Genomic DNA, 104,790 nt, shown 5'->3' with positions numbered 1-104,790 from the left:
ACATGAAGGTCAGTCATTACGGAACATTTCAAGAACTTTGAAACTGGCTATCATGAGGACCGCCACAGGAAAGGAAGACCTAGAGTTACCTCTGCTGCAGAGAATAAGTTCATTAGAGTAGCAGCACCTCAGATTGCAGCCCAAATAAATGCTTCACAGAGTTCAAGTAACAGACACATCTCAACATCAACTGTTCAGAGACGACTGCATGAATTGGGCCTTCATGGTCAAATTGCTGCAAAGAAACCCCTACGAAAGGACACCAATAAGAAGAAGAGACTTACTTGGACCAAGAAACACGAGCAATGGACATTAGACCGGTGGAAATCTGTCCTTTGGTCTGATGAGTCCAAATTTGAGATTTTTGGTTTCAACCGACGTGTCTTTGTGAAACGCAGAGTAGGTGAACGGATGATCTCCGAATGTGTGGTTCCCACCATGAAGCATGGAGGAGGTGGTGTGATGGTGCTTTGCTGGTGACACAGTCTGTGATTTATTTAGAATACAAGACACACTTAACCAGCATGGCTACCACAGCATTCTGCAGTGGTACGCCATCCCATCTGGATTGCGCTTAGTGGGACTATCATTTGTTTTTCAACAGGACAATTACCCAAAACACACCTCCAGGCTGTGTAAGGGCTATTTGACCAAGAAGGAGCGTGATGGAGTGCTGTATCAGATGACCTAGCCTCCACAATCACCCGACCTCAACCCAACTGAGATGGTTTGGAATGAGTTGGACTGCAGGGTGAAGGAAAAGCAGCCAACAAGTGCTCAGCATATGTGGGAACTCCTTCAAGACTGTTGGAAAAGCATTCCTCATGAAGCTGGTTGAGAGAGTGCCAGGAGTGTGCAAAGCTGTCATCAAGGCAAAGGGTGGCTACTTAGAAGAATCTAAAATCTAAAATAAATTTTTATTTGTTTAACACTTTTTTCGTTACTACATGATTCCATATGTGTCATTTCATAGTTTTGATGTCTTCACTATTATTCTACAATGTAGAAAATAGTAAAAATAAAGACAAAAAATGCTGAGTAGGTGTGTCCAAACTTTGACTGGTACTGTATATATATATATATATATATATATATATATATATAAATCACTGTTTGCAAAACGCCTTTGTAAGTGCTCAGTTTATTCGACGCGAGACATCCGACATTTGTTTCCATTGACATAAACCTTTGCAAAGAATGTGTTCGTTTTCATTTAACCGACCCAATCTGTGTCAAAATAGAACGAGGGGTTTGGAAATTAATGTCAGGTGTCGAGATGCATAGTGTTTTCGGAAAGTATTCAGACCCCTGGACTTTTTCCACATTTTGTTACGATATAGCCTTATTCAAAAATCGACACAAAATTCCCCATAAAGACAAAGCAAAAACAGTTTTTTAGACATTTTTGCAAAAAAACGGAAATATCACATTTACATAAGTATTCAGACCCTTTACTCAGTACTGTGTTGAAGCACCTTTGGCAGCGATTACAGCATCAAGTCTTCTTGGGTATGATGCTACAAGCTTGGCACACCTGTACTTGGGGAGTTTCTCCCATTCTTTACAGATCCTCTCAAGCTCTGTCAGGTTGGATGGGGAGCGTTTCTGCACAGCTATTATCAGGTCAGATGAGTCCAGGTTTTGGATGGGCCACTCAAGGACATTGAGACTTGTCCCGAAGCCTCTCCTGCGTTGTCTTGGCTGTGTGCTTAGGGTCTTTCTCCTGTTGGAAGGTGAACCTTCGCCCCAGTCTGAGGTCCTGAGCGCTCTGGTGCAGGTTTTCACCTGGGATCTCTCTATACTTTGCTCTGTTCATCTTTGCCTAGATCCTGACTAATCTACCAGTCCCTGCCGCTGAAAAACATCCCCACAGCATGATGCTGCCACCACCATGCTTCACCGTATGGATGGTCATCCCTGTGGCTCAGTTGGTAGAGCATGGTGTTTGCAACGCCAGCATGGTGTGTGCAACGCCAGGGTTGTGGGTTCGATTCCCACGGGGGGCCAGTACAAAAAAATAAATAAAACAAATACATGAAATGAAATGTATGCATTCACTACTGTAAGTCGCTCTGGATAAGAGCGTCTGCTAAATGACTAAAATGTAAATGGTGCAAGGTTTACTCCAGATGTGACGCTTGGCATTTAGGCCAAAGAGTTCAATCTTGGTTTTATCAGATCAGAGAATCTTGTTTCTCATTGTCTGAGAATCTTTAGGTGCCTTTTGGCAAACTCCAAGCAGGCTGTCATGTGCCTTTTACTGAGGAGTGGCTTCCGTCTGGCCACTCTACCATAAATTACTTTGAGTTTCATAGTAAAGGGTTTGAATATTTATGTAAATAAGGTATTTCTTTTTTTTCTTATTTAAAAAAAAATTGCTACAAATTCAAAAAACCTGTATTCAATTTGTCATTATGCGGTATTGTGTGTAGATTGCTGAGGATTTTTATTAAAAATGAATTTTAGAATAAGGCTGTAACGTAACAAAATGTGGAAAAAGTCAACGGGTCTGAATACTTTCCAAAGGCACCGTATATAGGCCTTGTGTCGATGGCCTTATATGCAGGGTCCCTAAACTACAGCCTTACATAGAAAATTAATATAACAACATACAGTAATGCTGTGTGGGTGGAAAGCTCAGATGAGGGAGATGCGTATTGGGATACTGGGGGACTCTGTCCTCTGGGGAGACTGGTGGCTCACTAGGTGCTCAACCACTGTATGTTTGGACATGTGCTTCATAAGGTAGGTTTCCTGCAAAGACACAAAATGGACGACTCAAAACCTGTTGGTTTCTCCACACAAATACCTAAACACAGGAATAGGTTGGCAACCCTGGTCCCAAAATTCAGTAATCGCCTGCAGGTTTTTATAAAAGTCAGTAAGCAACTGATTCTGTAAATCACAATCTTTGACCCCTCTTTCTTTCTTCATGTGGTGAGCTTAATTCATGCTTAGTTATGTTGTGGTTTTATGTGCGGCTTCTGCAAATGTTTACAGACGCTATAACTGACCAGGACTATAGCAATGCCTTGGATTTGCTTACACTACTACTAACACCTAATACTGAACAGAGGGATAGGATACTCACTGAGGTGTATGCCCGGCCACACATACTGCAGCAGTAGGCCTTAGCGTTTTTGATGGCGTGCGTAGACAGGTGGATCTGTAACGATGCTGAATCTGAGTAGGCACGGTAGCAGTTGGGACATTTGTACGGCTTGTCCTTGTTGTGCTGCCTCTGGTGAGACTACATAGAGAGAGAGAGAGAGAAGGGGGAGGGGAGGGGGTGAGCAGAGCGAGAGAGAAATAGAAGAGATAAGCACAACTCAGTCACTCATTAGAGGATAACTATCATTCAGAGCATCCCAGGAAAGTAATTATTGTATGGGTGAGTAGACCATATTTTTCTCTCATGGAATCTTATACCTTCACTTCTGCAGTATGTCATTAAGGGCTACATTCAGTTAGAATTTTACTATGTAGCACCTTTAATATTATCAATAGGCTCGGGGCCATTCAGCACTGAGAGATGGACTGTAGAGCATACGTAAGTAATCCTGCTGTGGTGTAATACTGACCTGGAGGTTAGAGAGCTGGGTAAAGGCCTTTTCACATCCAGGGGCCGCGCATTTATAGGGTCTGTCACCCGTGTGGATTCTAAGACACATGCAGAGAAAAATAGATGCGTGTTGGAGAGAGAATGGACTGAAATACTATGTTTTATTTAGTAATTATGACAGGGAATATAATGTAATGACAATGTAAAAGAATATGGTGTAAAAAAAAATAAAGAGTTACAAAACAAAGGATCCATAATCATACATTTCTCAGTGCTGCCCAATGTCAGGGTCACTGATGCAAATCAAATCAAATCAAATGTTATTTGTCACATGTGCCGAATACAACAGGTACTAATACAACCTTACGATGAAATGCTTACTTACAAGCCCTTATCCAACAAAGCAGTTCAAGGCTACTGTACATTCCAGCAATACATGGAGTGTTCCTGTTTAAAATATGTTTTTAATGTTGTCATTGCCATTGTGAAGCCACAAACACATTTTAATATGGTGTGGATTTTGGTAATGACTTTTTTTCCTATTCCTTCCTATTCCATGAAGGTGAACTCAAATTACCTGGTGTGCTGCTGCAGGTGCGAGAGCTGACGGAAGGAGTTCTCGCAGTAGGAACAGTGGTAAGGCTTGATGCCCAGGTGAATGCGGAGGTGCTGGGCCAGGTAGGATGCGTTGGCAAAGGACTTGGAGCAGTGGGGACACTTGTGGGGTTTGGCTTCCGTGTGGGACTTGGAGTGGATCTGCATCTCCGACTTGGACAAGAAGGTAAGCGGACACACTTTGCATCTGGGTGGAGGGATACATACAAATGGGACTGGGTCATATCATATGTCATGGATGAAGGTTGTGTTATGAATGATACTGCAACACTCAAAAAGGTGGCATGACAGATTTTTGAGGGTGTTATGAATGTCTTATGTATAACACGGTGTTACCAATAACACCGTTACCGATATGTGCATGTGACTAAAACTTCTCTAGGTCTACAACCACTGAAATGGGTGCTTATTGAAGAAATAAGAATTATTATGTACACTTGAAACTAAGCTAAATTGAAGCAGTTTTATAAACATTGCCCATACCTGTAGGTTTTGCCCTCTTTGGCAGGGAAGGTGATGCAGCCCTGGTCTGCGCCAGAGGCCATGATAGGGTAGGGCACCACCAGAAGAGGCCCTCCGCTCTCCGCTTTGATCTTCTTCCGCCCGCGGGGTGTCTTGGGTGGAGGGCCGAGGAGTCCGGCCAGGCCTCCGCTCTTCATCTGCTCCATGCCAGGCCCACTGGCCAGCCCGGAGATGATGTTGACCGATGGGGCCCCTCCCAGTCGGTTCTGGCTGCTGGAGGTGGGTGTGGTGGGCGTGAGGGCCTCGGAAGTGCTGTGGCCGTCCGGCCGGGACGACGGGGCCAGACCTGTGTATGGGCACATGAAGACTTACAAATGATAAGCCATGCAAAAGGTTAGCGATTTAGCTTGCTGAGAGACTGAGCTTTGACACAAACTAATTAGGGAAGGTGTCAGAACTTAAGAGGCACACTGAAATGTATTCGGCTCTTGTCTAACCCTCGTGAACTACACAGCTTTTTAATGTTTTCATTGACGATTGTATGTTTCCAATGAGAAAGGTGGTGTGGTTATTACCTGACCGATGGTTAACTCTAGAGGGCTGCTCGACGATCTGTCGCATGTGCCACTCATCCCACAGTCCTTTGGCCTTCACTGCTGACTTGTCATCCATATTCACGTCTGCATCATCGACATTGAAGGTAATAAAATTAACTGATCTAACTGAGGGATAAATGAGAAAATCACTTTATAAATAGCACCAATTTATACTCAACATGCATCCTGAGATCTTACAACGCTCCATAATACAACGGGGATGATTAAAAATGTCTACATCTATGGCTGCATTTAAGCTACATTTTTGACTTACTTTCAATCCTCTGCACCGATATGAAAGAACTACACTGGTAGGCATCCACCATATGACTTTCATCTGTGCTTTCCTAATCAATGCAGATGACGGAGAGGAGATGCGAAGGGGAATGCACTTCGGACTATTGAGATTGAGACCATTGAACAGAATATAGGTCTTTAAGCATGACCAGAGCCAGGTGGTGTCTCCAGTGTGCACTCCAGTGTGGTGAGCAGACAGCAAACACTGTTACAGTACCTACCTGGCACAGAGCTGGAGGCTGGGCGGGCGTGCAGGGCGATGTCGGGCTGCTGGACCGAGCCCTGAGGGTGGTGCTGCCCCTGCTGGTGCTTGGGCATGGGCATGCCGTGCTGCTGCTGCCCCCCGTCCGAGGGGGAGGAAGCCACCAGCAGGGTTTGCTGGGAGGGGGCTGAGTTGGGTGGCAGGTGTAGGGGTCGGATCTTCTCAGCCATCAGCTGCTCCTTGATCTTGTTGATGAGCACCAGGTTATCCAGCTGAAAGGGTTAACCGGTCATGTTCAACAGAAAAGAGCTCCACTGTATCAACCATCAAGCTAAAGATGATCCCATTATAGTCATACTTTTGTTACCGTTTAATACCTTAGTTGTTAACCTCTTCTGATGGGCATTTACCTATACGGACCATGCCTAGATTGAAATACTTTTAACTGAGAAAATAACGAGCTGAGTATGCATAACCATGTCAGCCTAGATGTAAGGACAGAAAAAAATGCAGATGTCCTTACCTGGCCAGGCATGGAGGGAGGCGGAGGCCAGAAGTAGGGGTTGTTGAACCGAGGCTCAGCCATCCTGCGATAGAAACGCACGTTTTATTGCGGTATTTTATCATTTTCCAAACACAATTATCGACAAAGCATTATTCCATGTATTGGGAGGTTATTAAAACGTATTAGATTTAAACTAAGAATAAAATGGACAGGTATACTGATGTTTCATGTCAAGAGTCGAGATATCTGTCCATCTATTCTTGGATTCCTGTGACTGTTTTGTTTTTGAGCATCCCTCCTATTTGACTTTGTACAGAGCAGTAGTAGTAGAGTGGGGAAAAGTACAATAGCCTTATTGGGAGGCAGACTCAGGTCTCTACCTCTCAAGACAAAGAAACCTGTTTTGTACCATATGGCTTATGAAGTTAGATTGTGACTGTGTGAATCATGAGTTTATTACCTAATAAGTTAAGTTATTATATTCTTTCTACTATATTACATGAATACTTATAAAAAATATATGATATGCCAATAGAGTAACTTTGTCGCATTAGGATTTGGGTAATTAACCGAACAAACAGCACAATTCACACATAGTCACAATAATACATGTTCATAATTATTGTATAAAAACCTAGTATGTTCAGTTCAAACTGCAGTGAATCACAGGCCTCAAAAGACATTACAAGAATGCAATCAAACATCCAAACTTGCACTGAATACGGTCACACCTGTCAAGTCGTTTTCGATAGGCCTACCTTCAATATTCTTTATCCCACTCCCAAAGGTTTATGCCAGAGGTTTTATGCCTAGACAGTTTAGCACACATTGTTGGTCTACGGAAATCAGAATAGGCTCAATGTCAACGTTTTATCCTTTACAAAATATATTTCCTGTAAAATATTAGTTACGTCCCCTTCCAGTTATAATTCATTTAGGCAGCATTTCTCTTATAAAATGTTTCCTTTGGTAGTCTAGACTTTTGATAGCACGTGTGCCCCTCGACAGCTCTGAAATTCAGTCACATTTGGCGATGCGACAATCCGATACGATGCCACACAGAAACATTCTCAGACACATTTATTAAAACATTTTCAGACAAAAGAGAAACAAAAATGGCAGCCTGACTTATTTTTATAAGGCGGGACGCCATATTCTGCAGACCCCAAAATTAGGAGCGTCTCATTTTCTCCTAAAAGGAGGCCGCTTAACACAGATGTGTGTTTATGTCAAAAACATGAATCAATGTTTACGACGAATTGCAGGTTTGAATAGCCCGGCCTCCCCACCTCTTAAAATACGGACACTTCCTAAACAGACCATGCCCTGCAAATAGCACGGAAATAGGTAAGATGCTCGAGCTTTGCGCTTAAATGTTTTTATAAAACATCATCAATGCGTAAAGGTCATAATGCAACAACCGAACGCTGACAGAAAGATATTCTAAAAGACGTAATGGCAATCTTTTCCAAAATGCGTTCACTTTGGTCTTTTTTACATTCCAACTTTTTAACGAATCGAGGGGCATACATGATATTATCTGCATAATGCATACATTTGGGGTTTATCAACTTCCAGAAATGCACATTTACATACAAATTCCATGAATTGCACACAGACCTGATGTCCCGATTGCAGATTTTGTCTTGCTTTATTATTAAAGATTGGTATTCTTTCTGCCTGCCTCCAATTGGTTCAGCGCTTCCGGGTCGCTTTGTTCGCTTCTGGGTGCTGCTACACACTGTACGTAGCTGCTGTTGCCAAGCTGTCCGAAGGCTGGGCATTTTAAAAAGTAGGCTAATCTGAATCCAACTGCAGTGGTTTTTATTTTAACTTGGCTATAATGCAAAACAACGACGCACAAACCATTGATCTAATGTCCATCAGGTGTCAATGGCAAACATTACTCAAAAAGAGCATTTTTCGATACATGACTTCTTGATCTTATCACACGCCCAAAACTGGTTACATTGGCACTTGATTTTTTTCCACTAGTAGTGGTAGCAAAGTGACAATTGTTTATTATGGAATTGTTTCATAATTAATGTTAGAGAGCATACAGTCCAAGGGCAGTGGATATAGCATTCCTGGGGATACTACAATAATGATTTAGTCTAGTATTTCACCACAATACACAAGGAGACCCGCAATGTTGCTGTTTGCTACACTGGTGTCAGAAGTGGGATGGCATAGCAAACGGTGACAGGGCAATCCATCTGCCGGTCTCGAACCTATGTCTCCTAACCAAGGTTTATAGTAAATGAAAACTGAAACAAAAACTTGTCAGGAAAAAACGAATTAGTCAATTTAAATAAAATAATTAACAAACCGGTTTGAAAAACAAAAACTATTCTGCAACTATTATCTTTGACAGAAACGAACAAAAAAAGAACTATGTATTACGTTTATTTTTTCTTTAAGCTGCAATATGTAGCTTTTTGGGCGACCCGCAATGTTGCTGTTCGCTACACTGGTGTCAGAAGTGTGATGGCATAGTATAATGCTTGTTTTGTCGCATATACTGAAATTAGGCGCACTATTATAATTTGAGCAACCAGGAAATGGTGGACCGATTTCTGCATAATGCATCTTTACCTTTTTTTACCCCTTTTTCTCCCCAATTTAGTGGTATCCAATTGGTAGTTACAGTCTTGTCTCATCGCTGCAACTCCCGTATGGACTCGGGAGAGGCGAAGGTCGAGAGCCGTGCGTCCTCCGAAACACAACCCAACCAAGCCACACTGCTTCTTGACACAATGCCCACTTAACCCGGAAGCCAACTGCACCAATAAGTCAGAGGAAACACTGTACACCTGGTGACCGTGTCAGCGTGCACTGCGCCCGGCCCGCCACAGGAGTCACTAGTGCACGATGGGACAAGGACATCCCTGCCGGCCAAACCCTCCCCTAACCCAGATGACGCTGGGCCAATTGTGCGCTGCCCCATGGGTCTACCAGTCGCGGGCCGGCTGCAACAGAGCCTGGACTCGAACCCAGAATCTCTAGTGGCACAGCTAGCACTGCGATGCAGTGCCTTAGACCACAATGCCACTCGGGAGGCCTTTGCATCTTTAACTTTAACCAAAAATCTAATGGGGTTTTCAAGCTTTTGGGAGGTTTTCAAGCTAATGAATCTGGCAGGTAAATGCATCCAGGAGATGGCAACTTTTCAAATAGGCCTAGCTTGTGTATCACTAGCTATCACAAGCTAACAGGGAATTAAAAAATATTTAACTATGCAAGTCAGTTAAGAACAAATTCTTATTTACAATGACGGCCTACCCCGGCCAAACCCTAACCCAGACGACGCTGGGCCAATTGTGCGCCACCCTATGGGACTCCCAATCATGGCCGGTTGTGATACCGCCTGGAATCGAACCAGAGTCTGTAGTGACGCCTCTAGCACTGCGATACAATGATGCAGTGCCTTAGACCACTGCGCCACTCAGGAGCCAACTTGATTATTTTTGTACTACTAAAGTTTAAAAGTATTGGATTGGTGTAAACATATTTTTTAGCATCAGTCTCTGCGCTATTCTTTTTAAATCCAAGTCACATTGAGATTGACTTTATCATTTACAGAGCTCCTGCGGATCTGACTTTTACTGGACCTCTCTTCCCGAAAGCTAAAGGTCAAAGAGGGCTTGCGCATGTGCGGGATACTCTACATAGAATTCTTTACGTACAGTTGATGTTGGAAGGTTACATACACTTAGGTTGGAGTCATTAAAACTCATTTAACAAACTATAGTTTTGGCAAGTCGGTTAGGACATATACTTTGTGCATGACACAAGTAATTTTTCCAACACTTGTTTACTTATAATTCACTGTATCACAATTCCAGTGGGTCAGAAGTTTACATACACTAAGTTGACTGTGCCTTTAAACAGCTTGGAATATTCCAGAAAATGATGTCATGGCTTTAGAAGCTTCTGATAGGCTAATTCACATAATTTGAGTCAATTGGAGGTGTACCCGTGGATGTATTTCAAGGCCAACCTTCAAACTCAGTGGCTCTTTGCTTGACATTATGGGAAAATCAAAAGAAATCAGCCAAGACCTCAGAAAAAGAATTGGAGACCTCCACAAGTCTGGTTCATCCTTGGGAGCAAGGGAGCAATCCAAATGCCTGAAGGTACCACGTTCATCTGTACAAACAATAGTATGCAAGTATAAACACCATGGGACCACGCAACCGCCATACCGCTCAGGAAGGAGACACGTTCTGTTTCCTAAAGATGAATGTACTTTGGTGCGAAAAGTGCAAATCAATCCCAGAACAACAACAAAGGACCTTGTGAAGATGCTGGAGGAAACAAGTAGAAAAGTATCTTTATCCACAGTAAAACAAGTCCTATATCGACATAACCTGAAAGGAAGAAGCTCAGCAAGGAAGAAGCCACTGCTCCAAAACTGCCATAGAAAAGCCAGACTACGGTTTGCAACTGCACATGGGGACAAAGATCGGACTTTTTGGAGAAATGTTCTCTGGTCTGATGAAACAAAAATAGAACTGTTTGGCCATAATGACCATCATTGTGTTTGGAGGAAAAAGGGGGAGGCTTGCAAGCCAAAGAACACCATCCCAACCGTGAAGCACTGGGGTGGCAGCATCAGGTTGTGGTGGTGCTTTGCTGCAGGAGGGACTCGTGCACTTCACAAAATAGATGGCATCATGAGGGAGGAAAATTATGTAGATATATTGAAGCAACATCTCAAGACATCAGTCAGGAAGTTCAAGCTTGGTCGCAAATGGGTCTTCCAAATGGACAATGACTCCAAGCATATTTCCAAAGTTGTGGCAAAATGGCTTAAGGACAACAAAGTCAAGGTATTGGAGTGGCCATTACAAAGCCCTGACCTCAATCCTATAGAACATTTGTGGGCAGAACTGAAAAAGAGTGTGCGAGCAAGGAGGCCTACAAACCTGACTCAGTTACTTTAGCTCTGTCAGAAGGAATGCGCCAAAATTCACCCAACTTATTGTGGGAAGCATGTGGAAGGCTACCCGAAACGTTTGACCCAAGTTAAGCAATTTAAAGGCAATGCTACCAAATACTAATTGAGTGTATATAAACTTTGACCCACTAGGAATGTGATTAAATAAATAAAAGCTGAAACAAAGCATTCGTTCTACTATTATTCTGACATTTCACATTCTTAAAATAAAGTGGTGATCCTAACTGACCTAAGACAGGGAATTTTTACTTAGATTAATTGTCAGGAATTGTGAAAAACTGAGTTTAAATGTATTTGGCTAAGGTGTATGTAAACTTCCAACTTTAACTGTATATGCAAAACACCTTCATAATAATGAATTACACCCCCTGCTCCCATTTTGCCCTCAGAACATCCTCAATTCGCCAGGGCATGGACTCTACAAGGTATCAAAAACATTCAACAGGGATTCTGAGTAATATTGACTCCAATGCTTCCCACAGTTGTGTCAAGTTGACTGGATGTCCTTTGGGTGGTGGGCCATTCTTGACACACACGGGAAACTGTTGAGCGTGAAAAACCCAGCAGCTTTGCAGTTCTTTGAAAAAACGTGCCTGCCTATGGAAATCAAAGGCCCGATCAACTGATTCTTTCTCGTGCCAGCCCTGTTATGGATATGCTTGTAATTGTTAAGGACTGGGGAGTTTTTCAAGATTAAAAAAAGAAACGGAATGGAACTAAACTCAGGCAAAATCCTAGTGGAAAACCTGGTTCAGTCTGCTTTCCTCCAGAAACTGGGAGATCAATTCACCTTTCAGCAGGACAATAACCTAAAACACAAGGCCAAATCAATCAATCAATCAATCAATCAATCAATCAATCAATCAAATGTATTTATAAAGCCCTTTTTACATCAGCCAATGTCACAAAGTGCTATACAGAAACCCAGCCTAAAACTCCAAACAGCAAGCAATGCAGATGTAGAAGCACGGTGGCTAGGAAGAAGTCCCCTAGAAAGGCAGGAACCTAGGAAGGAACCTAGTGAGGAACCAGGCTCTGAGGGGTGGCCAGTCCTCTTCTGGCTGTGCCGGGTGGAGATTATAACAGTACATGGCCAAGATGTTCAAACGTTCATAGATAACCAGCAGGGTCAAATAATAATAATTACATTGGTTGTAGAGGATGAAACAGGTCAGCACCTCAAGAGTAAATGTCAGTTGGCTTTTCATAGCCGAGCATTCAGAGTTTGAGACAGCAGGTGCGGTAGAGAGAGAGAGAGAGTCGAAAACAGCAGCTCCGGGACAAGGTAGCACGTCCGGTGAACAGGTCAGGGTTCCATAGCCACAGGCAGAACAGTTGAAACTGGAGCAGCAGCACGACCAAGTGGTCCTTGCTGACTGGGGACAGCAAGGAGTCGTCAGGCCAGGTAGTCCTGAGGCATGGCCCTAGGGCTCAGGTCCTCCGGGAGGGGAGGGAGAGGGAGAGAGAATTAGAGGGAGCATACTTAAATTCACATAGGACACCGGATAAGACAGAAGAATTACACCAGATATAACAGACTGACCCTAGCCCCCCAACACATAAACTATTGCAGCATAGATACTGGAGGCTGAGACAGGAGGGGTCGGGAGACACTGTGGCCCCATTAGACGATACCCCCAGACAGGGCCAACCAGGCAGGATATAACCCCACCCGCTTTGCCAAACCACAGCCCCCACACCACTAGAGGGATATCTTGAAACCACCAGCTTACTACCCTGAGACAAGGCTGAGTATTGCCCACGAAGACCTCCTCCACGGCATGAAAATTGATAATCAAGAAGACCGTGAATGTTCCTGTGCGGCCGAGTTACAGTTTTGAATTAAATCTACTTGAAAATCTATGTCAAGACCTGAAAATTGTTGTCTTGCAATGATCAACAACCACTTTGACAGAGCTTGAAGAATTTTGAAAAGTATAATGGGCAAATGCTGCACAGTCCAGGTGTGGAAAGCTCTTAGAGACTTACCCAGAAAGACTCACAGCTGTAATCGGTGCCAAATGTGATTCTAACATGTATTGACTCAGGGGGTTGAATACTTATCTAATCAAGATATGAGTGTTTTATTTGTCATATTTATTTTTACAAATGTTAGAATTTTTCTTTCACTTTGACATTAAAGTATTTTGTGTAGGTTGTTGACAAAAAATCCATTTGAATCCCACTTTGTAACACAACAACGTGGAAAAAGTCAAGGGTTGTGAATATTTTTTGAAGGCAATGTACAGTAAATTGCAGCTTTATAGACTTAAATAGAAATGCTTGCTTACGTATGGTTGTACCAGCAATGGAAACCAGTATTTTATCTGACTGAGTTTCCTGTTGCCTTATCAGTTCTCTGAAGTCTTGAAAGAGCTGACACTATAGACTTCCTTTGACCTACTTCTTACTCATCACAGCGTATTAAGAGCCATTTTAGCTTTTTTGTTCAAATTTCTACTAGGAAATTGGCAAATGGCTAGATAGAATGCCGCAAACATTTTGTATTGACTCGCTATGTATTTTTTGGCCGTTATAGTCTTTTTAATATTGATCTTAAGTTTTGTTTTATGATTGAGTTGAGTACATCCATTTATTTCAGATGAGAGAAGCAAACCACTGGCTACACTTTATCATTTTCAATTATTTTCAAAATGTGGTTCTATGTGTTGGTAAGTATTTACGCAATTATTATCTAAATCTAATTTCTGTATATTCTAGTTGTGTTCATTCAAATTCCTCTACTTTGATTGGAAAATCACATTTTGCTTTACATTAATTTGGATACATTTTTTTCTGTTATTGGCCTGTCATAATGCTTATATAACGACATCATAATGGATATGTAAAGTGATATCATGGCAGATTATTTATATAATGACAGACAATTATTTCATGTTACTGTCAATGGATTAGGTTTAGGGTTATTTATGACGATGCTCGAAATGTTTACTATTTAATGTTTGGTGATAATAGTTGTCATAGGTGTTAACAAGGTTGTGAAGTGGAAGGCAATATTTCTAAATGTGTTGACTGGCCAGTTCTTATTAAGTGTTCCTAATTATCACATATCGTTTGCTCATATGTAGACACTGGTATTGTGCTGGAGATAATGAATATGAGGTTAAAACCCTGCACAATGCCTCTTTAATTGTGGGGCATTAGTGAGGTAATTTCCAAATACACATAAATGTATTTTGTAAGAGTATATCAGTATGTTGGCGTTGTAAGCTGTAGCAGTTTATGCACTCCTCAAGGACAAATGGCATATCACTAATGACAAACCTCTGTCTCTCCTTTGTCTGCCAGGTGTTGACACTAGCCTGTCTTGACTCTGTGCGGAGTTGCACAGAAGAGACGCTAAAAAATCACCCGGAAAGTACCTGCTATGAATGTCCAGCAGGTAAACATCACTGAGTAACACAATTAGAATCTGACCTTGAACAGAAGTGGGACTGGTTAGTCCCGAACTACACTACAGTATAGTGTATACCAGCCATACTCAATAGGCTGACAGCGGTCCGGATCTGGACCCAGAATGGGGTCAAAACGGACCGCGGGTCCCAACTTTTTTATTTATTTTTTAAACTAAGTCGGGCTTTCAACTTACTGCTATTGAGAGTTGTAGTAGTCGGTGCAATTTGGAAATTTGGTAGTGCATGGGCAGTTTTCCTCTTGTTATGTCATTTACTGACAGAGCTATTTGTATCATATGAACACACACAAGACATGGCAAAATGTGTAGAATTGCCGGAAATTAGCTTAAAAGATGGAATCCGCAGTAGTGTGAAGAAGCTGAGGAGCAACATGATTAAAAAAAAGTAGTACATATTGTGCTCTTCTATCACTCGTGCAATGATGTCCGAGGTGTTCGATGTTTGCAGTAACTTCTTTGTTGTTGTAGTATTGCAAACGGACAGGGCTGTTTCACCATTAAGGACTCCAGCTTTAAAACGGCAAAATGTTTTCTCCACCCCATGGCAAAATGTGTTGAATTGTAAGAAATTAGCTTTTTTTTGTATACAGTATTGTCGTAGCTTTGTTCACAATCTTGATGTAAGACCGTAGTTAAATTGAGACACATTACAGTGCATATAATACAATGTTTGTGCATCACTTGGCGAAAGATTCATATGCATTGCACTGTATTTCAACATGTCTTTCAGGCTTTCACAAAGAAAAAGGAACCTCCAAATGCATAAAATGTATTGCGGGCAAAGAATTCACTGCAATACGAAATTATGATGTAGCTTGTAAACGCTGTAAAGCATGTGATGAAGGAGGTAAGCATTTTTCACTCCTATTTACGTGACCATTTACTGTATGGACTGCAGTCTAATAATGCACTGAGTGCTGCAGTTATTTTTCAGACATGTGTTCATGTTTGTGTGAAGAATATCTGTGTGCTTATTTATGGTGTGGGACTTGAGCGTATTCTGTCAGCAGAACGACACTCGCAGTGTGTGTGTGTGTGTGTGTGTGTGTGTGTGTGTGTGTGTGTGTGTGTGTGTGTGTGTGTGTGTGTGTGTGTGTGTTTATGTGATAGGAGTGAGACTGAGACAGTGTCTTTGCTTTGTCTTTGTGTCTTAGTCTCTCAAATGGTGGTGAAGAGTTGTGAGCCCAAGAATGACACTGAATGTGGCTGCATGAAGAATTACTACCCAAAGAAATCCAAACATCGATTGCAATGCATCAAATGTCAAACGTACGACCACCAGATTCCAGCTTCTACAATATTTATACATTTAGTAAGCTGAGCATATGCACCACCCTTTCTGTTTAGCTCTGACAATACAATATTCTGTAGTGCCAAGGAGTAGTGCTCACACACGTCTTTACAGTCTCACAAACCCATCACATTTTGACAGAGGCAATGACCATAGAACATCCTAGAACATTTTTTAAATCAAATTTGTATTCTTGCCAAAGTACCTCAGACACATCCACAGTGTTTCACATTGAGACCTTCATGCAATTGCATCGTGGACCCTATATAGTGCACTACTTTTGATATGGGCCCTGATCAAAAGGGCTCCCGAGTGGCACAGTGGTCTACGACACTGCATCTCAGTGCAAGAGGCGTCACTGCAGTACCTGGTTTGAATCCAGGCTGCATCACATCCGACCGTGATTGGGAGTCCCATAGGGCGGTGCACAACTGGCCCAGCGTCGTCCGGGTTTGGCCGGGGTAGGCCGTCATTGTAAATAAGAATTTGTTCTTAACTGACTTGCCTAGTTAAATAAAGGTTACATTTAAAAAAAAAATACATAAGTAGTGCAATATATAGAGAACATCTTCAGTATAACCCCTCAAAACCCACAGGTTTTGTCGATGTAGACTTGATTTCCCTGAAATGACTCAGCCATGGGTTTTAATCCAGTGTACTAGAAAATGAACGTGCTCTGTTGTTGACGTCAACTAAGGGAGCACAGTTATTTGTTGGATGCTGCTGAAAGATCAATCATATCCTGTAATGACATGCATTGAGGTCAGTGGGTTGAGGACTTCCTCTCAAAGTGGTGCTTTATCAGATTTATAAGGTCTGAAGTTCAGGAACATCCCGTCTATGTTTATGAGGTACTCTTGTGTTTCTGGTAATCCATGTTCTAAAGGCACGCCCACTTGTCACACATACAATATTTATTTTCATCCCTCTGATTTAAGTAATAAATCAGTGACACTAAGATTGAGGAAGTTTAAACTTCTAGACTGGATTGAGTACAACGCAAAAGCACAACATGCAAAAAACATCTCTATCTAAACCTTCCTTTCGTTGAAAGTTTTCTAAACATTGGATCCATCTGATGTTCCCTAACCAGGCCTGAAATGTATACTTAAGTGTTGTTGGTATCGTATAGAACAATTGTTATGAATGTCAAGGTGATAGGATTTTCTGGGAAATCCCCTCTGGTTTTAATGTGAGTGACCTTGAGTTTTTCTGTCTTCATGTTTCAGTAAAGACTGTTCAAACTATACAGAATGTCGCACCTCCTGCCCCATTACTACGACTCAGAGACCTCCAACCTTGACACCCAACCCCAGCATCACTCAAACAGGTCCAGACCATTGTGAGTTCCACCAATAACTTGGCTTCCACAGATGCTTCTTTCAGTCACCTCATGAAGCCTTTGAAATCCTGTCACAGCGCCTGTCATTAACGGTCAGACAACCTTACCTTTTTACAATTCTAAAATGGTTTGTTTGAATCCTGGATGCTGATTGGACGAGCAGCGTTCCAAGCCGCCCTGTATTCACCGACACAGGCACACCTATATGCCTGCTAACAGTTCCATCTGAATTATCACTGCACCTCCGTAAGAGTATCATCATGTTCATGTTGCTGTCCAAATCATCTGGCACTATTGCCGCTGAATTGATAGCATGACTCTATCTACAGCGTTAGTGCATCATACTGACAAATTCTATGATGTCCATTTTTTTTTTACAGTAACTTGAATTTCTCCTCCATGCAAAAAATGGTGCTCTATTTTCATCTTGTTGCTCTCTCCCCTTCATTCTTCTGAACCTTAAATGTAGTCACATAGTTCAGTTGTTTTTGTGGTATGAAAAACACCATTGGTTATATTTATTCATATCCTCAACAGATCCCCTTCTGACCACCAGTTATGTCTTTGTGGTTGTCCTGATGACCACTCTGTTAATTGCCGGTCTCCTTGTCCTGACTAAGGGTGGATGGATGGTACATGGCTGTTGTGCGACCCCTGAAAAGGACCTCCAGTTGCCTACAAGGGACACATCAGCCAATGGTAATGACAAACTATCCAGTAACCCATTTCACAGTGTGGGCTCTGGCTCATCAATGGCCTACTGAGATTGAACCCCTAAGAGCAATTCATATATAATAGAAAGTTATTTTATTTTTTGAAGTGTTGAATGTAATACTTGGTTTATATGAAAATATGGGTCAACTGTTATTAGCATAAATGATAATTATTCATCTTAAATCTTATGCGATCTGATGTGAATACACTTTACAAGTTATTCCCTGCAACAGTTGGTGCAGGAAACGCTGATAGTCTGTCTTTAACTCAAACAGGTCAGCCAAATGGCCCAACATCACTGGTAAGTATCAGTTTATTGTGTTACATTTGGATCATGATCAGTGATAGTGTGGGAAAGGAAGCAAATGAGAAACGATAAAGAACATGAGAAAAATACATTTTATTTACCTGTAGACCAATCCTGACTAGCACGTGCTTTACGCACACTACTAGCACGCGCACTACATTACGGAAAAAAAAGAACAAAAAATTGATGGACTCACTACTGTAAATTACTCTGGATAAGAGTGTCTGCTAAATTACTAATAATGTCAAAGCAAAATCATTGTTAATTACGTTACTATGTTTACATCAATAGATCTTTTTTTCTTCCAATCATTTGTCTTTATCCTCTTTAATTACGAAGTCAGTGATTTTAAACCTGTAAGGACTTATCTAGTTTAGAAAATGACCTGTATCTATTTTGATATGTTACCATGTACATATACTGTATGTGCGTATGGAAACTTTTCTGTACTGCTTAGAGAGACAGATGCTAAGGACTTTTGTCTGTCTGACCTGTCCCTTCCAAGACACTGAATATTACCCAAGGGATTCCCATGACGACATTCTCTCACAGTGCTGCCAAGACGGAGTATCACACCCTTGTCACACCCCTGTTGCCAGGTAGAGAGCCCAGAAGTAAGTCTTTAATGTAGTTTGTTGCTTTGCCATCAGCCTTAGTTGGGCAACATTGCATTTCAGCTTCTCTAGCAAGCTACACGAGTACTACTTAAGGTTGGGTTCAGAAGCTTGGATTTATTATACATGTATATGACATATTGTAATAACGTTAATGTTTCAAAAATCTGAAGCAGATGTCCCTGTACTCTTAAGATAAAATAGGACTGACATCCCATCAAGCACATTTCTGAGTAGTGTGTACAGCATAGTAGTTACTACCTGTCCTGTTCCTGTTCCTGGTGTGGGTAGCATTTCTGTTGTGGTTTGTTGTGTTCTCAGAATCAAAACAACCGCCTTTCCTTTAACACCTCGGCGTGTCAGCGTAAAACTTATCTCTGGTCAGCCATGTGGTGGGTGTGCATGCATGCGTAGGTGGAAACTGGGAAACTTTGATGATATGAATCAGAAATAAGCCGAGCTTCAGAGAAAATGGCAAATCAGATACCAAGAAGTAGCCAGCTGCTTGACCTTTAACATTTTAGCGTGTTGCCTTATCCATCTTACAAATTACACTCTGATTCCAACATCCAATCCACTGAAAATATGCACCTGATAAGCGTGATATTAGTTAGCGTAGTTTTAGCACTGTGAGAGTAAGGGTTTGTCCCGAGTCTTTCCATCCGGGTCTAACCTCAAATGTTAGGTTTACTTGTTGATATTTCAGTCAAAACCCCATGTCTCTTTATGATGAAATAGTATGCCCACGATTAGTTTACGTGAAGATTGCTTATGGTTGTCAACATCAGAATTCCCCTGTGGTGTCGTTGTAAGGTTATGGAGCATTTGTGTAGCTCAGGTTGCGTGTCATTCCCATCCAGACTGAGGTTTCCCCCACAAAAACAAATTCATTGGACTGGGATTTTGCATAGTGTGCAAATACCTTTATTTCTAGCAAGCATTTTGTTATTTAAACTATTAGCATCACCAGGTCTTATAATTTACACAGACTAGACAGAGATATGTTAATGTTGATAAAAAACATTTATCACTCCTAAAAACACATCCTCACAGTGTTTTCTCTCATCCCAAAGAAAATGATCTGATACCAGTTTTGATGGAATCTCGCCCACACTCTCTATTACTTATAGTGTCTATAGAAAGTGTACACCTCCCTTGGATTTCTTCACATTTTATTATGTTACAAAGTGGGATTCAAATGGATGTGTCATTTATTTGTCCACGGTCTACACAATAGTAGTTGAATCGGTGCTTGAAATGCAATACTTGACTGAGGGACCTTACAGATGTTGTATGTATTGGGGACAGAGGAAGGAGTAGTCATTCAATCATTTCAACCCCTATTATTTCACCCAGAGTCCATATAACGTATTGTCATTTGTTAAGCCTAATGTTACTTCTGAACTAATTTAGGCTTGCCAAAAGCCTCGTAAATGTAATGGCAAAAATGTAGCTTTCCGTCTAAATAGACATACCCAAAAGTAACTGCTTTTAATAAGCAGTTATGTCAAAAGGACATGCGTGAACTTGGTATCATTAGAAAGAAAATACCTGGGAGATAAGGAAATGGTCAGAACATAGATAGGAATGGCTCAGTTCAGATCACACTAGATTAAGCACACACAAAGTAACAGTTTTTTGCTTACCTTGTAAGTTGTTTGATGTTTAGTGAAAACGACTCTCTGGGCTTTGAATCGACAATGGTAGGTCACAGGCTGACAAATAACATATCCCTATCGTCTGTGGAGTCTTCGCTTTCAACACATATCAACGTATCAAGATTTGTATCGTTTTGGCTTCTTGAGTCGCAGCCATCTTGAAATGGGCTCGTGGGTATGACCTGCCCTTTTATGGCCACATGCTCATATATGGTACTAAATCGCACTAAAGTGGTGCAGTGGTCTAAGGCACTGCATTGCAGTGCTAGCTGTGCCACTAGAGATCCTGGTTCGGGTCCAGGCTCTGTCGCAGCCGGCCGCGACCGGGAGACCCATGGGGCGGCGCACAATTGACCCAGCGTCGTCCGGGTTAGGGGAGGGTTTGGTCGGAAGGGATGTTCTTGTCCCATCGCGCACTAGCGACTCCTATGGCGGGCCGGGCGCAGTGCACGCTGACACGGCCGCCAGGTGTACGGTGTTTTCTCCAACACATGGCTTCCGGGTTAAGCAGGCATTATGTCAAGAAGCAGTGCGGCTTGGCTGGGTTGTGTTTCAGAAGATCCCCAGCTTTCAGGAGACACCCTGTATTCATGGACAAGGGTTACCGTTCTCATTTTAGACGACATTGAATAAAACGTTTTTGAAGACCCTACATTTAAGGGGGTGAATACTTATGCAACGACTATATTTTAGTTATTTAATTTTCATTAATTAGTAAAAATGTGTAGAATTCTTTTTTTCAAGAATCTCTCTCACCTATTACAGTACCTTTCAGATTGCCTCCCTCCCATTTCTCTGTTCCTCAGTCGAACAATATGGTTTCCTCATACCATAATGGCCTGATACCAGTTTTGATTGAATATTCATCACACACTCACCACACCACCTTGCTCACCTGAACACCACAATAATTAATTTCTTCTCCACCTTTCCCCTCTCTTCCTCAGTCCCTCGACAGGAGACCCAGGAGGAGCGCTGGCCCGCCAAGGTGTTGTACGCCATCATCAAGGAGGTGCCTCTGCGGCGCTGGAAGGAGTTCCTGCGCCTGCTCTCTGTGCCCGACCAACATCTGGAGCGTGTAGATCTGGAACCGGGCCTAGGCTCCATGGAACGGCAGTACCAGATGCTGCGTCTGTGGAGCCAGGGCCCGGCTGCAGGCCTGGAGGATGTCTACTCTGCTCTGCTCTACATGGACCTGGCCGGCTGCGCCCACCAGCTGCAGGACAGCCTGGAGCAGCTGCAAGCGCTCCAGTCAATATCCCCAACCAATGACATCACTGCAGAGAACCACAGAGTCTGGAGGCCTACTTAGCCCGTGTCACATCACCCCAGCACCACCACATAGGATTGTGGAGGCTGCTGGGACATCACTTATGACTTCACCATAGAATAAGATCATACCCAGATGTGAATATGACATCACGACAGCATCATAAGACCATGAAGGCTGTTCTTTTCTTCTTCTTTTGAAATAGATTTGAGTCTTTTTACATTTTATTTACAGTAATTCACGAATGAAAATGAGAGACTGATGGAGAGAGTGAATTAGACATAGGTCAAACCCCCACCACCAAGGACCATGTGACATCAGGAGTCGGCAGTTCTACCACTACTCACCCACCGAACTGTAAATATGATGTCACCACCTGGACTGTAGTCTTCCTGTTCAAGTTCCACTTCAGAGACTGGTTACCTGCAGGGTTTGGCAGGTTACTTTCTAAATGTAATCCGTTACAGTTACTAGTTACCTGTCCAAAGTTATAATAATTAACATAACTTTTAGATTACCCAAACTCATTAATGTTATCTGATTGCTTTCCCCTTAAAAGGCATTAGAAGAAGACAAAAAGGATCCATCAAACGCATTTGGTGTGTCATCATAGTGGTCTCGGACTTGTGGTCAGACTTGCTCAGGTTGAACAAACTGAATCCCGACCCTTACACATTCATTACCATGGGACAGTTGGAGATATTGAAACAATGTTGCAAATATCGGAGAGACAGACAGTAAGGTTTATACAAATCTCCTCTGTTGAAATCTAAATGTTAGTCTAAAAGAAATGTGAGATAATGTATAGATGCTTTTTATGTGAAGTTTAACTTCCCTGCCTGGGCTAATGAGACAGTGGATTGCGCAGTCAGATGGAACAGAGTAAATAGGCATTTTAACATCATAGATTTAGCCGGTGGTAACTTGTGGAATAGACACCGGCTGGAATGTGCTTTTAACCAATCAGCATTCAGGATTAGACCCACCTGTTGTATAAAGGGAAATAATGCATGCTCTAGAATGGCCTTCAAGCCAATCAGAAATGAGTGTTCAACAATGCCATGGTATAAATGGAATTAATACTAAGTACACATAGGTCAGACCTAAATGTACACATAGGTACAGAATTAATGATTAGAATACTAATAGTATTTTAATAGGATCTCTATGGATATACATACAGTCATTGGATCAGAGCCATAGAATTAAACATCACATTTATTTAACTTGGCAAGTCAGTTATTAAGAACAAATTCTTGTTTTCAATGACGGTCTAGGAACAGTGGGTTAACTGCCTTGTTCAGGGGCAGAATTACAGATTTTTACCTTGTCAGCTCAGGGATTAGATCTTGCAACCTTTCGGTTACAAGTCCAATGCTCTAACCACTAGGCTACCTGCCGCCCCAAATAACGACATCATGGCAGCATCACAAGACCAATCAAGAGGACCATTGAAATCCCAAAGAAACTGTGAATCAAGCAGTGGAACAACTTAGTATCGTATAGAAATGGGTTTGTTTGGGGTGATAATGTGTCAGCTATTATGTAACCTTGGTGAAGACTGTATCAGAGGAGGATCGTTGTAATGATGGGGCAGTGAGTCGGAAGCAGGTGAAACGTTTTAATAAAACAACAACACCAAGAACACGCCGCTAACATAAGGCAGTACGCCGAGACACAAGAACAATACCAACTAGTGAGTGAACCTGGGAGAATGACATATTAAGGGGAGGAATTGATGAAGGTAATGGAGTCCAGGTGATTCACAGGTGTGCGTAATGATGAGTGCCAGGTGTGCGTAATGATGAATGCCAGGACCAGTGGTTAGTACTCTGGCGGAATTGTTCGCCAGATGGTGGAGCAGGAGCAGACGTGACAATCGTAATACAAGCACACTATCCCTTTTCCGTTAAAAAAATACAATTATATATATATATATATATTGATTTCAGATTTTTAATGTTATCAGTAATGTTCTGGTATTTTTTTAAATGTGTTTACCCATTTCTGATGTTAAGTATGTTGTTAATTGTCAGAGAAAGATTTGTACTGCATATTGCTACATAGAGTAATAAAAGTGAATATTTTTTAAACAGTTCCAAACCTTGTAGGGCATGATATTTTACTTTTTTTGGTGTAATTCTCTATTACAGCAGACATTTGATTAAAGCTAGAATCCTTAATTGAAACAAAGTGTTTTGGTAAAAAGCTGAGAGATGGGCCTGGAGAAATTTAACCACTCTCAAATTCATCGGGAAAGATACCTAGTTCTTTGCACAACTGAATGCAAATGTGTCTTCAGCACCTCTGAATCAGAGAGGTGTGGGGGCTGCCTTAATCAATGTCATCGGCGCCCGGGGAGCAGTTGTTGTTGTTGGGGGTTAACTGCCTTGCTCAAGGGCAAAACGGCTCATTTTCACACCTTGCCAGCTCAGGGATTTGAACCAGCGACCTTCTGGTTACTATCCCAACATGTTTAACCGCTAGGCTACGGATTCGAGGACTGACCATCAATGATATCTGAATTATGCTTTTATCCATGTTAGAGGCTATAGTGTTTGTTTACATTTACATTGTTTACAAACATTGGAGTAAAACAAGTTTATATTTCCGTTTCTGATGGGGTATGACAGTTGAACTAAACTCATGAGGCATACGTTACATTGTTCAAGAATCAATGGGTATATATCATTAATATATAAATCCAATATGGATGTGGCAACTAAGGATTCTAGCTTTAAATATATGCACAGCACTATGGTAATCAAGGTTAAATAATGATATGCTTAATTGCTGTATGCTGGGGTGTAAAAATCATCACTAATAAACTGAAGTTGAATTACAAATGTAATTGACCATACAGTGCTGTTTCATTGTAGCCACAAGATGGGAGTATTTGCCCAAACTGCAAAGATGTATATATACTACTGCTGAATCCATGCAGAATAACTCAATCACACAGAACTGTCATGCATTCTGTCAAGACATTGTAGTCCTACTGCCACTTGTTTTGAATCAGAAAGGGTAGAAAACCATAGCAAGATTAGAAATGGAAAATCTTTGTCCCCTTTGGTGCCAACATGCAAGCGTCATTGCATCAGGCATGTTTTTTACACTTATGACGTAATCTGGTCCACATAATGTCAAATGAACATGAATAGTAGGAATAGATAGTAGGAGTTCTTAAGTAAGTGTTTAATCACAGAGTCAGTCAGTTGGTCTGTCACTTCAGCCAGGACGCAGGACTTCAGCCAGGACGACACTGTGAGGCCAAGTCAGTCACAGAGCCTAAAGTAATCAATAATCAACGAGGAAAATGCAGGGGCCTCCATTGGTTTCTATGTAACGCCGGGGGAAGATTCGGGGAGGGACGGGCACGTGTGGGCAATTTTTCTCTGCCGCTACGCTTGCCGCACGTACCCCCTGTTACCGGCAGAGTTTTAATGGCTTTTTATAAACTACAGTTTCACCTGCGCTTGCTGCTCCCTCTTCAAGTGTTGCTAACAGCGCACTTTGAAGATGAACACCCACAAGGACGTCAAAGAAAAGTTAGGCAATAATATTAGCTAGGCATATTTACATTTCTGTATAACCTGAAACTGCATGAATATTTAATTGAGTTGTGGAACTAAGATACATTTGTTTATAATCAGACACTCCATTCTGAAAATGTCTGAATACATTTAGAAGATTGAGGGAAGTGGTCTATTCTCTGTCTAGTGCTCTACTTTTTACCAGAGCCCTGTCAAAAGTAGTGCACTACAAATGGAATAGGGTGTCATTTGGGACGTATGCATAGATAGATGTAGAATAGATCTAGCCTAGATAGACATTATGACCACTGACACTCAACAACCAAATCTCAATGGTTAACTGAGTCGTGCTGTAGCCCACAGGGACCCGTCTCTAACAACACCACCAGAGGAAGATCTCGTCTCCTGCTCCCCAATGAGGAAGGAGGGGACCATGAAGCGTCCTTTCACTTTGTTCAATAAACTATCATTTCCTTTTCAATTTTGTATTTATTTAACCATTAACCATTTATATTAATCAAACTGCAAATGCATGGTGTTGTCTTAAATACAAGGAGTGAAGTGTTACAATTTTACTCCATGGTCTGGGTTAGTTGTAACAGTGCTTTGGGTGAATTGTAACAGATTGAAAAAGTACATAAATCATGACATGCAACTAATTATTGAATGCCTTTATTGAGACCATGAGTGCAACATTGCCATGTTCAACATTTTGTTTGGCAGAAATAATAATAAATAATAAAATGTTTATTATTTTACCCTCTGCTAAATGGTCTTTCTCAACCAAACAACAACTAGGCTAAACTAAACACCTGCACGTGTGTGTGTGTGTGTGCGTGTGCGCGTGCGGGTGCTGCGTACATGTCTGTGTGTGTGTGTAACTGAGTGTGTGACTAAGTGTTGGACATGTTCACTTAATCAGAGTCACAGTTGTGACAGTGGTATGGCGGTCCTGGGAAGCAGGCTTGGTGGGCCTGTACATTCCAAGCACTGCACCCAGACCTCCTTGGACTTGGAATTGTTAAAGTGCTCCATGCACACAATGCAGAAGTTTTCCTCGTTGGAGGAATCTGAATATTCTGGTTCAGTGTGCTTTGTTTTGGCTTTTTTAGGCAGAGACATTTTTATTTTGTCTTCTGGGTGCTTGATTTTTTATGCTTTATTCCAGTGCCTGCTTGACGGGTGTATTCGTCAAAATCACAGTTTTTCTCCTCTTCCTACCCCTTTTCTTGGGCCCTGCTTTTGGGCGTACATTAACTGGGTTGAAATTAGAAGAGTAATCAGGTGTTTCCCACAACCTGATACATGTAGGAAGGTGCCCTGTGAAGTGGCTGGAGGAGTGGCTTGGAAGGCAGTTGGAGAGGTGGCCTGGAAGGCAGCTGGAGAGGAGGCCTGGGAGGCAGCTGGAGAGGTGACCTGGGAGGCAGCTGGAGAGGTGACCTGGGAGGCAGCTGGAGAGGAGGCCTGGGAGGCAGCTGGAGAAGTGACCTGGGAGGCAGCTGGAGAGGAGGCCTGGGAGGCAGCTGGAGAGGTGACCTGGGAGGCAGCTGGAGAGGTGACCTGGGAGGCAGCTGGAGAGGTGACCTGGGAGGCAGCTGGAGAGGTGACCTGGGAGGCAGCTGGAGAGGTGACCTGGGAGGCAGCTGGAGAGGTGACCTGGGAGGCAGCTGGAGAGGTGACCTGGGAGGCAGCTGGAGAGGTGGCCTGGGAGGCAGCTGGAGAAGTGACCTGGGAGGCAGCTGGAGAAGTGACCTGGGAGGCAGCTGGAGAAGTGACCTGGGAGGCAGCTGGAGAGGTGACCTGGGAGGCAGCTGGAGAGGTGACCTGGGAGGCAGCTGGAGAGGTGACCTGGGAGAAGCTGGAGAGGTGACCTGGGAGGCAGCTGGAGAGGAGGCCTGGGAGGCAGCTGGAGAGGTGACCTGGGAGGCAGCTGGAGAAGTGACCTGGGAGGCAGCTGGAGAGGTGACCTGGGAGGCAGCTGGAGAAGTGGCCTGGGAGGCAGCTGGAGAGGTGACCTGGGAGGCAGCTGGAGAAGTGACCTGGGAGGCAGCTGGAGAGGTGACCTGGGAGGCAGCTGGAGAAGTGGCCTGGGAGGCAGCTGGAGAGGTGACCTGGGAGGCAGCTGGAGAAGTGGCCTGGGAGGCAGCTGGAGAAGTGGCCTGGGAGGCAGCTGGAGAGGTGACCTGGGAGGCAGCTGGAGAGGTGACCTGGGAGGCAGCTGGAGAGGTGACCTGGGAGGCAGCTGGAGAGGTGACCTGGGAGGCAGCTGGAGAGGTGACCTGGGAGGCAGCTGGAGAGGTGACCTGGGAGGCAGCTGGAGAAGTGACCTGGGAGGCAGCTGGAGAGGTGACCTGGGAGGCAGCTGGAGAGGTGACCTGGGAGGCAGCTGGAGAGGTGACCTGGGAGGCAGCTGGAGAAGTGACCTGGGAGGCAGCTGGAGAGGTGACCTGGGAGGCAGCTGGAGAGGTGACCTGGGATGCAGCTGGAGAGGTGACCTGGGAGGCAGCTGGAGAAGTGACCTGGGAGGCAGCTGGAGAGGTGACCTGGGAGGCAGCTGGAGAGGAGGCCTGGGAGGCAGCTGGAGAGGAGGCCTGGGAGGCAGCTGGAGAGGAGGCCTGGGAGGCAGCTGGAGAGGAGGCCTGGGAGGCAGCTGGAGAGGTGACCTGGGAGGCAGCTGGAGAGGTGACCTGGGAGGCAGCTGGAGAGGTGACCTGGGAGGCAGCTGGAGAAGTGACCTGGGAGGCAGCTGGAGAGGTGACCTGGGAGGCAGCTGGAGAAGTGACCTGGGAGGCAGCTGGAGATGTGACCTGGGAGGCAGCTGGAGAGGTGACCTGGGAGGCAGCTGGAGAGGTGACCTGGGAGGCAGCTGGAGAGGTGGGCTAGAAGGCAGCTGGAGAGCTGACCTGGGAGGCAGCTGGAGAGGTGACCTGGGAGGCAGCTGGAGAGGAGGGCTGGACAGCATTGGGCACAGTGGCCTGAGAGGTGGCTGAAGAGGTGACCTGGGAGGCAGCTGGAGAGGTGGGCTAGAAGGCAGCTGGAGAGGTGACCTGGGAGGCAGCTGGAGAGGTGACCTGGGAGGCAGCTGGAGAGGTGACCTGGGAGGCAGCTGGAGAGGTGACCTGGGAGAAGCTGGAGAGGTGACCTGGGAGGCAGCTGGAGAGGAGGCCTGGGAGGAAGCTGGAGAGGTGACCTGGGAGGCAGCTGGAGAAGTGACCTGGGAGGCAGCTGGAGAGGTGACCTGGGAGGCAGCTGGAGAAGTGGCCTGGGAGGCAGCTGGAGAAGTGGCCTGGGAGGCAGCTGGAGAGGTGACCTGGGAGGCAGCTGGAGAGGTGACCTGGGAGGCAGCTGGAGAGGTGACCTGGGAGTCAGCTGGAGAAGTGACCTGGGAGGCAGCTGGAGAGGTGACCTGGGAGGCAGCTGGAGAGGTGACCTGGGAGGCAGCTGGAGAGGTGACCTGGGAGGCAGCTGGAGAAGTGACCTGGGAGGCAGCTGGAGAGGTGACCTGGGAGGCAGCTGGAGAGCAGGCCTGGGAGGCAGCTGGAGAGGAGGCCTGGGAGGCAGCTGGAGAGGAGGCCTGGGAGGCAGCTGGAGAGGTGACCTGGGAGGCAGCTGGAGAGGTGACCTGGGAGGCAGCTGGAGAGGTGACCTGGGAGGCAGCTGGAGAAGTGACCTGGGAGGCAGCTGGAGAGGTGACCTGGGAGGCAGCTGGAGAAGTGACCTGGGAGGCAGCTGGAGATGTGACCTGGGAGGCAGCTGGAGAGCTGACCTGGGAGGCAGCTGGAGAGGTGACCTGGGAGGCAGCTGGAGAGGTGGGCTAGAAGGCAGCTGGAGAGCTGACCTGGGAGGCAGCTGGAGAGGTGACCTGGGAGGCAGCTGGAGAGGAGGGCTGGACAGCATTGGGCACAGTGGCCTGAGAGGTGGCTGAAGAGGTGACCTGGGAGGCAGCTGGAGAGGTGGGCTAGAAGGCAGCTGGAGAGGTGACCTGGGAGGCAGCTGGAGAGGTGACCTGGGAGGCAGCTGGAGAGGAGGGCTGGACAGCATTGGGCACAGTGGCCTGAGAGGTGGCTGAAGAGGTGACCTGGGAGGCAGCTGGCAAGGCCAGTATGTCAGCTGGAGCAGGGTGATCAGTGACAAGTGAGGGTGCAAAGTCACATTCCTGAAATATATCAAGGTTGTTTGGCCAAATGCTGGTGCACCTGAACCCAGCCTGTACATTTGTGGGTGTTGTGGCACCTGGAAGTGCTGTTTTGAGAAGTCCTGGAATGTCATATATGGTGATGGCCTTTCCGGAGTTCACCCTCATCCAGGCATCACTGGCAGAGTTCACCATTTTCTTAAATGGCCCTTACACACTCCTGTCCAGGGGCTGGAGCTTGTGTGACCGGTGTTGGGGAAAGAAAGCAAGACTATGCCAGAGCGCCTACAGAAATCAATGGCGCTGATAGACAGGTGTGAGCTGTGGTTGTTAAGGTGAAGGACCACTTTCCTTTCCAGGCTGACCTTGGTATGTTTTGCGAAGTGTTCAAGGAAAATGAGGAAGTCATCCTCCTGCATCCAGCCGGATCCATTTCCACTTCCAACACGTCCAATTGGTCCATTCCGTACAAAGTGGTCGTGGTACCTTTTGCGTAGGAAAACAAAAGTTGGGGGGGATTGAGTTTCCTATTGCATTTATAGCACATGCCATTGACACTAGTGTACCCCTTTCTGCTGAGGTGATTGCTCCAAACGGTTTGGTATCACGTTTCGCATCCACTTTATCAGGTGTTTGTATTGCGGTGATTCCTGTCTCGACAACATTCCAAATGTCATTGCCATCAAAGCTGTAGTTATTTATCACCTCTCCTAGTTTGCTGAAAAACTCTGCCACATTTGTTCTGTTGAAACGTGTGCCCCGTGTCCAACTAGTTGCTTCAGAGTAGGGTGCCGCTTTAGGTAAGACGAGAACCAGTCTGAACCAAATTTCCTGGACCTGTAACAATATAATAAAATATGTTCAATACTTCCCCCAATTAATACTTTACATTAATAATTTACATAGGTACTACCTCCCTTGACTTTAATTGCCACCAACATTAACTGCTAACTTTGCCATGACTTACTCCTTCCTATCATGTGCTTACCTCATGGGGAGACAATCCATAATATAAATCAGCTGCCCTCAAGAGATACTCTGACAACTTCTACTCCTGCTCATCCATGAAGATCCTGTTTCCACGGTAGCCTACATGAGGAAGCTCTCTAGACCCCTTCTCCAGTCGCTTTTTCTCTCTCTGCAGAATCTGTACAGTGTCCCATGACAAACAGTTGAAGTCGAAAGTTTACATACACTTAGGTTGAAGTCATTAAAACTCATTTTTCAACCACTCCACACATTTCTTCTTAACAAACTATAGTTTTGGGAAGTCGATCTACTTTGTGCATGACACAAGTCATTTTTCCAACAATTGTTTACAGACAGATTATTTCACTTATAATTCACTGTATCACAATTCCAGTGGCTCAGAAGTTTACAAACACTAAGTTGACTGTGCCTTCAAACAGCTTGGAAAATTCCAGGAAATTATGTCATGGCTTTAGAAGCTTCTGATAGGCTAATTAACAGAATTTGAGTCAATTGGAGGTGTACCTGTGGATGTATTTCAAGGCCTACCTTCAAACTCAGTGCCTCTTTGCTTGACATCATGGGAAAATCAAAAGAAATCAGCCAAGACCCCAGAAACAAGTCTGGTTCATCCTTGGGAGCAATTTCCAAATGCCTGGAGGTACCACGTTCATCTGTACAAACAATAGTACACAAGTATAAACACCATGGGACCATGCAGCCGTCATACCACTCAGGAAGGAGACATCTCCTAGAGATGAACGTACTTTGGTGCGAAAAGTGCAAATCAATCCCGGAACAACAGCAAAGGACCTTGTGAAGATGCTGGAGGAAACAGGTACAAAGTATTTATATCCACAGTAAAACGAGTCCCATATCGACATAACCTGAAAAGCCGCTCAGCAAGGAAGAAGCCACTGCTCCAAAACTGCCATAAAACGGCAGACTATGGTTTGCAACTGCACATGGGGACAAAGATCGTACTTTTTGGAGGAATGTCCTCTGGTCTGATGAAACAAAAATAGAACTGTTTGGCCATCATGACCATCGTTGTGTTTGGAGGAAAAAGGGTGAGCCTTGCAAGCCGAAGAACACCATCCCAACCGTGAAGCATGGTGGTGGCAGCATCAGGTTGTGGGGGTGCTTTGCTGCAGGAGGGACTGGTGCACTTCACAAAATTGATGGCATCATGAGGCAGAAAAATGTATGTGGATATATTGAAGCAACATCTCAAGACATCAGTCAGGAAGTTAAAGCTTGGTCGCAAATGGGTCTTCCAAATGGACAATGACCACAAGCATACTTCCAACGTTGTGGCAAAATGGCTTAAGGACAACAAAGTCAAGGTATTGGAGTGGCCATTACAAAGCCCTGACCTCAATCCTATAGGAAATGTGTGGGCGGAACTGAAAAAGCATGTGCGAGCAAGCAGGCCTACAAACCTGACTCAGTTACACCAGCTCTGTCAGGAGCAATGGGCCAAAATTCACCCAACTTATTATGGGAAGCTTGTGGAAGGATACCCGAAACGTTTGACCCAAGTTAAACAATTTAAAGGCAATGCTACCAATTACTAATTCAGTGGGAATGTGATGAAATGTGATGAATGAAACAAAAGCTGAAATAAATCATTCTCTCTACAATTATTCTGACATTTCACATTGTTAAAATAAAGTGGTGATCCTAACTGACCTAAAACAGGGAATTTTTACTAGTATTAAATGTCAGGAATTGTGAAAAACTGAGTTTAAATGTATCTGGCTAAGGTGCATGTAAACTTCGGACTTCAACTGTATGCCATACAACTTTGCAACTGATCTGATTGACTTCACCTTCTCTGCTACATCATTTGATGCTCTTTTCACAGTGTAGAGACGTACTCTACTACTATCTGTCTTTTCCATGATCTAGGCATGCTGAAAGTGATAGAAAACATTCACCAAAAAACACAAAGTTTTACTCAGGGTTAGTTGAAATATTTTCTCGCAAGAAGTTACAACTAACCCAAACCCTTGCAGCCATTAGCTAGCTTCCATTTTAGCTAAATGTTACAACTTTAGCATTGCTAACTTGCATCAAATATCTCTACACAGACTGGTTATTAACCTTATAAACCATAAGTTTGGTGAATGGAACTGCAAAGCAGTTGATGCAATCACAAAAACAAGTTTGGTCAAAATAATTACTTTCTTACCTCAAAATCAGATTTTTGTCAATTGAATATGCAGAGTTTATCACAGGGACTTGCTTTATTACATTAGTTGGTTATAACAGACGATACAGTATAACTGTCACGTCCTGACCCTAGTAAGATAGTAGAGTAGGTCAGGGCGTGACATGGGGTGTTTTGTGTTTTTCTATGTTTTCTATTTCTATGTTTGTGTTCTCGGTTTTCTATTGCTATGTTGTTTTTTTGGGGTTGATCTCCAATTGGAGGCAGCTGGTCCTTGTTCCCTCTGATTGGAGATCATATTTAAGTAGGGGTTTTTCTTCCTGGGTTTTTGTGGGTAGTTGTTTTCCGTTTTGTCTATGTACCTGACAGAACTGTTGGCTGTCGTTTTTGTTATTTTGTTTAAGTCTTATCATTAAAAGGAAATATGAGCACTTTACACGCTGCGCCTTGGTCCCCTTTATACGACCCATGTTACAATAACAGTATTTGTCACGGATCCCCTGGTACTGCTGCTCATTCTATTCACCAGTTCCGGAGGTCTACATCACCGGCCTTCTAGGCGTCACTGAACTGGATTCATTACCACCAACCCCGGACTGTCTTGTCTCATTATGCACACCTGGTTCCCATTCCCCCTGATTAGTATGTGTATTTATGAGCCCTCTGTTCCCTATTGTCCTTGTCGGTTATTGTTACCACACCCGTTGGTCTTGTGAGCACCTGTGCTGTTGTATCGGCTTCCATACTATGTTATTGTGCACTTGTTATACGGGTCTCGTCCCGTGTATTATTTAGAGGATTACACCTCGCTCTTTCGTTTGGGTGGATAAAATAAAACCCCCTATTACGTATTCCTGCGCTTGTCTCCTATCATTATACAGCGTGACAGTATTGATTAGTAATCAAATATCAAATCAAGGGTTGGGCGGATAGCAGATTTCTATACATTTTTTTCCTTTTGATGTTACATGAAAAATAAAGTAATCAGTAACTAACACGCAGACATTTTATTACATTTTTTTAATGTTCACCTAATATAGCATTATTTAATTGAGTAAGATGGCGTTATTCTGAGTGGGTGTATTTTATTTGTACGTCCCAACAAACCAGGGCATTTGTGGTACATTTTCGAAAATGTTATGACTTTTGTTTTGTAAATGGACCTGTTTTTATTTGTAATAGCAGGTGAGGGATTGATAGATACAGTGATCGCACAACTTTATGGACAGAAATAACAGAAAAGGACAAAACATGGCTGAGCAGATGCTAATCACCTCAGTTGCTGGTAGCAGTGAGAGAGAAGCAAGCAGCCCCATAGTGGGCATCCCATGGGAAAACATTCCAGATCTCATGGCAAAGGACACCTTTCACCACTGCCATCTATGCCGAGTAGGAGCCCTCCTACAAAATACAGGGAAATCGAAAATGACTCTGCCTACCCTGGCATGCTGAACTCCATGAGAAACATTCCACAATTCAAAAGAAAAAATAAGCTACGTCAAAATCAATTGAGTCTCTCCTAATGAAATCTCACATGTGTTTATTTGGAGAACATGTCAGCTGGTGCTCTCATGCATGCTTCAGTGTTGCTTGCCTCGAAGCACGCATAGAAGTAATTTAGCTAATTGGGTAGGCTTGTGTCACTGGGCAGCTCGCAGCTGGGCTTGCCACATCCAGTGTAGTAGGATTCAATCTTAGTCCTGTATTGACACTTTGCCTGTTTGATGGTTCGTCGGAGGGCATAACGGTATTTCTTAGAAGCATCCGGGTTAGAGTCCCGCACCTTGAAAGCGAACTAGCCACCTTAGTCATAGACTGTTCTCTGCTGCTGCACGGCAAGCGGTACCGGAGTGCCAAGTCTAGGTCCAAAAGGCTTCTTAACAGCTTTTACCCCCAATCCAATAAATCTGATGAACAGCTAATCAAATGGCTACCCGGACTATTTGTATTGTAAAAAAAAAACAAAGAAGTACGCTGCTGCTACTCGCTGTTTATTATCTATGCATAGTCACTTTACAGCTACCAACAGTACAAATTACCTCAATTACCTCGACTAATCTGTATTCAGTAAATATTTTCTTAACTCTTATTAACTCATCCTTGGTTAAGGGCTTGTAGTGTAAGTAAGCATTTCACGGTAAGGTCTACACCTTTCGTATTTGGCGCATGTGACAAATACAATTTGATTTGATTTGTATCTGACAGACAATTAACTAAGAGAGGTACGGCAGTAGAGAGTATGAAAGTTATCGCAGTGTCTTGTGTTATATAGATGGATTTCAGAAAGAATGTAGAATAGTTCATTGCAGGGTTTAGGTCAACTGTCTGGCAGGTATGAGTATTTGTAGATGAAAGTGAATGATTGGCATACATTAATGTCGTAAATAGTTTCTTAAACAAAGGTTGAGATGAAGCCAGGTAATTAGAGGAGGTGGCTGGTCTTGCACATTTCTTTTGTATGATGAGTAATTTGTGTAGGTAGGAGGCATATGTACTGGCCCAGCCAATATTACAGTTAATGAGATATGGGTAAATTAAGGTATAGCATAGAGTTAGGAAGCAAGCCTGATGAACTAAACCACTAATCTTTCTGATGATACCAACAGATTTCACTTTGCTGCAGACAAATTGAATATGATCTTTCCAGGATAACTTCTCATCAATTACATCTCAGAGGAATCTATTGGGGAAAGGTGAAAGGGGGATACCTAGTCAGTTGTAAACTCAGCAAAAAAAGAAATGTCCCTTTTTCAGGACCCTGTCTTTCAAAGATAATTCGTAAAATCCAAATAACTTCACAGATCTTCATTGTAAAGGGTTTAAACACTGTTTCTCATGCATGTTCAATGAACCATAAACAATTAATGAACATGCACCTGCGGAATGTTCATTAAGACACTTACAGACGGTAGGCAATTAAGGTCACCATTATGAAAACTTAGGACACAAAAGAGGCCTTGCTACTGACTCTGAAAAACACCAAAAGAAAGATGCCCAGGGTCCCTGCTCATCTGCGTGAATGTGCCTTAGACATGCTGCAAGGAGGCATGAGCACTGCAGATGTGGCCAGGGCAATAAATTGCAATGTCCGTACTGTGAGACACCTAAGACAGCGCTACAGGAAGACAGGAAGGACAGCTGATCGTCCTCGCAGTGGCAGACCACATGTAGCAACACCTGCACAGGATCGGTACATCCGAACATCACACCTGCGGGACAGGTACAGGATGACACCAACAACTGCCCGAGTTACACCAGGAACGAAAAATCCCTCCATCAGTGCTCAGACTGTCCGCAATAGGCTGAGAGAGGCTGGACTGAGGGCTTGTAAACCTGTTGTAAGGCAGGTCCTCACCAGACATCACCGGCAACAACGTTGCCTATGGGCACAAACCCACCGTCGCTGGACCAAACAGGACTGTCAGAAAGTGCTCTTCACTGACGAGTCGCGGTTTTGTCTCACCAGGGGTGATGGTTGGATTTGCGTTTATCGTCGAAGGAATGAGCATTTCACCGAGGCCTGTACTCTGGCGGGATTGATTTGGAGGTGGAGGGTCCGTCATGGTCTGGGGCGGTGTGTCACAGCATCATCGGACTGAGCTTATTGTCATTGCAGGCAATCTCAACGCTGTGCCTTACAGGGAAGACATCCTCCTCCCTCATGTGGTACCCTTCCTGCAGGCTCATCCTGACATGACTCTCCAGCATGACAATGCCACCAGCTATGCTGCTTGTTCTGTGTGTGATTACCTGCAAGACAGGAATGTCAGTGTTCTGCTATGACCAGCAAAGAGCCCGGATCTCAATCCCATTGAGCACGTCTGGGACCTGTTGGATCGGAGGTTGAGGGCTAGGGCCATTGCCCCAGAAATGTCCAGGAACTTGCAGGTGCCTTGGTAGAAGAGTGGGTTAACATTTCACAGCAAGAACTGGCAAATCTGGTGCAGTCCATGAGGAGGAGATGCACTGCAGTACTTATTGCGGCTGGTGACCACACCAGATACAACTGTTACTTTTAATTTTGACCCCCCCTTTGTTCAGGGACACATTATTCCATTTATGTTAGTCACATGTCTGTGGAACTTGTTCAGTTTATGCCTCAGTTGTTGAATCTTGTTATGTTCATACAAATATTTACAAATGTTAAGTTTGCTGAAAATTGACAGTGAGAGGATGCTTATTTTTTGGCTGAGTTTACAACTGAATGCCTTCAACTGAAATGTGTCTTCCTCATTTAACCCAACCCCTCTGAATCAGAGAGGTACGAGGGGGCTGCCTTAATCAACATCCACGTCTTCGGCGCCCTGGGAACAGTGGGTTAAGTGCCTTGCTCAGGGGCAGAACGACTCGATCCAGCAACCAATGCTCTAACCACTAGGCTACGTCCTGGTAATCTGTCTGGCCATGTTGCAGGACCATCTTGAATAGCCACCTCTGTATTCCTATGGTTCTCATTCAAATCCATTAGATTTTATGCAAATTGTAAATGGTTATAGTTCAAAAGTGTATTTAGTATCAAAGATATTTTGACAAGTAATCGAAGTAGGGTCATTCTGAAAATCTCAATGTTAGTTTGGAGTTGATACTGTAGCTTAAACGGTGAAAGGGGAGATAGGTCTAGAATTTTAGATGCTCTTTTACCATTCTAGTCTATGGCCCTTTTTTTGACATTGAAATGCTTTAGTATCCATAGAAATGGCTCTATTTGGGCTGCTCAATGATGAGACATGAACAAAATATAGCTGACATTAGTTATCTACTTTTTGTCACTCTAATCTTTGACAAACAGCTGTAACTTTTCATTGGTATAAGATAATTATGGTCTGATTCCAGATTTGAATAGCAGACAAGTAGACCAAGATGTCATACCCTCTAAGTTTTTGTGAGTATCTATAGCAACGGCTCTGGGCTGCTCAATGACAAAACTGAGGCTGTGTCATGCAGCTTTAGTATTCTGATCATAGAGTTCTGATCATGGAATTCTGGATTCCCTTTTCTCGCACTATATCGAAATGCCAGTATGCATTCTACAAATGGTGGAAAAGGCAAAATATGATAACGCAACAACAACTGATGGCAGTAGCTAACTGTTGCTAACTAGCCAGCTAACCTATGTAGCTAGCCAGCAAGCTAGCAAGCAACGCTAAAGGGATTGCAAACAGGTTAGCATAATTCTAGCTAAAAAATGTGTTTCTAAATATTGGCTAGCATTTATGAGTCCCACAAACACATTCCTCACATGCTAGGAACATATTTCCTCCAACGTTATAATGAAACAGTGCCTCTCTGTCCCAAAACACATGTTTTCTGGAGACTTGTGAGAGGAATGCTGATGATGTCATCCCTACTGTATGCGCTTTTGGTAGCATGATTGCGTCCAGACTGAGGAGAAATACACACACAATGCATCCCTGACCACCTCCTGAAGTGGTCAGACAAATCTGAAACACAATTAGAATACAAAGTGACTTTTGTGCGTCTAGACCCGTCTTGTCAATGCGACCTTCGTGTTCTGAGAGAGCACTTTTCGTCTAAGATGCCATATCCTGTCTAACGTGTTACAAAAGTTTTTAAAATGTCAGTTGTTTGTAAAAAGTTTATTTTTTATTTATTTGTATTACTAAACAACTGTATCGTTAGATTGGTATCAGATATTTATTTAACTAATTTCAGATTTGAATAGCAGAGAAGTAAAGGAAGATTTCATACTCTAACTTTTTTGTGTCAAAAGTTGCATTGTTGCATTCATAGTGAATGGAATGTTGGAAGTCATGATGTTACAATGGAAGCTTTAGAACGTTGAAGAAATCCCATGAAAGCAGATGAGGTTTAATAAGTTTAAAAGTTTAAAAAGTATAAATAGCAGTGGTGTACTGTAAAGTACTTAAGTAACAATACTTTAAAGTACGACTTAATAAGTTTTTTTTTGCTATCTGTACTTCACTTTAGCTAACTAGCTAGCTACTAGTAGCTGCTAAGTGTGCTACCTAGCTACTACCATGGAACTATAACTACCCACTGGTAACTGACAAAAATTCAATGTTTATTACACATTGGTTGAATATAATTTCATTGAAATAACTTGGAAACAACATGGCAGTGGGTACCTATTCTTTCTAGTAACTGAGGTAAGGTTATAAAGACTAGCAACCCTTCATTTTACGAAAACACTGACCGCAAGAAGCCCAAACAGATATAATATTTGACTAAAACATAATAATTTCAAACCTTGCTGACATTTGCATATGATCAGTGTGTGCAAAGCTGTCATCAAAGCTGTCATCATAGATTACTTGTTAGATATTACTGCACTGTCGGAACTAGAAGCATTTCGCTGCACTCACTTTATTATCTGCTAACCATGTGTATGTGACCAATTAAATTTGATTTGATTTGATTTGAAAGGGTGGCTACTTTAAGAATCTCAAATATCAAATATATTTTGATTTGTTTAACTTGTGTGCAGCTGCTTGGTAGTGGAAACCCACGTCATTAAGCTCCCGCCGAACAGTTCTTGTGCTGATGTTGCTTCCAGAGGCAGTTTGTAACTCATTGCACATGGTGATCTTAGCCTTGTGTGCTGCTGCTCGGCAGTGGAAACCCATTTCATGAAGCTCCCGCCGAACAGTTCTTGTGCTGACGTTGCTTCCAGAGGCAGTTTGGATCTTGGTATTGAGTGTTGCAGACAATTTTTACGCGCTACAGCGTGTGAGGTCGGTGACATCGTGCCAGCGGCTGCCTCTGAATTCCTTGAGTTTTTAACGGCAAGTTCAAAGAGAGCGCAGATGTGTATTCTGTAGCCCTGCAGGATCATTCACAATCACAGCCAAAGTCAGGTACAGGCAAGGTGGCTCAGGGGATGCCAGCAGAAAGAAGAGCCACTCTCTTGACCAGTAGAGCGGCCGCCCATCTCCCCGCCGAGGGACGAGCTTCGGAGGGTGAGGCTTTTGGAGCCCACCCCGCCACAGCCCGACTGCAGTTCCAGAGGCTCTTCTTAGACCAGGGGACAGGAGGGGCGGAATGCGTCCAGCTGCATCAGCAGGCAGAGAGAGGCCTGACGGGTTACAGGGAAATGGTCCTGGTCCGCCCTGACCTGCGCTCCTTCGAGGGAGTGGAGCTGCTGGACCCCGTGATTGCCCAGCTCCGGATGCTGTGCCACGTGGAACCCGATGGTGGGGCAGCAGAACTACCAGCAGAACTACCAGAACATAGTACAGGTGCTGCACGGCTATTCCCGTCTTTTCTACAACAACCACAAGGGGGCGCTAGTGTACTTCCAGGCGTTTTTAAAAAAATGCTTTTATTTTACCTTTATTTAACTAGGCAAGCCAGTTAAGAACAAATTCTTATTTTCAATGACAGCCTAGGAACAGTGTTTTAACTGCCTTGTTCAGGGGCAGAACAACAGATTTGTACCTTGTCAGCTCGGGGATTCGATCTTGCAACCTTTCGGTTACTAGTCCAATGCTCTAACCACTAGGCTACGCTGCCAGTAATCAAGCACAACGCTCCCCACCCGTCCAGCTGTTTGTGGGCGCTGTGTGGGAGGGGCACATGATGGGGGGCCTGCACTACCTCACAGCCCTGGACTATGTGTCAGTGAGTCGGCTGCAGCCCCAAGACACGGCACTGACCGTACGATGCCTGGTTCCCTGGAACTGCCGCGGGCTGATGTTGGAGCAGGCCAGGGTCATGCTGGCCTGAGTGGACTGGAGATCACACCCCCCTGGAACACCAAGAGCACCAGAAGAGTGAGCCGCTACAGCTCACACAGAGAAAAGATGGCTACAGGAATGGGTAGCTAGCGCATTTGTTTCTGTATGTCACACACATAGAGTATTTTATTGTAAAATATCTCATAAAATAGGCTGCATCGTGAATTAGCTATAGCCTAACCTACGAGGTGGCTATTCTTTGAACAGTACCAGAATTCTCTTTTATAATCGTTCTTAAACTCAGTTTTGTATCAATTTCATACACATTTTCAATTAGACTTGGATTTTATTTTACCCGTGACTTTCAGTAAAGTTTTTCAATTCATGAATGTCATTTCAGTATCAGTTTATATCCTGATTGAATCATGACTGCGTCTCTCTATGTGTGCCGACGCTCCTCAGATCCTGGTGGCTGATGCACTGTACCAGCTGGGCCGGGTGGAGGAGGCCTATCGTCTGCTGCTGGCAATCGGGCCAACCACCCCACGAGCACCCATCTTGGCCCGCCTCGCCCTGCTATAACTGCACCATGGCTTCCTCTATGATGACAACACCGTCACCAAAGACATCCTGTCGCTCAAAGACAAGACCAGGAAACTGGTCTGTGATTGGCTGCAGCAAGGGCACATTTTGATGTTGTTTGATTAGTATGCCATTGGAACACTTGTTAGGAGAAGATATGACAGCATTATGACAACAAAAATACCATTCATACTGATAGTCACTTATTATGCATCAGCTACACACAGTTGACCTGGCCCTATGCAACATGTATTCAAATTATTTAAATGTTTATCAATTCACACCTCGTTTATCAATTCACACCTTGTTTCAGTTATCCAGAATGGAAAATGTTGAAATCGTTGACTACTTCTCCCAAATGTGCCATGATGAACTAATAAGCCAATAACTGTTATCAACTCTGTGCTCAGGACCATTCTCTCTCCAGCTGCTGAAGAAGCTGATCCAGTGTGGCGATACAAGCTGCTTGCACCCTCTGCTGGCCTTGGTGTCTCCCAAGGACCGGCTGCTGCTGCAGGGCTACTGCACATGAGACGAGAGCGTACTGAGGGATCCCGTGGCCTATCTGTTCATCGCCATCATGGCCTCTGTTGACCATGACCGTGTACAGGCCCTCTGTGGACAAGGCTTAACTCATGCTAAACCAGCAGAAGGTACTAGGACCCAAAAATGGGAGATTGTTATCCGACTGTACATGCAGTGCTTATAAGAACTTATTTACATCAGAATTAAAGCAATTGGTTTAAGGCTGCTATATCCACATAGACAGCTTCTCATTGACACATGGTCTCAACATGATTGTAAACATGTCTTTGGTTTCCAGGAATGTACTCAGGATATACTGTCTGAGCTTCAAATAAGCGCCAACGCCATCACCAAAGACATCCTGTCGCTCAAAGACAAGACCAGGAAACTGGTCTGTGATTGGCTGCAGCAATACTGCAGGACCTATCTGACGGAGATCCTGGCGACTAAGGCCGTCACCTGCCAGGAAGAAGAGCTCCGAGAGGCCTGTCATGACTGGCCTTTTCGGGTCAGGTTACCGTGGACCATAATCCTACAGAGATATCTCTCATACCCACCAGCGGGGGATAGATCGAGAGGTATGGAGATGGGGGGTTTTATGACAACTCCCGCCCATTGTAAATCTTAAGGCAGCAGACAAAATCCCTTTTGCCCTGTCAGTATGGAGGGAGGGAATGTATGATGGACCTATGGAGAATCTACCTCTGAACAGTAACATGCAATAAATGGACTTTGGGATAATATGTTTCGTCAGCCAAAATGGTAGTAGTAACGATAGATGGAATATGAAAATGAATGTTGTTTTTGTTATGTTATTAAAAGTTAAATGACGACGTTATAACGAAAGCATCACAAGATATACCTGATGTTTGCATATTGTACGTCGTGTGAAAAATGTCCAGATGAAAGATAATGTTTTTGTAAAGATGAAATGTGAAGTTAGTTGTCTAAATTGGATCTGAGTAAATTCCAGACCTTGCCTCGCAACTAGTTACGCCCAGAGAACTTGCCCTAAAGGCAGAGACGCCCATTTCTGACCCAAGGGTATAACACATGTGAGTTAAGCTAACTAAAAAGCAGCATTCCCCAAGAGAGGATGGCTTTCACTTCAACAGTAATAAATTCATAAACTTCTTTGAGGAAAAGATCATGATCATTAGAAAGCAAATTACGGACTCCTCTTTAAATCTGCGTATTCCTCCAAAGCTCCGTTGTCCTGAGTCTGCACTGTGCTTGGCCCTCCTATGTTGAACATAATAAATGGCTCTCTATCCACCGGATGTGTACCAAACTCACTAAAAGTGGCAGTAATAAAGCCTCTCTTGAAAAAGCCAAACCTTGACCCAGAAAATATAAAAAACTATCGGCCTATATCGAATCTTCCATTCCTCTCAAAAATTTTAGAAAAAGCTGTTGCGCAGCAACTCACTGCCTTCCTGAAGACAAACAATGTATACGAAACGCTTCAGTCTGGTTTTAGACCCCATCATCGCACTGACTGCAATTGTGAAGGTGGTAAATGACCTTTTAATGATGTCAGACCGAGGCTCTGCATCTGTCCTCGTGCTCCTAGATCTTAGTGCTGCTTTTGATACCATCGATCACCACATTCTTTTGGAGAGATTGGAAACCCAAATTGGTCTACACGGACAAGTTCTGGCCTGGTTTAGATCTTATCTGTTGGAAAGATATCAGTTTGTCTCTGTGAATGGTTTGTCCTCTGACAAATCAACTGTAAATTTTGGTGTTCCTCAAGGTTCCGTTTTAGGACCACTATTGTTTTCACTATATATTTTACCTCTTGGGGATGTCATTCGAAAACATAATGTTAAATTTCACTGCTATGCGGATGACACACAGCTGTACATTTCAATGAAACATGGTGAAGCCCCAAAATTGCCCTCGCTAGAAGCCTGTGTTTCAGACATAAGGAAGTGGATGGCTGCAAACCTTCTACTTTTAAACTCGGACAAAACAGAGATGCTTGTTCTAGGTCCCAAGAAACAAAGAGATCTTCTGTTAAATCTGACAATTAATCTTGATGGTTGTACAGTCGTCTCAAATAAAACTGTGAAGGACCTCGGCGTTACTCTGGACCCTGATCTCTCTTTTGAAGAACATATCAAGACTGTTTCAAGGGCAGCTTTTTTCCATCTACGTAACATTGCAAAAATTAGAAACTTTCTGTCCAAAAATGATGCAGAAAAAATAATCCATGCTTTTGTTACATTTACATTACATTTACATTTAAGTCATTTAGCAGACGCTCTTATCCAGAGCGACTTACATCGAGGTTGGACTACTGCAATGCTCTACTTTCCGGCTACCCGGATAAAGCACTAAATAAACTTCAGTTAGTGCTAAATACGGCTGCTAGAATCCTGACTAGAACCAAAAAATTTGATCATATTACTCCAGTGCTAGCCTCCCTACACTGGCTTCCTCTTATTAAGGCAAGGGCTGATTTCAAGGTTTTACTGCTAACCTACAAAGCATTACATGAGCTTGCTCCTACCTATCTTTCCGATTTGGTCCTGCCGTACATACCTACACGTACGCTACGGTCACAAGACGCAGGCCTCCTAATTGTCCCTAGAATTTCTAAGCAAACAGCTGGAGGCAGGGCTTTCTCCTATAGAGCTCCATTTTTATGGAATGGGCTGGCTACCCATGTGAGAGATTCAGACTTGGTCTCAACCTTTAAGTCTTTACTGAAGACTCATCTCTTCAGTGGGTCCTATGATTGAGTGTAGTCTGGCCCAGGAGTGTGAAGGTGAACAGAAAGGCAACGAACCGCCCTTGCTGTCTCTGCCTGCCCGGTTCCCCTCTCTCCACTGGGATTCTCTGCCTCTAACCCTATTACAGGGGCTGAGTCACTGGCTTATTGGTGTTCTTCCATGCCGTCCCTAGGAGGGGTGCATCACTTGAGTGGGTTGAGTAACTGACATGGTCTTCCTGTCTGAGTTGGAGCCCCCCCTTGGGTTGTGCCGTGGCGGAGATCTTTGTGGGCTATACTCGGCCTTGTCTCAGGATGGTAAGTTGGTGGTTGAAGATATCCCTCTAGTGGTGTGGGGGCTGTGCTTTGGCAAAGTGGGTGGGGTTATATCCTTCCTGTTTGGCCCTGTCTGGGGGTATCGTCGGATGGGGCCACAGTGTCTCCTGACCCCTCCTGTCTCAGCCTCCAGTATTTATGCTGCAGTAGTTTATGTGTCGGGGGGCTAGGGTCAGTCTGTTATATCTGGAGTATTTCTCCTGTCTTATCCTGTGTCCTGTGTGAATATAAGTATGCTCTCTCTAATTCTCTCTTTCTCTCTTTCTTTCTTTCTCTCTCTCGGAGGACCTGAGCCCTAGGACCATGCCTCAGGACTACCTGACATGATGACTCCTTGCTGTCCCCAGTCCACCTGGCCATGCTGCTGCTCCTGTCCCAGACCTGCTGTTTTCAACTCTCTATAGACAGCAGGAGCGGTAGAGATACTCTCAATGATCGGCTATGAAAAGCCAACTGACATCTACTCTTGAGGTGCTGACTTGTTGCACCCTCGACAACTGTGATTATTATTATTTGACCATGCTGGTCATTTATGAACATCTGAACATCTTGGCCATGTTATGTTATAATCTCCACCCGGCACAGCCAGAAGAGGACTGGCCACCCCTCATAGCTTGGTTCCTCTCTAGGTTTCTTCCTAGGTTTTAGCCTTTCTAGGGAGTTTTTCCTAGCCACCGTGCTTCTACACCTGCATTGCTTGCTGTTTGGGGTTTTAGGCTGGGTTTCTGTACAGCACTTTGAGATATCAGCTGATGTAAGAAGGGCTATATAAATAAATGTGATTTGATTTGAGTTAAGAAGTAACATCAGACTAAGTGACCACGAGCTGCAGCCAAGGTTCGAATTAGTTGTAACCCAAAATTCAACACGAGGTTGAAGAAGACAAAGGAACCTTTTTACAATCTATGCTACGGATGAGTAGCTGTGTCTAAGAGGGTGAATTCAAGCAGGACCACCCGGTTACCACTCTCCAAGGAATCGTGTGGCTACACTGCTTTCATTCCCACGCTGGAACCATCTACATGGCTGATTAGCCGTCCTCCGAAGAACCCTTTTCAGAGCAATGGCGAGGAAACAAACCCCTAAGAGAAAGGACACTGACATGGTGTGGACAAACAGAGAGTTACACCCGGTAACCGAAGACGTGCCGTCATCAGAGAAGTCAGAACCGAGTCCACGAAGAGAGACACTCCATCAGAGACCTTCAACACGTAATTACATCATTGTATTCTGACCCATAAGACCGGCAGTTCGGGGCAAGGTTAGGGTTAAAATAAGCATAGTTGACAAATGTACCCAAGTGTGCTTTTCTCTCGTGCACTCTCTCTCTTTCTCCCTCTTTTGAAATCCCCATTTTGTGTAACACGTGTCATATTGTGTTGGCTCGCTAGGGACCTGTTTCATTGTGCTAAGTTCTAATCAATAGCCTCAACTGTGTGTTTGAGTATGTATATCTTATATTATCATTTTAGCTTGTTGGTAAATAAATAATCAACTCAATTGGTGTGGTACGGACTTATTTGGTGAGACTCGGGTTTGTGCAGATTCCCGCATTAAGCGACGTTCAGAATGAGACTGTAGAGGAAATTAATCAATTAGTGACTGTTGTAAAATCGATATTCTGATATTCTTTGAGTTAATTTGGGAAATAGAAACTCAATAAAGCCAAAACTTTCCCTGGTGCCCAGGTTAATGAGTTAATAATTCATTTAATCACGTAATTATAAACCGTTAATCATTCGATGAGCAGCAGTTGTCACATTAATCAATACAACGTTACGACAGGCCTTTCTAATTGGGGGAGCCCTGATGAGGACAGACTGCCGAGACTCCAGATGGCATTGCCTCTATGTGGATATACTACTGACCAAAGGTGAAATCATTGGCACTTGGCCAACGGACGCTCCCTTATCTTTCATCAGCGTATACTATGTTTTGATTAATTTGCCATATTCCCTAGACCATATGCCCTATGATTACACCTTAAATCTGTCAAGTTATCTCAGATCTCCAGAAGTGCATAGGGCTCAGGTTTTATGGGTCGATTTGGGATTGGGCCTTTGTCCTGTTCTGCTCTGCAGATGACACAGTATGGGCACCACTATTTAAGCAGATTAACTTTTATGAAGGTTTTGTTCAAAACGTCTGCTGGACTGTGCACAGTTAGTACATGCAACTGTTTTGTAATATCTGCCTCTCTGAACCAGGTGAGATGAAAGCAGCAAGAGTTTACCTGACTCAGGTGTTTGGCCAGGAACCCTGGGAGGCTGCAGCTCAGGTTAGGATAGACGTGATGGAGGCCTGGCAACAAAACTACCGCAGGGTGGCTGGCAGGCTGGCCGAAAAAGAACCCTCCACTCTCGACTTCCTGCTGAGCCTCATTCCCCCGAGTCACAGGAAACTCATGGCACAAGTAAGACCAAATACATGACAACTATTTAACTAGTTACAAGACGAAACATGTAAGGACAAACAATAAGGACAACAACAATAAGGACAACTAACACCTATCTACCAATCAGATTGCTTGGTCTGAACTAACCGTTTTATAATCACTTTTTTCATCTCACGCAAGACTAAGTTATCAACTCTTATTACAAGACAAAGTAATCAACTCTTATTACAAGACAAAACAATAAACTCTTATCACAAGACAAAGTAATCAACTCTTATTACAAGATAAAACAATAAACTCTTCTTACATGACAAAACAATAAACTCTTATTACAAGACAAAGTAATCAACTCTTTTTACAAGACATAGTAATAAACTCTTATTGCAAGACAAAGCAATCAACTCTTACTACAAGAAAACACAATTAACTCTTATTACGAGACAAAACAGTCAACTGCCATCATAATACGTACTAACACATCTGTTTGTGTTACTGTAGGCAGCAGCCCAGGAAGCAGGGAGTGCCCTTGCTCTCCTGACCGTGGCTGTGCGAGCGGCGGGCGAGCTCCAACCACAGTACCTGTGCCAACGGGCCTCTTGCTTCACCCAGCTTGAATTGCATGAACAGGCCATGGCTGACCTGGATTGGGTCATCCAGAGCCATGGGGGCCCCTTCGACCCTGCTTGCCGAGCCCCAGGGGAGCTGCACATCTGGGCCGAGGACCTGTGCTAGCGAGGCCGCAGCCTGGTGTTGTGCTCCTGTGAGGGGCCTGCCCCCGATGACTTCACCCGGGCCCTGGCGCTCCATCGAGGCAAGGCCCTGCAGTGTGTGGAGGCCAGGCTTGTGACTTTCAATGTGGCCCCGTCATAGGATGCCACCTTTCCAACAAGTCAGTTCTTCAAATTTCTGCCCTGCTAGAGCTGCCCCGGTCAACTGTAAGTGCTGTTATTGTGAATTTCGAAACGTCTAGGTGCAACAACGGCTCAGCCGCGAAGTGGTAGACCACACAAGCTCACAGAATGTGACCACCAACCACCAAGTGTTGAAGCGTGTCTTCAGTTGCAACATTCACAACCGAGTTCCAAACTGCCTCTGGAAGCAAAGTCAGCTCAATGCCAAGCGTCGGAGGGAGTGCTCCAAAGCTCGCCGCTATTGGACTCTGGAGCAATGGAAACGCTTTCTCTGAAGTAATGAATCATGCTTCACCATCTGACAGTCCGACGGACGAATCTGGGTTTGGCGGATGTCAGGAGAACGCTACCTGCCCCAATCCATAGTGCCAACTCTAAAGTTTGGTGGAGGAGGAATAATGGTCTGGGGTTGTTTTTCATGATTCAGGCTAGGCCCCTTAGTTCCAGTGAAGGGAAATCTTAACGTTACAACATACAAAGACATTCTAGACGATTCTGTGCTTCAAACTTTGTGGGAACAGTTTGGGGAAGTTCCTATCCTTTTTCAGCATGACAATGCCCCCATTCACAAAGCGAGGTCCATGCAGAAATGGTTTGTCAATATCGGTGTGGAAGAACTTGACTGGCCTGCACAGAACCCTGACCTCAAACCCACCAAACAGGCCTAATTGCCCAACATCAGTGCCGACCTCACTAATGCTCTTGTGGCTGAATGGAAGCAAGTCCCCGCAACAATGTTCCAGCATGTAGTGGAAAGCCATCCCAGAACAGTGGAGGCTGTTATAGCAGCAAAGGGGGGGGACCAACTCCATATTAATGCCCATGATTATGTAGTGTATCTTATTCAAAGATAGGCCTAATAGAATAACTTGTGTTTCCTTTGGGTAGTATTTTGTAGCCATTACTATTTGTAGACATGGAAAAGTAATGGAATAAATGTGTAATATGTGACTATTCTGTTACTTATATTGTTCCTGGATTTTAATAAAACATTATGTGGAAACAATGGGTATCCCTTGGTGCTTACAAAGAACAATACTTCAACACAATATTGATACCTGGTACCATATATTGCCATGTGGTGCTTGTTTGAAAAAATGCCAAAGGAACAAACAAGTAGCATAAATTATTGCTGTGTAATTACATTTAGCTATTTTACTACAGAACTAGTAAGATGGTAAACTATTTTCAAAAGATGCAACTACACACACTTTTTGTTTTATTTCAATTCATTTTTATTTATTTTTGAATTCCTGTGTAATATACCAAATCACTTCTACAGCAGTATTTTTATTTTTACATTCAATTTGTTACATTCAAGTTGAATAGTAATTCTATTTCATATTTTCAGCTTCAATGACATATCAGTGAGACAACTCATGATTGCGGTCTTTCACTACTACGGGTGACCAAAGCACAAGACAATTGATACAGAAATCTATCCAAAATATCACCTTGAGATTAAATAGTTATTTTAGAAAGTGCCCATGTGCAGGTTTTACGTTTTAAGTCACTATGTGAAAGGGGCACACATTTTAGTTCACGGAATTATGCATGTAATCTTAAATATTTTGGGGATAGCAAGTTACTTTAGAAACAATTAACACAGAAAATAAATAGCGAATGAGATAAGATTAAAATGTGTAGTCTACATAATATGTACGTACGTTGTTTGAATGAAACCTGGTATGAAATAAGAGCAATGATGTGATGATAATGATGTATAATGAATGGAGTTTTGTACTATGCGGACACAGTGATGTATTGAGGCTCCATGTTGCCAAAGTAGGATTTCTCCCACTCACTCATCAGGTCAAAGTGCAGTGGGCGGTCACAGAAGGTGCAGGAGACAGTCGCCGGCCCGTTCAGAAGGAGCCCCGTTTCTTGCCACACCTCCACGAGCCTCTCTGTCAATCAAAGTGAGAAACGTGAGTCAATCAATCTCTGTCAATCAAACACAAAGAAACGTGAGTCATGGCTAACACAGCTAGTAGTATTGGCTGTAGTATCTTATTTTAAGTCTATTCAGAGGTCATTCAGGGATCACATTTGTATGAATACACTGAATAAACTGAGGAAGGATACTATTGGTCGTTTTCTTTCTCCGTACCCCCTGATGTGTCGAATATGACCATTGACCATTAATGGGTTGAACACCACTGGACGTATTCACAAAGAGTCTCAGAGCTGATTTAGGATCAGTTTTGCCTTTTAGATCATAATGAATATGATTATACAGACAGGGGGGACCTGATCCTAGATCAACACTCCTACTCTGAGATGCTTGAACACAGGCCAGTTCTACGGGAAACCCTGTCAGAGCAGTAGCAGCAGGTGGCTTGGTCACTCACCCACAAAGTACTCCATCATTGCAGGGTTGTGGTGAGGGGAGGGAGCCAGACGCAGCAGCTCTTCACCTCGGGCTACGGTCGGGTAATTGATGGCCTGGACGTAGATGTTGTGTCGCTCCAGCAAGATGTCACACACCTTGGAGTTGAGCTCCGCGTTACCAACCTGAGAGATGACAATGCATGCACACACACACAAATACAGTCTATCATCTCGATAATGAACTTAGTGTGCTGTGCTCAAACAGGTTCAAAGTACATCCTTGCATCACTGTCATGTACAGAATGATCCGCCTGGGTGCCAGTCTGTTTCTGCTCTCTTGCCAACTCCTTATGGAATATAATAAGGGTTTGTAAGAGAGCATACAGTAAACAGACTGGCACTCAGGCTACAGAGGTAGTTTGAGTGGTCAAATATTTTGATAATAGATTACATGTTGTTTCTGGGGTAGGTATACCAGTAAGTCTTATACCTGTGGAATAACAAAGCTGGTATAATACAGTACCTCTTGCACACAGTAGTAATGACTAGGGCCTTTTTCTCCACTACCTGGCCTACTATGACATCTTCGACCTACAACTATACTCAAGGTGTCACTGCAGGCTTTTTCAGGCACTTCCACAACCTTCCTACTCATTAGATAATTAACACATCAGATAATTAACTCAGATAATTAATCTCTAGAAATGTTATATCCCTTTAGTCATGGAAATGACCCAGTTAAATGAGAGGTGCACAGACAATCCACATGCTTAGAAGCTTAATTTGTGGCAACTAGATCATTATTTGAGATGATTCAACTATCAAGATGTGATGATTTAAAACATTTATTTTAACAGGTGTCAAGAGAAGGAACTATCTATGCCTTGGTGCAGGAGGACAAAACTACCAGAGAAACAAGAAGCTGAGAAAAAGGCAGGGCCCTAGTAATGACACAGTAACTCTCATAACTGGAGTGACATAGCGAGGGTATCCACTGCCCTTAATGCTGTATTAGTAATAGAACATGTACTACAGTACCCATAATTCTCTGCTCAACATATCCAATCGTCTTCGTCCTGTCTCCTTATCAACACAAATGATGTAGTAGCAGTGTAAATCTCTTACAGTACCTTTATTGGGATGATGTGGCTGGGGCAGTTAACCACAGGCAGTCCTTTCTCCAGGAGCAGCTGTCTCATGTGTTTGACATTCCTCTGGTGGGCCCTGCGCAGCGCCTGGCCCTCGGAGCTCATCAGGACTCTCACAGACTCCAGGGCCCCAGCCAGCACCATGGGGGGCAGCGAAGTAGTGAAGATGAAACCTGCAGCGAAGGAGCGCACCGTGTCCACCAGGGAAGCACTACTGGCAATGTAGCCCCCCACGCAGCCAAAGGCTTTACCTGCAGCAATGGCGAAGAAGAAGAAGTAACAGAAAAAGAAGAAACAGAAGAAACAGAAGAAGAATAAATCATTATCAAATGGAATGATTTGTATACAGTGCCAGTCATAAGTTTGGACACACCTACTCATTCAAGTGTTTTTCTTTATTTTGACTATTTTCTACATTGTAGAATAATAGGGAATACATCAAAACTATGAAATAACACATATGGAATCATGTAGTAACCAAAAAGTGTTAAACAAATCAAAATATATTTTATATTTGAGATTCTTCAAAGTAGCCACCCTTTGCCTTGATGACAGCTTTGCACATTCTTGGCGTTCTCTCAACCAGCTTCATGAGGTAGTCACCTGGAATGCATTTCAATTAACAGGTATGCCATGTTGAAAGTTCATTATTCTACACTGGAGAAAATAGTAAAAATAAAGAAAAACCCTGGAATGAGTAAGTGTGTCCACACTTTTCACTGGTACTGTATATACAATAAAAGGCATTTACAATATCTATATCTTATAGATATATTATAACAAACACACTTCAAATCACAATGAACCATTATGCTTATTGGAGTTAGTGTACACTATTACTGGATTTTGGGAGCGATGGAGTATTCCTAGTTCAAATAGTGTTGATCAAGTTTGAATGTGACCCCAATGTGACCTAGCTAGATTGACAACCACATACTCTGAAATAAGTAGGCCTAAGACTAGATTTACTTAATACCACCTTGTCATCTAAGGTTGCCTTTATAAGCGCTGATCTGAAGTAATATCGAGTTCTAACTTCAAATGGTGAAGGTTAGGATTGAGAGAAGGTAAGCTGACCTTAGATCTGTGCATAAGATTCAACTTTTCACAGAAACTGCTCCTAGAGAGACTTATCAGTATGGCCAGACTGGGTGTGTGGGAGCACTTCCACAGCTGATATGTATATCCCCTGGTCTGCAGCCTCTGCCGTTCCCTCCGTTAGCCAACACCAGAGCATGATGAAAGTTGTTACTGCGATGTCAGCGATATAAATGTCAGTTTGTACCTGATGACAGCAGGTAGCCTAGTGGTTACAGTGTTGGGCCAGTAACTGAAAGGTTGCTGGATCAAATCTTTGAGCTGACAATGAAAAAATCTGTTATTTATTGGCATTAATTGGTTAAATGGGACCTCTTCCAGGGGAGACTCACCTGGCTCAATCAAATCTATCTCTGCTGTGAGGGGCATTTCCCTAGCTCTGAGACAAGCTAAGACAGACAGAGACTACATGGTTATAGCCATGATGGAACCTGCTTCAAGTGTGTATAATTCAATTAATTCATAAACACATATTACTACTTCAGTTTGTGGTAGCAAATCCAGGATTTTTTAGATCCTTGAAATAAAACAAATGAAATAAGTGGGAATCAACTGGTGTCCCTCGTTGGCCTAGTCAAGAACTGTCCTTGTTACAGTAGACACATCTGTTTATTTTATTTATTTTTATTTTATTTAACCAGGTGATTCCCATTGATATATTAATCTCTTTTTTAGGTGAGCCATGGGCAAGAGGAAGCACCAATAGTACAGAATAAAATGCAATACAACATGGTACAAAATACACTTATAAAAACAACAACAAATCCATAAAACATAGACACTCTTATCAAACCTGTTTATTTCTTACCCAAGGTTCCAGAGACAATGTCAATCTTGTGCATGATGTTGTCTCTCTCTCCCACACCGGCCCCATGGGCTCCATACAGGCCCACAGCATGGACCTCATCAACAAACGTCAAGGCCCCATAGCGATGGGCCACATCACATAGCTCCTCCAGGGGACATATAGCACCTGAGAGCGAGTGAGATGAAATAGGATGTACCACCTTTTACTGTAAATAACTGAGAGACCGTGGATATTATTACTGAGGCACTAAGCAATACAGAATTATGAAATGTGTAGCACTCAAAATCAACACTGACTGGGATATTATATTTTTAGAACTTAATATATTAATATGAGAGGACGTAACATAAAATATTAGCAACAAGTAAATAATACTGCGTGCTTATCTCATGTTAAACTACCACAAACCCCTAGCAAAATATATATTATGAAAGACAACCAAAGATAAACTAACATGCAACATGACTGTGTAGCCCATTTCGTGACACTTACCATCCATGGAGTGCACGGTCTCAAATGCCACAATTTTGGGTGTCTTGGGGTCGGAGCCACTCAGCAGTTCCTCCAGGTGTTGGCTGTCATTATGGCGGAAGATGAAGCGCTTGGCGCCGCTGTTCCTTATGCCCTGGATCATTGAAGCGTGGTTCCCCATGTCAGAGTAGATCTCACAGCCTGTATTTCAAAGCAGAGAGCCCACAAGGCAGAATGAGCTTCTAACTCTATGTCTACCAGAAATTATAGAGTGTGTACATTATAGTACAAATAATGTATTTTGGAATATAGATTGGTGCCACTAATGTGACCACATTGCCCTTGAACGCAATGCTGAAGTTCTGATTAGAATGAAATGCTATAAGTATTGACTATTCTTCTCATTGCTACCTCTCATCTAGCCTGGTCCCAGATCTGTTTTGCTATATTTAAATTTTTTTAGCCCTTTTTCTCCCCAATTTCATGGTACCCAATTGGTTGTCTTGTCTCATCGCTGCAACTCTGTGCGACTCGGGAGAGGCGAAGGTCGAGAGCCATGCGTCCTCCAAAACACAACCCAACCAAGCCACACTGCTTCTTGACACAGCACACATCCAACCCAGAAGCCAGCCACACCAATGTGTCAGAGGAGACACCATACACCTAGCGACCTGGTCAGTGTGCACTGCGCCCAGCCCACCACAGGTGTCGCTAGTGTGCGATGAGACAAGGATATCCCTGCCGGCCAAACCCTCCCTAACCCGGACGATGCTGGGCCCCATGAGCCTCCCGGTCACGGCCGGCTGCGGCAGAGCCTGGACTCGAACCCAGAATCTCTGGTGGCACAGCTAGCACTGCGATGCAGTGCCTTAGAACACTGCGCCACCCAGGAGGCCTCTGTTTTGCTATCTTGTCAACTCCTATGGTCATTGTCACAAGTTAGCAAGATAGCACAAACAGATCCTGGATCATGCTACCTCTCATCCTCTGTCAATGTTTGACTTTCAGCTTAGAGACCCGGGAGGGCCCTGGGTTTAGACTAACCTGGCAGCATTTTGGCCAGGGTGAAGAGGGTGGAGTCGTTGGCCACGAAGCAGGATGAGAATACCAAAGCTCCGTCTTTCTGGTGGAGCTGGGACAGTTCTTTCTCCAGCAGCACATGGAAGTTACTGGTGCCAGAGATGTTCCTGGTACCTCCTGCACCTGCGCCATGCCTACTCAGGGCATCCCTGAGATAATACAAGAAGAATCACAGTCAAATATCACATCTTACAATAACCTCAGCTCCAACACATCAAAGAAGGTATGTTTTTCTTCCCCATAACAATTATAAAAACAAATTGGTTTTAATAGTATAAATATAACAAATACCAAATAGCAGCTGGTACAATTATCATCAGAAAATGTAGTTAATATGTAGTTAGCATTATAACTTGGTGACAAATAGCAGCTGATACAATTTCATAATACATTTATATTTTATAGTTTTTTAGATAAACTAGTACAATTATTATTTTTATCGCCACCCCCCACCTTCTTTATATGAAACAAGGATACTTGCTGGGTCTCAGGCTGCACAAACACCTTTTAAAAGCTTTTTTCAATAAAGGACAGTAAAGGAGACCATACTTTTAGGAATGTCGGACCACGATTCTGTAAGTCCATTGTCATTTTATCTAACTGCAAAAAATCTGCAACTTGTTTTAACGACAATTGAAAAGTGGGTGGGTTTTAATTTTTCCCACACACAATAATACATTTCTTTGCAAAGTATGAAATAGCTATCAACAACCTTGTCTTGTCTGAGTCAAGCTTAATATTCGGCATGTGATTAAGGAGGTAAAGTGTTTGAGATTTTACCAATATCTAAAATAATCTGAGTGCCTGTATGAATAGAGCACCAGAAATCCATTAGCTTATTGCATTGCCAAATTATTTTGGTGCAAAAAGGTTCCTTTTCTGGTCTGAGGTGTCTGGGAACATATGATTTAGTTTAATAGGAGTAAAATAAAACATGAAAAATACTTTTGGTTTGTTTCCTTAATATTCAAACTAGTAAATGGGTAGTGTATCTTATCACAGATCTCAAGCAATACCTCCTCATCAAATTCCATACCTAAATCGTTTTCCCACATCCTTTGAAGAGGGATAAAGGCGGATTCCCATTGTCTTGACAATGTACACTACATCTTAGAAATGATTCCTTTGATAGATATAGATGTGGTTATTCATTCTTCAACTTCTTACAACTGAGATCTCAGCTCTCCTTCTTTAATAATCATAAGGAAAACATTTTGGATTTGAAGACATCTAAAATAATCTGTACCAGGGATGTTGTATTCATTACGGATTTCGATAAATTACTTCATTGTATTCTAGCCACAATGGAACAGGTCAGCAAAACTCATAAGACCCAGCAAGCATCGCATATAGAGGTCGACCTTTGATATCACATTAGGCAGGTCAGGATTACAAGAGATAGACGCAAGTATAGAATACGTGTTTGAAATACCTAAGTACTTTGTACAGTCTGCTCATGCCATTCATGTGTTGTACATAGTAAAGGTCTTCTTGTTATCACAAATATGCTGGACCCGATTCACAAACATAAGATTCTTTAGAGGTAAAAGGTGGCTAAATTGAGCTTCAATCTGAACCCATAGTGTCTGTCCAAAGTCCAAGACATCAAATTGCGAGTTTGGGCTGACCAATAATAAAACCTTGATACAATTATTTTTTAAATAATAATAAAAAAAGAATAAGGTAAATAACAGGTCAACATTTGAAATAAATTATTACATCTGGAAAGACAATTTAGCTTGATTATGTTTATCCTTCCAATCATAGTTACTGGGAGACTGGACCAACAAATCAGGTCTTCATTCATTTAGATCATTCTTTAGAACAAATATTTGAATCCATTTGGTTTCCAAGAAAAGGGACAGATCAAACTCAACTCATCTGCTAGCTGGCTATTTAGCAAACAGGCATTAGAATTGATAAGATTAGCCTTGTAGATAAGCCAAATTAGGCATTAGTATCAACGATATGTGGAATGGAGTTCACTGGATTGACAACATACAATACAATATAATCTGCATATAAAGATAGCTTATGTTCCTGATCTGCAATAAGGGGACCTATGGTACTCTCATTAGAACATCTGGACTCTGCCAGCAGTTCTACGGCCATCGTGAAAAGAAGGGGAGACAGAGGACAGCCTCACCGGGTCCCTCTACTCAGGGGAAATTCTTGTGACCTTAAACCATTGGTGGACACCATAGCTCTGAAAATTGTATAAATCACTTTGACCCATTTGATGAAATTAGCACCCATATGACATTTTTGCAAAACAGAGAATAGGAAATTCCATTCAACTCTGTTGAACGCCTTCTCAGCATCTAATGACAACAATATAGAAGGAGTCTTATGCTCATTTAAATGGTTGATAACATCAAACAACCCATCTAACATTGTCCGATGAATACCAGTTTTTAATAAATCCCATTTGATCAGGGTAAGCGAGGGTAATAGAGCCTCTAATCCTCTGGCTATCAATTTAGTTATCACTTCGTAATCAAAATTCAACAAACTTATCGGTCTGAAAGAAGAGCATTCTAATGAGCCCTTCCCACTTTTAAGCAAGACACTGACAGAAGCTACTGGTATATTCATAGAATAAGGCAAAATTCCCTTAACACAAAAGTAATCTATCATGTAAATATAGGACATAGTTCTGGCCAGAACTGCTTGTAAAATTCACCAGGGAAGCCGTCTGGGCCTGGGAATTTATTATTAGGCATAGATTTAATTGCTGCAAACACTTCCTCAAGGGTAAAAGGATAATTGAGAAACAGAAGCACTGGTTAGGATAGTTTTGGGAGAGAACTGCTGCCTAAATATGATTGTAATTCATGAGGTGAATAGTTGGATTGCAAAAATTGGGTCATAGGTGACTGAGTTATTCTGTAAACTAATAGCGTTAATCTTGCGTTCGGATTTTTCCTTTTTCAATTGATAGGCAAGGAGCTTGGTTTATTACCATACTCGTAATGTTTTTGTCTAATGCAGAACATTTTGTCATTAATACAGCGAGTTTGTTCAATATTTAGTTTAGCCCTTGCTACGGTCAACTGCTTTGAACTTTATAATACAGTACTTGAACTTTCTTGAACATTGAACTGGTTGGTTTCTAGACTAAGCTTTTCTTCTGGGGGTAGCGTAAGAATATGCAGTATGATGAGCCATTCATGTAAGCAGAATATCTAATTGAATATCTAAGGAATTGATTCGGTTCAATTTAGTCTTTGGTCTTTTTGTGCTACATCATGGGCTCAATCTCTATTTGTCTTTCTGTGATTCCTTGCATCCTATCTCCTCGCCTCCTTCTCAACCATATTGGAAGAGAAGGTCCAAACTCCCTCCCCTTCTCCAATGCGCTTTGAGGAGAGAGGATGTGAGAGGATCAAGGAAAGAGGAATTGAGAAAGAATCTTGATGTCTGGCTTACTGAATTCCGTTGAGGACCCGGGGGTGGCTACCCATGCCCAGGTAGTCGTTACTGCACCAGACAGACACCTGGGAGCCTTCCCGCCCGGCCATGGAGTAGTCTTCGGCAAAGGGAAAGACGTCAGCGCGCCGATTCACTGTCTTAAAGATGCGGTAGGTGTGGTCGTTCTTCTTCTCAGAGATCTTCCTGTCGAAGAAGCCATCGTAGTCGAAACTGGGGCCCACTGTAGGGGTTAAAAGTATAATAGTGTCAGCAAATTATTTTGTGAAAGACTTAAAATTATTCAAAAGACATTCATATAGTTTCTCAAGTTACATGTGATTCTAGATCCAATAACTTGTTTAATATGATGAAGAATGAATCATCATTTATCCATTGAATGAAAAGAAAATTGGGTCCCACTTTACATACCAGTAGTGATACCTGAATGTGGCAAATTCTTATTTACATTGACGGCCTACCCCAGCCAAACCCGGACGACACTGGGACAATTGTACACCGCCCTATGGGACTCCCAATCACAGCCAGATGTGATACAGCCTGGATTCAAACCAGGGACTGTAGTGACACCTCTTGCACTGCAATGCAGTGCCTTAGACTGCTGCGCCACTCGGGAGCCCATTTACAAATCAACTCAAATTGCTTGCATTTGAAACTCATTTCGCTGTGCATAATTATTGCATGAGATTACGCGCTTGTAAGTAGGCCTATACTTGGTAATCTGTTCCCTTTAAAAGCTGTGCAAACAGATAAGTTGTATGTAATACAACTTGTGTAAATGTATTTACACAGTACCTGCCAATGCAATAATCATTAAACTGGTATCAAATTACCACTTAATATAAAGTGTGACTGAAAACAGTTCCGAGTTATATACTGTATTATGTCAATATAATTTCTTGTAGAACTACAGTGTAACTTATCCTCTGATTGAGTCAATGCAAATTAGTCACACTGGTCTTATGAACTGATTCACCTATATTGTCCTTCAGGAGGTGGGACACTCTGGGGGTTTGGACCTTCAGCATGATGGAGTCCTCGAGTTCCTTCAAAAGAGAACTTTTCATACCTGTGACAGAGAGCAGGGGTATAACAGTATGTACTATACTGTAAAGTATTTCTCATTTATGCTATGTTCGTCCATTTTTACCCCAGTTTGTTTCTTTGTCTTCAGTGATGCTGGTTTTAATAGAATTTTGGGGCAAGTGTACAATTTTTCACTGTGTTTAGAACTTGGACTTGTTGTTTGTGTCTACCAAAGTGTGTCCGCTGTGTTTGCTAAACTCCTAGGTATAACATTAGATGGTCAATTATCATGGTCAAGTCATATTGACAAAGTTATTGTGAAGATGGGGAAGGGTATGTCTGTTATAAAAATATCAGATTTTTTTGACACAAAAATCTACTGTACTAGTTGTTCAGGATCTGGTCTTGTCCCATCTTGATTACTGTCTGGTAATAGGGTCAAGTGCAGCATAGAAATATCTAGCAAAGCTGCAGCTGGCTCAAAACAGAGCAGCACACCTTGCCTTGCCCTTAACTGCACACACAGAACTAACATCAACAACATGCATGCCAGTCTTTCCTGTTTGAGGGTTGATGAGAGATTTTTATGTTTTTATTTAACCTTTATTTATCTAGGCAAGTCAGTTAAGAACAAATTATTCTTTACAATGACGGCCTACAGATGAAGTGAGACAGGTTTAGACCAGGTTAGATGAGGTGAGACAGGTTTAGACCAGGTTAGCTGAGGTAAGACAGGTTTAGACCAGGTTAGATGAGGTGAGACAGGTTTAGACCAGGTTAGATGAAGTGAGACAAATTTAGACCAGGTTAGATGAGGTGAGACAGGTTTAAACCAGGTCAGATCAGTTGAGACAGGTTTAGACCAGGATAGATGAGGTAAGACAGGTTTAGACAGGTTTAGACCAGGTTAGATGAGGTGAGACAGGTTTAGAACAGGGTAGGTGAGGTGAGACAGGTTTAGACAGGTTTAGACCTGGTTAGATGAGGTGAGACAGGTTTAGACCAGGTTAGGTGAGGTGAGACAGGTTTAGACCAGGTTAGGTGAGACAGGTTTAGACCAGGTTAGGTGAGGTGAGACAGGTTTAGACCAGGTTCGATGAGGTGAGATAGATTTAGACCAGGTTAGGTGAGACAGGTTTAGACCAGGTTAGGTGAGGTAAGACAGGTTTAGACCAGGTTAGGTGAGACAGGTTTAGACCAGGTTAGATGTGGTGAGACAAGAGGTAAGACGGGCCTTGACTATGGAAATATACTTTTTTGAGACACAACCTTTTACTTTCAACGGAACTCTTGAAGTATTAATCTGAGTTAAGTGCTTTAAATTAACTTCTTTAAAAAACATATCATGGAACGGCAGAGACTGTGAGGGGACACACACACGCACACACAGACACACACTATTTTATTTAGTTGTTGTATTGTTTGTATTCTTTTTTAGTTGTATTGTTTGTATATCATTGTATTTTAATTGTGTGTGTCTGCCCTTGTCTATCAGTGTATCAGTGTTTTGTTATTTGTCATGTTCTGTGTTTTTTGTGGACCCAATGAAGAGTAGCTGCAGCTTCTGCAAAAGCCAATGGGGATCCAAATAAACAAATAAACTACTATTGTGTTGTCTTTACCTGGGTTAGACTCCGTCGGGACGTCCTCCTGAACCTCAGGGCTCGCTCTTACCATGCCAATCTGATTGGAGACAAAGGGACATCCCTTGGACATGGAGACAGCCACCTGGGTTGCTGATTGGGCAAAATGACGCTTTGAGTCCACACTCAGGGGTAGGATGCCTGCTGACTGGGTAGAATGGATGGTTGTCTTCCTCTCCTTGGGGATTGAGGCACAAACAGTGATCTGGCGGGCGATCATGGGGCATCGGTCGGCCATAGAGAGGAGGGCAGCCCCAGTTTTCAGCAAAACAGGCTTGGGGGCCGACTTCAGGAAGGGGCAGCGGTGAAGAAAAGCGGCCATGGCTCTTGAAGCAGTTTTGACTCTGGATCAACACATGAGACATAGGACATAAGACCTTTAAAACATACAATTCTGACACTTTGTTATAGATGTAGTATCTATGCTAAATGCTATTTACACTAGTTTAGGCCTACAGTACTTTTAAACAGGCTTAGGCAAGTTTAAGGTCACTGTAGGCTAATGTACAATAGTCCTGAAGTAGCCTATGTAATGCTATTGCCACCATCTTCCAGAATTTTTCATATCCTTACATTTTAAAAGGGGAAATTAAAACGAAATATAGGACTATGCCTACTATGTTCAAGAGAGAAGGGAACAAACTTTGAATCGAACTTTCAGCAATATAAGGTTTTAGTGATTTGAAATTGTTTCAGAAATGTGTGAACAGTGTGGCCCATTATTTACGTTTGAAGAAAATAAAGAGAGTTGATGGAATAGGTGTGCCTGCGGGCGCGGCTTATCTTGTCTGTGCAGGCGCGCGCTTTTCACGCTCTGCAAGGTGCTGAAGCAAGATTCCGACAAAAAGACGTCATTGCGCTGGGACTGTGGACGATTGTTAGTGAGCGTCAGGGTATTTAAAAATCTAATCTTATGAGACGACGTGGAAGTCTTAGTTTTTGATGACAAAACACAGACATATTTGGCCTATAATATTTCTGTCACCGTGACAAAACTAGTTTATAAATCCTAATTAATAAAAAGTCCAAGCCAGCCATTTCAGATTATAGTAATAATAACAATAATAATAAAGGTTTCCGCACTCATTGTTTTAATGGTTGTTTTGTTTGGAACTAACTCATCCTTAGCGTTAACGAGCATTTCATGTAAAGAATATAGGACCCCCTATGGCTACTCAGCTGGTCTGCGGTTAGGGGATAAGAAGACAATTCTCAGGATCTGTTGTTTATTCTTGTGATATGAGGTTATCTGACCTCCAAGTTAGTCTATCTAGATCCACAGCAGCTGAGCATTATGAGGCCATTATTCGGTCAAACGTCCCAGGGAACTAAACCATTAACCCTAATGCTTGAGGAGTAACGACCAAACACAGTTTACATTTATTCACATTCAAGTGACACACTATGTGCATTCCTGTAGTCCATCTATGGTTTTAGGGTTATCTTCTTTATGTATTTTTTTTATAGCTTTCTTTATATCTTTGTTGTTGTTGTTGTTTTTTTAGCACTTAGAGATGATAAAATGAGAAGCACGACATAAAATGTATTTGGCTGTTATATATTATTTAGGTAACAGTCAAAACTCTTATGTTAACATTCCTGAACTTGACATGTAGGCTAGCTGTCAACGACCATATAGACATACAGCATGTCTACTTATGGGTTCCTTTAGCCTATAACTGTAGAATTGCCTAATTTGAAGTATCATACGCAATAATATTATGCTAGCTAAATTGCATAGGGACAAACAAATAGAATAATTCTGAACATCTTACCTGTTGACCTGCACTGAGGACGAACTTCAAAACAGCAATAGACAGAGATGCATCTGTCGTCAAAAGTTAGGGCAGTGACGTTGTCAGCATTATGCAATATTCTTCGAAAATTATTCTTGTTCACACCCATACGTTATCACGTAGGGGGGCAGGCTGGGGACTGGGAGTAACCAAGTTGTAAAAAGACATGATGCACTTGAGGATAGGCTAGCCCAAATGCTTTTTGTCTAATTGCTGCGGTTTGTGATGTAATTAATAAAAGTGTAATTACTGTTAAATATAGGCATACAAAAACAAACACTTCTGTGCAATGTATATTTAACCTTAATATACTGTATGAATAATATACAGCTTCAGACCAGCCCATAGTGGTTTCCGAATGTCACATTTGTGTTGAACATTTTGTCATATCAACGAGACAAAGTGCTCATTATTTTTCATCTCTCTCTCTCTATCACTCACACACATCATTATCATATAATTAAATAGAACACTTTTATATAATTATATAGATATGGTTATATAATGTATCTCTACGATCATCATAACCTGCTTAATTTGTCCTCCTTTTCAATTGCAGTTTATTCAAAAGCTCTCGTTAATTAGACAGGTTGGTCTTAAAAACTGTAAGCTACACAAGAGCTCGCCGGCAGATGGTGCGTTCCACATATATTTTCATCTATAGCAATTCGCTCGTGACAGTGGAAAGGCGGGGCCGGAGTTTCTTATGTTGTCAAATCAAATTGATGTGCAAACTGGAGAGCAGCCTCCTCGAACAGAAAGCGAGGCGGTAGCCTATCGTCATATGAGCAGCATCAGAGGATAGACCACGGTCATCATAACCAGGACCAAGGACTGTCATTCATTCAGAGTTAATACATTGCATTCAAAAATATTTTCAAAATGCTGGCATGCACAGAAATGATCACCATATGTCTTCAGTCTGCTAAACATGACCACCACAGGAAACAGCAGCAGCTCCAGCAGAAGAACCAAAATCAAGGAATCTCTATCTTTCAAGATGTAAGTAGCCCAGTCTGCATCCAGCGTCAATATATAACAAAAAAAATTGAAGCGTTTTACTGCGTATGACGCATCATTTGACATAATGTGTTATCATGTGGTCATTATGCACTTTGATATTATATGCCAGGCAGCTGTCAAAGCGTTCAAAGATGCTGCAGGTCGACATATAAAAGTAGTCTATTTTAATGTAGGCCTACCTTTAATCTGTTGAACCAACAAAAAAAGACATTAGAAATGATATCAAATAACGCTATAATGATTTTAAATTGCCTTCGTTGCACTCTTGCATGTTATTATTAGATAACAAGGTGAGGGGTGTTTAAAGATCATTAGTTTGTGAAAATCATCTGATGTTATTAACAATACCACGAAATCTCACATCCAATTAACACATCTGGTCGATGTGTTATTTATGACCCATAACAAAAAACGACTTTAGGCTCTGATATGTAAATATATATAGCATATCATTTCGCCTACCGTTGGATCTCACATGGTCATAAGGGTCATGACTTTGGTGGTAGAATGAATGAACGGATGATCAAAGGAATAAATGAATGAATGAATGAATAAATAAAATATTAGCCAATTCACTAATTCAAGATCATCGTTGACATAATGCTTTTTTTCTTTTTTAGTTTTCCTTTTTGTAAAAAAAAATGTATGTGATATGTTTATATTGTAGATCACAGGAAAGAGGAGGACTGTGGAAACCTTGCATGTCTGAAGTGTTTGGATTTTACTGCCATTAACTTGTCCTAGATTGACAATGGTCTGTTGAGGCATCTTGCCCAGACTTTGGCTTGGATTGGTCATGCTTGCTCCAGCAGCATAAAAATGCTCATTATTAATGTTACTAACGATCTAAACGAAAAAGAGTAGCCTGTTCTGATAGGCCTGAATTATTGGTCATGAATAATGTGCATAATAGCCAGCCTACAAGTCCCTTTTCCGCAGTAAAACCAGTTCAATCTCTTTATAGAGTTCATGCTAAGGGGAATGTAGCCTACACTGTTTTGGTTAGTAACAGAAAATTCTTAATAAAATATGATTTCAATAAATTAGGTGATGGAGAGCTTTTGCATACACATTTTGATGATATATTTGCCTTTAGGAAGGCTATTACATAATAAATACACCTATAATAAGTGAAAGGCATGATATTGTAACCAATGGAGGACTTTTGCATGTGCATTTTAATTGTTAGCCTACAGGTAGGCTATTACGTAATAAGCATAAGATGAAGAGAAGATGACACTGTAAGTAACCAATGACCCTCAACAGCGTCACTGTCTTGTTGCCTCAGCCAGATATCCCTCCAATCGGATAGAAAGATGAGCATTTTCCACATTTCATTGAGGCAGGTAATTGGCCAATAACAGGAGCAGTAAGTGCAGTATAAGTGCACATTAAAGGACGAAATGCAATCGACTCCCATTCACTGAATCCACTGTAATGTATGAGACGGCATCTCCAAAAAAGAAGCAACATTTCCTAAAGGCCTTTTCTATGGGTGGGTAGTGGATGTTTATCTATCCTGCAGTACTGTATCCTAATGAGTGCACATTGAGCAGTTCACATGCATAGAACAATCTGTGCTTGACGTCTAACCATATAAACCCGACAGGGTTGCTAATTGAATATTCTCCAGCTAGACGAAGACCAAACCATTTAAAGCACAGTTGGCAGAACTAACAATTCACTTGAATGACACATGCTGTTATTGCTTTATCAACACATGTATTGTTCTCCAGCTAGATTAAGCAGTTGAAGCCGAAAAACCCTCACAGTAATGCAAAAGGCAAAACTGTCTCACCTCATTTTATGTGGTCTGGTCAATTCTGTCACCACCTCAGGTGATGTTTACAACCTGGCTGCCGGTAACGCCAAAGTCTGTTAGAAATGGATTGATCCAGAAAATTTGTGTTGAGTCTACAGTCTGTGTTGAACCAAAGAAGAGATCGGCAACCAGAGATTTAATGCGATGTCCACAAAGGAGAAGCAAGTTCTGAGGGACCCAGAGTCTCGTCTCAGTTTATATCCAGAACAGAAAACAACAATATTTTTTCATGGCAGCAACAGTAAGAGTAAAATAATAAAACCAAGCTCAACAAATAGCCTACAATGGCGTGGCTTTAAGGATATCTTAGGGTTTGTGGATAGTAAGTTCAAAGTGCCTAGTGAAAGTCTTCACACCTCTTTCACAGTTGTCATATTTTGCTGCTTCAACCTTAACACTAGCAAGCTATTTATTGCATAGCATTAGAGTTGCATTTGATAGTTTGTTGAACGTTTGAACATGTAGACTAGAGACAATCTATATGGGACTATCCAATAAATTGGGGCTTAGGGTTCCGCTAATGAGGATAATGACTAATAAAAAGTGAGGTGTGTAAAAAACAGTAAGTATAAATATGTTAAAGATAAATAGTACTGTAGGCTAGGTCTGCATATAAAAGATGTAGCAAAGAGTTGATTCATTTTTCCATGTTTCAAATGATTTTCACTGCACATGGGGATGGGATTGTATACAGACATTTTGGCTACAGTAAAGAGCCTTCTTCAGTGTGTAAGCCTTTGTACTTCCACGTGTAAGCCTTCATGCATCTGTGTATGATCCACTCCCCTATGTGCAATTGGCAGAACAATAGTTCAGTTGAATGACACATGCTGTCATTGCTTCATCAACTACACCCCCCTCCAGTGAATGTGGGAACTCTTTATGCCTGATGCTTACAGTGGTTGCTTTCCCCCTCGTTTAGTTTTCCCTCCGATTTAGCGAGGGAACGACGCTGCACCCTCAGTATGGTGTTGCAGGGAAATGTTCCTACTTATTTATTCTGCCTTCTTCTCAAAGGACTCATTAGAGTTGATTAAGGGCTCTATTCAATCTGGATCGCTGAAGCGTTACAGATTGCGTGATGGAAATGTAAAGGTAATTCTGATTAAGCCGACATGCAGCATTTACCTGAAATGCAGCCTCCACAAACTCTGGGACATTGCATTTAAATTTCAATCACGCTGTAACTCTGAACTTCCGCGATACGGATTGAATAGTTTCCTCTGCCTCTCTGGTTTTATTGGCGGTGATGCACATTGCGCTGAAGGTTTCCAGGTTGGTTCACTACATTTTGCTGAGTAGGCTAGTAAGAGTTTATGATAAACAAGCTTCAAGACATGTTGCACAACACCATTTTTGTTTCGAGCTTAATATTTCCATCTGAAGGACTCATGTTGTGTGAGTGATTAAAACCCTAAATTGGGGTATAATCTGTTGACCTGGATAAGAATCAGCAGGACAGGCTCACAGTTTGTCACCATGTGGAATGTCTGAGGGTCAGTTGGTAGATACCATATCAGCCCCTCATGACATGGACAAAAATGTCCGCAGGAGGTTTCTGAGACCTGCATTGTGAGATGCTTAGACAACCTTTTATAGGACTGTTTAGATGTCCTATAAGATATGCACCAGGGTTGGGGTCAATTCCACTTCAAGTCATGAAGCAAACTGAAATTCTAATTACAATTACAATATTCCTAATTGAAAAGCAATGGAAATTGGATTTGGAATTTCAGTTTACTTCCTGAACGGACTGAATTGAAATTAAACTCAACCCTTATGGCAGGGGTGTCAAACTCATTCCACGGAGGGCTGAGTGTCTGCGGGTTTTTGGTTTTTCCTTTCAATGAAGACCTAGACAACCAGGTGAGGGGAGTTCCTTACTAATTAGTGCTCTTAATTCATCAATCAAGTACAAGGGTGGAGCGAAAACCGCAGACACAGCCCTCCACAGAATGAGTTTGACATATGCCTTATAGGCACCCCAAAATAGCTAGCAGGACATATCAACCATTAGCCTTCAATTCAATGTCTATTCCACGTTGGTTCAAAGTCATTTCATTGAAATGATGTGGAAACAACATTGATTCAACCAGTGTGTGCCCAGTGGGTACCAACCATTAAGCTAGAGTTGAACAATGTTGGGAGTTAAGGAGCTGGTCTTAGGTGTTTTCTGAGACAGTTATTTACTATGGGATGCTCAGTAGATCTCACTTGAATGAAGGTATAATGTTGTTTTAAATGGACACACAGCAGTGCATGTCTTGGCTCCACAGCCGAGTGTGTTTGATAGGTAGCCATTATGAACCTGTGTGCAAAGCTCTCAATACTGCACTCAGCCAACCATTGGACTCTAGATCTTTGAGTGGATTTTGTACTGACTTAAATACACATAGGAGTTTCAATGGCTATAGAGCTGATTTAATTGGACGAAGTGTCACTAACGTAACACTTGATGAAAGGCCTGATTGGACCAGAGTGCTAACACAACATTCGGCCCTCATTTGTGCAAATATTTTCCCTGCAGTGCTTCAGCCTGGTCTCAGATGGAAAAGTATTGTATTTGACAAAATCAGCGCCACTCCATTTAGTATCATATGTTACTTTACATTAGGTTACATTACTTTGGCCGACATAAATCCTGGACACTCAAATTAGTATGATATGTTACGTTTGGTATGACAATAGGTTACTTAATGGCGAAAACAAAAGAAGGGTGGTTGGTCTGGGTGGAGGGGTAAGCGTATAACGCAAATGTCTAGCAACCTAAAGGTTGCAGGTTTGAATCTCATCATGGACAACTTTAGCAACATTGGAAATGCTTTACAAATACTTAGCATGTTAGCTAACCCTTTAACCTAACTCCTAACCCCTAACTTAACGTAACATATCATACTACAACAGTCAAACGTAATATATCATACTAAAGCAGTCAAATGTCATATATCATACTAAATGGGTCAAAGCAAACTGGTGCGATCAAGAGGTAGGATACTATACATCCTACAATTCGTATCATATTGTACGACCGCTATTACATTGGTAGGGCAATGTAATGTAACCAAACGTAAAGTAGCATATAATACTAAATGGAGTGGCACAGATTTTAGTAAAATCTAATACGTTTTGCTCTGAGACCAGGTTGAGTGCTTAGGCAACCTTTCCGGAACAGCTCGATTACAGTGTTGCCTGGTAAAAGACCAATGTTCCTCAAATGACCAAGAATCATTTGCCTAGCAAATGACCAACTTTCCTCCAGAGCTGCATCCTGCTAAACATTTATGTCACTGATTATCATTTCCTGAGATGAAATCTCTCTCAGATATAAAAAAAATGCTTGCAGATATTATAGTTAATCTTTAATGTTTTCTTGTGCACCAATGCAGTATGCCAAAACATTTATTATGATATTATACATGGTCTCTGAATCATAAATAGATTATCTTCCTAACGTGCCTCACAGTTCTTTTCCATCCTGGTTTATTTGTCAAGGTAGAATCTCACCCTTATATTTTGTGTAAAATTTTCCACACAATGCAGTTTTCTAGATTTGTTGTGCCACTTTTACTGCATGTTTAACAGTGTTGTTATTTGCTTTAAACATGAATTATGTAGATTGTTTGATTTAATGTTTGTTGTTTTTTCATTTCCAGATATTTCGCCGTGCAGACAAAAATGGTGAGTACAATTTATGCTATTAATAAGATGGTCACACAAAGGATTTGCTTTCATGGTTTTTCAAATGGCCTCCTTGCATAAACTGTATGTGTCTGCAACGTGGTCTCAGAGCATTTGGTATTATTCTGTAAATCCGAGACTCTCCATTTAGTATGATAAGTTACATTTCATATGTATGTATTCATTTGTGGATGTCCATCATCCATTTGATATGATATGTTACGAATTACAATTCGTATGATATGTTATGAATTGCAATACTTAAGATATGTTACGAATTACAATTTCTTGTGGCTAACGTTAGCTTGGTGTCTAACGGTAGCTAGGCTAGGGTTTATGGGTTAAGGTTAGGGTTAGGGTTAAGGCCAGGGTTAAGGTTAAGGTTAGGGTTAGGGTTAGGAGTTAGGTTAAGGGGTTAAGGTTAGGGTTCGGGTTCGGGTTAGGAGTTAGGTTAAATTAAGGTTAGGGGAAGAGTTAGCTAAGTAGTTGCAAAGTAGCACCCTCCTTTAGTTTTTTCCTTAAGTAAACTTCTGTCTTATGTAACCATACCAAACGTAACATGTCATACTCATTTGATTGTCCCAGGTTTACGGTTACTACAGTATGTTACATCTAATCTATGAGACCAGTCTTATGACTCAGTATGTTTACTCTTACAGTACTTCATGTAAGTGTTGCTTAGTGGTAATATTGTCTTATTATCATCAAAATAGAAAATAGAATTAGCAAGGGTTTAAAATGCAATGGTTAATAACTGATTTCTGAAAAATCTTGAATTAGAACAAAAAGCTGTAGTCTAACGTTCTTCTTGATATTATCAATCATTAAAAACATCCTTCATTGTTTGGGGCTCTCGATCTTAAAGGAGCAATTTTAGTTTATTGTAGGCACAGAAAATGAGGGACTGTGATAACTTCATTTTGAGAGACTGGTTAGATTAAAATCTAAAGCCTAGGGTAATGTTCATCGGGTAATGTTCATTCTTGTTCATCAGATACAAAAGCAGCAGAGCCTTATCTATCTACTTTGCTGATATCTTTCTCAGACTTGGGAGCAAAATCTTGCAGCGATGGCAAAGGGGCGGTCGGTTTAATGTATGAAACATGAGGATTGACAGGGCAGGCCTTGTGGAGATTCGGGAATTCGGTGGATCCCCTTGACTGAGCCTATCCACCATGCAATGTTCAAGTCAGGCATCTAGTCTGTTGTATAAATTGTCAGTGGAAAACAACCAGAACACTACTTGTGTGTTTTTTGGACTGTAATTGTTTGAGATTTTACCGGTTATCTGAAAACCCCAGACAGATCATTTGCTCTTGCTTTGTCATATCTTGTGCAAACATGGAAGAAAGAAACATGGTCGGAAAAACACCAGAAATAGACCTGAAACAGTTATTAAGTGAAATTAAATGCAGCACAAACCAATAGCATACTAGACTATAGCATCCATGTTCCAACACCTTTAAACAAAATGGTTTCTCTGGTTTTAGATTTGTTTTAACTTGATTTATTTGTGATTCAAACATCAAGTCTTTAAGTGAGCGCCATCACTAAACTCCACGGGGAAAAACACATTGAAACGTTTGGCTTTGGGAAATTACAGTGACAAATAGGCATTTGTGTTTCCTCCTCATGTTTTATTCATGCCTTGCATTAGAGCGTAATGGGATGTGAAATGTAATAAGGATGGTGATTAATTCATGTATGAACGCAGGACAGCTTTATCTGGAGAGCGTGGTTATATAACAGTGTTAATGATGCAATACATACTCCCTTGAGCAAAGGTTGTCTAAGGACACTCGCAAATCTCACTTGGGCTATTTCTCATTTTGTCTTTCCTGTATTCCTCGCAACCGCTCTCCTCGCCTCCTTCTCAAAATGCATTACAGCAGAAGGCCTGGGCGGAGGGACCTTGGATCTTCTCCTCCAATATGAACAGAAGGAGGCAAATAGGATGTGAGGAATCACAGAAACAAACCCATTGGTCGATCATGTCATTCAAGACATGCAGCCCTAAATTATGCCCTTTTTCTGGTCAGTGAGATGGGCTGTTGTGTATAGGAGAGGCAGAGAATGTACAATACTGATGTCCAGGAGAAAAGATGGACTCTTTCCTTATTATAGATTTGACCCGTCTCTGCCAGAGAGTGACTCTTTGGCTCTGTAGGATAACAGAAGAGCAGCATCTTGTAGCAGGTAGTGAACTAAACCTGTGACTTGGGTTGGACATTTGTATGGAATACATTGCAATAATGAGACTAGCATTTAACATTAACATGTCGGATGCTGTCTTAACAACCTGAATTTTTATCCTCCCGAAAAAACATAAATGAGTTGCTTTTTTCACTTTGCTGTAAAAACAGAACTTGAGTGTGTGTGTGTTGCACTAGTTATCTTCAATTTGCAGTAAAAAAAAAAGCCTTCCATGGTTTTCGTCTAACTCGCTGAGCCGCGCACCCTGGAGGAAAATGTATGCTTCTGAACAACACTAAGTGGGCCGCCATGATACGCCATGAGCACTGCAGATTTACCACATTATGAGAGCTGGCTACTTGCCATAGCAAGTCCTTCTCCCTATGCTATTGTAATGAATAATGGACTTCCTTAAGGAGCTCAACGATCCGCCATTTTCTCGGTTTGATCCAATGCAATATCATAATGTGTTTAACAGGATGAGGTCCACTTTTTCAGGATAGTTAAATTGGGCTATGATAAAGTGAACAGTTAAAGTGATCTGCTCATCAAATGAAGGGCTTTAACGAAATGCCTTAAGTGCCTTAGACATATTTTTCTGAGGGCCAGTGGAGGCCATAACTCTGGCATGTTTCCTAGGTTCTGACCCAAATGGCACCTTAGTCCCTATATACAGTGGGGGGAAAAATTATTTGATCCCCTGCTGATTTTGTTCGTTTGCCCACTTACAAAGAAATGATCCGTCTATAATTTTAATGGTAGGTTTATATGAACAGTGATACAGAATAACAACAAAAAAATCCAGAAAAACGCATGTCAAAAATTTTATAAAATGATTTGCATTTTAATGAGGGAAATACATATTTGACCCCTCTGCAAAACATGACTTAGTACTTGGTGGCAAAACCCTTGTTGGCAATCACAGAGGTCAGACGTTTCTTGTAGTTGGCCGCCAGGTTTGCACACATCTCAGGAGGGATTTTGTCCCACTCCTCTTTGCAGATCTTCTCCAAGTCATTAAGGTTTCAAGGCTGATGTTTGGCAACTTGAACCTTCAGCTCCCTCCACAGATTTTCTATGGGATTAAGGTCTGGAGACTGGCTAGGCCACTCCAGGACCTTAATGTGCTTCTTCTTGAGCCACTCCTTTGTTGCCTTGGCCGTGTGTTTTGGGTCATTGTCATGCTGGAATACCAATCCACGACCCATTTTCAATGCCCTGGCTGAGGGAAGGAGGTTCTCACCCAAGATTTGACAGTACATGGCCCCGTCAAATGATGCGGTGAAGTTGTCCTGTCCCCTTAGCAGAAAAACACCCCCAAAGCATAATGTTTCCACCTCCATGTTTGACGGTGGAGATGGTGTTCTTGGGGTCATAGGCAGCATTCCTCCTCCTCCAAACACGGCGAGTTGAGTTGATGCCAAAGAGCTCCATTTTGGTCTCATCTGACCACAACAATTTCAACAGTTGTCCTCTGAATCATTCAGATGTTCATTGGCAAACTTCAGACGGGCATGTATATGTATTCTTGAGCAGGTGGACCTTGCGGGCGCTGCAGGATTTCAGTCCTTCACGGCGTAGTGTGTTACCAATTGTTTTCTTGGCGACTATGGTCCCAGCTGCCTTGAGATCATTGACAAGATCCTCCCGTGTAGTTCTGGGCTGATTCCTCACCGTTCTCATGATCATTGCAACTCCATGAGGTGAGATCTTGCATGGAGCCCCAGGCCGAGGGATATTGACAGTTCTTTTGTGTTTCTTCCATTTGCGAATAATCGCACCAAATGTTGTCACCTTCTCACCAAGCTGCTTGGCGATGGTCTTGTAGCCCATTCCAGCCTTGTGTAGGTCTACAATCTTGTCCCTGACATCCTTGGAGTGCTCTTTGGTCTTGGCCATGGTGGAGAGTTTGGAATCTGATTGATTGATTGCTTCTGTGGACAGGTGTCTTTTATACAGGTAACAAGCTGCGGTTAGGAGCACTGTGCTCCTGATCTCAGCTCATTACCTGTATAAAAGACACCTGGGAGCCAGAAATCTTTCTGATTGAGAGGGGGTCAAATACTTATTTCCCTCATTAAAATGCAAATCAATTTATAACATTTTTAACATGCGTTTTTCTGGATTTTTTGTTGTTGTTATTCTGTCACTCACTGTTCAAATAAACCTAACATTAAAACTATAGACTGATCATTTCTTTGTCAGTGGGCAAACATACAAAATCAGGAAGGGATCAAATACTTTTCCCCCCCACTGTAGCGCAGTTATTTTGGTCAAACCTAGTGCACTATGTAGGGACTTGCCATTTGAGACGCATATCATCGAGTCTGAAGACAAAGATAGAGACTTAGCTATGGACAAATGCTAACTTGAAATACTTGTGCATATTTGCATGAAAAATCCACTTATGAGCATAAAAGTAGATGACTAATGAAATGACAAGGCCCTTAAATACAAACTTACATACAATTGTTCACTTATTGTACTTGGCTGTGGTCAAATCCCTTAGACAGTGTATGGATATGTATTTTTGCTTACTTAGGTATTTGACTTTATTGCTGTTTAATCCACTTTTGAATTGTTTTATGATACATCAAAACATGAAATTCTCTGCCGGAGTCTGGTCTAGTGGTCTAGTGTAGTGCTGCTGCCTTTGGACCACACATTGCCCCTTATGGTATGGGTTCAAACACTGCCTGCGGCTTCATATCTATGTCTACCCCTCTCACTCATGACTTTCTATCTCTGTACATAGAAAAACACTTAAAAACCTTAAAATCTGAAAGTGATTAGTTGTATTGCTGTGTTTTTTTAAAGGTCTTTTCAGGATGAATGGGACTCTATGGTGATACTGACAACCCACAAAATGACTATCAAATATTATTTATGTTTGAAATAAAAATGTCTTCAAAAAAAGTATTGTGGATTCGACTACAGCCATGGTAAGTGGAAAAATAATGTAAGGTTGTATTTTGGTTGGAAGATATCTTTCAAATTACAAGTTGCTATATACAATGTATTAAAGGATTAACTTCATATGACCTGGACAGGCAGAAACTCTGGTCGGGGCCCAGTATTCATAACACATTCCACACGGCACGGCATATTCTCTTGAATCATACTTAATGTCACTAAGTGTTGTCATAGCCAATGGATGTATTTGCATACCAGGTGTATGTTGTCCGTCATGTGAGTTGATGGGCAGCATCAATTTACAGGTGTGACAGGTGTGTGGGTGAGGGCATGGTTGTGGGTATAAGTCAGTGTGTGTGTGAGGGTGTGTTGTCTGTACTCAAGCCTCTACGCTTTCCAGACAAGAAGAGAACTTCATCCATTCAGGTTTGTTCATTTTGGCTCTGACTTAGTTTTTTATGTAAGAAACAATGAGAAACAATGCAATATTTGTTGAATTGATTCATTTCAATAGATGTGCACTAATAATTTGATATTAAACTGATTATGGCAAGAATAGGCTGAGTATGGCATTAGTAATGTAAACGCCTTATTCTGATTATCTTAATCGACGTGAGTTCATAATCAAAGTAAGCATACAGCGATTACAACACCTAGATTTGTTTAGCAATCGTTCGAATAATAGGACATGTAAACACCTTAATCAGAGTTCCTGCTGTGCATTCAACCTGGTCTCATAGACTAGACGTAACATAGTAAATGTACATTTAAGGACACTCAAATTAGTATGATATGTTACGTTTGGATACTAAGGCAGAAGGTTATTTAAGGCAAAAACAAAAGGCGAGTGGCTGGTCAGGATGGATGGGTGGGTGTAGGAATGTCTAGCAACCCTAAGGTTGTGTGTTTGACTCTCATCATGGACAATTTTAGCTAATTAGTCAACCTTGCAACTAATTACAACTTTTTAGCTACTTTACAAGTACTTAACATGTTAGTTAACCCTAACCTTAACCCTTTAACCTAACTCCTAACCTTAACCCCTAGCCTAGCTAGCATTAGCAACCTAGCTAACGTTAACATTTGCCACCTAGCTAACATTAGTGTTAGTCACCTTGCCACTAGCTATCGTTAGCAACAACAAATTGGAATTGGTCAGTGTGATAGAACATTTATTTTGATGATTTTCTGTATTTTTCAGTTCCATCAGGTAGCCTGATTATCAGATGTGTCAATGTAAACAGGATTATTAAGGAGATCGTTCTTCTTGCAAAGCATGCAAACATTTTAATCAAACAGTTACATTAATTTGAGTATTCACAATGGTTGTGTGCATGTAAATGTAGTCATTGAGTGAAAATAACACATAATTTTGTGCTAATATTGATGCATGTCTTGAATTGACTGACTTAAAATGGAATTGAACCCTGGTTAATTTGATTGTCTGATTTACTGTGCTGTTGCAACAGGAAATAATCAGAATGACAACTCTTTATCGTTGAAGAATATCGAAGCTCACACACCACTACAGAAGGGGAAGACATGAATATCTCAGAGACAAACAGCTCTTCAGTAGCTGATCACTTACAACACATCTATACTGCCTCCAATGCAATCAACATCATCCTGGGTCTCCCCACTAATGTCTGCGTCCTTTGGCTAACAGTGACCGGAGCGGGAGGAACGATTGCCTCACAGTTCTTCACTCTCAACCTGACCGTGTCTGAAATCCTCTACTGCCTGTTTTCTCTTGTCAGATTTCTCTGCAAGCTCATCCAAACAACTGCAGTTCCATATATTGAGGCATTTTCAATTGGTTTATTGCACACTGGCCGACCCCTGTTTCAAAGCTGCATCTGTGTGGAGCGCTACCTGGCTGTGGTCCGACCTGTTTTCTTCCTGAATTACAAACCCCTCAGATACAGGGTGGGGTGTTGTGGTGTTGCCTGGCTGATTGTGCTTGGGTCCTCTTTGTTCTGTATGGTTCCGCTTAAATTGTCTTTACTCATAAGCCTATTCACCTATGCTATCTTGGTTCAGGACCTCATCCTGATGTTTGTGGTGTCATTCTGCTGCCTATCAGTTGTCAGGGCTCTGAAACAGCCTGGGCTGGGAGACGGGGACAGAGAGAGGGAGAGGACAAACAGCATGAAGATGAGGGCGTATAAGATCATTTGGATTATCCTGGTGGCTATGATGGTGAATTACCTCCCTGAGATGGTAATTATGACTTTGCACGATGTCCTCGATGAGGCTGTGCGACGTTTTTCTTTCTGTATTTCTGACTCCATCACTATGATCTTTGGGATTGTGCAGCCCCTCCTCTACCTCCACAGGGTTGGGAAACTGCCCTGTATCAGTGGTCTCTGAGAAAGAGGTGACAATCTAGTATGGGTTGCTCACACAACTCACAGTGGCCAAGCTACCTAAAATGTATAATTTTCTATTGGAGGAGACTCAATGAGACATTCAGCAGTTTAACCATTGGTGACTAGATAGCTTGTGACCAAAGTTGAAAAAGTAAAAACTTTAAGCAAGGGATCAGTGATTTTGGTTGTATTGTTTATCACAAATGCATTCACTGTATTAAAAAAAACTATAATGGCATGTAAGTAGTTATTACTCTGTAGATTTCCCCTCCGATTTCTATTTTCCAATAAAGGTTCAAGCTGAACTACACATGCTTGTCTGTCTTCTTAGATTACAATACATGCATCATTTTAAAGGGTTGTGAGTATTTTATGAAACCAACATTTATACTGTACACTGAAACTATGGAAAATGACTAGCCTATAGGACCTCCTCATGTAAATATGACTCATCTTTATAATGGATTCTTATTGGAGACATTGTTAACTAACAAATAAGGATGGATTAGTGCAGCTTTTTCATGATGGTCGCTGATCAATTGGTGAAGGAAGGACAATTGAGTTGCCAATGCCACCAATTCCAGTTGACAGTTTGAGTGTACTGGGACCTGAGATGCTTTAAGCTTTCTGGCTATGATACTCATATATCCAGTGTCCCCTTAAAACTAGGCTGGTGATGGGGCTTATGAATTATTGAATGTGCTGCTTTGGTCCAGACTCTGAGAATCCATTTTTGTCTGCCTTACTTTAGCAGACCTTCAAAGAAATGTGTTTCTGGTAGGATCTGGTTAGAGACACAGTGTTCTAGTGGGGATTGCTTTGATTTATGCTAGGGCTTTCCAACCTTGTTCCTCTAAAGCTACCTTCCTGTAGGTTTTCACTACAACCCTAATCTAGTGTACCTGATTCTAATAGTTAGCTGGTTAATAAACTGAATCAGGTAAATTGCAACTGGGGTTGGAGCGAAAACCTTCAGGAGGATAGCTCTCCAGGAACTCTTACCAGCAGTGGTTTAATATAGACTTGTCAGCCACAAAATATTTTGAAGGAAAGGAAATGTAATTAATTTATTCCTTAATATTATAGGTTGCTATGGCGCCGTGAGGTCAGCTAGGCAGAGAGCTCCTGTAAAGGTGTAAATATTTGACTGTTTTTCTGTTTTTTTTATTTAAAAAAATATTGAATCAACTTTTTATTTTGTTAGCTTAGTAATTGATTATTGATTGATTATTTATATATTGATTCAAATCAAATCAAATGTTATTTGTCATATACACATGGTAAGCAGATGTTAATGCGAGTGTAGCGAAATGCTTGTGCTTCTAGTTCCGACCATGCAGTAATATCTAACAAGTGATCTAACAACTTCACAACAACTAACTTATACACACAAGTGTAAAGGAATGAATAAGAATATGTACATAAAAATATATATGGATGAGCGATGGCTGAACGGCATAGGCAAGATGCAGTAGATGGTATAGAGTACAGTATATACATATGCGATGAGTAGTGTAGGGTATGTAAACATATAAAGTGGCATAGTTTAAAGTGACTAGTGATACATTTATTACATCCAATTTTTAATTATAAAATTACTAGAGATTGAGTCAGTATGTTGGCAGCAGCCACTCAATGTTAGTGATGGCTGTTTAACAGTCTGATGGCCTTGAGATAGAAGCTGTTTTTCAGTCTCTCGGTCCCAGCTTTGATGTACCTGTACTGACCTCGCCTTCTGGATGATAGCGGGGTGAACAGGCAGTGGCTCAGGTGGTTGTTGTCCTTGATGATCTTTTTGGCCTTCCTGTGACATCGGGTGGTGTAGGTGTCTTGGAGAGCAGGTAGTTTGCCCCCGGTGAGGCGTTGTGCAGACCTCACTACCCTCTGGTGAGCCTTACGGTTGTGGGCGGAGCAGTTGCCGTACCAGGCGGTGATACAGCCCGACAGGATGCTCTCTATTGTGCATCTGTAAAAGTTTGTGAGTGTTTTTGGTGACAAGCCGAATTTCTTCAGCCTCCTGAGGTTGAAGAGGCGCTGTTGCGCCTTCTTCACCACGCTGTCTGTGTGGGTGGACCATTTCAGTTTGTCTGTGATGTGTACGCCGAGGAACTTAAAACTTTCCACCTTCTCCACTACTGTCCCGTCGATGTGGGGGGTGCTCCCTCTGCTGTTTCCTGAAGTCCACGATCATCTCCTTTGTTTTGTTGACATTGAGTGTGAGGTTATTTTCCTGACACCACACTCCAAGGGCCCTTACCTCCTCCCTGGAGGCCATCTCGTTGTTGTTGGTAATCAAGCCTACCACTGTAGTGTCGTCTGCAAACTTGATGATTGAGTTGGAGGCATGCATGGCTACGCAGTCCTGGGTGAACAGGGAGTACAGCAGAGGGCTGAGAACGCACCCTTGTGGGGCCCCAGTGTTGAGGATCAGCGGGGCGGAGATTTTGTTTCCTACCCTCACCACCCGGGGGCGGCCTGTCAGGAAGTCCTTTATTTGTCAGTTACATTACTCTTACAATTTGAGGTCAGATTTAAAAATTGTAGTACGAGTTGTGTCAAACCTTTTTCCTAAAAGATCTTTCTTCCTCATATGCTCTAAAAGCAGCATTTCTAAATGTTGTTGTTTATAAGAAATTAAGATTAACAATATAATTTCATAAATGAAGCCCACTTGGATGACATTATGGTTTCTTAAAGTGACTTGCCCTCATTAATTAAATTCATGACATGGCATTAGGCCAGAATGATGGCAAATTTCCTAACATATGTTATTATTTACTGTAGGCCTACCTGTCTGATGTCTGTTGACTGGTGGATCTCTATCTCTCTCATAACTAGGTCTCTAGTGGTATTCGGGGTTTGTGGAGCAGAGCTGGGATAGATCTCATTTAATCCACAGTCAGCCTGTCAGTGAGCCCAGACCACTCTAATCACCCCACACTCTGCCTGCCTGTCCCCCAGGGCCTCCACAGGCTCTCTGCAGAGCCACCAGCACGACTTACCATAGGAATACACTGTACTTAACTTTGTTTTACAGACAAATGTTTATGACATAGTTACATGGCTGCATATTCATTACTTTAAAGGGATAGCTCACTTTTTTTTCGTACATTTTATTTTGACAGACAATAAATGTGAACAACCCCTTTAAGACTATATGTCACGCCTGTTCCCGCTCCCCCTCCCTGATGCTCGAAGGCGCCAGGCTCCCCAGCATCACGCACTCCTGCCACCATCAGTACACACACCTGCCTTTCCCCGTCACGCGTATCAGCGATTATTGGACTCACCTGGACTCAATCACATGTTTATTACCTCCCCTATATTTGTCAGTTCCCCATCTCTGTTCCCCGTTGCTGCATTGATTGTCGTTGGTTGTTGTGTATCCGTGTGCTGACGCTGTTCCTGTCTTGCTCTTTGTCTGTTCCTAATTAAATGTCAACTCCCCGTACCTGCTTCTCGACTCCAGTCTTTACACTATAAGAGAATGTTGAAATATTAGAAGATGAAGAGAATCAAAGGGATTGTCAAATGTAAATCATAATTAAATTGATGATCAAGTTATTCCTTCCATATCATTGGAGAAGATGAGAGACACTGATGTACTGTGAAGTAAGAAAGGGGAAGACAAAGAAAGAATCTGAATTCTGCATACTTCAGTTTCAAGAGGAAAAACTCTTCGAAGCAAATATTGCCTTGAGAAATGGTTGCCATTGACAACAGTGCTTTTGTCTTCTGAATATTTTGTTTCAGCATAGGGAGTTATGTGAAATAAATGGAATTCATACAACGGGTGGGTTTAATCCTGGATGCTGATTGGTTAAAACCGCATTTCGGACGATGTCTATTCCACACGTTACCCCCGGCTAAGTCTATGACGTTGAAATGCCTATTTACTCTGTTCCATCCCGCTGTCTCATCAGCTCAGACAGGCAATTGATATACTATATAGATCTACACTGTAAAAAGCATCTAGACATTATCTCCACTTTCTTTTAGACTACCATTTGGTTTTCAACAGAGGAGATATGTAATAACCTTGCTGTCTGTCTCTCCGACATTTGCAACATTGTTTCAATATTGAAATTTGAACTTCAGCTGTCTTATGGTAATGAACTCATAAATCAGCATCATTTGTATTGATATACAAATAAATGTCAATAGAAAAACACGAAATGCAGCTAGTTTGCTGTCATTCCAGCTTCAGTTTGAAGTGATTGTGTTAGCTGTGTAGTTGGTTATCTCTTCTGGTGAGAGAGCAAATGTTCTATGCCAGGCGAAATTCGCTCATTAGCTCATTGTTATGGATGTTTCCCAAAAAAATCACAAGAAAACAGCTTAAACAAATGCAAATGCAACTACTTTGCTGTTATTCTGGCTTCACTGTTTGACATGACTGTATTAGTCAAAGTTGGCTAGCTAGCAAGCAAGGGATAACAACGTTGCCAGCCATCATGACAACGGAACACTTAGAATGTATGACTGGGTCGTGTCCATAGATTTAGAATAAAAAGACGTAACGACCAACTGGCTTGGGTAGCAAACCTAGATTTGTGTCGGGACTATATCTCGAGGAAGGTTGAAATAGCATGAATAATTTCATCAAAATAAAGTTTTTAATGAAAATATGTCAATAATTATTTGAATATGTTCGTAACCCGTTGTATAAAAGTGATAATGCTCTTTATTCACGCCTGGCTTTATCTCAATTAAGTGATAATCCCCTCGAAGCTGGTGTTTGTCGGATATATTGGTACAGTTTGTCGGCCCGAGACGAATACCCATGCAAATATATCCTCCAAACACCAGCTTCTTGGGCATTATCACTTAATTGAGATAAAGCCAGGCGTGAATAAAGATATTCCCGTACTTAATTTATATAGTGCACTCGACTCACTGAGACAGTGTTAGGTTCTAATTCTCAGAGTAAAAAACGCTATGGACACTATGAAAGCTTAACCAAGCTTATTTTCCCAGAGGATCAATACAGCTGCATTAGACAACAACATTTCACACAAGCACTGATATTTATTTCACCTTTATTTAACCAGGTAGGCTAGTTGAGAACAAGTTCTCATTTGCAACTGCGACCTGGCCAAGATAAAGCGTAGCAATTCGACACATACAACAACACAGAGTTACACATGGAGTAAACAAAACATACAGTCAATAATACAGTAGAACAAACGAAAACAAAAAGTCTTTAAATGGTGAGTGCAATGGAGGTAAGTTAAGGCAATAAATAGGCCATGGTGGCGAAGTAATTACAATATAGCAATTAAACACTGGAATGGTAGATGTGCAGAAGATGAATGTGCAAGTAGAGATATTGGGGTGCAAAGGAGCAAGATAAATAAATGAATACAGTATGGGGATGAGGTAGGTAGATAGATGGGCTATGTACAGGTGCAGTGATCTGTGAGCTGCTCTGACAGCTGGTGCTTAAAGCTAGTGAGGGAGATATGAGTCTCCAGCTTCAGAGATTTTTGCAGTTCGTTCCAGTCATTGGCAGCAGAGAACTGGAAGGAAAGGCGGCCAAAGGAGGAATTGACTTTGGGGGTGACCAGTGAGATATACCTGCTGGAGCGCATGCTACGAGTGGGTGCAGCTATGGTGACCAGTGAGCTGAGATAAGGCGGGGCTTTACCTAGCAGAGACTTGTAAATAACCTGTAGCCAGTGGGTTTGGCGACGAGTATGAAGCGAGGGCCAACCAACGAGAGCGTACAGGTCGCAATGGTGGGTAGTGTATGGGGCTTTGGTAACAAAACGGATGGCACTATGATAGACTGCATCCAGTTTGTTGAGTAGAGTGTTGGAGGATATTTTATAGATGACATCACCGAAGTCGAGGATCGGTAGGATGGTCAGTTTTACGAGGGTGTGTTTGGCAGCATGAGTGAAGGATGCTTTGTTGCGATATAGGAAGCCGATTCTAGATTTAATTTTGGATTGGAGATGCTTAATGTGAGTCTGGAAGGAGAGTTTACAGTCTAACCAGACACCCAGGTATTTGTAGATGTCCACATATTCAGAGTTAGAGCCGTCCAGAGTAGTGATGCTGGACGGGCGGGCAGGTGCGGGCAGTGATCGATTGAATAGCATGCATTTAGTTTTACCTGCGTTTAAGAGCAGTTGGACGCCACGGATGGAGAGTTGTATGGCATTGAAGCTTGTCTGGAGGTTAGTTAACACAGTGTCCAAAGAGGGGCCAGAAGTATACAGAATGGTGTCATCTGCGTAGAGGTGGATCAGAGAATCACCAGCAGCAAGAGCAACATCATTGATGTATACAGAGAAGAGAGTCGACCCGAGAATTGAACCCTGTGGCACACCCATAGAGACTGCCAGAGGTCCGGACAACAGGCCCTCCGATTTGACACACTGAACTCTATCAGAGAAGTAGTTGGTGAACCAGGCGAGGCAATCATTTGAGAAACCAAGGCTGTCGAGTCTGCCAATAAGAATGTGGTGATTGACAGAGTCGAAAGCCTTGGCCAGGTCGATGAATACGGCTGCACAGTAATGTCGCTTATCGATGGCGGTTATGATGTCGTTTAGGACCTTGAGCGGGGCTGAGGTGCACCCATGACCAGCTCTGAAACCAGATTGCATAGCGGAGAAGGTACGGTGGGATTCTAAATGGTCGGTAATCTGTTTGTTAACTTGGCTTTCGAAGACCTTAGAAAGACAGGGTAGGATAGATATAGGTCTGTAGCAGTTTGGCTGTAGAGTGTCACCCCCTTTGAAGAGGGGGATGACCGCGGCAGCTATCCAATCTTTGGGAATCTCAGACGATACGATAGAGAGGTTGAACAGGCTAGTAATAGGGGTTGCAACAATTTCGGCAGATAATTTTAGAAAGAAAGGGTCCAGGTTGTCTAGCCCGGCTGATTTGTATGGGTCCAGATTTTGCAGCTCTTTCAGAACATCAGCTATCTGGATTTGGGTGAAGGAGAAATGGTAGGGGCTTTGGCGGGTTTTTGTGGAGGGTGCCGGGCAGCTGTCCGGGGTAGGGGTAGCCAGGTGGAAAGCATGGCCAGCCGTAGAGAAATGCTTATTGAAATTCTCAATCATAGTGGATTTATCGGTGGTAACAGTGTTTCCTATCCTCAGAGCAGTGGGCAGCTGGGAGGAGGTGCTCTTATTCTCCATGGACTTTACAATGTCCCAGAACTTTTTTGAGTTAGTACTACAGGATGCAAATTTCTGTTTGAAAAAGCTAGCCTTAGCTTTTCTAACTGCCTGTGTATATTTGTTCCTAACTTCCCTGAAAAGTTGCATTTAACCCTTCCTCCTGAGTCTCCTCCTACACATCTGTACAAACATTGTTCTTTACTGCTAGGCAGGACACTAAGTGATACGGGCCATAAACGTTTATTTCTCCCTTAATCCATTAATCCCTTAATCCTCTCCCCTTATCAATGCCTGCCACATGTGATCACTTCCCTGCACTCAACACAAGACTGTGTCTCTTCTCCTCCCAGAGGATCCCTCCCATAGGATCCCTAATGGCTAACAATAACATATCCTGACATCATGTAAACGTTATACATTACCCTCTCTCCCTCAGTGACATGAATAAGTATATTTCATATTCTCAGAACCCAACACAGTTATTTAGTTCCAGTAATTTGAGTCTTGAACAAACTGAGTGAGTCATGAATACTCCTTAATCGTCTTCTGTGTTTCAGTAGGTAGTTAATGTCTCCCTGGTTTCCCTCTCTCAGACGACGGCAAGCTATCCCTGGAGGAGTTCCAGTCGTACTTTGCCGACGGTATCCTCACCCCAGAGCAGATGCAGGAGCTGTTCTACTCAATTGACAGGCAGCAGACTGAGTGAGTGCATCTTATTTGCCTCTGGGAATCCTCTTCAGTCGCCATCTGTAACTGCCACACAGGCGGGACATCTACACTTCAAAGAGGATGTGTCAATATTTCATCAAGGGACCATAGAATCTGTGCCCACTGGGCACAAAAAATGTCAGCCTGTCGTTGGATTTAGGTTAAAAGTTGAGGACTTTTTGCAAATCCAATCAGTTTTCCACGTTGACTCAATGTCACCACATTTAATTATTTTGTTAAAATGACGTGCAAACAATGTTGATTTAACCAGTTTTTACCCAGTGGGTAGTTTTAGTAGTTTATTGAAGGCTCCAGGAGGGGTGAGGAGTGAAGCTTGAAGCTGAGGGGGTCCTAAAATGTCCACCTGTACCCCAGCATGTTTATACACAATAGAATATAAAGACAGACCAAAAAAGAAAGACAATGTAGTCAAACGATGTCCTCATAATTGATACCGTTGGTCAGGAAAAGTAGAGGTATAAGGCTTTCTTTGAAGACCATATGTGCATTATAAAAGAAGATACACATACTATGTAATAGACTTTTACACAATCCTTTGTTTTCTTTCTTTTTGCTCCTTGTATCTCTAGGGAATGAATCACAGGATAACAATAGCGGCTTTTTTCATGGAAATTACTTGACCTGTTGCCCTTACCTGCAGTCAAATGACCTAGTGGCCTCATGGGTGGAATGTTATTAATATTTTTAATAATTTCATAATTGATAAACATACATTTAAAAAAAGCGGCAGAAAATCCGGTGTTTCTATGTCAAACGGTTTTGTTATATTTCATTCTTCTGTGATGTATATAAAGTGTGATATTGGGATCCAATCTCAAAATGGAATACATTTCAACTCTATATCTGACATGGTACTGGTGTCTTCTTTGTTTACGCCCATAACCATGTGTGTGAAGTGTATACTTTTGTTTCAAAGTAGATTTGTTTTAGACTACCAAGAAATACCTTGTGTGATCCTGATTTAGCCCACTACAGTAAAATGTTAAAGCGGTTTGATGAGATTTTTGGTCTTCTCTGATTCCATTAATGTTTTTGTCATTTTCTTCCTCTGCCAATTTTTCTATCTCTCAGCAACCTAGACACAGACAAACTCTCAGGTATTTCTCTCTGACTCTTCTCTGTTTTTATTGACTGTGGGCTGTCAAAATGCTCTCTCAAGGCCTTTACCATAATCTAATCCCGTCTTTTACTGGATTTTAAATTACAAAGGCCTATGTGTATTCAATATTGTACCTGACAGCTCTTTGTATATCCACCCCCAGAATACTTCTCTCCACACCTGGGGGAATATCTGAACGTCCTTTCTGCTCTGGAGAAGCTGAACGTCGCCATCCTGAAGGCCATGGACAAAACTAAAGAGGTTTGTGGCCAATACAGTACAGCATATTTAAAGGGATAGTTCAGTGAAATGACATATTTAGATATGTGTTTCCTTACCTCGAAAATAGCCTATGAACAAAGTGTGACTGAGATCCACACTTTGCTTTTGTTAAACTAGCCACTGCCAATAAACGCTAATATTGCTGAACTATCTCTTTAACATTACAATCAACTGTCTGGGATTCTTAACTGCAGCTCTCATTTACAGAACTGCAGAACTCATTTGGTAAAAGGAACTCACTTGACCATCTCTTTCCATTACATTTCGCTGTTGTTACTGTTCGCCATTGCATATGTTTCAAGCAACATATTTGTTGATGTCTACTGAGAATATTAAGTGAGCAGCAAGATAATAGCCTTTATCCGCTTATGACATTTAGAAAAAATCTAACCACCCCTTTTCCCCAGTAGGATTTTGGATAGGCTTTTGTTACCTTTTGAAGTGTCTGAGATTTCTCAGCTGTGACAGTAATATGACAGTATGGAAAGTGGATCTGCACAACTGAGTCCTCTTCCTCTTTCACACTGATGCTGCATTTTAAAACAACGGGCTGTAACCTGCAGGGACCCTTCCCTAACACTTGAGCTTCAACCATGACTCAAGGTCAGGTATTTCTATTGTGAACTGTGGTGTCTGTATGAGGACCAACATATCTCTAGTTGGACAGGTGCTGTAAATACAGAAGTTCTTAAAGCAGAATCCCTTCCAAACCCAGCAAAGAACTTCTGGTTGGTCATTTCTGACCTATCTTGGGTCACACCCTTTAGTTAGCATTTCAAGAGTTTAAACTACTATCAGGGTCCAAGCATGAAGTAAAGCATATAAAACCATGGCTGCCTTCTCTGTCGGGCAAAGGTGGCTGGTGACAACTTAATTGGGGAGGATGGGCTCATAGTAATAACTAGAACAGAATAAATGGAATGGTATCAAACACATCTAACACATGGTTTCCATTTCCATTCCACTCCGTCCTCCCATCACCAGCCTCCTGGGTTAACTGGGCATTGCTTCCCAAAACTAAGAATCATGCTTGGTTATGAAGAAACAAACTAAAAAGAGAATTGGTAATAATATTTTTAAGACATGAAGCAGAACGGTGTTAATTTGGTGCAATCTATACAGGATTTCTGCTCAGAGCTCATACGGAGGCAGACTGGAGCCGTGGGTGAGTTTAGTGAAATGATTGCTTTAATAAGCACTGCGTTCAGATCAACATCAAAGAACCCCCCATAAGACATAATCGATACCACTGCGTACACTTCATCTGTCTCATCTAATTCTTGATATTGGGATCAGGCTAAGCTTTGTTGTTCTTCAATTTCAAAAATTATATAGCGGATTGTGCTGTGAAAAGATTTAGGCAACTTGTGTGAACGGATGCAGATGTACATTATTGATTGGTCCATGGTACAGCATGCTGCGTCTCCCCATCCCCACTTTGTGCCATTTGTGTCGGTATTGCTATAGTGACACAGCAGTGTGAATGGGTGGGTTAAGGCATTATTATTTACCACACGTTGACTACAATAAAATTGTAGAAATGTGCTTCACAAAATACTGAGTAAAGGGTCTGAAAACTTATGGAAATGTGATATTTCTGTTTTAATTTTTTCCAAAGGTGCTTCCACAAAGTACTGATTTAAGGGTCTGAATATTTATGTTAATGTAATTTTTTAATTTTTTATTTGGAATACATTTGCAAACATTTCTAAAAACCTGTTTTTGCTTTGTCATTATGGGATATTGTGTGTAGATTGATGAGGAAAATGTTTTATTTAATCCATTTTAGAATAAGGCTGTAACGTAACAAAATCTGGAAAAAGGGAAGGGGTCTGAATACTTTCTGAATGCACTGTATTTGGGCTATGTAATGGGTTTGAGGGATGTGACCATGGTAACAACGCACGCACGCACACACACACACACACACACACACACCAGATAAAGATTGTGATCTCATCTGTGAACGGAGAATGACGTGACAATAACCAATGCTGACATGAACCCCCCCAGCACTCCTACTGTCTGACGTCAAACATACTCTAGAGATAGTAGAACTGCACCAGAGCTACGAAGCTGTTTATCGTCTTTCTTTCTTTCTCTCCCTCTGTCTACCTCTTTCTCCCTCCACCCCTCCCTCTCTTTCACCCTCCCTACCTTTCCCCATCTATCCCTCTATGTAGCTATTCTCTCGCTATTCTCTCTCTCTCTCTCGCTATTCTCTCTCTCTCTCTCTCTCTCTCTCATATACAGTCCCCCTTTGCCTTTTCCATTCCGTCATAATTCTGCCCAATGTCGGTTTTGATTCACTGCAAGGAGAAGTTATTGCCTTAAGGGCTGTACTGGGCTCAACTTTGCCTTCCCCCAGTCCTAGCTTGACTGACTTCAGGACAAACCCCATCAACACTCCTCTTTATATCTCAGTACTAGTTATGTTAATATGTCTCTTCTTGGAACACTAAAGTGGGGGTGAACACTAAAGTGTGTCTCTACAGCCATGGTGTTGATAACATTAAATCAAAAGCTTTGCACAGCGCTGGTCCCATATTCTCAGAGTAGAAATGCTGATTTATCGGGTCCCGCCTATCCATACAATCATATTCAGTATGATCTAAAAGGCAAAACTGGTCTTACAGTATATCAGCAATCCTATTAGGAGACACAGAATCAATTTTACAGATCTTATAGAAAGAGCAGCATGTATTTTATCCATGAAGAATTACAACTGAATACTGTAGAATTATTTTCTTTCTTTCAGTGCAGTGCTGAGATAAAAATATAAAAATAATAAATCACCCATTTTCAACAGAAAATCTGCAACTCTGAGAGAAAGAGAGATTAAGTAAAACATTATAAAAGTAAAACATTATAAATTCTTCCTTACTCCTGAAGTGTACAGGATGCTGGGAGGGAGAAAGAAAACATTGGAAAGGAATGGGAAAGGGAAAGAGGGATACCTAGTCAATTGTACAACTGAATGCATTCAGAATAGGGAAGGAAGAGATAAAAAATGTAAAAAATCAGAAGGTTGCAATTTTTCAAAGCACAGCACTGCACAAGGCACTGCACATTCAATTTCGACAACTCCATTTCATAGCGCCATGGGGCATTTTCAGTACCTACAAAAATAAAACCAATAGAATCATACAGAGATTGGTGAGAACACAGCAGGCTTTCTCAGCTAGTGAAGTGATAAAAAACATAAAAGTATAAGGAACAATATTTTTACGATGTTACTTGTCACACACCGTTACACATGACACCTGGCACCCTGTAACATTTTCACATTAAGCACATTTAAGATCAATTTAGCTCATTTTTGGTGTGTGAAATTCCTCAAAAAAGGACACAGGCTGGGATTCGATTAAGTGCCGATAGTAGATTTACAGATAGTGCTGTCAGAAGTGAATGCAAAATAATGTATTCAAGGTTTAAAATGGCTTGTAAAGTTTGCAATTTCCACTTTGTCAGACTTGATTTGCCCTGACGAAAAATGTATCAATCCCTACAAAAAAACTATTTAAATTTCCTGTTGCTGCAGGACTATTTTCCTGCTGTAGCAAACTGGCTCAAATTAAGATCCGACATCTGTATATATACAGTACCAGTCAAAAGTTTGGACACACAAACTTTGTGACACTAGCAGCATATGCATTGAACAACATTAAAGGTGTTGTCTTATTTAAAGACACAATTGTAAAAGGGATTGTTCAATTATTTTACGTATTTAGATATGTACAGTACCAGTCAAAAGTTTGGACAAACCTAATCATTCCAGGGTTTTTCTTTATTTTTACTATTTTCTACATTGTAGAAAAGTAGTGAAGACATCAAAACTATGAAATAACACATATGGAATCATGTAGTAACCAAAAAAGTGTTAAACAAATCAAAATATAATTTATATTTTAGATTCTTCAAAGTAGCCACCCTTTGTATTCATACCCCTTGACTCAAACTTTTTATAGTCCCGTACCCCTTCAAACATTCAACCTCCAGCTGCGTACCCTCTCTAGCACCAGGGTCAGCGCACTCTCAAATGTTGTTTTTTTGCCATCATTGTAAGCCTGCCACACACACACTATACGATACATTTATTAAACATAAGAATGAGTGTGAGTTTTTGTCCTAACCCTGCTCGTGGGAAGTGACAAAGAGCTCTTATAGGACCAGGGCATAAATAATAATATAATAATAATCAATAGTTTTGCTCTTTATTTAGCCATCTTACATATAAAACTTTATTTGTTCATTGTGAATAACTCACCACAGGTTAATGAGAAGGGTGTGCTTGAAAGGATGCACATAACTCTGCAATGTTGGGTTGTATTAAAGAGAGTATCAGCCTTAAATAATTTTCCACACACAGTCTGTGCCTGTATTTAGGTTTCATGCTAGTGAGGGCTGAGAATACACTCTCACATAGGTACGTGGTTGCAAAGGGCATCGGTGTCTTAACAGCACGATTTGCCAAGGCAGGATACTCTGAGCGCAGCCCAATCCAGAAATCTGGCAGTGGCTTCTTATTACATTTTCACAGAACCACTGGTTGCAATTTTGATGAGGCTCTCTTGTTCAGATATTGGTAAGTGGACTGGAGGCAGGGCATGAAAGTGATAACGAATGCAGTTGTTTGTGTCATCCGTTTCGGGAAAATACCTGCGTAATTGCGTACCCAACTCACTCAGATGCTTCGCTATTTCATATTTGACATTGTCCGTAAGCTTGAGTTCAATTGCACACAAAAAAATCATAATGATGGAAAGACCTGTGTGTTGTCCTTGTTAATGCAGACAGAGAAGAGCGCCAACTTCTTAATCATAGCCTCAATTTTGTCCCGCACATTGAATATAGTTGCGGAGAGTCCCTGTAATCCTAGATTCAGATCATTCAGGCGAGAAAAAACATCACCCAGATAGGCCAGTCATGTGAGAAACTCATCATCATGCAAGCGGTCAGACAAGTGAAGATTATGTTCACTAAAGAAAACTTTAAGCTCGTCTCTCAAATAAAAAAAAAAGTGTCAATACTTTGCCCCTTGATAACCAGCGCACTTCTGTATGTTGTAAAAGCGTTACATGGTCGCTGCCCACATCATTACATAGTGCAGAAAATACACGCGGATTCAGGGGCCTTGCTTAAACAAGTTAACCATTTTCACTGTAATGTCCAAAACATCTTTCAAGCTGTCAGGCATTCTTTTGGCAGCAAGAGCCTCTCGGTGGATGCTACAGTGTACCCAAGTGACGTCGGGAGCAACTGCTTGCACACGCGTTACCACTCCACTATGTCTCCCTGTCATGGCATTTGCGCCATCAGTACAGATACCAACACATCTTGACCACCAAAGTCCATTTGATGTCACAAAGCTGTCCAGTACTTTAAAAATATCCTCTACTGTTGTCCTGTTTCCAGTGGTTCGCAGAAGAGGATGTCTTCATTAATTGACCCCCCATAAACATAACGGACATAGAGTTGAAGTCGGAAGTTTACATACACCTTAGCCAATTACATTTAAACTCAGTTTTTCACAATTCCTGACATTTAATCCTAGTAAAAATTCCATGTCTTAAACTCAGTTTTTCACAATTCCTGACATTTTCAGGCAGGTAGGATCACCACTTTATTTTAAGAATGTGAAATGTCAGAATAATAGTAGAGAGAATGATTTATTTCAGCTTTTATTTCTTTCATCACATTCCCAGTGGGTCAGAAGTTTACATACACTCAATTAGTATTTGGTAGCATTGCCTTTAAATTGTCTAACTTGGGTCAAACGTTTTGGATAGCCTTCCACAAGCTTCCCACAATAAGTTGGGTGAATTTTGGCCCATTCCTCCTGACAGAGCTGGTGTAACTGAGTCAGGTTTGTAGGCCTCCTTGCTCGCACACACTTTTTCAGATCTGCCCACAAATTTTCTATAGGATTGAGGTCAGGGCTTTGTGATGGCCACTCCAATACCTTGACTTTGTTGTCCTTAAGCCATTTTGCCACAACTTTGAAAGTATGCTTGGGATCATTGTCCATTTGGAAGACCTATTTGCGACCTAGCTTTAACTTCCTGACTGATGTCTTGAGATGTTGCTTCAATATATCCACATAATTTTCCTGCCTCATGATGCCATCTATTTTGTGAAGTGCACCAGTCCCTCCTGCAGCAAAGCACCCCTACAACATGATGCTGCCACCCCTGTGCTTCACAGTTGGGATGGTGTTCTTTGGCTTGCAAGCCCCCCCTTTTTCATCCAAACATAACGATGGTCATTATGGCCAAACAATTCTATTTTTGTTTCATCAGAACAGAGGACATTTCTCCAAAAAGTACGATCTTTGTCCCCATGTGCAGTTGCAAACCGTAGTCTGGCTTTTTTTATGGCGGTTTTGGAGCATTGGCTTCTTCCTTGCCGAGCGGCCTTTCAGGTTATGTCAATATAGGATTAGTTTTACTGTGGATATAGATACTTTTGTACCTGTTTCCTCCAGCATCTTCACAAGGGCCTTTTGCTGTTGTTCTGGGATTGATTTGCACTTTTTTCACCAAAGTACGTTCATCTCTTGGAGACAGAACGTGTCTCCTTCCTGAGCGGTATGATGGCTGCGTGGTCCCATGGTGTTTAAATTTGCATACTATTGTTTGTACAGATGAACGTGGTACCTTCAGGCGTTGGAAATTGCTCCTAAGGGTGAACCAGACTTGTGGAGGTCTGCAATTCTTTTTCTGAGGTCTTGGCTGATTTCTTTTGATTTTCCCATGATGTCAAGCAAAGAGGCACTGAGTTTGAAGGTAGGCCTTGAAGTACATCCACAGGTACACCTCCAATCGACTTAAATTATGTCAATTAGCCTATCAGAGCTTCTGAAGCCATGACATTATTTCCTGGAATTTTACAAGCTGTTTGAAGACACAGTCAACTTAGTGTATATAAACTTCTGACCCACATAAATTGTGATACAGTGAATTATAAGTGAAATAATCTGTCTGTAAACAATTATTGGAAAAATTACTTGTGTCATTGTACAAAGTAGATGTCCTAACCGACTTGCCCAAACTATAGTTTGTTAACAAGAATTTTGTGGAGTGGTTGAAGAACGAGTTTTAATGACTCCAAACTAAGTGTATGTAAACTTCCGACTTCAGCTGTACGTATACCAGGAGTTGTGCCAGGCCCGCTGACACATATCACCCAAATGTATAGCCCCATTGGAAAATATAAATGAAAATATAAATATAGATTTCTTTGCGCTTACCCCCGACGGCATTGCGTGTACCCCAGTTTGGGAATACCTGCCTTGACTTTTTCCACATTTTGTTGTGTTACAGCCTGAATTCAAAATTCCCTCACCCATCTACACACAATACTTCATAATGACAAAGTGAAAACATATTTTGAGAAATGTTTGCAAGTGTATAGAAAATGAAATACAGAAATGTCAAATTTACATAAGTAAACACACCCCTGAGTCAATACTTTGTAGAAGCACCTTTGGCTGCGATTACATCTTTGAGTCGTCTTCGGTATGTCTGTATCAGCTTTGCACATCTGGATTTGGGGATTTTCTCCCATTCTTCCCTGCAGATTTTCTCAAGCTCTGTTAAGTTAGATGGGGATCGGCGGTGAACAGCAATCTTTAAATCTTTCCACAGATTTTCAATGGGATTCAATTCTGGGCATTGACTGGGCCAATCAAGGACTTTCACAATCTTGTTCTGAAACCATTTCAGCGTTGCTTTGGCTGTATGCTTGAGGTTATTGTCCTGTTTGAATGTAAATCTTCACCCCAGTCTGAGGTCATTTGCACTCTGAAGCAGGTTCCCATTAAGGATTTGCCTGTATTTGGCTCCATTCATTGTTCCCTCTATCCTTACCAATCTCCCAGTCCCTGCCACTGAAAAGCATCCTCATAGCATGAAGCTGCCACCACCCTTCTTCACGGTAGGGATGGTGTTAGACGGGTGTTGAGCTGTGCCTGGTTTTCTCAGGCCTTTCTCAGGCATTCAGGCCAAACAGTTACATTTTACCACATAATCTTTTGCCTTATGCTCAGTCTTTCACATGCATTTTTGCAAACTCCAGGCGTGCTATCATGTGCCTTTTTCTCAGGAGTGGCTTATGTCTGGCCACTCTCCCATAAAGCCCAGATTGGTCAAGTGCTGTCAAGTGCTGTAGAGACTGTTGTCCTCCTGGCAGGTTCTCCAATCTTAGCCAAACAACTTTCAGAGAGGTCAGAGTCTGGGTAGTTCCATATTTTTTCAATTTCCCAGTGGTGGAGACCCCTGTGCTTTTGGAAACATTCAGCACAGTAGAAATTGTTTTATATACCTCATCACAATTCTATCTCGGAGATCTACAGACATTTCCTTGGACTTCATGGTATAGTTTCTGCTCTGACGTGCACTGTCAACTGTGGGACCTTACATACAGTGCATTTGGAAAGTATTCAGATCCCTTCAATTTTTCCACATTTTGTTACATTACAACCTTATTCTAAAATGTATTAAATACATTATTTTCCTCATCAATCTATACACAATACCCCATAAGGACAAAGCAAAAACAGGTTTTTAGAAATGTATGCAAAAAAAAGGTATTTACATAAGTATTGAGACCCTTTGCTATGCGACTCGGAATTGAGCTCAGGCGCATCCTATTTCCATTGATCATCCTTGAGATGTTTCTACAACTTGATTGGAGTCCACTTGTGGTAAATTCAATTGATTGTACATGATTTGGAAAGGCACACACCTGTCTATATAAGGTCCCACAGTTGACAGTGCATGTCAGAGCAAAAACCAAGCCATGAATTCGATGGAATGTCCGTAGAAGTTCGAGACAGGATTGTTTTGATGCACAGATTTGGGGAAGGGTTGCAGCATTGAAGGTCCCCAAGAACACAGTGGCTTCCATTATTCTTAAATGGAAGAAGTTTGGAACCACCAAGATCTTCCTAGAGCTGGCCGCCCGGCCAAACTGAGCAATCGGGGGAGAAGGGCCTTCGTCAGGGAGGTGACCAAGAACCGCTGGTCACTCTGAAAGACCTCCAGAGTTCCTCTGTACTGATGGGAGAACCTTCCAGAAGGACACCCATATCTGCAGCACCGATCAGGCCTTTATGGTAGTGGCCAGACGGAAGCCACTCCTCAGTAAAAGGCACATGACAACCCACTTGGAGTTTGCCAAAAGCCACCTAAACGGCTCTCAGACCATGAGAAACAAGATTCTCTGGTTTGATGAAACCAAGATTGAACTCTGGCCTGCTCCAGAGCACTCAGGACCTAAGACTGGGGCGAAGGTTCACCTTCCAACAGGACAACGACCCTAAGCAATGCAGAAGTGGCTTCGGGACAAGTCTCTGAATGTCCTTGAGTGGTCCAGCCAGAGCCCGGACTCGAACCCAAGCTAACATTTCTTGAGAGACCTGAAAAAAGCTGTGCAGTGACGCTACCCATCCAACAGAGCTTGAGAAAATCTGCAAGGAAGAATGTGTATATATGTATTATTATTATTAATAATAATAATTGAAATTACCATTGAATAGGATTTGTTTCATTGAAGCTTTCTTCCCACTCTACCTCCACCCCTCACCCCCTCCCTGTACAGGAGTACCAGGGCTCGTCGGTGTTGGGACAGTTTGTGACACGCTTCCTTCTGCGAGAGACCAACACCCAGCTGCAGTCCCTGCAGTCGTCATTAGACTGCGCTATGGAGGCCGTGGATGAGCAGAGCTGCACTGGCAGGTAGAGTAGCACCGCAATGACTATCTATGATACTGGGCATTCTCCCTTAATCACTCTCTCACTGTGCACTGCTACTGTATTTCAGTTGATAAAGCATAGCGCAAGCTTTGGATTTTTTGGTCTGTAAAGATAATTATGCGAGAAATGGAAACGCTTTTATGTGCAAATATTGATATAATAACCATCATTTCAAAGTAAACTTGATATGTGGTCCTCCCACACAAAGCACGCAGTTTAGGCTACAGATTAAATCAGTTATGAACTTCAAAGGGGGCTGAAACTGCACAGTGATGAGCTTGATGCTCCTTTCCAATAAGATATTGAGGGTCTTATTTGGCTGCCGTTTGATAAATAAAAATAATCTTGCTCTTTTGTCCATAATATTCTCATCATGGAGGCTATACCCCCACTGTATCGGTGAGCTGTTGGCACATGCCAAAACCAGAGTGGGCACATTCGCTATATTCGCAACTTTTGTTGTGACAAAACCATCATTAGAGTTGAAAATGCATTGGAAACCCATTTAACTTGTATTTTTTATTTGGTACATGGGAATTTAACCGCAAAAGTTATTATGTGCACTGCGTCATCACACACAGCCTTTTATCCGACCCAAGTCAATTTGATGGAAATACATATCTGGTGGGGAAATGTGCATATTGTTTTTATGCAGATTTGTTAATATTCTTATGAAAATCTGTCGCCTATTGGATAGTAACCTAGCTAGTAACAATGATAAGGATGATACTGCTGTTGATGAGGATAACAATGTTGTTGTTGTTTAGGATGACGTTCTATTGATGATTGTGTCCACTGCAGGAAGATGATAAAGAAGCCAGAGGATCTTTCCCTCCAGAAAATCGCCAAACGCCCAGGCCGTCGCATCCAAAAGAACCTGTGTCTCTCCCCCACAGACCCTTACTCTGGCATGCTCACTACAGGTACACATTAACACCTGTGTTTTGCCTCATTCTAAGGGTCTGTTTCAATTTAAAGGTAGCAACATGTCTTTGATTGCAATTACGCATATGGCAATTCAGGAAAATATATTTAGTGCGGTTTTGAAATATGAAATTGTACGATTGAATTGTTTGCCACATTGACCAGAGGTGAGTTCCCCGAAAACATAAATATCACCTTCAGCACTTAGATCCTCTTAAGTGCATTGGTAGGCAACGGACAAACAATGATCTTATTGGTTAAGATTATCTTCATTTTTGAGGGAGATTCACCTCGGATCAGTTATTTTTCACTTCATGGCACAAGCCATGTGTGTAGTGGTGATCTGACATTCTGTTTCCTTGGTTCAGGTGTCAGTGTGGAGCCAGACAACCACCACTGGAGCTCCCAGGTCAACCGCCTGCAGCAGCTTATAGACAAGCTGGAGTATGAGGTATGAGGTTCAGTGGTTAGCTTGAATATGTGATACAAAGTTCACTATTTGTTAGCTAGAATATGGGAAACGAAGTTCTCTATTTGTTAGCTGGAGTATGAGGAATAATATTCAGGAGGCCGTGTAAGGGCTATTTGACATAGGAGAGTGATGGAGTGCTGCATCAGTTGACCTGGCCTCCACAATCACCCGACCTCAACCCAATTGAGATGGTTTGGGATGAGTTGGACCGCAGAGTGAAGGAAAAGCAGCCAACAAGTGCTCAGCATATATGGGAACTCCAAGACTGTAGAATATAGAAAATAGTAAAAAATAAAGAAAAACCCTTGAATCATTCAAGGGTTTTTCTTTATTTTTACTATTTTCTCCATTGTAGAATAAGGCTGTTTTCATGTTATCCAGAGGTAAACAAATCATCGGCCAGAGCGTCAAGTGTGCGCTCTGAACGCAAGGAGATGGGTGGGGCTAAAGCTTAAGAGGGTGTGAACGATGCTGAATGGGTGTAGACAAAGAAGTGCTCTCTCACCGAAACACTAAAATGACATGTTCTCAAAAGTGAGTTTACAAGTTTATCAACTTTCAAAGCAGAATTACTTTCCCATTGTTCCTAAAATGCAGTGTATAACATATCATTTTGTAGCTCTGAGTCTTTACTTTTATCCAATGTAAAAAACAGAAATTCTAATTTCGCTACATAAGACCGAATCCAGGGTGTGAGTCACAAATTAAATTTTAACAAGGCACACCTGTTAATCGAAATGCATTCCAGGTGACTACAGTACCTCAAACTGGTTGAGAGAATGCCAAGAGTGTGCCAATCTGTCATCAAGGCAAAGGGTGGCTACTTTGAAGAATCTTAAATATAAAATATATTTAACACTTTTTGGTTACTACATGATTCCATTTGTGTTATTTCAGTTTTGATGTCTTCACTATTATTCTACAATGTAGAAAATAGTTAAATTAAAGAAAAACCCTTGAATGAGTAGGTGTGTCAAAACTTTTGACTGGTGCTGTATATATTTATATATATATTTTACAATTATTTGATTAAATATTGAATTTGGCCTTTACTAATATAGCGAAATAGAAACGCACTGAATAACACATTCATTCATAAATGGCAAAAATAAAAATAAATAAACCACAAGGAATAAGGTTTTCATGTGTCTGTTATGTCTAAGATATAGCTCATTAAATATTTTTGTTTTTGGACACATTAAACCCCTTATATTTGATGGCACAAAACTACCTTCATTCTTCCATTCATTTGTATGGGTTACCTTCAGATGAGTCCAGTGACACTTGTACAAAAAGGAGAACACCTTCTTGTTCGTGTGAGTCTCACTGCATCAGTACAGACACGGGTTTGATCCATGGCTGTATCACAACCGGACGTGATCGGGAGTCCCATAGGACGGTGCACAATTGACCCAGCGTCATCCGGGTTAGGGGAGGGTTTGGCTGGGATAGGCCATCATTGTAAATAAGAATTTGTTCTTAACTGACTTGCCTAGTTAAGTAAACAAATTTAAAATACATGTTTCCATAGAGTGGTCATAATTTTTTGTCATGGTCTGACAAACACCACTGTAGCTCGGCCACCTTCCACCGCAGCTGCGGAAGGCCGACATAGGCGGAGGGGTGGATTGAGATGCAGCCCATGCAAAAAATATATCTCTAGCTTAAACTGATTGATTTTGATGGGGATTTTTTTATTATGTTACTTAGACTGACACACATGGGTGCGTCAATAGACTTAAGGATTTTTTAACTGTTTGTCGCAAGTAAAATCCCTGGGTGGCGAGTTGATACAATTCCATGTCTGGAAGGTTAAACCACCCTCAAAACCACCCTGTAAAACCGTCCTTTTTATTCTATGACTTTTATTTGCCCGTATAAAGTCTGTTATGACCGAGTATACTTTTTTAAAGAATGTCTTCGGTGAGGTAGTTGGTAATATCGAGAATAAATATAACAACTTTGAAAGCCATGCCATTCTGAAGAGGTTTATTCTACCTGTAAGATTTATGGGCAGATTGTTCCATTTAATTAGATCTTCATATTGTTCAGTAATGGGATAAAGTTATCTTTATGTTTGTAACTTATTAACTATCTTAAATATTTTATATTTTTGTGGTCCACTTAAAGGATTGCTGAAGATCATGAGTTATTATTTTAATTTTTCCTCTTGCCATTATTGTACGTTAATTGTATATCCTGAGATTTCTAGAGTATTCTGAAAACATATTTAGCAAGGTTCAGTGGTCATTAGCTGGAGTATGAGTAGGAGGTTAAGTTGTTATACATAGATCATTCCATTTGGTCTTAATGATGTGTTGTGAGTCTATTCAAACACTACTGTCTCTGATCAGTGCCCACTGACTCATTGATGCTTAGTCGACAATTAGCTTAAGTCACAACATTGCCCCTCCTGCATGGAAGTACTAATACTTGATAGACAATGACAACCAGCTAAAGTGCTAACTGCCAAATTCTCATCTTATTACCCAAGCTCTCAAAGCTCAATTCAACCTGTTAAAGGCCGATACAAGCTTTACTCCGTACAAGTAAGCGCTTGTGCGGTCCATGCATTTCTAGACCCCCGAATAGCAACAATCACAAGGCTATATAGCAGCGATTTTCTTGTTGTCTTCCCATTTGTGATAAAAGCGAAGAATCATGTTGAAAACATCATCACCACTGTTACCTAATTTCAAATAGCCAATTGCATATTTGAGTAAATGCTACATGTGTGACATTTTAGGTTTGTTTGACATTACCTTGTTTTATGCCTGCCAGTTGGCTGTAGGCTACTCGACTAGCAGCTTGCTAGCTAGCTGGCTAAAAACATCAAGCAAGCTAGCCTTTTAGCTTCCCACATCTTCTACATGTGAAATAATCAGATTTATAATGAAAGAATATGCCCTGGCAAATATCCTTATACTTACCGGTGTAACATACTATAATTATCCCAGTTTGACATGCTGCTTCAATGTATTCGCTTCCATATCAGTTAAAAATAGAATGTCATACTTTTTGCTCATGGCTAGCAGCTGTTTTTACCGTTTCAAAATAGCCTCGAATCACATAGTTATTACTTCGAAACAAAATACATTTTGGGATGATTATAATAAGGCTACAATGTTGATTGGTTTATTGTTTAAACAGTCTGAGATTATATTTGGTTATCAAGGCAAAAGAGACTGCTATTTGACGCATAGCCTATAGATCAGATCAAGGAACCAGGCAGGTTTGGCTCAGCTTCATTGCCTACACAACACTGCACCCACGGTAGCGTAAGGAATGATATGTTACGTTTCCATATTTGAGCAGAGAAAATCTGCGTAACAAGCGCCGTAGGCAGGCCCTGTGTACTACATGGAGCCGCCCATTGTACTAAAAGGAGCCGCCTATTTTGTGACGAAAAACGACATTGCAACACTGTGCTATGCTCCAAATTGTCAGTTTGCTTAGGGTCTGTTTGTCGCTTTAGGGAAATATAATATACATATATCAATCCATTTCATATCAAAGGCAATGCTCTGTGACGTACTGTTACTAGAAGTTCATATTCAAGCTAGATTTGGTCAGGCTCGTTCTGTTGTTGCAGCATTTCTTTTCATGACTGACTGAAATATTTATGCCTCTATTTGCAGAGTCCACATCTGGAACCACTCAAAGAGGACACTTTAGCCGGAACGTATAACTCGGTGAGTCCAACTCGGATGGCCACTATGGCTACTTCCTTTTAGATTTGGAAAAGTAAGGTTTCAATGTCTATCAAAAGGTGTACCCTAGATTTCAATGACTTAACATAGTGTGATACATGTACTGTATCTGTCAAACTCTAATGGGGTTCCCTGTGGCTCAGTTGGTAGAGCATGGTGTGTGCAACGCCAGGGTTGTGGGTTCGATTCCCACGGGGGCCAGTACAAAAAAAAGAGATAATAATAATAATTACACATTTTTAAAAAAAATGGATGAAATGTATGCATTCACTACTGTAAGTCGCTCTGGATAAGACCGTCTTCTAAATGACTAAAATGTAAATGTAAAATGTATAATTCTCTGCTACAGCATTGTTAATTTGTCTTAAAAAATACTAGAATGACAAAACCAATGCACTACTGTGGTCCTCCAGATCCCCAGTGTTGGCTGCTTTTTCCTTATCCATGTCCATCTAATACTTACAGTAGTAGAGGGTCGTGTTTATTAAAGCATGCAACAGAGAACGGGTGTCTTATTGGACCAGACCATCTTCTGTCTGGTGCCCAATGAACATAACCCAGATGCCACTGGCCTGAGCCATTTTCCCCTCTTTCCTTCTCAACAGAACATCCTGCTGGTGCAGAGACAGATGTCTGTGAAGGACAAAGACGCAGAGGAGTTCCAGCAGGCTCTGAAGATCTACACAGACGCCACAGCCTGCCAGACTAGCAATCTGCAGTAGGTCTCTCTTCTACATTGAATACATTGCCCATTGTTTTCAATGAGGATTTTACCTATTGTGAATGTAGCCGCTTTTCCTGGCTAATCACCTTAATCCTGTATATACAGTAGCTACTCTGGATTTTGTGAACACAATTTGGCTGTATTTCAATACTAAAAAGGGACTTTCTTTCCTTCATAACTATTGTTTTGGAATACTGTCAAATGGGTGACAATAGTTCAGACTTTTGTGATAAAGAGTACAGACCCTACTACAAGGAACTATGGCACTACTACAGGGAACTACAAATGTTTGTCATCAAAATGCCAATTTCATTAGCAATATACTTGTGACTTCCTTATCCCACAGTGTGTCTGTCCAGACTCTTCCAGAGAGATCCTGCTTCATCATGTACGAGTTCTGGCAAGACCGTCTCTCCTGGATGAGGTACATCAAGTATTCTGTACACTCATAGAAAAAAAGGTGCTATCTAGAACCTAAAAGAGTTATTTTGGCTGTCCCCATAGAAGAAGCCTTTGAAGAACCCTTTTTGGTTCCAGGAAGAACCATTTTGGTTCTGGGTTCAATGTAGAACCCTTTCCACAAAAGGTTCTACATGAACCCAAATGGGATCTACCTGGAAACAAAAAGGGTTCTACTATGGGGACAGCCGAAGAAACTATTTTTTTCTAAGAGTGTAGTCCCAACAGAGTTTCAAATTAATTGACTGAATGAAAATGGATTTGCACCCAAATATAGCCATTCGGAATTCTTCCAAATTCAGTTTTCCTACAAAATGCCTTGATTAAGATGGGATGTTGCAATGCTGTTGGACTTAAAGACCTTCTACAAAGCCTTATTGACGGTATGACAAAGCACTGACAGTCCAGGGCCACCCATTGACTCCTCTGTCCCCTCTCTCCATCCCTTCCTCCTACAGTTACCTGCAGTCCCCCATCAGCAAGACATTCCAGCGCTGCATCATTGACGTACTGGAGGACCCTGAAATGGTTGCCACCATGCTCCTCCCAGGTTAGTGTCATATGGGGCATGGATTTTTGGGAGTGGATGAGGTAGGGATGGGTGAAAGAAGAGATAAGGAATGACTCTGGGACCTCAGAGGGACAAAGACTCAAACCCAATGGAGAGGATGTGGTAATGCATGCCGCTTTTGATGTTCATACAGTATATTGTTGTCAATAGATTATAAATGTGATGCTCATATGTAAATGATCTGTCTATTTATTTTGTTCATTTGTTTTTTCAGCATCTTGGTGGATTATGAATAACAACTGACAGAAGTAAAGTTCCCATTGAAACCATGATATTCAAAACAATAAGAAGAGAAAGTGTTTTATTCTTAAATTTGACTGTTTCTACCGATATGCTTTGCTTCCTTTGTTTACCCCAGCATACTAATGACTATTTCCTAGACAATATACTGTGTGTTTGCTGTATTGTCATAATTTGAGATGAATTTATGCATGACTTAACTATGCCTGTTTAGTTAAATCAGTCCAAAAACATAATGCATTAGAGAGAGAAAGTGTTTTGAAATATTGCAATAACTATTGTGTTATTGAAATCCATGTCATTATAATAAGTATTTTTTGCTGTGCATCTTTCAATACATTGACATGTCTTGTATGAGTTTAGATGTAGAAATAGATGTACAAGAACAAAAATATTTGCATGAATTTGAATGATTTCCCAATGCTACTTTGTTACTAGCTTCGAAATAGACATTGCTTACTAGTAAGCTAATTGCTATTGCTTTAACATTCCATTATGTACTTTGTTAGTTACCTCAAATGCGTATACATATTGATCAAGGTCTATGGTCATTCGGTACTCACATTCCAACTAAAATAACAGCAGGTTACTAACTACAAAGGTAGAGTTTACCAGTGTCCAATTGTTCTACCTGTTGTATTGTGCAATGTTGAACCCTAGCTCATAAAAAAAGAGTAAAATAACAAAGTACCACTACAGTGATTTCCAATGTGCTTCTTAGATATAATGTTGTCACAGATCGGTTGGTTCACACCCAACCCTGAATTGGATAAACCATATCGTATTTATACTTAGTGTATGTCACTCATGCACTTTAGTTGTGAATGGAGCTATATTTTTCCGATGCTATGGATGTGAATGGATAAGTATATGGACGGATAACATGGTAGGTTTTCAGTCACTTTACCAAATTTGTAATATTAATAATGTAATAATATTTAATGTCGCACTCCAGTCTCCGATTCATCTCGTTTATCAACTGATTTACTTAACAAAGGCACATCTCAATAGGTGGTCCAGATATCCTCATTACATGGTACAAGTGGGGGGGTGGGGCCTTTCTTCTTTTGTTCTCTATTGCTCCTCTATTGTTCCCGTAAGCAAGGGGGGAGGCCAATGACATCAGAAGGCTCCATAAGACCAACTCCTTGAATGGCCTACTTAATGAAGTTTGCACATGTATCTGAAAAACACAATTTTGCTCAAAACATATTTTTCGACCCTTACGTGTTTCTACATTACTGTGTTCATATGTGGGAGATTGTTTTTCAACAGGAAATGTTAAAACGTTTGGAGTGGATCTTTAATATGCTATATTAAATCTTTAATATTATTGAAATATCAATTCAAAGGGCTGAACCTGCACTGCTATCCCTCAGCTTAAACAAATGAATGCCGTCAACATTATTATCCAGCATTATTTATGGGAGTATTTATTTATGGGAGTATTTATTTATGGGAGTATTTGTTTTCTGTGTTGAAAAAAAAATATGCAACCAACATTATGTGTGCAGAACAAAACAAACACACATTGTATTTTTTGAATAGTTTATCCCTGTTAGTATGAGAGTAATCACTTATGGATAGAATACAAGTCTGAGAATCTTAATGAAACTGAAGGTAATTCACATATTGTTAAAGATTATTAGTAGATATTTTGTGATTTGAGTGTTGATCATGTCAAATGGGGATGAAATAGTCATGTCCAATTGAGGATGAATGAATATGTCCTAGCTCTTCTGTACTGTAGTTGTTCTTCAGTCATCCAACATTTGAAATCAATGTTAAAATAATTATGTGGATGCTATGTTTTTTTTGTTGGCATGAATTAAAGCTAATGACTTGACCATTTCACATCATTATTGATTCACACTAATACAGCAAAGTGTATGTACAGTGCTATAGGTATACGGGGCAATTCACAGACAACTCTAACTAGAATTTATAATAATGTGTCGTATTATGACATGATATCAAATATGTCATGAGGTGAAAAACAGTATTTGACCTCATTGAGTTGTTTAGCATACAGTGATGGTTTACATTATGGGCTTGATTCAATCCATATTGTGGATGTTTAGTGCTATAGTGTGATTGAAA

The 104,790-nt window shown here is 41.8% G+C and overlaps 4 protein-coding genes across 9 annotated transcripts; 2 read left to right on the top strand and 2 right to left on the bottom strand.

The window, feature by feature from the left end:
• Positions 1–2,351: 2,351 nt before the first annotated feature.
• Positions 2,352–8,166, bottom strand: LOC115166042 (zinc finger protein 362). 5 transcript variants are annotated; one of them, XM_029719672.1, is made up of 10 exons: positions 7,860–7,961; positions 6,998–7,075; positions 6,258–6,321; positions 5,754–6,006; positions 5,215–5,361; positions 4,661–5,006; positions 4,140–4,364; positions 3,582–3,660; positions 3,092–3,250; positions 2,352–2,754 (listed from the first exon to the last, which is right to left on the bottom strand). In XM_029719672.1, exons 3-10 carry the CDS (start codon positions 6,318–6,320, stop codon positions 2,638–2,640), a joined length of 1,389 nt encoding a protein of 462 aa, XP_029575532.1. In that variant the 5' UTR covers position 6,321; positions 6,998–7,075; positions 7,860–7,961; the 3' UTR covers positions 2,352–2,637. The 5 variants fall into 5 exon arrangements, with proteins under 5 accessions (XP_029575532.1, XP_029575528.1, XP_029575529.1 ...); XM_029719668.1 differs by lacking the exon at positions 6,998–7,075 and having other exon boundaries at positions 7,860–8,166; XM_029719669.1 differs by lacking the exon at positions 6,998–7,075 and having other exon boundaries at positions 4,661–4,985; positions 7,860–8,164.
• A 5,332-nt stretch (positions 8,167–13,498) lies between these two features.
• LOC115166043 (tumor necrosis factor receptor superfamily member 1A) lies at positions 13,499–22,551 on the top strand. Its single transcript, XM_029719673.1, has 9 exons — positions 13,499–13,871; positions 14,509–14,602; positions 15,366–15,482; positions 15,790–15,904; positions 17,156–17,268; positions 17,806–17,967; positions 18,258–18,283; positions 18,795–18,903; positions 21,509–22,551. The coding sequence occupies exons 1-9, from the start codon at positions 13,854–13,856 to the stop codon at positions 21,871–21,873; spliced, it is 1,119 nt and encodes a 372-aa protein (XP_029575533.1). The 5' UTR covers positions 13,499–13,853; the 3' UTR covers positions 21,874–22,551.
• A 26,487-nt stretch (positions 22,552–49,038) lies between these two features.
• alas2 (aminolevulinate, delta-, synthase 2) lies at positions 49,039–62,682 on the bottom strand. Of its 2 annotated transcripts, XM_029719665.1 has the most exons (10): positions 62,571–62,682; positions 60,775–61,139; positions 59,103–59,195; positions 58,127–58,349; positions 54,662–54,846; positions 53,639–53,818; positions 53,147–53,311; positions 51,223–51,491; positions 50,113–50,275; positions 49,039–49,668 (listed from the first exon to the last, which is right to left on the bottom strand). In XM_029719665.1, the coding sequence occupies exons 2-10, from the start codon at positions 61,115–61,117 to the stop codon at positions 49,505–49,507; spliced, it is 1,785 nt and encodes a 594-aa protein (XP_029575525.1). In that variant the 5' UTR covers positions 61,118–61,139; positions 62,571–62,682; the 3' UTR covers positions 49,039–49,504. The 2 variants fall into 2 exon arrangements, with proteins under 2 accessions (XP_029575525.1, XP_029575526.1); XM_029719666.1 differs by lacking the exon at positions 59,103–59,195.
• A 428-nt stretch (positions 62,683–63,110) lies between these two features.
• Positions 63,111–104,536, top strand: LOC115166041 (N-terminal EF-hand calcium-binding protein 1). Its single transcript, XM_029719667.1, has 13 exons — positions 63,111–63,593; positions 69,090–69,114; positions 84,319–84,427; positions 85,526–85,551; positions 85,717–85,814; positions 95,436–95,572; positions 96,392–96,513; positions 96,883–96,965; positions 100,625–100,678; positions 101,302–101,414; positions 101,767–101,844; positions 102,338–102,429; positions 102,665–104,536. Exons 1-13 carry the CDS (start codon positions 63,474–63,476, stop codon positions 102,691–102,693), a joined length of 1,086 nt encoding a protein of 361 aa, XP_029575527.1. The 5' UTR covers positions 63,111–63,473; the 3' UTR covers positions 102,694–104,536.
• The last annotated feature ends 254 nt before the right edge of the window (positions 104,537–104,790 follow it).

Source organism: Salmo trutta, chromosome 28, assembly GCF_901001165.1.
Source record: "Salmo trutta chromosome 28, fSalTru1.1, whole genome shotgun sequence".
NCBI lineage: Eukaryota > Metazoa > Chordata > Actinopteri > Salmoniformes > Salmonidae > Salmo > Salmo trutta.
This window is presented reverse-complemented; position numbering and strand designations above follow the sequence as displayed.

What these genes read in the sequence shown, in the direction of transcription:
- LOC115166042 (XM_029719668.1), bottom strand. Translation starts at nt 8,023, where the DNA reads ATGCCCAGCCTTCGGACAGCTTGGCAACAGCAGCTACGTACAGTGTGT. An exon ending in AAAGAGGGCAAAACCTACAG is followed by an intron (nt 4,365 to 4,660) that starts GTATGGGCAATG and finishes CCCTCCACCCAG; the next exon opens with ATGCAAAGTGTGTCCGCTTA. An exon ending in CCCAGCTCTCTAACCTCCAG is followed by an intron (nt 3,251 to 3,581) that starts GTCAGTATTACA and finishes CTCTCTATGTAG; the next exon opens with TCTCACCAGAGGCAGCACAA.
- LOC115166043 (XM_029719673.1), top strand. An exon ending in CTGCTATGAATGTCCAGCAG is followed by an intron (nt 14,603 to 15,365) that starts GTAAACATCACT and finishes CATGTCTTTCAG; the next exon opens with GCTTTCACAAAGAAAAAGGA. An exon ending in AAGGGACACATCAGCCAATG is followed by an intron (nt 17,968 to 18,257) that starts GTAATGACAAAC and finishes TAACTCAAACAG; the next exon opens with GTCAGCCAAATGGCCCAACA.
- alas2 (XM_029719665.1), bottom strand. Translation starts at nt 61,117, where the DNA reads ATGGCCGCTTTTCTTCACCGCTGCCCCTTCCTGAAGTCGGCCCCCAAG. An exon ending in CCTCCTGAAGGACAATATAG is followed by an intron (nt 58,350 to 59,102) that starts GTGAATCAGTTC and finishes TAACCCCTACAG; the next exon opens with TGGGCCCCAGTTTCGACTAC. An exon ending in GCCACATCATCCCAATAAAG is followed by an intron (nt 50,276 to 51,222) that starts GTACTGTAAGAG and finishes GTCATCTCTCAG; the next exon opens with GTTGGTAACGCGGAGCTCAA.
- LOC115166041 (XM_029719667.1), top strand. Translation starts at nt 63,474, where the DNA reads ATGCTGGCATGCACAGAAATGATCACCATATGTCTTCAGTCTGCTAAA. An exon ending in CCATGGACAAAACTAAAGAG is followed by an intron (nt 85,815 to 95,435) that starts GTTTGTGGCCAA and finishes CTCCCTGTACAG; the next exon opens with GAGTACCAGGGCTCGTCGGT. An exon ending in TGCCAGACTAGCAATCTGCA is followed by an intron (nt 101,415 to 101,766) that starts GTAGGTCTCTCT and finishes CTTATCCCACAG; the next exon opens with TGTGTCTGTCCAGACTCTTC.